This window comes from Sinohyriopsis cumingii, chromosome 16 (assembly GCF_028554795.1).
Source record: "Sinohyriopsis cumingii isolate HCF-2022 chromosome 16, ASM2855479v2, whole genome shotgun sequence".
In the NCBI taxonomy this organism is placed as follows: domain Eukaryota; kingdom Metazoa; phylum Mollusca; class Bivalvia; order Unionida; family Unionidae; genus Sinohyriopsis; species Sinohyriopsis cumingii.
The window spans coordinates 36,485,617-36,629,795 of NC_142976.1; the positions used below are offsets into that span (position 1 = coordinate 36,485,617).

At 35.1% G+C, this 144,179-nt stretch overlaps 2 protein-coding genes across 3 annotated transcripts in view; both read right to left on the reverse strand.

Annotated features, from left to right (window-relative positions):
- The window catches only part of LOC149780209 (centrosome-associated protein 350-like), a 379,234-nt gene extending 379,176 nt beyond the window's left edge, over positions 1–58 (reverse strand). For both annotated transcript variants that reach the window (XM_089936968.1, XM_089936967.1), the window contains exon 1: positions 1–58. This exon is cut by the window's left edge and continues 10 nt beyond it. The gene's annotated coding sequence lies outside the window, so the exon portion shown is untranslated.
- Positions 59–36,708: 36,650 nt separating this feature from the next.
- LOC149780212 (LIM/homeobox protein Lhx9-like) lies at positions 36,709–88,138 on the reverse strand. The gene is made up of 5 exons (XM_089936970.1): positions 87,289–88,138; positions 77,662–77,870; positions 66,154–66,503; positions 39,098–39,306; positions 36,709–38,334 (listed from the first exon to the last, which is right to left on the reverse strand). The coding sequence occupies exons 1-5, from the start codon at positions 87,385–87,387 to the stop codon at positions 38,047–38,049; spliced, it is 1,155 nt and encodes a 384-aa protein (XP_089793096.1). The 5' UTR covers positions 87,388–88,138; the 3' UTR covers positions 36,709–38,046.
- Positions 88,139–144,179: the final 56,041 nt, after the last annotated feature.

Consider the following 144,179-nt stretch of genomic DNA (forward strand, 5'->3'; position numbering starts at 1 on the left):
ACAGCGTAAAAAATCACTGAAATTCCAAGCACAACCTCTCGATGATCGCCATTTTGAAGCATCGTCCGATTGAACTATGGGAAGATAGTTACGGGCAAAGGTAGATAATTCATGATAACCATTTTCAAGTAAGAACTGTATTCGTCTTTGTTTAATTCATATGTAGCTTCCATTAAGCGGTGATTAACTTTATTTAAGAGCTGACTTTGTCATTGCAAAGAATTTCGAATTTAAAATAATAAACCTGTAAAGAAGCTATGTGCCGCCGAAGGACTTCGACGATTTGACATGAAACACCCCATGTAAAAAAAATTACCCCCCCCCAAAAAAAAAACCAACAGATTTACATCTTTCCAAAATATGAGCAATCAACGTTGTATAAGTATTATTGTCAGATAGTACCTTATCCGCAGGAGATAATAATAATAATAATTTTTCGGGTAACTCATTTATATAATTATCTATGTGAAGCATTAAAGTACACAGTGTATATGATATGCATTAACTGAATAAATTGGAGTTTATGTCCTTCAACATTTCAGTGATAACTCCATTTCACTAATAGCATCAGAGTAAGTAAATTTTAAAAAATTCCAAAGTATTTGTGTTTTTTTTAATGGTATTCTACTGAATCACAGTTCAGGTCTTTGGCTAATCTGTATTTAAATTTCAGCCTTTAAATTTCAAGTAATGAATCTGGATTGTGTATCAAATGGTAAATTTTGGATAATAATTTATGCTCTTTTTGAAACTTGTGGACTATTTCAATATTACTCTCTGGGATTTTTTTGCCCAAATTGTGCAGCAATAGCCCAGAAGAGGAAGAATGATTGCATTGTAAAATAGTTACAGATAGTTGATTGGTATATAACTTTTTCTGTTAAAGATATATTCTTGAGCTTACTAGGACAAAAATGTTTTATTTGATTAAACCAGTCTAGAATTTTATTAACATGAACTAACATTTTCATTTAGGTTTATGTTTACTATACATCTCGAGATTTGGATTTCTGTTGACTGATAATATTTGCCCAATGTCAATCAACATTGCCTTGAATTTTAGAGCATTGATAAACATGTTATTCAGCAAGCACCAATATTAACCTTGCTATGAAATCTTCACCCAATTTTGTGTTCAAAGTTTTAACATTAGAATCAGACTTATGCATTGTTGTGTCATTGGAATGTAAGTCTTTTTTGTAAAACTGATGAACATGCATCATTTATAAACAATATGAATAATACAGACCCTAAATTAGATCCTTGTGGAACTCCTTTGCTGACTGAGATCAGCTCTGATTTAATGTTATCAATAACAACTTGTTGGCTTCTGTCAGATGAATGTGATTGGAACCATGAGACTGACAAGTGAGTGTACTTTTCATATATGGTCAACTTAACCAAAAGCCTTCTTAAGTTATTACCAACCAATTCTCCATTAATCTGTGAGTTTTGTTAGCAAGCCTGGGAGGAATGGTTTCATCTAAATACCATTTGGAAATGGGTGAAGGGTAACCAACAAAGGTCTGGAAACATGTCTTGCAAAAGGCTTTAATATGGTTAGCAAAATAGATATTGGTCTATAATTACTTGTGGCTAGATTTGACCTTTAAATCTTTATAACAATCAAAGCATTGATTGCCTTCAGAAGAATCCCTTTCTAATACTTTGATTAAATATGTAGGTAAGAGATGTAGAAATAATTTCAGCACATTTGAATGGACCTCTGTGATCCACCCAAGATGACTGAAGAATTTACCTTTTTCAGTTCACATACTACATCTAAACATTATATAAATGAAATAGCAAATTGAACATTTCCCAGAACATTTGACTTAATTAAATCCTGTAACTTTGTATTTTTTGCTGCAGTATTTCATATATTGGGAATTATATCTGTTATATTAATGAAGTGCTCATTCAGTATGTGAGAAATATTATGTGCATGATCAGCTGTTGTCCCATTAGTTGATTTATTGTTTCTCTTTGGAGTCAAATCCTTCCAATTTCTGCACACGTCTTTTGGATTCTGTGCATTTTCAGATAACATGTTATCATTTAATAGATTTAGTCATGGCAGTCCATCTTTTATGCCAGTGTTTCAGGTTAAACCTTGACTTTATGAAAATAGTTTCTATTATGTCATGCTGAATTCATTCCTGACATGAGCCAAGTAGATTTATGTTGGTGTATTACTATTTTTGTTTTTACAGGAAAATGTTGATCTAAAACAGAGTTCATAACATGTACCAGGCTTCAATAGGACCTTGCACCAGGCTTCAAAAGCACCTTTTACTAGGCTTCAATTGGACCTTGTACTAGGCTTCACTAGGACCTTGTACTAGGCTTCAATTGGACCATGTACTAGGCTTCAATAGGACCTTTTACCAGGCTTCAATAGGACCTTGTACTATGTTTCAATAGGACCTTGTACTAGGCTTCAGTAGGACCTTGTACCAGGCTTCAATAGGACCTTGTACTAGGCTTTAATAGGACCTTGTATCAGGCTTAAATAGGACCTTGTACCAGGCTTCAATAGGACCTTGTACATTTAATACACAAAATAGGTTGGAATTTGTTTAATCAGATAAAAGTTTTCAACATTTTAATTTTTAAGCATATTTAGGAGATGACCTTAAACTTTGCATTACATATATCCTTACTATTAACATTTTACATTGTTTATATCCTTACAATTTACACTTTGCAGTACATATATCCTTACTATTTACACTTTGCATTACATATATCCCTACTATTTACACTTTGCTGTACATATATCCTTACAATTTACACTTTGCAGTACATATATCCTTACTCATTACACTTTGCAGTACATATATCCTTACTATTTACACTTTGCTGTACATATATCCTTACAGTTTACACTTTGCAGTACATATATCCTTACAATTTACACTTTGCATTACATATATCCCTACTATTTACACTTTGCAGTACATATATCCTTACAATTTACACATTGCATTACGTATATCCTTACTATTAACACTTTACGTTATTTATATCCTTACAATTTACACTCTGCATTACATATATCCTTATATTTTACACTTTGCAGTACATATATTCTTACAATTTACACTTTGCAGTACATATATCCTTACAGTTTACTTTTTGTGAAATGTAAATAGGATGATGGTATTTATTAAGAAATAAGCGACCTTTACTTTAATGATATTTTAAAATGTATTACTATAAGCATTATCAATTATTGTGCTTCAGGTTTCAGTGACTCTTGTTTGAGGTAGCAAGGTGAGATAATCCATAAGATTTGATGATTAAGCCATCTTACATTCTTACATACTGGGTAGTCTATGTTAAAATATCGCATCACAATAACTTTAGTCTATGTTAAAATCTCACACCATAATAACTTTAATCAATGTTAAAATCTCACATCACAATAACTTTAGTCTATGTTAAAATATCACATCACAATAACTTTAGTCTATATTGAAATCTCACATCACAATAACTTTAGTCAATGCTGAAATCTCGTATCACAGTAACTTTAGTCTATGTTAAAATCTCACATCACAATAACTTTAGTCTATATTGAAATCTCACATTACAATAACTTTAGTCTATGTTAAAATTTCACATCACAATATCTTTAGTCTATATTGAAATTTCACATCACAATAACTTTAGTCTATACTAAAATCTCGGGGGAGGGGGCCGAGTGGCCGAGTGGTCTAAAGCGCTGTCCATTACGGATCACTGCCATCTCACCTCTGTCTGCGTGGGTTCGAGTCTCGGATTCAGCCAATGTGGGTATGGGAGAAAGCTTACCAGTAGCTTCTCGTGGATCGGTGGTTCTTTCCGGGGTTTTCCGGGTTCTTCCTCCACCATTAATACTGACCGCCATGTATAGCCTATCGTGTGCTGAAAAATGGCATTAAACCTGACAACAACAACAACAACTAAAATCTCGCATCACAATAACTTTAGTCTATATTGAAATCTCACATGACAATAACTTTAGTCTATGCTACAATCTCACATCATAATAACTTCTAGGTCATGATCTAAAGCAACCTCAAATTCATTTCACAATTGTCTATCAAAGAGACAGGTGCATCAGGTGGCATGAAACATGGCAATGATTTTAATATGCCATCAGATAATGTCATAATTTACTTATTTTCTTTTACTTACATACTGAGTTACTTGTTATCTGTTGTATTTTATGGTATTGTATCATATTGTTTCGTATGGTATTGTATTGTGTTGTGTTGTACTGTATTGTATTGTTTAATCTACTGGTTCTGTCAGCTCTGTATCAAAGCAAATTATTATGCAGTTCATAAAAGCAGGCTATTTTGAAAAATATAGAAAGGAATGACTTGAAATCAACCAATAAAAAATAATTATAAAAAATAACCAAAATAAAACTTACCCTGGGATGTCCATAATTTGACACCAGTTTTTCATGGTGTCTTGCTTATGTAATAGTGCAATCTTCTAGGAATGAGACATATATTTCTTACAAAATGTATACGTTTCTTTCTAGGATTTAACTATCGTAGAAATTATTACAAATAACTCTGGTTCAACAAACTTTTTAGATAGCATAGTTCTTCCTCCTCCCTCTTTTTATTAAGCATAGCACAAAAGTTTTATCTTTTAGCTACAATTATGGAACCATTTGCTAATTGATCTTAGTACATCAAAAATATATCAAGAAATTTAATGCTGAAAAAGTGGAAGTGGCCATCGGTGTGATGGTTACTGTGGAGGGAAGCTATAGTGTAACGTCTTCATTTTTAATGTGCATGTCATACTTTTTAAATTAAATGCTGGTACAATGGTTTTCTGATTAGTTACATATTTTTTAAAAATGCAGAGAGCAAAACAAAGGACTGTACATCACATGTGTGGACCTGACGAAGGCATTTGATACGGTGAGCAGAACTGGACTGTGGAAAATCCTTGAAAAGCTCGTCTGTCTTCCTAAATTCCTTACCATGGTCATCCAACTACATGAAGACCAGCTTGGTCAGGTCAGAAACAATAACGACCTGCCACAGACCTTCCCCATTGCAAATGGCGAAAAACAGGGCTGAGTTTTAGCCCCCAACCCCAGGCTGTTCTCAATCTTCTTCAGCATGATGCTCCAGAAAGCAAAAGAAGACACTGATGATGAAGGTGGCATCTATATCCGATGTCGGACTGATGGGACTTCTTCAACTTAAGGTGACTTCATGCCCACACCAAGATCTTGGAAAAACTTATTAGAGAACTTCTCTTTGCAGACGACGACGCCCTTGTTGCCCACATGGAAGTTGCCTTACAGCGCGTAAAATCCTGCTTGCCAGCTCTTTGGTCTTGAGGTCCACCTAAAGAAAACTGAGGTACTTCACCAGCCTGCTCCCAGGGAAGAGTACCGACCACCAAGCATCTTCACTGACCCGACAGAGCTGAACGTAGTCCACCAGTTCACCTACCTGGGCTGTGTGATATCCTCTGATGCCATGACCGACAAAGAAATAGACAACAAACTGGCCAAGGCAAACAGCGCCTTCGGCAGACTCTATAAACGAGTCTGGCACAGTGACAGTCTCAAGAGAGATACAAAGATCAGCGTCTACAGAGCTGTCGTACTGACCACCCTCTGATACGGCTCCAAATCCTGGGTCATATACATCCGCCACCTCCGCCTCCTTGAACGCTTCCATCAGCGCTGCTTCCGCACCATCCTCAACATCCAACTGGAGTGACTTCGTCACCAATACTGAAGTCAAACAAGCAAAGATCACCAGCACTGAGGTCACGCTCATGAAGATACAGCTTCGCTGGGCAGGGCATGTGTCCAAGATGGAGGAGCATCGCCTGCCAAAGATCGCACGGTATGGTGAGTTGTCAACTGGCCACGGTGATAGAGGGGCATCTCGAAAGAGATATAAAGACTCATTGAAAAAGACCCTCACCACCTGTGGTATTGATCACCGCCAATGGGCACCACAAGCTGCTGACCGTGAAAGCTGGCGACGTACAGTTCACCAGGCTGCTGCCACTTTTGAACAAAACAGACGGACCATCTTGGAGGAAAAACGATGGCGAAGAAAAAACCGGAACCATCGCCAGCACCCACCACAACCCAGACATTCCCCTGCAGTCTCTGTGGACCGACGTGCCTGTCACGTATGGGGCTCGTCAGCCACAAGTGCGCGTGCAATAGACATGGACATACCCCTTTGTAATCTTCGCAAGCAAAAGTAAGAGAAACATTAATTATCCCTTGATCATAAAAAAGGTGATTCAGAAATAGTTTATCAATGTTCAACGTTCCTTCTATTTATATGGCAAGAAGTATATGTAGTCAGGTGAAATAAGCAAAACAGTATTCAAAATGTTTCAGGGGTGGATGTGGAAATTAAATGATTAAAACATTTTGTTTTCTTAGTCTTATCTGCCTTAAATTAATGTTTTGTTTTTGTTTTATTTTCTATCGTGAATGCAACAACAAAAAACTTGCCACGTGCCTTCCTTACACAGTCCTCTGTAGTTGAAGGGAGGTTAAAACAGACTTGACTAAATGTTTCTTAATAGAGTTACTTCTCTTCAACTTCTACGTAAATGAAATCTTCCTGCTTGCGTGGATTATTTTAACATTGATTTTTCATTACTTATTGTTATGGTTATTGCCCAATGATATTAAAAATGAAGTTCAAAGAATATGCAAAGAATGAGGGACAAAAGCAACATAATACCAAACGGGTTGTAATGCATCAGAAGCACTGACGCGAATGTGCAAAATATTTTTATATTTAAAATAGTAACTGATGCATTCTAATACAAACTCTTGTCTTTGTTAGTTTCGAAAATATTTAATAAATAAGCAATGTGTCAATAATGACAAAATGAAAAACAGAAGATTGCTTTATCAGATGACATTGCTTCGTTTTCTCTGGTATTAGTTTCTACAGTTACAAGCCTGTCATTTCAGCTGACCTGCATCTCTAAGACAACCAAAGGACAAATTCTTCTGACTACTTATTTTATTAGCATTACATACCATATAACATATACAATGTAATTAAACAGACTTTAGAGATATGCCTTAATATTACGTGACTATGTATGTGCAGGTATAGCAAAGTGGTCAGTAGAAGCGTCGTCGGATTGCGATATTTTTTCATAAATTAATGTACATCACTTGCAAAACCGTTCCGTAACTCATAGTAAATTTAGCATTTTATATTTCTTGTGATGTATTTTCAATGAATTATATTAACCCTAAGGCAAAGACGTTTAATCTAAATGCAAATTATTTGTATGTTCCCTAAACTCGGAGAAAGTTTTTGTACTAACTGTCTGTACGACTGTACGAGTAGATGTGTGGACAGTTTAAGTCCAAACTTGGAACCTCGTGAGTTGTCCAGCGTAAATCTTAACATATATGCCGGCAAATTTCTTGAAAAAAAGACAAAAAAGAAACATAGTAAAATATAAAGCTATATTTTGCATTCATTGATATGACCGGGAAAATAAATTTTATAATTAGATCTAAATAAGTGAAAGATTTCCTTGTCTGGTTAGAGTGTTCAGTTTCCTAAAACAAGAATATGAAACTGATCCGGACATATTCGTGGTTACTATGTTATCCGGTTCGAATTTCCGAACAAATTTTTCAATTTGAAGGCAGTAGGCATTTTACATTTATAACAAATCCGATCATTTTCCCGTTCAACTCGAGTCTCTCGCATCACTCGTCACTCGCTTGTCAATATTTCTCGGAAATAATGAAGATAAATAGCTTTGTTAGTCTTGCCGACTTCATTAAAGAAGAACAATGTTAATTTAAAAGCTATAGCTGTCGAACAGGCAAAGTTATATCTCTCCACGGACTCGCAAATTGGGAATTCGAGAGTTGAAGAGTCGTAGATCTAGCCGTCGGCACGTGCTAAGTGTGGTATAGTCGGTATTGAGTTATCGCCGTGCTTGGACTTATCAATTTCCGATTTGGAGCGAGTGATACACGCTTGGAACAATTACACGGCAGGTACACATCTTTGACACAATTCTAGCCGATAGAGTAATAATCTGGAGGTTAGAGAATTAGCGCACGGTCATAATTTTTGTTTTTTCCTACTTAAAATATACAGCTCTGTCCTGTGTTTATGTATCAGTCTATAATTATCTGAAATAAAGCAAACGGAACACAAACCTCTAGCGAGGTTCAGGGAAATGTTGTCTTTGTTCATATAGGTGGGTGCAAGGTATCACAGCGAAGAATCTAACTTTCAAAATTGACAATTAACCTCCTATATTTGTACCCATATGAACGAGACAATAGTCTTTTTCGTGATAATTAAACCATGGAAACATTGCCGTATATTTATTATTATGAAAGTTCGCAGGTAAATGGCAGCTCGTAACTACCTATAGTGAAATTTAGATTATAAGGTTGATTTTCTTTTATTCTTTTCCAAAAAACAAAAACTGGAACGTATGAACGGATAACTAATCTTATAATATGTGGCGGGATTATCTATCGGGTTTCTGTAATCTGTTGACGTTCAGGAGATGGTCAGAAGATTTGACAATAATATTAGAAATGCGAAGATTAGATGCTGTAATATATAAATTTTAACTTTGTGGGATAGATGCAGGCAATTTGCTCAATTTAGCCAAAAGTAACTTCGCTCAACAAGGTCAAATTTTGTCACTTACATAGATAGGATATTTTGTACTTCGATGCGTATGCTGGCGTAATAATTTGTTTTTAAAAAAAAACAACAAAAAACAGAGAATCCAGAAGCGTGTAAATTGTAAAAATAATATGCACTCATACCGGAATTTGGCGACTACGCCCCTTTTTGTCAATAAGAGGTGGGCGATTATTTCCTCCGTTCAAGGGGCCCCAAGTGGCCGATTGGTCTAAAGCGCTCACCGTTCCGGATCACTGCCATCTCACCTCTGTCTGCGTGGGTTCGAGTCCAAGGCTCGGCTAGCGTGGGTACGTGGGAAAGCCTGCCAGTAGCTTCTCGTGGGTCGGTGGTTCTTCCCTGGGTTTTCCAGGGTTCTTCCTCCACCAGTTATACTGGCCGCCATGTATAGCCTATATTGTGCTGAAAATGGCGTTAAACCTTGAAGAACAACAAAAAAATCCTCCGTTCAACTGGGATATTTTTTCACTAAAAAAATGTCTTGCGCCAAACGCACAGTCACGCGGATGATTGCTTCGAGATCTAAGGATCTATTTTTCAACTTTTCAACGCGTACGACACGAATCACAATTATACAAACACAAACACACAAACTTCAACAAAATGTCTACTTATATACTGTTGCGTTTTTTAAATCAAACCCAAAGAACATGGTCTTAATATATCCTATAAAAAAATACCCAGAAAAATGTGTACTGTGAACTGTTTAGATTCGAACAAATTAAGTATCTAAATTTGTTAAGAACACCCTTTTTCGCTTTTAAGTTGCCTACATGTCACCTATTCAGGTGACTTAAAAGAAAGTGTGACAAGATATGCCAATAATGCAGCTGCATAACCCAACCACACACCCCAACATTTTATCCCGGATAACATTGACCACCCAGCATTATGTCCCGGATAACATTTATTGTATAATCATACTACAATGAATACAAAATTACACGCTTCAGAAATGAATAACAAGATGATATGTATGACTGTATTTGTGTTTAATGGCACCTCAGCACAATAATTGCTTTATGGCACCCACTGAAAGCAAAGTTCCCCAAAAAAGTGGATACAAAAGCTCTAAAACGGTAAACCCTTTTAAATAAATGCAGACATGAAGAAGGAAATGAGTTTCCAACTTCCTGCCAAAATGAAGAATGATATTTGTATGTATGTATGTGTGTGTGTGTGTGTGTGTGTGTGTGTGTGTGTGTGTGGATGTACTAGGTTTTTTAAAGATCGTTTCTCAAGTTCTCTTTGTCAGAGCAGACCCTTCTCACTCTTAGTGCTGACTATGTTTTATGTCACTCTCAGTGCCTGGCCATGTTCTCTGTCACTCACTATGCCTGGCCATAACTTTTATCACTCTCAGCGTTTATCTATTTTTGTGCCACTCTCAGTTCCTAGTTGTGTTGTGCCACTCTCAGTACCTGGTTATGTTCTGTGTCACACTCAGTGCCTTGCCATGGTTTGTATTACTCTTAACGCCTCGCTAATTTTTGTCACTCTCAGTGCACGGCTAAGTTCTGTGCCACTATCAGTGCCTGGCCATGGTTTGTACCACTCTCAGCGCCTATCTATTTTTTGTGCCACTCTCAGTGCCTAGTTGTTTTGTGCCACTCTCAGTACCTGGTTATGTTCTGTATCACACTCAGTGCCTGGCCATGGTTTGTATTACTCTTAGCGCCCCACTAATTTTTGTGTCACTTTCAGTACCTGGCTTTGTTTTGTGTCACTCTTAGAGCCCAGCTATGTTTTGTGCCACTCTCAATGCATAACTATGCTTTATGCCATTCTCAGTATCTGGTTATGTTTTGTGTTACTCTCTGTGCATGCCTATGCTTTCTGTCACACTAAGTGGCTGACTGTTTTGTGTCACTCTCGATGTCTGGCTATATTTTGTGTCACTCTCAGTACCTGGACATGATTTGTGTCACTCTCAATGCCTAGCTATGTTTTGTGTCACTCTTACATACTGGCTATAGGAAATGTTTTGAAATGAATGTTTTTGGTGGCATCAAATGGGAGCGAATACTGTCTGTTGGAGTATACCTCCATATGGAGTTTGCTTTCATTGATTTGTGTGGTTGTGTACAAAAACAACGGCTTGCACATTATATTTATGCAATGGACTTGATTGAACTATGCAATTCGCTTGCTTTAAAAAGAAAATCATCTACCTCTTGTTTTCTTCTTTTCCGTTGTAACGTCTATTCAATGTCGTCCGTGAAACGTAGCCACTGGAGTAGTGGAACGTATGGCCGTGAGGACGAGAGACTGCCTTCTCGTTTGTCAGTTGAAAATATTTTCGCACGAGAGGGACTTCTTTGTCCCCATTCCTATACCATTAATTTGCAGTTAGTGTTTTCCACTGAATAATAAGTTGTTGAGTTTTAGTACTAGTTTCAATACTTTTACAAAATTTCTTCATATATATATATATATATATATATATATATATATATATATATATATATATATATATATATAGCCATAACAGAAAGACCCACCTTGGATTGCGTCACAATAGATCAGAATAAAAGGATAAAGATTTTAAGCACAGCAAACATTGCAAATAAAAGTAAATAGTGCAAACGATGCTCTAGTACTGAACAAAAGGAATGCTAAGTAACGAAAACAAAAACGTAAAAACGTTAGTCTATGTGGATATTATAAAGTTTTACTTTAAGAAAACGGCATTAACTATGAAAGAATATAAGTAACGTATATACTCGGTTATAACTTGATCAAAATGCAAACAACATAGACCCAGATATGCCCTTGCATAATGCGAAGGCATATCTGAGTTTGCAGTTGATCTCGACTTATGAGCGAATTAGACGGTAAAATATGTGTTATAATCGAGCTATATATCATTAGACAATGCCATGCAATGCAGTGTGTCTAAAAGTAAAAATAAGCTTTCCACTCAGCGGTATACAAATTAAGAGAAACAAAAAATAGATAGAGTGCCATGCAACACGGGTGTGTCTTAAATTATACACTTTCGACGTGGCGGTACGGGAATTGAAGAGAAAAAGAAATAAACTGGCAGACACATTTTGACGATATCACGTAATGGAGAAGAGAGTAGGCTATGTGACAAATGTTGTCACTGAACAAAACGAAATATAATACCTTTCAATCTATCTATCTATCTATCTATCTATCTATCTATCTATCTATCTATCTATCTATCTATCCATCCATCTCTCTCCCCCCCCCCCTTGTTTTTGGTGGTGGTGTTGTTCTTGATGATGATGATGCTAATGAATGTTATTATTATGATTATTATTATTATTATTATTAAGTAAGTGTTGCTCTTTATGAACAATTCTAATGATCATGATAACACTAATGATGATGACGACGACAACAACAACAACAACAACAACAATAATAATAATAATAATAATGGTTAGACGGATAAAATAATCTTTCCATCGAGTGGAAACGTAATCATGCCAATACTTTGTTGCTATCCCTGAAAAAGAAAAAAAAAGCAACATTGAAAAGATTGTTTAAATATAATTAAAGCAAAATATCTATATTTTAGTGGGTTTTCTTCGTGAAATTGTGTATTGTTTAATGGAAAGTGTAATATATAGTCTTGTATAACTTTAGTTAGTTCATGTGTTTATGATATTTTCTAATGAAGTTATGTATCAAACGGTGCGAAAGAAGACATTAGCGCATCTATCTAAGGGCAGTCCAGATTGTTGATTTATATCAATCAGCATGCTACTTAGTGAGAGGGAGGGGAGCATAAATCAATCACACATACATGGCATAAATTTTCCCGTCTTTTCCATCTTGTTGGAATAACCCGGAACTCATACGTCCATTTTACGACTCTGGCTGTAATCAAACACGGCTTTATCATGGCACTTTCTCGGTTTAAATGTTTCAAATGCCAATTATTTGCAATTTGCAGGAGAAAATGCACACATCTGCTCTCTCTCTCTCACACACACACACACACACACAACTGATCACACATGTATGTATGTATGTATGTATGTATGTATGTATGTATGTATGTATGTATGTATGTATGTGTTTTTGTTGTTGGTGGTGATTGACATTTCATTATGACCAATGGCAACATACAATAAATATCAACACGAATAATTACAAGGTGAACAAATCACTTATAAAAAAAACGAGAAGTGTGATTTAATTATATAGTGTGCAGTTAATTTATGAAAATTAAAAAGTTCACACAACGCTAATTAATTATAAGCATATTATAGACGCGCATTTTAAAATTTGCTTCATCATCATCTCAAAAGTTTACTTTTTTTGAACGATATGACAATTAATTTCAATCCTTTAGAGAATGTATTTTGTGATTGGGTTGTTATAATTCGATTTCGTTGAAAGAAAGAAAAGGAAAATTAATAATATTACATTTTTAGTCTGTAAATAGCATTATTTAAAAAATTGAGCTAAACCACTTTTGATTTCAAATTAAATCGACATACTCAAAATGATCCATTTTAGATTTTGGGTGGGGGTGGGGGAAACTTTCCACTCAACATGGGTTATAAAATAAACAAAAAATAGCTATGCAGATTTCGAGATTCTGTCGCCAGATAATATCCTTGAGATTTAAAGAACATGAGAGTTTTAAAGATTTGGCTAACATGTAGGGATTGACCCGTTTATTCCCCTTGTGTCCGATTTATTTTCTCGTGAAAGATATAATTGTGCGGAGTTAATTTCTGATATATAGGATTATAAAAGTGATAGAGTCCAAGGTAGATAGATTTTTTATTTACAATCCCGAAGAAAGAGTAGTATATGTTACCCCTGCCATCACGTATGATGGTATTATATGAAATATACTTTTATTTAAAACTCAGAAATTTGGTCAATACTTACCAATCTGATTCAAGATAATGTGCGATACCTATTTTGTATAATAATAATAATAATAATAATAATAAGTAATAGTAGTAGTAGTAGCAGCAGCAGCAGAAATTGCAGCAGCATAGTCTAGGTAAAGCATATGCTTTACGTCCAATAAGATAATAGTTCTTTCATTGTGAAAGACTTTTCCAAAGTATTATACAACAAGCCTGTAATGACTATCTGTAATCCTGAATTTTTTGTACTTTATCTATTACGAAAGTAAATAGTATACATTCCCAGTAGTCTTTATCTCAGGTCTTCTGCAACAGTATTTCACGATGATACAAAGCAGACGACATACAATGCAACGTGCTCATCAGACCACGCGACTTATTGCCGCGCTTTTTTTTTTTTTATTACAGTGACGAATTTATTCCAGAACGCTTTTCGACGTATCGGAAACTAACTTTATCTGGGTAATTCGTCAGTGCCACGATGCGTTTGTCACCATTTCTATTTCACCTCGTATTTATCTCAACACTTCCGATAAGATGATATTGTGATGGTAGTGTATCTTCAGAAAAACCGTAATACAATGTCCGGCCGAGAAATGTACTGTTATTTTCATTAACCAAAGAAAAGCGTTAACTTCTCATAGATATATGGTGCAGTATTCGTTTTGAGAAAATAAAGTTGAGAGACAGACAGTAAGACAGACATAAATAAAAATGTGTAAAATTTCAAATTTTATGGACGAGTCCTTTATGATCAAATATAGGAAACAATCTTTCTTGGATGGGGAGGAGGTGTAGGGAAGGATAGTAGCTTAGTACCAATATGTGTGTGTGTGTGTGTGTGTGTGTGTGTGTGTGCAAGCGTGCATGTATGTATGTATGTATGTATGTATGTTATAAGCTACCTTTTATTTTTCAATCACACGTGACTTTCTCAGAGAAAAAATTATCTTGAGGTAATATGTATACTTTTTCCCGTAAAAGATACAAAAAGCGATATAATATCGGTTCATAGTACGTCACAATTTCTTAAAGAGTAAATTTAGGAACCAGTTGTTTAGAGTTAATTTAGGAACCAGTTGCTTATAGAGCAAATGTAGGCACTAGTTGCTTAGAGTTAATTTAGGAACCAGTTGCTTATATAGTAAATTTAGGAACTAATTGCTTATATAGTAAATTTAGGAACCAGTTGCTTATAGAGTAAATTTTAGGAACCAGTTGCTTATAGAATAAATTTAGGAAACAGTTGCTGATAGAGTAAATTTAGGAGCCAGTTGTTTATAGAGTAAATGTAGGAACTAGTTGCTTAGAGTTAATTTAGGAACCAGTTGCTTATAGAATAAATTTAAGGAACCAGGTACATATAGAATAAATTTAAGGAACCAGTTGCTTACAGAATAAATTTTAGGAACCAGTTGCTTATAGAATAAATTTTAGGAAATTGTTGCTTATAGATTAAATTGTAGGAACCAGTTGCTTATAGAGTAAATGTAGGAACTAGTTGCTTAGAGTTAATTTAGGAAACAGTTGCTTATAAAATAAATTTAAGGAACCAGTTGTTTATAGGGTAAATGTAGGAACTAGTTGCATAGAGTTAATTTAGGAACCAGTTGCTTATGGATTATATTTTAGGAACCAGATGCTTATAGAGTTAATTTAGGAACCAGTTGTTTAGAGAGTAAATTTAGAAACCAGTTGTTTAGAGAGCTAACAGAAATTTTTTTAAAAAATGCTTGAAAGATAACAATCTATGTGCAAATGTCGTTTTAAAAATAGATTTTGAGACTCATCGTTGAACTCGCAGTAAGGTAGACCTTAATTTTTGATCGAAGATTTAAATGTAAATACAACAACTGCTATTATGACTGATATCAAGATGTTCATCTGGGTAAACAAAGCAGTACATGCTTAGAATGAATCTTTCACAAAGATTATCATGTTAAATAACACGGGGGGGTGGGGTACAATCCATAATCAGAAACAAGCAAGCAAGAAAACAAAACAATATCTTTTAATTTTACCATTGCATTTGTTCAGCTGCAGAAAATAGATGGATAAACTGGTTCATACGCTTGTCATTTACTGAAAGACGGAAATTATAAGTTGTAGCATCATAATATTGCAGAGTCATCCTTTCCCTTTTTCTGAAAGAGAGTAAAATATAACGAACCGATTTGAACAGTGAAAAAATCTGTTTGTGATTTTAATAACCGTGTAAAACAACCGATTGCTTTTCTTCCCCTAGGAACATGCACTCCGTAAGCCTTACGTAACATGTACGATCGGCAAAACGTCTAATTATACACAGGAAATGTCGATATTTTAAGAACTGGTAACTTGAACGGTCAAGTGGAACATCCTTTTTTACCCGCCCCCTCGGGCCGGCCAGGAAATGAGTGACATGTCCTCCTTTGAAGGAAATCCCGTATTGATCAATGAAACAAACTGGATAGAGAGAGAGATGGGGGGGGGGCAGATTTTAATTTTCAGAATTTTTTAAAATTACATCTTGCTATGAAAAAGACCGAATATGTCCGGTTGATAGATTAACACGCATGGTTCCTCTCTGCAGTTCTTAGTGCTTCTGAAAGATGGACTGGTACATGGTGAAGTTGTGTGCATTTGCAACAAGCGCAGTGATGATAATGTGGCATACTTATATAGTATTTTCACGTGTTGTTTACATGTGGTATTAAGAAAACAATAGGCTGCCTAAAACAGATAGCTGATCTAAATAGTTGCTTCCATATACGCCTGAAATAAATATGAACTAGTCCGAGGTACACTAGGTTTAGCATAATAAAGTTAATGAATTATACTTGAGTTGACAATGATCGCAATATAAAATGCAATAAATTAATTATTTAATATATTAAAAATATAAAAAGTTATAAGCTAACTTTTCCTTCAGTTAACTTCTTAAGTCAAGAAAGTGGAGCTAAAGGTCTTTTGAGAGATACACATCTGAAGTAAGGCCAAACTGTATACTCAATAACAAAATTACATACATTAATTTTGCACCAGAACAAAATGATTTAAAAACTATTTTAACAATACCTCAGATATACAAGGTCTTGTTTAATTGTTTTTATAAAAAAAGAAAACCAGTGAGGAAATCATGGGAAATTCCTTATCATTAAAATTCAAAGAGCGGAACATACTAATACGATCTACTATGAGACAAAGCAAATAAATAAGAATACTCATGCACCTTAATTAATATAATATTAAGAATATGTATACTAGGTTTTTTCCTTTTGGATTTATAAAATGAATATATATGTCTGGCCACATTCATGCTCGTACGAAACGATTGCTTAAATTTTGTGATTCAAGCGTTTCACCTCTAAACATGTTGTGGCCTACATCCGTAAAAAGTAATAATTGACCACTACATGTGTGCTCTCCCCCACCACCCCAAAAACAATAATTCTGCAGGCGCCCCTGGATACATAACAGAAACAGTGAGAGAGAAGAACGGTAACAATTTATTGCGAATACGGTTCTCTTTTATACTGATTTTCCAGTGTAAGTTTCTCATGGAATAGGTACAAGGTGACAAATCTATCCAACAGTGCAAATATCAACAAATAATTTAATTTTGAAGTACAATATATGATAAATTTTGTTTAATTGCCACAGCATAGATTCTTTTGAATAGAGAGGCACTCGCAAATAACGGTGTGCAAGAAATATCGATGGTATCAAGCAAATGTAGCCAGTATACGTATTATATCATCATAATTAAGTTTGATGTGCTCGCTTTTGTATCATTTGCCTACTTCATAATAGCGATAGAACTAACACCACCACCACCAACGCACACACCACATTCAGAATTGAATACAGGTCCAATGGATATTAAAGAAATTGAAACTACTCTAGTTTCACCACATTTGGTATTGAGAGAGAGAGAGAGAGAGAGAGAGAGAGAGAGAGTCTGTGTGTGTGTATGTCACTATTTGAAAATAAGCTGCAGTCCTTTGGAGATGGTAAATCGGTGATCCAGTTTAACGGTCAACCCTTATCTACCTACCTACATATTCCACTTGACATTTACTGCTTTTTTATTTATGTTGCTGCGAATGAACAGAGCCAGCGTTTTTATATACGTTTTCACTTTAAATAAAGATATACATTTTCAGTTTAAATAAAGATATGCGTTTTCAGTTGAAATGAAGGTATACGTTTTCGGTTTAATTGAAGGTATGCGTTTTCAGTTGAAATGAAGGTATGCGTTTTCAGTTGAAATGAAGGTATACGTTTTCGGTTTAATTGAAGGTATGCGTTTTCAGTTGAAATGAAGGTATGCGTTTTCAGTTGAAATGAAGGTATACGTTTTCGGTTTAATTGAAGGTATGCGTTTTCAGTTGAAATGAAGGTATGCGTTTTCAGTTGAAATGAAGGTATGCGTTTTCAGTTGAAATGAAGGTATGCGTTTTCAGTTGAAATGAAGGTATGCGTTTTCGGTTTAATTGAAGGTAAGCGTTTTCAGTTGAAATGAAGGTATGCGTTTTCAGTTGAAATGAAGGTATGCGTTTTCGGTTTAATTGAAGGTATGCGTTTTCAGTTGAAATGAAGGTATGCGTTTTCAGTTGAAATGAAGGTATGCGTTTTCAGTTGAAATAAAGATATGCGTTTTCAGTTGAAATGAAGGTATGCGTTTTCAGTTGAAATGAAGGTATGCGTTTTCGGTTTAATTGAAGGTATGCCATTTCAGTTCAAGAAGGCATGCGTTTTCAGTTTAAATGACGCCTTTTCAGTTTAAATGAAGTTATGCGTTTTCAGTTTAAATAAAGGTATGAGATTTTAGTTTAAATGCCGGTACCCTACTATCATTTAAAAAAAATATTCTTTTTCTTCTTCTTCTAACTGATATTTAAATCCTCTTCTCATTTTTAGAAGAATTGGCGATACTTTAATCGCTTCTACAATTGCATGTTAGAAGAAAATTAAAACAAAGAAATCGAATGGCTTTTCATGGTACATTCAGATTGTACACAGTATAATAGGTAGATAAACAATGTCAGACCCCTTCCTTTTAAAAAAATAAATAAATATTTAAACCAAAACCAAAAGATTACAAGTTGAGATCATGCATTTTAGATACATAAAAAAAGTTAATTCAATACGCAGAGGCTTATACAGCAAAAAACAAGGAGTTCTCTATCATGAATGAGAGCAGACTAAACAGCAAATTAGTTAAAGCAACATGGTCCTTATCTGTAAAGCTAGAAATGAGACTATACAAATCTCGTCCGTAAAGACGGGTCTGCACAGTTACCCGTGTATAGACTAAGCCAGAAAACAAACTCATATTTATGAAGCTGAGTTATTTCTCCGTTGTGGGGATAGAAAAAAACAATTCCGAGAAATGTATCAATATTTTCAATATTAATTGGACTAAAACTTTTACTTGTGCCAAAGTCAGGAATACTGACTTTTAAATCTAATTAGTCTTAAAGTACGATCATAAAAAATTATCGATCAGCTCTTTTTTGTAATCATGACTAATTTATATATGTTGTTTTAACTGTGGACATAGCTATTCCAAACACCTAACTATCAATATGTACATTACAGAGAAACAACAAACATTGCTTTTAAGATTTCTCTCTTCATCACAGCAACGACCAGCGAGATGGTAGGGTCGATGTATAATCATCACATTGTACACACAGCAACGACCAGCGAGATGGTAGGGTCGATGTATAATTATCACATTGTACACGCTTCCTTTGGCTTCTCGTTATGTTTATCCTTCAAAAATGGTTCAAACAAAAAATAAACTTTACGTACCAAAATATATTTTGCAATATTCTGTTAATCTAAATATTTTATATTATCTATTAACGTTTTATAATTAATGTATTCAAGCTATTGTCTTTTTGACCTTGAACTAAAGGTGTCTGATGACGTTTACTCTCCCACGAATTACGTCCGGAGTTGGTAATTTGGATCATATCTAACACAGGGAAGACATTTTGACTGTATGAAACGGCGTTGCGTTGAGACGATAAGTCCACGAAAGACGCTTCTAAGTATATATATCATTATACCATGGACACTGTGCATGACACTCACCGTCGTTACTATATAAACTGTACAATTAATTTTCATCGCTAATAATGCCAAAGGTATTGTTAGCATGATTAGATCAAATATCACTTTTGAAGAGAAACCTTTAAGAAAGTGAATTTTACTAGAACCGGCTCTGTTGACAAAATACCAAAACTAAATTTTCCCGTCAATATCTATATAAAAGGTATTAAATACAGTTCTTGTCGGGTTCATATACTTTAAGTTATAAACCGTGGACAAATAAAAAGTTTCTTGGGTAACACATTATATAGTCAGAATAAAGCTCACGTCACTTGTCACTTAAAATCTAGATTAGACTTTCTTGTCTGCGTTCGATCACTTCGAAGTACTATACACAAGGATTCTTTGCACACACAATAACGATAATCTAAAAGTAAAGAACGTTGCATATATAAATCCCTCAATGATTATATCACAGAAGTCATGCTTGATGTACGTATGCACACGATTTAGCATTTTATAATAATATAAAACGGGTCTTCTGTAGCATGAAGAACTCGTCTGGAATTGCTACCTAAGTAGAAAGAGAGAAAGAAACAATCGAAAACAAGTCAAATACCGTGGATGTACTTTGAAGGCATTCGCTCCCAAGGTGAGGACATTGGCTAAATCAAGCCTTTTTTTATAGTTTATTCAGCTAAAATTGCGTATTTTCAACTTAAGCCGACGTACAACGTTCACCTTACGCACGTAAGAGCATCAACAAATATTCATTACTCCTTTTTAACCCCACGAAGCGCAAACGAAGTATCGTCCAAGTGTCGTGAAAGTACTGTATTTTTTTAATCACCGTTTGTTTGGTGTAAATACCTAAGACCAGTTTCAAATTTGCTTCCTATACTTTTTTAATGTGTGTTTATAACACACAAACATTCACTAAAGAGTTAAAAATTTAATTCTCTCAGTAAAAACCCTTCATTATTGTACGTTATCATCAACATAGTAAAGAAAACATACATGAATATGAAATAATAATAATAATAATAATAATAATAATAATAATAATAATATACCTATAATCTATGAGCTTTTTTTAACCCAAAATAATTCCTCGCCTAATTTTTATTACCGCTGAATTTTTGAAGGAAGGACTATATAAGCAACACATATGGAAATATTTTTATATAAATGTCAAGTTTAACAATTCAGTTTCGATCCTGGGAAAATAAATCATTACGTTGAAGGCTGTCGGCTTGCGTATCTTCAACTATGTATGTGACACATTGCCTGGTCACAATGTCTTAAAACGTCATTCAAAGATTTTCGGACATTAAAAGGCTATGCTCCAGACAAAGATTTAAGTAACCGTTACATTTCCTCTTCCTGTAACCTTGGCCCCGAGGCAGCAGAAGTGTCCACGATATGCAACACACTATCTATACATGATATGTGATTGGCTGAAGTTTCATTAAAATATCTTCAAAAGTTATACTCCGGACAAGGATTAGCTCACATAATTACTTTTCCCATACACTGACCTTGACCAAGAGATGGACATGACCGGGCTAGGGTATGCAACACATTGACGATACATCATATATAATTGTCAGAATTGTCTCTTTCCGTGACCATGTCTTTGAGGCGATGCTTTGGTTTGCGACACATTGACGATACATACAATTGTCAGAATTGTCTCTTGCCGTGACCTTGTACTTGACACACGGTCTCAAGTCATGGTATATATGTCGGTCAAGTTTCATGTAAATGCCTCCAACCGTTGCAAAATAATTGGCGGGACAGATACAATATAACGGACGGACGGACGGACAGCGCCACATCATAATAATCATAAGACATCATTGTATGTATGTTTTCCATTTAGAGAAGATTTTCTTTATTGCAAAAAAATATGCTTTTCGAAATAACGAACAGTTTTTTCGTCATTTGAAAACATGTTTTAAAAGTAATAACGACTGACGTTTCTAAATAGTGAAAATATTTGCGATATTAAGAAAAGTTTGTCCTTGTTTCAGAATGATCTTTTTGAAATAACTAAGACATTTTTCTCTTACTGGCGTTAATATTCGACCGTAGACACCAAATGGACTGATCAATGATAGTATTCACATATGTAAACAAACAAAAATGGTGATTTATAACTAGACTGAAATAATCTACAAAACTGGAATGGGAGGCCAATCTTAAAGGACAAACTATGAACGTACAAGCTATAAAAGAAGATATAAAAACAACAAGATCACAAACGAAGTATCTTATTTCACGTTGACAAAAACTGGCTCATATCTTAGCGGCTGTTAGGCCATATTTATTAGCATATGCTTTGTTAGCAATCAGCCGCCTACTGTCTCCATTCATTTGAACTAGAAAATTTGAGATATTTAGTAAAAAGTAAAAACTATTTCCTACGAAGTTTATTCGAGAGAAGTTTTCTTTACCTGAGTAGGTCACTCATTCTTTTCTGCCAATTATTAATACTGTCATTTTAAACTCTATATGCGGTCATAGATGTTGATTAACTTTACAAGAATCCGCAGTATTTGAAAACGCCTTGGTTGCTGTCGTCTCATTAACAGCGATGTTTTAAGAATGCTTGGTCATTTTCTGTAATAATTTATAAGAGAAAAGGTCAAAGTCAAACGAATCCGTTTTGTCATACTGCAGTTGGTTAAATTTTCCAATCAACTGCAAAAGCTGTTGTCACTGGACAGTTTGTTTTGCTTCTTTAAATCGTCGTCGTAATCATCATCAGTATAATCATTACATAACTATATATATATTGCAAATGTGAACCTATATATTCGTGATGAAGCTTGGGCATAGTATAGTATGTGGAACAATACGGTCTACTTCGTGAGGCAAAATGGTGTAACGTGGGGAAGGGCTTTGTTTTGAAGTGGGCCATCTGCACCGTCTCATGTCCGCTGATAAGGGGAGTTAAGCGGGGATAAAACAATGCGGAGATTGGACGTAAATCAGATAAGGATGCTGTCTCTGTCAAAGACTCAGATAGCATTGAAAAACATAAGATGAGATATATATTATCGAGTACAATACATGCTAATAGTAGGTAAGAAACGAACGCTCAGCGTTGCGACAGGGAAACACAAGTTAATAATAGTTTAGGACTATGTTTGGATCCAGGAGGGGAAGAAAGGCATGGGTCATGACAAGCGGAGAAAGGGAAAGGAAGGAAACAAGCAAAAGGATGGAAACAATTATATGAAAACACAAATGACAACAAGCAAACAAAAGAATCCACAATACAAATTTTGATATAGTTAAGTTTGATGCAGTCAAGAGGCTGCAATCATGACAGAAATACAAAGTAGGCAAATTTCGTGGTGATAAATGCACTAAATAAAATAGATGGAATGAACGATCGACAGAAATAAAGAAAGTAAAACAGAAAGAAAGAAATTATACGGATGAAAATCCAAAAAGACATAAGAGCAAATAAGCAAACAAAACCCAAAACGGAACCCGGGTTCGAATCCGTTGTTGTCGAAGAGAAGTAACACAAATGTGTTGGAGCCACCGCACTATCGGAGTTAATCACTGTGTCCTTTTAAGGTCCAAAACTCTAGCTTCGTATCTGTCCAGACCAATAAGGTTTTCTCCGCCTCTTTTTATCTGATTAACAGGCATGTGAGAAATAAAAGGAGAGAACAACTTGTTGGTCTACCTATCTATTATGTGACTTGGTTTGTGGTGGCCACTGTGCAAGTGGGTTTCTAGATTTGGTCAACTTCTGTAAACCTGGCAACTACTTCTCGCCACAGCCCTATGCAAAGTGTCATTGGACCTTTCCCCAGCAAATGTTTACTATGAGAACAGTTAGGTTGGTGTCGAAGTCACAGCAAGTCACCTACCGAAAACATGGAATTCGTCGATACCACGTGTGCGATAATGGCATAGTGCTAATTGTTTTGCACGGGGGAAATACATAATATGCGACTTCATACTCTACCTGCCCAACCGCAAAAAAAACCCAACAGAATATTTATGTTTTCAGACATTAGAATTAAAACTAAATTTATAACTGTAATAATCCAACCTAATATCGAACAGATGCAGCATTATTTAGTCACATTATCGTAAAGTCTCGCAGGCTACATAATCTAACGGGGTCGAATTAAAATCAACATAACTGGACCTCTAACGTCAAGAAAAAAATGCAGGCCGCGAGATTTTAGAACAAGTGACCAAGAATTGCAAGAAATGGCCTAGTAGAAATCATTCTCATTCTAACTTCCGTCATTTTGGAGTGTATGTCGGATTATGATGGAGACGAACTGTGTTTCAACTGGTACGAATGACAATCTAAGTTATCGAGTTTTGCTAGCCGTAGGGTAAAACAGCGTGGTACCATGACCTCCCATAATACTCCGCACACGAAGCCAGGCACGTACCGTTGAATGGCAGATACCACTGGAGAAATAAAAGATGGCGGAAGTAATACAAAAATGCGATGGATATAAAGAAACAGCATGAAATCATTTATTTCCAGCTGTGTCGCCACCGGCTTTATCGTTGTATTATAACTATTATAACTACCTGGACCCATAAGTAACACAGACGGAAAAAACGTAAATTGTTTAAACTTATTTTTTTTAAAAATCAATTATTTCATCAAAAAGAGCTTGAAAATATTTTTAAAATGTTTTTAGTGTTGTTGCTACATTTAACATAATTAAGAACGCGATCTATTTAAATGCACAAAATTGTTTAAGGATATATCACAGTTTGAAATATTAATTTTATACATAAATTACCTAATTATTATTTTATGTCCAAAATGCAACATAGCACGGTGTTTTGTTGAAATAGAGTTTACAAAAACTCGACTTTTGCTAAAATTGCTCCTTTTCTTCGTGATTGAGGATAACGTCTGTCTGACTCTCTAAGAAGCAAACAAGACGTTGTGTTGGATAAGAGTTCAAGACCTGGCGTTTTTCCATAAGAAATTCAATCGTGTCTTAAGTAAAGTGAAATTAAAACATATATGACTTCGTAAATAATTATTCACTCCTGTTTTATATCAGTCCTTTTAAATCTATGATCCGAGTTTGTAGTTGTGTTCCGATTTAAGTCTAGAAGAATTATTCATTAATTTCAAAGTTCTCCTTGGTCTAAAACACTACTTTTGGATTATTGAGAACACATTCAAATACATAGTGGAGAGTATCATGGTGTTACATCAACCTATTTCAAGACTATTGGTACATCTGCACAGCCAAGACTACTGGTACAACATTATATTCAAGACTATTGGAATTTATTTGGAACATTTTATACTTTTTGTTCTTGCGATATGATATTTAGGATTCTTTAGGATTTAATTCACAATACCGTAGGCATCTTCAAAATTGTAACTCTGTATCTTGAAAAAATTATTTTTTTAATTTCTTAAACTGTAAGTTTTGCTTTCTTCCTGTTACATAGTTTAAGACCTAGAAGTCTTAACAGTAATTAGGGGCTAGTCTGTGATCTAAATTTCTTTAAAACTTTTCAGAGATATTACAATTTGTTTGTAAAATTGTAATATCATACATTTGATAAATCTCAGTGAACCAACAATCATTCATAATATCACTAATTTGGTGAACATCTTTCAAGTCCATAACCAGGCAGGGTTAGAGTCTATGAAAGAGGACGAGTTGCTTGAGCTAGCCAGACATTATGATCGTTCCGAAGCGAAAGTATCTTTAACAAAACAGGAGATAACGAATATTTTGATTAAATATTTAGTGGAAAAGGAAATTGTGGATGACAGTATTTTTGGGTTTGATTGGTAGGCCTGACTCTGGTATTAAGAGGAAATTAAAGGAATTGGAGTTAAAAGACCATATGAAATTGGAATCAACAATGCCTTAGTTTAAGCAGTGAATAAAGAAAATGTAAATTCAGAAAAGAAAGCAATGCCTTAGTTTAAGAAGTGAATAAAGAAAATGTAAATTCAAAGAGGCAAATGCAGAGAGAGAGAGAGAGAGAGAGAGAGAGAGAGAAAGAGAGAGATGGAATATGCATTAAAGGAATTAGACCAGGCATGCAGAGCACACTCCACTTTACACACAAGTTCAGTTTCTGATGTTACCAGAAATATTAAGTTAGTACCCCCTTTTCAGGAAAAGAAGTGGATACATATTTTCTTCACTTTGAGAAAATGATGAAAACATGAATTGTCCAAGACGGCATTAGAGTTTGTTATTACAAGGTGTACTTATATGCAGAGCTCATGACACCTACATTTAATTATCAGTTAAACAGTGACGTTTATGTGGTTCAGGAATACATTTTGAAGGATAATGAGTTGGTTCCTGAAGCTTGCCGACAGAAATTTAGGAATGGTAGGAAAGAAAATTAACAAGAATATGTCGAATTACCATTGGAAAAACAACGGGTATTTGATAGGTTGCGATCAGCTAAGAACGTGGATAGTATCAGACAGCTCATATTAATTGAAGAGTTATGGAATAGCATCCATATTTATTTCAAGACCTATCTTGACAATCAAAATGGTGACTTTGGAAGATTCCGCGGACACAGCTCGTCATTGACTCACAAAGTTTCATTTGCCAGTAAGTCTTCCTCCAAGCATTTTGTTGGAGTTAAAAAAATCATCTCAGCTGCATATAATTAGTTTCCAATCTCAACCTGGCAAAGCATAGAAATCCAGTTTCTGATAAGACTGATCAGAAACCCTTATCTCTTCTTATGTGCGCTTAATCTAAAAGAAAGGGCACGTAGTTTCTGATTGCTACAGTTTGGAAACAAAGCAACAGAATAAAGACAGAGCTATTCCAAATGCTTTTATTTCAAAGATGTCAATGTCACGGTCTTGTATTCAAAGCAGCGGATTGGTTCGGTCAAATCAACCCCATTATGATTCTATTTTGGAGAATTATGAGCTATTCATGTCGAAAGGTTCTATAACACTTCTTGTATATTCAGCCAAGCCTACCCCTATTAAAATATTAAGAAACAAAGTATGGACATACTGTCCGTGGGCTATGGGCATCCGCACACAGAGGCAAGGAAGGAATTCACCTCTAGGCATGTTTTGGCCTACATCCGTAAAACTTAATGACCACTATGTTTTCCCTCTTACCTCAATACACACATTAATTCTGCATGTACCATTGAAGTTATTAAAAGAGAAACATTTTTAAAATGAAGATTCAAGGATTAATCTTCTTGACTATGTCTCTGGTTTCAAATATAAGCCGTCAAATACTTGTGAAGTAGCAAGAACGAATTTACACTCAACTCATTCAAAAATTAAATTATGACATGACAAAAATACAACGGAAAGAAGTTTTATGTCCGGTGATAGAGTTCTAGTTCTCTTGCCCAGAGCGAAAGAGCCGCCACGTACTAAATTGTATGGACCTTAAACAATTGAAAAGAAAGTAAGTTGCTAATATTTTATCATTTACATTTCTTAGAGGCGGAAACAGAAACAACTTTGTCATATTAATGGGCTAAAGGAGTATTTTGGTAGAGATAGCCCATTTAATTATTCAATCAATTTAGTTGTACCTGTTCCACACATATTAAATATTCTCAGCATGTTTTTTTATGTTTTCTAATTTCATGGTGTTTGTTTTTGTAATCGTATCATTATATGTTTTTTTCTTATAGGTGTTGTCTAATGTTGTAAAGCGCTTAGAGCTTCTAAAAATTAGGCGCTATACAAAGTCATTATTATTATTATTATTATTATTATTATTATTATTATTATTATTATGTAAAAGATGGAATGCAATCTGACGGTAGTAGCTCTATTAATATTATAGACTTTGGACAATAAACATTGACATCCACTACTACAAGAAAAGAGTGAAATCAAACAGTTATTATGTGACTTTGGGAACTTGATTCCAGATGTTCCAACACGAACAAATAAAATCTATCATGCGGTTGAAACTGTAGATTCTACACCTGTGAAACAATATCCTTACGGGACGAAACGTTTCAAACAGGAATATTTGTTGGGGAATGATTTCAAAGAACCAAGGATAAGTGACCGGAGATCACCATGCATTCTTATGCCGAAACCACAAAATACAATCCGTATGTGTGCTGACTAAAGAAAAGATTCATTCCCCATACCAAGAATCGATCACTTGAAGTTACAAAATTGCAAATGCAAATATGTCACGAAGAGTTTCTTTCAAATACGATTTTGGCAAATCCCACTCACGGAAAGAGCCAAAGAAATTTCCGAATTTGCAGCTTCAGATGGAATTTGTCAATGTAAGGTGATGCTGTTTGGTATGAAAAATTCCCCGCCAACATTCCAGCTTATAATGAGCATGATAACAACTGGTTTAGATAATTGGCTCGCTTGCATCGATAACATCGTCATCGACAACGATACCTGGAAAGGTCACTTCGAAACAAATAAGTAATTATCTTTATCAATTCAGTGATACAAATATGACAATTAATTTAGGTAAATATGAGGTTTAGAACATATTGTGGAAATCGGTCAAGTTATGCCTGAAGAAGTTAAGGATAATGCTATCTCTGAATTCAAAGTGCCTGTTGTAAAAAGCTGATGACAAGGACAAGGATAAGTATTATCAAATTATTCCATAACTGCAGTACCCCTGACAAAACGTGTTGAGTAAGAAATGCAAGTTTTATTGGTCTGACAAGTGCCAGATGACTTTTGGTAAATTAAAGGCAATAGATGACTGTGCACCAGTTATTTCAGTTCCAAATTTCAGCCAGATATTTAAAATACCTGTTTATGCAAGTGATGTAGGGGTTGGTGGAGTATTTTTTTCAAGAAGATAATGGCGTAGGTCATAAAGTATGCTGTTTTTGCTAATAATAAAAGAAATAAGAAATAGATAAAAATTATTACACGGCGAAGAAGGAATGTTATGCTTTGTTATTGGCTTTGCAAAATTTTGAAGTGTATATTGTTTCAGTTCATTCTCCCATTATCGTGTTCAACGATCACGTCCACGTTACATTCATTAACAAAATGAAAAACAAATATCAGAGAGTGTTAAGATTGGGTTTGGTCATGCAGGAATAATATATTGACATTAGACACATCCGGGGAAATGTTAATCTGATTGCAGATGTCTTTCATGTATATAAAAGCACTATTTTATCTTATTTTGTGTAATTTTTATGTAATTAAGCTGAGTGACATTCAAAAGACACCTAAATATGTAATTTTAAAATTATCAGTAGCATATGTACATTTGTCTGATATGTAAAAGGAATCTTTATTGCATAAATCATTATTTTTCTTTCTTTTTTGAGGGGAGGTCGTATGTACTTCTATATTATGTGCTTAAGCTTTTAGTGATTGATGGTCTATCTGATTGATGGTCTATCTGACTTTTGTCATATTCATATTCTGAAAAATAAACAAGATTTTAGTTCAAGGCCAGAAATTTTTCCATAGGAAATTAATTGTGTCTTAGGTCACGTTAAATCAGGATATATATGATTTGGTAAAGAATTATTCATTTCTGTTTCATGTTAGTCTTTTGGAATCTGTGATTAGAGTCTGTAGCTATGTTCAGAGATAATTCAAAAAGAATTATTTAAGTTGTTTAATGGAATTATAAAGTGCTCATTCAGTTTTGGGGCTCAAACTCTACCTTGGGATTATTGAGAACTCATTCGTGGATATGATGGAGTGTAATATTGTGATACATCAACACATTTAAGACTATTGGTACATCAACACATTCAAGAAGATTGGTACATCAGCAGACGCAGGACTACTGGTACTGTAGCACATTATTATTCGGTAAATTCTAAACTTTTGGTCTTGAAGTGGAGCATTGTCAAAGATGGGGGAATGTGTGATCTCCCACTCCTTGTGATGCTTTGGTCATCCTTATGTGGGACATGATCGACCAAGGTGATATTGCTCGTATCGAGTAAACAATAAAATAAAATATTAAATTAATGGATGGAATAAAAGATATCTGAGCAGAGATTTCGAATAAAACGACACGAACCCCATATAAAAAATATAACAATTTAATCAATTACATAAAGAAAACACTGTTGGTTTTACATTACCAGCTGATTTATGTCAGTCGAAACACGTTCCTAATGCTAACACCATACATTTTCGGTGGAAATAGATCACTTCTTAATTACAAAAATGTGTTCATGAACTTCACGCCTTGTCCTGACTACGTTCCTTGGCTAATTAGCTATACATTGACATACATTTCCAGGTGGGCCTGGTGTCAGGATAATGTGACTGTGTGGGACATCATGCTAAATCTCTGTGGCATGATGTCCCAGTGCTAGACATCACTATAAACTGCCACAATGCAGGCATCATAGTGATATGACTGATAAATTGTTAAAGCTACGTTAAAATCCACCCACCCCCTTTTGGCTTATACACCCAGGATTACTTTCTTTAACCGACAAAAATTCTAATACTCCCAGTGAAATCAAAATCATTCTCCCTAACTGCCTTTATTAATAACTATTCTGGACAATATAATTTTATGACGCATTTTTCAAGTGGCCAAAGATTAACCAAAGTTCTGACTCTGGCATCTCTCAGCTTAGTCATCTTCCGCTAATATTGTCTTCTTCCATCTGTCTGATCTTTATCAAACTCTAATTAAAATTAAATTATGGTCCCAAACAGTTGATGTTAACCAACACAAGCTGGACAATTTATTGCGAGCCTAACCCATATTTCAATCTTAATGGTTACGCGTCACCCTGACCACGTCAAAAATGTACTTCCAAATTATGTCTACAAAAGTTTGTACCTTTACAGACATTTAGGATATTTTAGTTTTTAATTCACAATACTGTAAATGTCTTTTAAAGTTTAAACTTTTTAACTTAATAAATTATTTGATTTTGCTAAACTTGTTGGTTTCGATTCTTTCTGAGACAGAGTCTAAGGCGCAGAATTGCAATATTGATATATTTTGAAAATGAGTTAAATGATTTTTACTGGAAGAATTCTTTGTTTTGTAATTTTTCTATTCGTTCACAACAAAACGCAGCAACAAATACAAACTGGAGAAAAATAATTTGTTCCTTATGAAGTAAAAATATTCTTCTTTCACTATTTAAAAATTACAAAGCCCGGCTTTTTAAACAATGTTAATTTACACTTGCTTTGCTCTTATCAATGAGCATGTCACGTGAAAATTGTGCGTTTTTGTAGTATTTGTATAAATTACATTTAGGCAGAAATTACACAGGGATGATCTCCACATATTGCACAAGTGTAACGAATTATTTAGAAACGTTTTTCACAGGAATTGTGAAACCAGATTTCTCCCTCATAGAGCCCTCTACCGGTAATAGATATCACTACATATGACAAAGGTGCAAAAGCTTAACGCATTAGTCTCCGGTGCCAATGATCCCTGGTTCAAGCCGAGGTAGGGTTGAGATTTTGTATTTTGTATTTTCCAGTACCTCGAAATACGTTGTATACGTAAAACATGCGCGTCGATTAGCATGTGAAAAGCGTGACAAAAACGTGTATTCCAAATGAATGTTCCCACACATGCGTTAAAACATACGTAATGCTAAACGTACGTAAAACTTTATATGTAAAACACACATGGAAAGTACTCAAAGCAATTAATAGTTGTCATGTTCGAATGAAATGTTTTGCATATATTTATCAATTACATAAGCTTCACGTATAATGTACACGTGTGGTCAATATGTTTTTATGCCTATGCAAAAACTTTTAAATTTTGATCACAAATGTCTAGCATATGTGGAATACATTATCAAAACGAAATGCAAGTATTGCATAATGTGTGCAATAATGCAAATAAGTTGTGTTATGTATATTTAATTTGCTTTGTTTGTTAGTTTTAATATTTTTTATTTCATTACATGCAATTGTAATGTAACACTGTGTGTTGGACTTGACCTTGTCCAAAACTGAGTTCATTTCTGCTTGATTTGAATTGACCTCGTTCTGTAAACAACTAATATTTAGCTAAAGTATTTTTCTTATGTGTGTGGGTTTAAAATGAGTATTATTATTAATAGAATTTAACATGTTTATTTGTGTCTAGGTCAAAGTTTTGGAATTCCCTAGTGTATTTTACATAGTCCAAGCTCTCGATTTTGTTTTGTAAACATCATGATCATTCTATAAGGTTAGTTTCCGTTAGGTAATAAATTTTTTTAATAGAAAACGCTAACTGTGACCTACAGTCAAGTAGAAACTATGAAATCTTGCATCTGAGAGAATCTTTCAGTCGTGTTTGAAGATCTAGCACTTTCAAGTTGTATTATATGTTGTGTCCAATATTTTATTATTGGGCTGAAAATTTTATTTCTTCAAATTATTGAATTCAAGTGATTTTTTTTCTCAGGAAATCCAAAGGTGCTCTGATAAAATTCATGAACAAAGATATTCACTGTAATTTTTAGTGAATTCAAACCTGGAATTATATTGTTGTTTTTCAACAAAAGACACTCTACAAGCTATCACTTACACATCATCGCCTTCAGTTTTTTGGATTTATTTCGGCTTCTACTGAATTTTATTCAGGGCTTTAAATTATTCAGGACTTGTGTAATTATTTTGAGATTTACTTTGCAATATCGTAAGTTCTTTTCTTTTCACATTTTCACTTTGTATTCTAGGGAAATAATTTGTTAAATTTTATAAAACTTGTTGACTTCACTCTTTTCTATTACTTATTTTAAGAGCATAGACTCGAAACAGTGGTCTGTCTCTCTGAGAACATCAAAGGCCAGTTACATTTTGATCTCGTTACAGTGTCACTCTGAAAAGTCCCGAATGTGTCCCGTCACGAACTTAATGGTGCAAATAGAATTTCACTCTTACCGGTGCGGTACCGAATTCCACCCCCACCCCGATTTTTTCAGTATGACCGTACCTGCAATAAATATCTTAACGGTACGAAATACCAGATCGTACCGGCTTACTTGCGTCGCACTCATGCTTATCAGCAAATACCGCTGCCATAACAAGTTGATATCTGCAAATTTCTTTCAGAAACGCCTGATCTTGTTGCTATCTCATTTTCCAATGAATTCGCAAAAATAATAACGGAAAATAAATACATTTAAGGCTTTGAACCAGCAAATTTAGCACCATTTGTTTTATTCATTTGGTGCCAAATTCAACACAGATTATTGTTCAAATGACAACTCGAAACTAGACTGACCCTGGGACCACGCTGTCTGTTCGGGTAGTGGTGTTGTTTATCTAAGTCACTGAAGATTACTTTTCTCGCACCCGTCGCAGAAAAGCCACTGCATGCTCGGACTATTTGACCCGGAGTTCAAACTACCTCGTTTTGAATTCTCATAGAAATGGTCGTTGTCATTAAAATTTTAACGTAAAAAGATTATGCATTAAACATTTCAGTGCTATAATTTTTTTCTTCTTTTTAACGAATTCGTTCAATACAGACGTTGAAACACGATCGGACCTTTCTGAAAGATTCCTGCAGAATTAAGATTGTGGTGGTAGTGGCATTTCAACAGAAGCAAGGACGCCACCTTGGAAGCAGTTTGCATCCATCGTTGGATTGGTGTCAAAGTTTCATGACGTATTTCAATTTAGGTTCCCATGGATCCAGGTACGAGTGCGAGATAAGTAAAATACCAGACTAATATTTTTTTTTATAGATTTATAAACATATAAAGAAGAACGTTGCGGATCGGAACAAGTTACAAAGCCAATGTTATAAAGAACCAGAATAGGAATAATCAGCATACATGATGTACATCATGTTCACACCAACCATTATTCAGTTTTCTGCAAGTTACAATCCGTGTTGTTTTATGAAATGAAAATGATATTGAACTCGTCTGACGACATATTTGCCATATGTTCAGTTTTCAAGTCACTTTTCGTATCTTAATTATGGATCACGTATGTGCTGTTTTTTATTTATTGTTTTTTTTTATAAATTGTTTTTTATTGTTGTCACAAATGCGATTTACTTAAAACTTGTATTATGTTTAGATATATTTTTTCTATATGTAATAGAATGAAAATACTTATATTGTACAAATTCATACAGTCAGACTGAAAATGTAAATGATAGGGATAAATTATTATTAAAAGATTAATTAAAACTCTCATCGCATTAATTTTTTTTTATCAATTTGCCAATTAGCAATCATTGCCATAATTCATTCTGAAATAGTCTAATTACCAGAAGTCTTTACTTGTCATGAAATACGTGTGTGTCATATATAAGTTCTTCTGACAAAATCGGAAATTTTTCTTGTTACCAATAAGTTGTCAGTCCGTACGAAAATTAACAGGCATAAAGAAGACTTGAGTAAGCGTTAATATTTCTAAACTTCTTTTAGTTTTGGCTGTGGTGTGTGTGGGTGTGTGTGTGTGTGGGTAAATGGTTAAATTTTAGGTGTAAGTGTTACCGTTATTTCGATGTATTATGTTTATTTGATTTAATTATATCTGATATAATATATATTTATTTCATTTTAATTGTTTGTCTTTATTTTTAAAAATTATTGTTCATTACATGCTACTGTAATCTAAATTTATTCACTACTTTTTTCAGAAAATAGTTTGACCTTGAATGTTTGTTTTAGAAACACCAGGTGTTGATCTATATCCTGACCTTGATTGAAAATTAGTAGCAATCACGTAAGCAAATTCTATTTTATTTTAAAATGATTGGTTGTTGTCGAGGTCATTGTGGGACTTTGTGTTTAAGATTGGTTTTCGTCAAGGTCATACTGGGTGTACATGACCTTTAACAAGTACACAATTTTATGAGCTTTTAGAACATGATCACGTGACTCGCTTGTTTAAGTTTTGAAGACCATAAAACCTCTGTTTTGGAGAATTATTCTCAGTCGAAGCTGGGCTGTTAAACTGGAAATTGTATGCTATGCTGTTTGGAGTTATTTCAAATTACTTGGATTCAAAAGGATTAATTTTGTTATTTTTCTGGAAAATACATGTGCTCATGTAAGATTCTTAATCAAAGATAATTGATATAAAAAATTTATTTAAATTTCAAAACCGGAGTGATAATTCTTGTTTCTATAAGAAACTATAGACTTCAAAACTACAGGTCACAGCATACGTCATCGTCTTCCATCTTGGATTCTTCGTCGGGATTCGAACTTAAAATAAATAGAACATTTTGTTATTAGGACAACTAAAATTTTATTCTTGAATTATTCTTGGATTATTTTGGATTTGATTCTATAAAACCGTAAGTTCATATTTTTTTTATCTTTACAGAATTTTTCCAGGGAAATAAGTTATTTATTTTTATTTCAAAGCTTGTTGTTTTCACTCTTTCTTGTGTTATTGTTTATTCGAGCCTGAACATGTGACATGAAACTGCATAAATGTGTATAGTCCATTACTTTAGATGATCCCAAAATGTATATAGTCCATTACTTGAGAAGACCCCAAATATGTATATAGTTCATTAATTTAGAAGACCCCAGATATGTATATAGTCCATTACTTTAGAAGACCACAAATACATTTCTCAATTTTAATTGACTTTTTTCTTTACCATCAGTGATACAGTTTCGGTAAAAACTGAGTAATCTAAACTAATTATCAGATTAAACTTATCAAGTACATTACTTTATTAAAACGATAAATATTTATTTCTCCAATTCAACTGATTTTTCACTGACATTTCTCCAAGTCTGTCCAGATTAACACATATAACCGTATTGTCTGTCAAATGCAACAGCTATGCTAGCTTATATAGTTTACATTAATTCTAATAAACTTCGTTCTAGATTCTGCTTTTTCTTATCTCGGTTTCATAAACCCAGCATTGCAGTCTGTCTCGTGACCCTCTTATAATAAAGCTCTCCATCTCGTATGTTTGCTGTTATACTGGAAAACATATTGGTATATATCCTTTTGATGTTTTTAGCCAGACGCCCACTCCGGAACCAGTGCATGCATTGGCCTTGTAAATAAATGTTTTGTATCAGAATGTTGTAGGTAAAATCTGGCATGTGTATAAATCAACTAATACGCCTTTATCTTACTTCTTTTTTTAAACCCGGTGAGTAAAATTGATACAGATGTGGGTATGGCGGTCTAAAAGAAACCCACACCTGGTTCATGGTGGTACTTATGATCACCATCTTTACATCTTTACTCGCTTCCGGTTTGGATGGCTTCCGGCTAAGGGCCGTTGAAAGCAGCTATTCTGGTTTTACCTGTTTTCATTGCCGTGTTGAGAACTAAAGGGTGAATTTAAGACAAGGATGGGTTGTCAATAAAAATCCAAGAATCAAGTAATAATTTACCGTTTGGAGAAAGAGAGAGACAGAGAGTCTAGTAATATGTGCATACATACGAAATTTTGGTTATGCGAGCGAATAGCTGTTGGACCTGCAATAACTGAATTCAATTTTATTCATCTGATTACCAAAATATATCGATTGAAATGTTAAAACATTAACAAATATGAAGTAAAGATACAGTAAAATTTTGAATCTCAGAGAATTTAATTAAATGAAAAGATTGCATCGAGATAGTTGAGAATAGTCCTACACATGTACACACAAGGCTGCAGCGTACAAAGTTCTGTGAGCCAGGACGAAATGAAATAAGCCATGTAACTTTTATTACGTAATATTAAAAACAAATAGTTATGGTTGCCGCAGTTTAACATATAGTATATTTAAAATAATTTTTAAAACCTTAAACTCAAATTATCGAAATTAAAGACGGGAACACATAAAATATAAATGAAAAATAAAGGGGGAAAATTGGAAAGAAGAACAAACAATACATGACACCGGTCACTTCGGAAGGAGAACACGTGGTTCCACACATATTAACACATGCGAAACTTGTATCTCTCGTTTTTCTCCCTATCTCTCCCTAACTCAAACCTGTTAGGAGTAATAATACATGATACCTTTCAACTGAAAAACTCCACTTAAAGTAAATAAATTTTAATACACTTTAAATGCACCTCAGAAATACCAACAAGCCGTCGCTTAAGTGTTGCTGTTTTTATGTTAAATGGACCATTTTTCGAAATACAACAATCTTCCATCGTGGTTTAATGGATCTGTAGCGCTTAAGAAAAAGAAAGAAGAAAAAATAAAAAGATAGAACATTTTATTTTTAAATATTACATTTAGATAAGTAAAATAACTTTGCCCTGCCCTAATTTGCCGTCGTTCATAAAGCAAAATATGGCATAAAATTTTGTATTAGGGCTTTACACAGCAGAAACATAAAAAGAAATATTTTTGCATCATCAAGAGCCTCAATCAGACCCAGTTAAGGCGTATATACATTAACCATAGCACTATATCAACTGTTAATCTGCATGCAATAATGCCTTCAAAGTTTCTTTCATAAACTCCATTAGGATTTTTGTATCCTCACAATGACTGCCCGTATTGCATGCCAAAAGAAAGCAATTTCTCATTGATGTATATCATTTATACTATTGCAAACATGTGAAAGATCTTCAGTATTATTTCTATAGTTACATCATTGAAAACGGAACTTAATATGTTTTAACTTGTTTTCTTATTTACCCGATACAATCTTCCGAGTGTTCTTAATCAAAGGAGATTATCTAACGGGTACAATGAATCCTCTAGGGCGCCAGTATTTAGTATTTTCCTATACAATTTGTATTGATATAGCCTGTAAAATTCAGTTATGACTAGCAGGATATCATTTCCTTCTTCAAATCATGACAATACAATTTGACTATTTTACAATTCTAATTTTTAGATCATACATATTCAATAAAACACGGCCGTTTTGTTGATTGCACTGTGTCCAAGCCATCCATCGAAGACTTACTTGGACTTAGCCAGTGCTGACCCAAATCTCCTTTCCTGTTGGAACCACTTTGTTATTCAAGAACCACGTATCGCTAATTGACATGGTTGGTTTCTGTTCCTGGTTGTATCAAATGTCTTGCATAGGTTTATTACGTGGGAATAATTATGTTAGAGTGTAGACCTACTTCACACCTAAGTTCTTAACAAAATACATATTATCACAATCGCAAAGACAGGAGTAGTCCCAATGAAACGCAGAATGGATAGTGACTTCTGTAATGTTCCGATGGATTTGGCTTCAGGTTATCCTTTTAAGAGATATAGTACACTTCGCATCTAATTTGTCAACAGATGACTGCATTATTTCAGAGTTCTTCCATTCATACTTTGCATCATAATTGACATGCAAATAATTATAAGTAATTATGAAATTAAAATGAAAATTGTTTTTGGTCAAGTGTAGATGAATAACGTTCAGAAGTAGTCCAAAATATCCAAATGCGCTCTTCGATCAGTCAGGACATGATAGAAACCGACCAAGTTTTTTCAAATGGTGTACATGTGTTCAAAGATCACGCAGTAGGCTGAGCTTTAACAGTATCCATAACAATCATTATTTTAGAGAGAAATAAACTTCATCAAGAACTCATGGTCATGTCCTCGGCGTTCATGGTGTGGACTGTATCGGTGAACAGGTCCGACAGACTGTCACTGGAGTGGTCGTGTTCAATTGTACTGTCTTGGAGGTCAGAGACGGAATGACTAGAACTAAGGCCATCTGACATGGAAGGTGAATGACTTCTTTCCGTGTTATCCGACTCCTCTTTTTTCTCCTCCGGAACCTTGTTCTCTGACTCTGTGTTCTTCTCTGGGTCTTGCTTTAGCATATTCCTCCTATGTTTGGCACGTGCGTTCTGAAACCATACCTGAAAAGAGACAATTACAAATGATTAGATGCCAAAACAAACTTTTGCTGGATTTCTGCACATTCATGCTCCAAGATCAATTGCCGCTGTTTCAACCAACACGGTTTTGGCTTCGATCCTTAAAGGTCTGCCCAGGGACGTCTGAGAGTTTTTCACAGGTATTTGGTTTTTGTGAACCTAGAAGATCAATTTAGACAAATGCGACTGTCTATGAGGGCACTCGATAGGCGTTGTAAGAACACTACTACTATAAGAATATATAAGTACAATTCTGAGAAGCTATTGATAAATATTGTATTTTATAAGTCTGATGACGATTGTAAACTAAAAGAAAAATTGAAAATAGCGCCTATTCTGGAATCAAAATGACTTCAGTCAGGGCAATACTAGCACCATTACTGTGGTGATGTCCATTGTTTTTGTTGGAATTCAAGCGTATCGTATACACCCATCTTTTCTCGTCGTATAAAGTCTCTTTTCTTGATATAGCGACGGATGTACATACATACTTTCTTTGAAAACGATGCATACTTGCAGCAGGCTAACAAAGAATATCAACATTTTCCGAGCGACTTAAAGAAGTTAAAATTATGCAACGAAAAAGTTGCATATTAGAAAGTCAGCCAAATTAAAGAAATTAATTTTCAGCATTATTTCAAAAAGTACCAGAACTACAGTAAAAAGAATTCGATGGTTTAGCAGACAAAAGTCATTATTAAACGATCTCTTTAAAACAAAGTAGGTACAGTGACTATAAATATACCTGTAACACTCGTTTGGAGAGTCCCGTTTTCTGTGCCAGTTGTTTAAGATCTTTTGCGTCAGGATTGTGGTTTAGGGCAAAATAGGATTTCATTGTTCTCAGCTGGTGGTGCTTGAAAGAAGTGCGCACTCTTTTCTGTCGCGGAGGATGACCTGTGGCATATCCCTCCCTCGCCATCATCTCGGCATGGTGATCATCAGATATGTGGCCTGTGCGACAAAGAGAAACATTATAAGATATCGTATGAAATTCACGTACGCTTTCAAGCACACAACTTGAAGACAAGCCCACACGAAGGAAACAAATCGACAATTTAAACATCAGCTCAGAATAACGGCTAGAATTATAGTCTCACAAAATGTGTGTGATATTCTTGAATTTATATAAGCTATAGATTGCCTAACAATACCGACGACAGGGATTTGATGTCAATAGTTTTGGGAATTTAACCTTGAATTGAGGGGTCCATTTCGAGTTTTGTGCTTAAAAAAACTACAAGAATACAGGAAATGATCTCATAACAAGGGTTAACTTCTTTGCTATTGTACCTGTCCTTTTAATCACAGTGGCCGGAATACTTTCTAAACATTTTCAAACAATATTATTTCATAATTTAATATTAGTGAGAAATCTTATATTTAAGACCGAAACTAATGAAATATTAGCATGGAAGCAAAATATATCAAATAACTTTCAGAAAGGGTTTTCACTTTGTATGCGATTTTCGGGGAGATCTATTTTAATTTCTTCAAATATTCTTTATACAGTTCGGAAGCGTTCACTAGGCGATGATTGGTAAATATGCAAATTATGAAGTTTGGTGATGACCAGTGTGTTTTGATAAAAAGTGTGTGTGAACAGTAAAAAAGATATTTGAGTGCATCATTAAGTATTAAAACAAGACTAAAGCTATATGCAAATACAGCAGAATTCACACACTGAAAGAAATCGGCAAAAATTTGACGTGACAACTCTCAGATTCAGGAGACATGCAGAACACCATTGAATTTTCGGCAGTTTTGTTTATATTTTTCTGTCCGCAGAGATGCCCATGCTTTTCAAATCATTCAAAATCAAGACACTGGCTATTTACAAACATATTAGGAAATGCTAACAGTTCCTCACACTTTGGGAGGTATAATTGCTTATTTTCTAAGTCATCCAAGCCGCGCCATGATATCTGAGACGGCACTTGTTGACATTAGGTAGTTCGAGACCGGTTGCCTGTTTGCCTTGTTATGTAACAGCTATTGAGCCACCATAATCTCTCCCATAGTAGCAAAACAAAACAAAACAGGTGGAACGGGGGAGTTTACAGTTACATATTTATTTATTCTTTATATGTATCTCTCTCTCTCTCTCTCTCTCTCTCTCTCTCTCTCTCTCTCTCTCTCTCTCTATATATATATATATATATATATATATATATATATATATATATATATATATATAGGTTTGAAAACTTTCTGCATTAGTGGCAGTGATATCTCTATCATTTGAAGTTTCCTTTTATCCAGGCGAGTGTTTGACCCATTCAAAAACTCTCTCCATCTTTTCAATGAATTCGATTAAAAAGATATATCTACTTTTATAGCTTGTCTAATAAAATCTAACGCTAATCTGTAAACGGTTAGTTAAATAAGTCAATTAGTTGTTCACGCCAATTAACAATCATCAACATGGGTAAACGCCGATTTCGATTTCCGATGATGTTATGGAATATTTTATCAGGCGCTTATGTTTGTTATAATAAATAGAAAAAATGATGATTCATTGCAATGAAGACGTCTTTTTCCAATCTGCTCAATATGCGCTGCATATATATATATATATATATATATATATATATATATATATATATATATATATATATATATATATATATATATCAACCCATGCGTGCCAATTTCGTCTTTTAATTCAAAACTAACATAACAAATCTTTTAATGCTTTCGAATCTCTATTTTGATCAATGTCGAACATTTTATCTAACAAAACTGGTTGTATTTGAATTGATATTAAATACTTTTTACATCTTTCATAATTTTTTTATTTTTACAAAAGTGTACCATACGCTGGGCCATGGCTATGAACGAGAAGTGAAATAAGTCAATCCATGACAAGGAAACAATCCCACGGGATGCCGATGATTCGCCTGGTGTTGATGGGATTGGTGCGCAGAGCAGCTATGGCTGATGAAATATGGCGGCTTAATTGCAATGGCGGTTTGTTTGTCTTCAGTTTGAATACGTAACACTTCAACACTTTCTGGAATCGAGTGTCAGCATGTGAGGAGGGTGGGAGAGAATGAAGGAGAGATGAGTTTAATATCTGTTAGATCACTTAACATGCCAAAAATCTGTCATTCATATTTCATTAAGACCAGTTATGCCATAAATCCAAAGTTAACTACGTAGAGCTATAACCCTTTTAGTGACGAGGTTTTTTTCTGACTGTATGTATGTATGTATGTATGTATGTATGTATGTATGTATGTATATATGTATGTATGTCACTGAGCGTATTATTTATTATTCAATACTTGTAAACAGCGGATCGCACATATTGGCATAGAATTTATGCACGAAACCATTTTTCACTAAATGAATAAAATTGTGTTTTGAGAGCATTTAAGATAATTATTTCCACGGCACACGTGTAACATTAATCATTTCCACGGTACACGTCTGACATGAATTATTTTCACGGTACACGTTTGACTTCCGCTTAACCTACAACCATGTCAAAGATAACCACGCATTCTCAAAGCACGTGTTATATAATTTTGGGATGTTGTGTCCAAGTTAAAGCCAGAATATATATAAAAAATACCCTCTACTGACTTTTGGATGTTGTGCTATAGATCGTCTTGAACACCTAAACAGACAACTAATGAATGGAGATCATAATAAAGGTGGAAAAATTAAGGAAATATATATGGAATATAATTAATGTAGTAATACTTAAGGGACTCGAAATAAAATTCAGAAAATACAGCGGAATCTTATACCCACAGTGGGGACCTCACCTTGCAGCAAGGATAACAACTGCCACCCAGCGGAACCTTACCCCCACAGTGGGGACCTCCCCTTACAGCAAGGATAACAACTGACACCCAGCGGAACCTTACCCCCACAGTGGGGACCTCCCCTTACAGCAAGGATAACAACTGACACCCAGCGGAATCTAACCCCCACAGTAGGAGGCCTCCCCTTACAGCAAGGATAGCAACTGCCACCCAGTGGAATCTTACCCCCCACCACCACAGAGGGGACATCCATTTATTGCAAGGATAAGAACTGCCACCCATGGCAAAATATTCTATACACGTGCAGAACGGATTTTTTTTCGATTAAATATTATTTTGAAAAAGTTGACAATTATACGGATAAAATAGAAACGTCATGTTCAAGCTAACAAATCAAAGGGATATCAGAGTACAAATATCGATAATTCCGCAAAAACATATTGACAAAATAACATAAATGACGGTTAAAATGAGGCTGGCCCTGGGTCAGACACTTCGTGCAGACAGTGGTTTATTTTTATGGCGAACTGTTTTTAATGTTATAGCACCCTCGCGTGCTCCCGTGATGGTTATACGATGTTTGAGCGACGATTGCTTACCATAATTTGACTGATCAGAAAGAAGAAGAAAAAAACTACGAAATATTGCTTATTACACGTGCCAGCGATAAGTCTGTTGGTGATCGGTAGTAGCTTTGACTCGGGTAAAAAAAAAAATCCGCTTCCCTGCGATTTGTTTGCATCAAGGGTATACGCTTTTATCTCACCCCTTTATAAAGTGTTAACAGCATCTATATCAAGACGCCATAACGTACATGAGTCAAAAAGACCATAGGCCATTATGCACATACGATGTCATTACGATAGTCATCCCTGCTGACATAATTTGTTATCATCTTTGAATTAAAAATGATATTTGGCATCCTCATGGTTTGACATTCCATTGCCAAACGATGAAAGCTGAAGCGGACGGGTGACCTAGGTTTCGGTTTATATGAGGGTTGTTTGCAAGTTCTTAATATTTTTGTTATAATTTTGTTGTCAGATGTAGGCATGTGTCGTAGCATAGCTAAACGACAAACATTTGCATAGCAGATCAGTCGTTCGGAAAACTTTAAGGATATTAGAACAACAGACACTGAATAAAAGTTCATATTCAAACGAGGGAAATAAAGGCTGAAGCCAATCTTAAATTTAAAAAACAAATATTCAGAAAAATACAGCAAAAACCACAAATCACCCTGGATTTTCAGTACTTATCAGTGTTCCCAAGATTTAGAAAATTGCAGGCATTAATGCAGTCATCTAAATCGCCATACTAACTTTAAGTGATTGGTATCTCAAGGGACGGTGTAGACAGAATGTGCCGAACCCTGTGTTCTACTGTTTGTTGTTGTTCTTTTTGTTTTGGTGATTGCTGGTTGCTGGAGGAGGGGGCTGGGGGCGGTGTTGCTTGCGTCGCTGATCACATAACAATTTTGCACATTTTTCCATTTTCGCAGAAAAACTAACTACAAAAAAATATGCACGCTACTCCTAAAAGTATTTCATGAGGATCAAATAAACATGAATTTCCATTCTACAGAATTGTTTGTGACAAGGCTGCGTATGAGATTAGTTCAATACCAAAGAAATTAGACGGATTGGTTTTGCACCCCCCCCCCTCCCGATATAATGTGCTGTTTTGTGTTCGTTGACGATATTAAACTAGGATGGCCTTTATCACTGGCATTCGAATATATTCGAAATATTCGGAAAAAATATTACAAGGTACAAATAATTTTCCTCTTTCACTGCAATCTGTTCACATTGTGAAATGTATATCTGGTTACCTTTAAGAAAAGGATTGATTCGTATCTTGCTGACTAAAACAAATTATTATTTTAGGAAGACAGTAATAAATGAAGAAGAATTCAGTCGTATCTCGCTTACGAAAACGAATGATTATGCTAGAAAGACAGTTCCAAATTAACGTATTCCATAAGTATTATGGTGAGTACTCAGGCAAACTGGAGACGAATTATGGGAATTTGTATTATCGTATTTGAAACTAAATATGAATTGGGCTTTGTTAAAGCATTAGTTTCTCTACGAAAATGTCAAAATGCGCCAACATTTTATCTGATCATCGATGCAAGTTTATGTTGATTTACGATAGGGTCTTTCTGAGAAGGTGACTGCACAAACTTCGTCAATTACACTTTCTGACAGATGACAAATAAAAACGTTTTCGCCAAATATAGATTCAATTCTCAAAGCAAACACAATTTTAGTTGCTTTTTAATTTCAAAGATACACGCCCATTGTGAATGCGACCAAAATAGAATTACTGTGTTCATTGGGAGCAACATTTATAATATTTTCTAGCATTAATAAAAGCTACATATGCAACACTTCCATATCATATTAAAAATTCAAAAGACATGAGCTTGACACCGCCTTTTTGGATTTTTTGAATGAAACAAAGTTGCGCCATTCTCAAGCTGTATACTTCACGCTTCAGTTATAGGTAATTGATTTGCCTACATATTTGCCCACAGAAATGCACGATTTCCACCGAATCCCGTCACCCAGCATCGTTGGTGGCTGTTATCTCAGATTTTGTTTATTTACTGTCTTCAGTTGGAAAATAAAAATGTGTGATTTACTCCAGCTGTCAAATATTTGAGCGATGTATTGGGCAGCTGATGTTAACGGATTTTTTTTTTTAACCGGACGTGTCTGAAACATTTCATCCTGAGTTGTCTGTGGTAAGGGTAATCTTGACTTCACATTACGTGCTGATCTTGTCATGCTTTTTTTTTTTTTTTTTTACTGCAGTTCATGTGTGTGGCGGGAAAGAATCTTGCAAGCAATTTGTCATTTCGGCGATAACTAGATGGAGGAAAATTCCAAAACTCATGAGCATGCGACAGTCAATGAAAATACACGGATATCAATGTAGCATGGTCTTCTAGATTGCTACCGACGATTAAGCATTCTCTCTTCTGTGAGAAAACCAAACCACGAAGGAATAAAATTTAACACTCGATGCCAATTTTATTAGAACTATAAATCTTGAATACGGTCATTTATGATGATAGAACTTTCGATACCGCTGCCACGTGCACCTGTCGCTATGGTTCCGTCAACTGCCAGACCTGTTTCCGGCAGTAGTATCACATTTGCCCAAAAAGACAGATGAAACAATGCTGTTCCAGAGAATTCGTTTTTGAATTACTGCAGGCGTTTAAACGGAATTTTTAAAATTACTTTTTTATAACTCGGCTGCCTGGTTTGACGAACTTAGATGCAAATTTGAAAAAGAAGAAAATAAAAAAAAACTTGTACCAAGCAAAAACGCGTATAAATTGTCGAGGAGACTGTAATCTATACGCACCAGCTTGGCAGCTGACGTTTCTAACGCCTTAAATTTTATGAACAAATTTTCTAGAATTTTGTTTAGTATTCAGTATTGAGAGATCAGTGCCATAATCATATATAATTTTATTACGTTTACTATATTGCGTACATTAAAAGGAAACAGCGTTGTCGACAATAAAGTACTTATTACAACATTCTCAAACTGATATTTTTTGTCACCACGGAAACGTATTATACTTAATTTTGATCCCATTACCTAAAAGTATTACAGCTGATATTGTATCCGATTATTTAAATGTATTATAGCTAGTATTTTATCCAATTATCTAATCGTATTACAAGCTAATAATGTATCCATTATCTAAACTTTTACATTAAATGGTATAGAACATTGAGATTTTTAGATTTTTAATTATCCAGTTGTACTGATAAAATATGAAAAACATGTGCATCTATCTCTTCTTTCCATCTCTCCTCCGTGCTTAAAAATCAATGAAAATGATAAAAATTATATTGAAAAAAATTCACGTCGGAGTTTGTAGCTTTTATGTTAATTGACATTACTGTCAAGGTTTGGTGTTAAGTCATCCCAAATAAGTCATCCCAAATAATTCATCCCAAATCTTAATCCCAATCCCAAATGTTAAACAGATTTATGTGTTCGATAATTTTAAGCATGATAAATTTTAAGCATGCTAAATGCTCTTTGAAACAGTTCGCAAAATTCTGGTCTCCACTACAATTAGAAGTTTTTGTTCTCTACACTGCTTTACTGTATAATCTATATATCGCTCTATCTATCTATATATCTATCTATCTGCCTGTCTGTATGTCTGTCTATCAGTCCTTCCTTCCTTTTAAATATATATATATCCGTCCATCAATTTATTTAAGCCCGCTACTTTCTGCAAATAAATTATTGCTAACGATAAAAGTGACTTTTTTTAATAAAAATTATCCAATCATCATTTCAGAATTCTAGTGAACTTGGGAAAATAAGGAACAGGAGGAAAATAAGGCTCCAATAATCCTACTTCAGTACCAAATTTCTTTGGCTTTAACTTTCTTTGTTATTGAGGTAAATATGTCAACAGCTTCTCGAGATACCTAACCAACACGTCTAGCCTCCAAAATTTATTAATATTTCTCAGAGAAAGGAGACAAGAACGGTCAGTTCGCCCTTAATTTCATAACTTGTCAAACTAACATTGTAACTTCTTGATGATTTCTTTATTATGGTTGGAAATTAATCTGCCAGCGCCGAATATTACTGCTTTTCTCTCTAGATTTGCCGGATAATAAATCACGTCCAAATCAGGCTAAATCTCACAAATGTCGCCCTCCCGCTGTGGGAACGGTGTCTTGCGCCTAATCTACACCTCGCGTGCCACTAACATGGCGCGTAAGAAGAAGTTACAAATTACCCCTAACCATGCCAGATAATGGCATGCTGCGTCCATTGAAAATCCTTATACAAAATCGACACTAATATTTTACAATATATTAGACACTAATATCTGTTGAAAATGTTTCTGCAGAGAAATTGTTTTTTTTTTTTTAATATTGGAAATATGTTATTCAGCTCAAGACATATATTTAATGGTATGTTCTTTTCTTTTATTTTCTTCTTTATTCACGCTTTTGTATTTATAACTTTCGTTAGCGGAGGATTTTTTGGTCTCTTTAATTTGAATTCCGCCATAGCCTTCATTCATGACCAAACTTTCGTCATGGCCAAATTGCTTTCAAGATCTTACGAAACAATCTTTACTACCACATACATACATACACACACACACACACACACACACACACACACACACACACATATATATATATATATATATATATATATATATATATATATATATATATATATATATATATATATATATACACACACACACACACACACACACACACACACACACACACAAATCCAGAACGACTCTCCATTGGCCGAACAATTAACAAGTAGCATAACGCGGGTGGGCAGGCAAGTCTTTATTGTTTGAGAAAGTAACAAATCATCTAAAAATTCCAGACCAGCTTGGTTTGAAAAGTGACAGATGTAGTGTAAGATACGGAGCAAACATGGCGGCCATAACTGTCAGAATAAACTCTCCTCCCACACAGAAACACTCCACAGACCAGCCTTTTCTCTAACGGTTAACTCATACTGCGTTATATAAAATGTTATTTTTGAAGAGTTGACACTTTAAAAGACTCGTGCTACCTCTGCAGTTGCTGACTCCTATTATATAAGATATTCATATTTCGAAAGCTTTCTGCTTACTTACCATGTAAACGATATAAGAATGGCAGAGAGAGAGAGAGAGAGACTAAAAATGTCTTTGAAATAAGATTTCGCTGTACAAAACGATGTTTACAATTCGTCTTCTTAAATACAAAAAAAATTATGTAATACAATTTTGTTCCATAAAAATGTTTCCAAATCTAATGTATACGTAATTCGTTAGTGAATCACGAAGTTCAGTGTTGAAAATAGTTTTGTATAAAGCATAAAAATATGTTCTTACACTACACATTTTAGCATTATTTAATATCTATCGTGCTGAAAAATGGCGTTAAACCCCACAACAACAACAATTATTTAATATTAGTCGCCAATTCATTAGAGAAACTACTTTCTCGGTGTAGATAGTAATATATAAAATGTCCAAACATCATTTAAATCTACCTCGGAATTTTCTGTCAAGCCTAAATGTACATCAGATATATGAGGCGGATTGCTGTTCCAGTTTGGAGGAAAGCAAAGAACGCAAATTCTTACGCAACAAAGTCGTAAGCTACCTTAAATCCTTTTTTTTTTAAACACCTGTATATTGGCTGAATAGCAGGTCAGTTAACCATATCCAACGTAAGATATATATCTTCAGCTGAAAGTATCTTTTTAATCTGACACTGTAACGCGATCCCATCACGTGATATGTTCGTTTTCATAAATGAAATTAAAAATGGCTGCCTCTCCAACACATCCCAATATTTTGTTTTCAAGACGAAAGGATGCGGATGTCGTGATTGATTTCACTGCCTCTTGAGACCCACGGATACGTGACTGATGTAATGTTACATTTTCTGTGGATTGTATTAAAGACTTTTGTTATGTTTATACCATGCACCTTTTTGATCATTTACATCACATATTCTTCATTTATTATCCTAGTAAATTTATTATACAGAGACCGCTTGTTGTAGATGTGGTTAATAAAGAAGTATATGGAAAAATAATATGCAAGTTGTGGTTAATGGTTGTATAAATTGTAGAATAAATTTCAGATCAATAAATAAAGTTTATAACAAAAGTTATTAAACTACAGTAAGATATATACCCATACATTAATTAAACATTTATAAATTCGGGAGTCAAACTATTTTAATATTTGTTACAAATTTGTGTTTCTTTCAAGACACTTTATAGAGAGGGAGTAAATAAAAAATAAACTTCTCTTCCAATTGTTATGATCCGATTTTCACTGAAAGTTGCGGATAATAAATGAAGAATGTATTAAACGTTTCTTTATCCTAAATAACCATAATTTTAGGGTATACAATATGAAATTAAATAGGTCTCTCCATCGATATCATCTCAGAAATGTATAACCAACACATATTTAGAGAAGAAACAAGACAATTATGTTATATTCAGGTCAATAAATTTCACCACTAAAATTCCACAATGCAAAAATGCAAAACGCTGGGTGAATTCATAGAATATTTTTAGTAGTAACAGTAAACCTCTATACGGTTCTTTAGCGGATCCAAACACACAACCTGGCAATAAAATTTGTTTCTAAGAAGTCTTTGTTAAAATATTTTGGTTCTTGGCATATGTTAACTCAACTAGATATACCAACATGCCTTTCAGGCCTGCTTTCATTTAAGGTTGTTGATTTCATACAGTTGCACAGGTGATTGACTGAAACAGACAGCTGATTTTGACAGACATCGCCCGCTATTGGGAACGAAGAACTGGTTTCTGGAAAACATAACTGCCATAACAGTTATTTCTTTTCCCAGACGTATTGTAATGGTTGTTTCTTAGACGTGTCAACTCTATCATCACAAAATAAGCGGAAAGATTAGCAGAGTGTAAATCAAACCACTACCAGAAAGAGAGATGGATGTTTATGCTGAAGGTGGTGATGAAGATGATGATGAAGATGAAGATAATGGCAAGGAAGATGACTATGATAACAGCTTCTTTATAGTTCTTTTTTTTTCTAGGTTACAGTATACTTCTAACGTACTTCATAAAGCTATCACGCAAAGAAAGAAGAATATTGGTAAAATGAAATTTTAATCGGATATACACTTGTCCCCAATCAAGGATATTTAGATGCTGTTTCTTAAAAAAAAAATATTCACATACAAGTAGACCGCTGATACAAAATATTCCCCAAACATTGCACAATAAAGCATAAATGATCATAAATGAAAGCAAATATCAATATTACATTTATTATCTCCAATTGCTTATGAAGACACCATCTGTTTAATGGAAAGACAATTATTAAATTTGTTTAAACAGTCATCGATTGCTTCACGTGCGGACATCCTCGGAGAGTCTTGTGACACAGAAAAGTACAGCGAATATATGGCTTACACATTTTGTTAAAAAGAAATTTCTTCGCCCAAAAGAAATCGCAATCTAACCGGACCATCTACTTTTGACATATCATCAAAAAGACATTGCAGCTCTTCGGTCAATAATACGCCTAGGTGGTCCGATTGCAAAAATATATTGATGGGTTTGACGGAATGCGTTGGGTGTGTGACTTGGATTTTTAACGTAACTTTAACAATTTTTCAGTCATATCGCTACGATGTATGCAGTGTGGCAGTTTATAGTGATGTCTAGCACTAAGGAATCTTGCCGCAGACAAGTAACATGATGTCCTATGCAGCCACATTATCCTGACACCAAGCCGACCAGTCCTAACACTAACTTCCTAATGCGGAGCGCCAAGCGAGGCAGCTGTAAGTACCATTTTTATGTCTTTGGTATGAATCGGCCGAGGATCTAACCCACGACCTCCCGCAGACGCTCTAACTACTAGGCCACCGGAGCGGTCGAGAAGAAAACGGAATGCTTTGGAGTATCAGCAATCGGAAAGCAATCAATGCATGAAATATAGGACTGATCAAGAGGTTTGGGATGGATTATTTCCCTTACCCAATGTAACCTAGCACGCTTTGATTAAGCTATTTGTAACCATGATTCTAACACAAATCCAAACATTATTGTTTATGTTGTTGTTGTTGTTTTGGGGTTTGACGCCATTTCTCAGCGCAAGATAGGCTATACATGGCGGCCAGTAAAACTGTTGGAGGAAGAATAAGAAAGCCCCAGTAGCAACCACCAATACACTGGAAGCTGTAAGCTTTCTCACATACCCACACTGGCGGAGACCGAGACTCGAACGACGCTGACAGAGGTTAGATGAGATGGTAGCAATAGGTAAAGTCATGCGCTTTGACCACTCGGCAACCCGGGGATCCTATTGTTTTTTTTTTTTACACCACCGCCATCGTCGCTGGAAAAGCAGTTCTAATATTCCGTCACATATTAATGGAGATGAGAGTGGATGGTTTTAAATAGGAGCAGAATCTTTTGATGGAGATAAAGAATCTTTATTCAATTTCATATGATCAAAGCTCAGACCTGGCCACAGCGCGCCCATCTCGGCAGGAAAGTAAGCAAAATCCACTTAACTCATTAACACAGTGATGCGGTACACGTTTAAATTAGATTTTCTACCCTCACTTGATCCCAAAAGAGCAGAATGAATGCTTTTGAAAGAGACGTATTCTTCTGAATTAATACAATAAAAAAGAAAACTGCAAAACCACACTTCCATAAAATTCCAAAATGAATAATCATTTTCTGGAAAATCACTTTCCTGTGATACGCGCCATGCACGCAGACACGTAAACCCGTGAAATTCCCAGCCTAATATTTGTAAGTGCCTGCTGTTTGAAACAGAGACAATCAAGAATTACTTTTTACCATTCTGAGTTTTTTTCCTGCATATTTAGACGTAAAGATATTCCGAAAGTTTATTTGTTTTTTACGGTGTTATTCAACTTATGATGTCTGTTACACGACAGCAGATAAAGGTTATATCATACTTCTATTTCCTCACTGGATGTTGGGAAGTAATTTATTTACCCTGTAGAATATTTATGTGATTTGCATAGGCATTAGTTTTAGAAGAGCCAAATGGTACAGCTTTGGTTTTGTTGAAAAAAGTTCGTTAAAATTGTTTCAAAATTATTTTTAAGAACAAATTTTGTTAAACAAACAACGAGTGTTTTTTGAGCTGTACGAATGACTTATATATTAATTTATTCTACAAGCAATCATGAATGGTTATTGTCACCTGTCTCTATAAATGAAACATTTAGATTATATATATATATATATATATATATATATATATATATATATATATATATATATATATATATATATATATAAGCATATCAACGTACTATAATCCGTATCGTTGTCTTATATTTCTCTCAACATAAACGTATGTTTTATTTTATACTTATATTTTTTTATTTCTTAATACAATTAGATGCATTCGAATGTTATTTTTGTCGTCAGATGGACTGTAAAGCTAATTTGATATATAAATAATGTAAAACGCAAAAGCAGTTATTTTCTTTAACCTATGATGCATTTAAAATGTACAGTTTTTACAAGTTATATTGGTAGCACATGTCGAATATGAATATTTCCTGAGGAAATCATGGCTTGACGTGCAGGTGGGTAGGTTGTTGTTGTTGGTGGTGTAGGGTTTAACGCCATTTTCCAGCACGAAATACGCTATACATGGTGGCCAGCATAAATGGTGGAGGAATAACCCCGGAAAGAACCACCAACCCACGAGAAGCTACTGGCAAGCTTTCTCACATACTCACATTAGCCGAACCCGAGTCTCGAACCCACGCAGACAGAGGTGAGATGACAGTGATTCGTAACGGTGAGCGCTTTAGACCACTCGGCGTCTCGGAGCCCCAGGTAGGTAAGTAGGTAAAGTTAATTTAAAATTTACATCCCTTACAGAAAGAAAGACGAATACTTGGGCACAAATGACAGAAACACGATTGTAAAAGCTTGAATTCAGCGGCAAGGGGCAATGTGGTACAAAAGCAGCGGTTGGTCCTTTTTCTACATATGAAAATTATATTTTGAGCTAATTCTAGCAATGTCAAAGTTTCTCTACTACCATGCTGATATCTTCAGTCAATCAAAGAACCGAGACGGCTTCACACAGACACTTATACCGGTGAATGGTTGAACAAGTACACTACGGTTATTTCTCCGCCTTATATGACATGCAATGTCAAGATCAACATTTTTTGTTATTTGTGAAATCACCGATATTTCAGTGCTTAGAAGTAGATAAATATAAATATGACACTACCTCGTGTCTGTTTATGGCTTTTTATTTTTGGTCCTTGTTTTGTTTTGTTTTACATTATTTATATATCAATTTCTGGTCATGTACTGATTTCTCAGTAAGTCTAAGACATTTGTGTAGAAATGGTGTATATTTGCGGCAATAAATTGTTACTCTGATGGCAGTCCACAAAACTGACACGTAAGAAAAGAGACTCGATTTAATTTGTAATCTTCTTCTTTAATAACAATAGTAGCCCTCCAAGTGAACAATATATACAAATCTATTATAATTTTAAAATATACCTTTCCATACTTGTCTGGTTATGTATTAATTCATATGTTTATATGTTTATACGATCAAATAAACAAGAAAGATCATCGATTCATATAGCATTAAACAGCAATGTATATCAATTTTAATTAAAACTTCTATCGACACTCCAATACAGAACTACACGCTTTACAAATTAAGGTGTCAATAAAAGCATACTCTTCTATTGTTCCTGTGTAAAGGCTTTAACGTCTATTGTTCCTGTGTAAAGGCTTTAACTTCTATTGTTCCCGTGTAAAGACTTTAACTTCTATTGTTCCTGTGTTCTATTGTTCCTGTGTAAAGGCTTTAACTTCTATTGTTCCTGTATAAAATCATGTACTTCTGTTGTTTTTGTATAAACTTCTAATGTTCTGTATAAGACACACACACTTATGATGTTTCTGTACAAAGACATGCTTCTATTGCTCCGATATAAGACATATATAAGCTTTTCTATTCTTTCTGTATAAAAAATACCTATACTTCTATTGTTTCTGTATAAAGACACAAATTTCTATTGTTTATGTACAAAGCAAATGATTCTATTGTTTATGTATAAATGCAATTTTTTTATTGTTTCTGCATAAAGGAACATACTTCTATTGTTTCTGTATAAAGGCAATACTTCATTTGTTTCTGTATAAAGGCACATACTGGCACATACTTCTATTGTTTCTGTATAAAGGCACATACTTCTATTCTTTCTGTATAAGGGCACATACTTCTATTCTTTCTGTATAAAGGCACATACTGGCACATACTTATATTGTTGCTGTATCAGGCACATACTTTTTTCTGTATAAAGGCACATACATCTATTGTTTCAGTATAAAGGCACATACATCTATTGTTTCTGTATAAAGGCACGTACATCTGTTGTTTCTGTATAAAGGCACATACATCTATTGTTTCAGTATAAAGGCACATACATCTATTGTTTCAGTATAAAGGCACATACATCTATTGTTTCTGTATAAAGGCACATACATCTATTGCTTCAGTATAAAGGCACATACATCTATTGTTTCAGTATAAAGGCACATACATCTATTGTTTCAGTATAAAGGCACATACATCTATTGTTTCTGTATAAAGGCACATACATCTATTGTTTCAGTATAAAGGCACATACATCTATTGTTTCTGTATAAAGGCACATACATCTATTGTTTCTGTATAAAGGCACATACATCTATTGCTTCAGTATAAAGGCACATACATCTATTGTTTCAGTATAAAGGCACATACATCTATTGTTTCTGTATAAAGGCACATACATCTACTGTTTCAGTATAAAGGCACATACATCTATTGTTTCAGTATAAAGGCACATACATCTATTGTTTCTGTATAAAGGCACATACATCTATTGCTTCAGTAGAAAGGCACATACATCTACTGTTTCAGTATAAAGGCACATACATCTATTGTTTCTGTATAAAGGCACATACATCTACTGTTTCAGTATAAAGGCACATACATCTATTGTTTCAGTATAAAGGCACATACATCTATTGTTTCTGTATAAAGGCACATACATCTATTGTTTCAGTATAAAGGCACATACATCTACTGTTTCAGTATAAAGGCACATACATCTATTGTTTCAGTATAAAGGCACATACATCTATTGTTTCTGTATAAAGGCACATACATCTATTGTTTCAGTATAAAGGCACATACATCTACTGTTTCAGTATAAAGGCACATACATCTATTGTTTCTGTATAAAGGCACATACATCTATTGCTTCAGTATAAAGGCACATACATCTATTGTTTCAGTATAAAGGCACATACATCTATTGTTTCAGTATAAAGGCACATACATCTATTGTTTCTGTATAAAGGCACATACATCTATTGTTTCAGTATAAAGGCACATACATCTATTGTTTCTGTATAAAGGCACATACATCTATTGTTTCTGTATAAAGGCACATACATCTATTGCTTCAGTATAAAGGCACATACATCTATTGTTTCAGTATAAAGGCACATACATCTATTGTTTCTGTATAAAGGCACATACATCTACTGTTTCAGTATAAAGGCACATACATCTATTGTTTCAGTATAAAGGCACATACATCTATTGTTTCTGTATAAAGGCACATACATCTATTGCTTCAGTAGAAAGGCACATACATCTACTGTTTCAGTATAAAGACACATACATCTATTGTTTCAGTATAAAGGCACATACATCTATTGTTTCAGTATAAAGGCACATACATCTATTGTTTCTGTATAAAGGCACATACATCTATTGTTTCTGTATAAAGGCACATACATCTATTGTTTCTGTATAAAGGCACATACATCTATTGCTTCAGTAGAAAGGCACATACATCTACTGTTTCAGTATAAAGGCACATACATCTATTGTTTCAGTAGAAAGGCACATACATCTACTGTTTCAGTATAAAGGCACATACATCTATTGTTTCTGTATAAAGGCACATACATCTATTGTTTCTGTATAAAGGCACATACATCTATTGTTTCAGTATAAAGGCACATACATCTATTGTTTCAGTATAAAGGCACATACATCTATTGTTTCAGTTTAAGGACACTTCTATTGTTTCTATATAGGGACATATACATGCATTTCTCATGTCACATTCCTCTATATATATTCTGTCAGTAAGTGTCCAGAATACGAGGTGTTCATCTGAGCAAATCAAGGCCAAATTGTTAACAATCGTGCAGTTTCATTCTAATTCTCGGGAGTAAAAGGAAACAAGAGAAAAGAAAAAGTAAGTTTTACTAAGAAAAAGTAAGTTTTACTTTTCTATGCATATACGAGGAGATAAGGACAGAACGAAATTTTCCAGAAACGATAATAAGATATGGATGTAAATTACGCTTAAACATCCAGATGTGATATTGTTAGAAATATAACATAATTTATTTTTGTAAATATTTAACTGTCTCTGTAAGCAGGCTGTGGGATGGTAGCCGAACTAATAGCTACCCATGCACGGAGTCTTTTAAATATTTTTTTAATCCCATGTGAAAAAGGAATTAAAAAATGTAACATTTCCTTTTAGTCTTTACAATCAAAACTACTTACAGATAAATAGATATTGATAGTTATATAAATTTAAATTTGCAATAAAAACTACTTACAGATAAATAGATATTGATAGTTATATAAATTTAAATTTGCAATAAAAACTACTTACAGATAAATAGATATTGATAGTTATACAAATTAAATTAGCTCTAGGTAAACATATAAAAATTACATCCTAAGAATATTTCTTTTAGAATTCACCACAGTCTCTAATCTGCTTTCAATTAATATTGATATTCCTTTTTTGCTGTCATATTTTGTTTAAATGGAAACATGACCTATCTATAAATGTTTTACTAAAACTATAAAGCAGTAAAATCACTAGTCAGGTTTTCCTAGTGTACTTTATACTTTTTGTACGTACTGGAGCAAACAACCATATGAAAGATGTTCAGTTTGTAAGCAACCTTTAAAAATAAATTAGGCATGTCATATAATATTGACGAAACACACACACACAGGCACAGACACACAGACAAACACGTACACACACAGACAAACACAGATACAGACACACCGACTGGTATTACAATATAATTAGAAATTTTACGAGCATTTAGACTAGTAAAAATCACATTATATGATGCAGAAAACTAGGCGTTGATTCGTAACACCAGAAAAGAAACTACTTACGTATTCATGCGCTTTGTGAAAATTTGTGAACAGTGGTCACTTTATAGTCCTGTTCTTGATTTACCGTGTTTAGATTCGTTATTATTTTCTTTAATCATTATTTGTAATTATAAGAACAGTGTATAATCGATTTTCAAACTTCGTGACGCATAAATCCAATAAAAAATGAAGTCCAGTTACTAAATATTGATAAAAAAGAAAAACCAATTTATGCCCAAATAAAACCATTACAGACATAGCAGTCAGAAAACCCTGACCCCGCAATGAAAATAACAAGTTTACAACCTGGCTATTTAAAAAAAAAAATTATATAAGGGCAAGCTATGTCAAATACATTTTGTCACACACACCTGCGTCGAAGTGCGACAAGGTTTTCTGATCGAAAACAGTACAATCGCTAATGCCCTATAGCTGCGTACTCCTTTTTTGTGCTCCAGTTCATGCGCGATATTATCAACTAAAGCTTCGTTAAAATTAAATTAGAAAAGAATAAAAAATATATACATAGGTTATGCATATATGTTCTATTCAAATTCAAATTTGAAATAATATCCAGGAATGAAATGAGTTTTCTTATTACTGAACGTTACAGAATTAATTACTTTACCTCAATTTTAAAACATGTTTATGCATTTCATTCAAATTTCACCGGACTGTAACTCTCGGATATTCTCGTAGTTTAGTCGCAGATGTTTAGAGCAGTGGTTCCCAAACTTTTTCGGGCCACGCCCCCTTGGTTATCCTCAGCGCCACCCTACCTTTCCCCGTAAAAAGAGCATTATTGATCATTAGCGCCCGCCTCGGTAATCCCCCCGTCCCCGGGGTGTTTGCGGTACTTTGGAAACCACTGTTTTAAAGAATGGTAAGCTCGAAGCGATTTATCTTTGACGTAGAAACACACCCTTTGCATGTTTTAGAACATGGGTTCGCAACAGAAACCGCACGGGTGAAAAATGAATAATTACACCATTCCATAAAAAAGACTTTTAGCTACCATAAAAAATACCTTAGCAGTTAGAGGGATTACACAGGATTTTCGCACTTGAGATGGACTATAGGACCGTTTGATACCAACATAACGTATAAAGACCATAATCGAAAGAAGCAGGCACTGTCAGTTTTGTATGAAGGGTCCCATTTCCTAATGAAACTTAGAATCACTTGTGTAAAGACGCATCTTCCTTTGCAGACTTATTAATTGGTAGATAGGTTAAAATAAAACAGGGAACAGTGACTGTCTCGGTCATGTTTGCAAACTTTAACCTTAAATGCATACTTGAGGTTATCTTGCGTTTATCTCAATATGTCAATTTCCAAATAAAACCCTTTATTATTATTATTAGTAGTAGCAGTAGTAGTAGTAGTTGTTGTTGTTGTTGTTGTTGTTGTAGGGTTTAACGCCATTTTTCAGCACACGATAGGCTATACATGGCGGCCAGTATTAATGGTGGAGGAAGAACCTGGGAAATCCCCGGAAAGAACCACCGACCCTCGAGAAGCTACTGGCAAGCTTTCTCACATACCCACATTGGCTGAATCCGAGACTCGAACCCACGCAGACAGAGGTGAGATGGCAGTGATCCATAACGGAGAGCGCTTTAGACCACTCGGCCACTCGGGGCCCCTTTAGTAGTAGTAGTAGCAATAGTAGTAGTAGTAGTAGTGTGTGTGTGTGTGTGTGTGATTTGGATTTTTAACGTAGCTTTAACAATTTTTCAGTCATATCGCTACGATGTCTGCACTGTGACAGTCTATAGTGACGTCTAGCACTGGGGCATCATGCCGCAGACATGTAGCATGATGTCCCACCCAGTCACAATATCCAGACACCAGGCCGACCAGTCCTAACACTAACTTCTTAATGCTGAGCGCCAAGCGAGGCAGCTGATAGTACCATTTTTGTAAGCCTTCGGTATGACTCGGCTAGGGATCTAACCCACGACCTCCGGCATCCGTGGCGGACGCTCTAACCACTAGGACACCGGAGCGGTCTAGTTGTAGTAGTAGTAGTAGTGGTAATGGTGGCACGCATGAATCACTTGAAGATTACAAATTTTATAGAAATATGTACCAAACTCTTACACGAAGCAAGCAAAACCAATATGAATTTAAACAAATGGGTGGTATATCTAACTATGAGTAAAAACTATCGTCGGTGTAGGACAAATAAACAATATGGGGTGTATCTTAATTCGAGCAAAGACTATGGTCTGTGTAGGACAAGTAAATAAAATATGGGGCGTATCTTAACCCGAGTAAAGGTTATAGTCATTGTAGGACTGCTACAATAAGAGTCCCTCCTAAGAATTGACGCTTTACTGGGCGAAACGAATTTCCAGTAGTTCAATTTAAGACAATTTCTTCCTTTTAATTGATGAGTGTTTTAACCATATCCAGCAGTAACAATATATTTAAATTAGCTGTTGTGATGCATATAGTAGATGTCAAAGTGGATCATACGAAGTCGTTTGGTGAAAACCCCGTTTCATAAAGATAATCCATTTAAAGACAGCAGTGACAAAGATATTTTTAAGACAGTTGTCATTGCAACGATATTATATTAACGACAGGCACCATTTTCAGTTAAACCCCGCTAAGTCTGTTGGTGAAAACTCCATGTTGATATAGGCATCAATTTTGGAGAGGTACAGAGATCAGGGCCAGATTACGGGGAGCACGTGTCCTGTCCCACCCCCAAGCATGGTAGCCCCCCCCCTTCCCGGTTGCCATGCATGAATTTATATGTGTTTAAATAAACCATATATACGTCTAACTGTATAATACGTAGCCTAATATAGCCATACAAATTATATACACATAATGGACAGTTTAAGGACCGCTTTCAGAGTCTATTTGTTGATAAATAAACGTACCCCTATCTTAATGCCCCAGCCACCACCACCCAAATCCTTCATCCTGTCTAGGTAGACTAAACAAAATTTCAGGATATAATATTCCATTCAGGAATAGCAATAACAAGATTTTCAAGCTGGCAGCTGTGGTGTCAGTACTGGAGTCTGATCTGCGACATTTTCATTTAAGACTAACTGTGCAGGCAACATCATAAGAAGTCTTATGGTGAAAAGTACACGTCATTAGTAGGTTCTGTTTATGCAGAGTTGTGAAAACAAAACTTGTAAGATGAATGCCATTTTACAAGAAACATCACTTTAATTGCATTCCATTCGTTCATTCTCTATGTCCAACAGACGCGCTTGACTTAACGTCATCCGTTTATGTGGACCGGTCATAACATCATCCCCTGGTATGAACCGGACATTAATATGGACCAGTCACTTATCATAAAATTAGGAAGCAATATTAGACATGCCATCAAGTTTCAATCAATAATATTATACGACATGTCATCAACTTTCAACCAATATTGGACGACATGTCATCAACTTTTAATCAAGATAGGACGACCCTGTCATCAACCTTCAACCAATAATATTGGACATGTCATCAACTTTCAACCAATATTGGACGACATGTCAGCAACTTTCAACCAATATTGGACATGTCATTAACTTTCAATCAAGATAGGACGAACCTGTCGTCAACTTTCAACCAATAATGGACGACATGTCATCAACTTTCATCCAGCATTGGACGAAGTATTACATTTGGGACATGAAATAATAAGGTATTACAAATATGTACAGGCTAGATACTTTCATATCTTGCATATTTGTTTTAACATAGCATATACAACGTGTAACCAAATTTGATAAAACAAAAGATTTTCGATATGCTGTTTTACCGTACATTGAGGTTTATCTTTCCTTGCCATTTTCCTCCCTTTTGTGGGTTGGGGTGGGTGCCAAATCAATTACCCCAACCCACTTATTGACCAATAACTTTGTGGAATTTCAGAGTTTGAGTTTCTGGAGTTCCATGTGCGATACAAAATTCAAACAATGATTTTATGATGACAAAAATTCAATAAACAAACATACATAATAGATTGGCAAGTAGATAGACAACAAAGGTCAAGTAAGTCGAACTCTTCACAGTTTGTGCTCATATATATTTTGTGGATTTTGCTCTTATTTCGGGGGATGGCGAATGTCCGGAACTACGTCGCCGAGTTAGGGATTAAGAAGTACCAATTTAATGTCACTGCAGGAAGCCGTTACACTTGCCACTGAGTGGCATTTGACAACATGAGAAGTCCAAAGGAACAAGGTCCTAGTCCGGTCATCTCTCTCTCTCTCTCTCTCTCTCTCTCTCTCTCTCTCTCTCTCTCTCTCCTACGTTTAAAACGTGAATTTCAAAGAGATCTCCTACAATTTCCACCTTAATAATGTTTTAGCAATGCAAAGACATACATCAAAGAATCAGGTTCCTGATTTCTATTCATTAAGTAAAAACGATTAGGTGCCAAGTTAACTTTTGCCAAAAGAGCGTCCAAAGGATTCCATGAGAATTTTGCAACAGTAATCGGTAACCATTCTTCTTAGACTGGTTCCATATATACTGTTACACGAGAACGAGGGGTTGCATTTTATTATAAAGTAACTTAGAATTCAAGACTCAGTCAGTGACACGAAAATGCGGACCAATTATAAATGTAAACCAATAAGAGACTTCCAAATACTATCGAGTTCTACCAAACCAAGCATCTAGATCATTTTGTATATTTTGAAAGAGTAACAAATTTTAATCAATACGCCAACGGTTGATCTTGCTTAATAACCAAATATAACGAATAAAACTCTCATGTCGATCAGTCTCGACTGAGCTGTCACACCACATTTTTTTTATACATCAACATGAAATGCGCTATAACAAAATCTTATGATATAAATTTCAGACGTTGTGAAATATGCTGCAAGAGAAGCTCGACGGGCTACTTCAAACGCGGTGAGAGTGTAAGACAAGGGCGACGGGCTATATCAGACGTGGTGAAATGTATTGTAAGAGAAGGACGACTGGCTATTTCAGGCGTAACGAAATATGTTAGAATTTGGCGACGGGCAAGCTTACTGATATTTATTTTCGTATTCTTTGTTGTTGTTTTTTTCTTCTTCCGGTTCTTTTTATTCATTAACCCCACAAATGATTCAGATCTTAAATGAAAAGAGTGATTTTTTTTTCTCTGTGCATTGTCATAGCATGGTTAAAAAGGTCATAATGTTGTAGCGCATTAAAATCAATAGATCTGAAGAAATAAGCACATAAACTGATTTTGAATTGAATGAAAATTAATTTGAATAGCCTTGTCCCCGTGTCCTAGACTATTTTATAAAAGCTGTGTCCTAGACTACGGTTGAGTCATGTTCACTGTGGTTTAGAAGCTGTAATAACTTTACTTAATATCATAGACAGCTGGTCTGACAGCACTACTGTACCATAGACAGTTGGTTTGATAGTATGTACTATTGTACTATTGACAGCTGGTCTGACAGGATTTACTATTATATTATAGACAGTTGGTCTGGCAGTATACACTTATATTATAGACAGTTGGACTGATGACATCACACTTATATCATAGACAGTTGGTCTGACAATATGTACTATGGTACCAATGACAGTTGGTCTGACAGTATATACTTATATTATAGACAGTTGGACTGACAGTATACACTTATATCATAGACAGTTGGTCTGACAGTATGCACTATTGTACTATAGACAGTACTATAGACAGTTGGTCTGAGAGGATTTACTATTGTGCTATAGTAAGTTGGTCTGGCAGTATACACTTATATCATAGACAGTTGGTCTGACAGTATATACTTATATCATAGACAGTTGGTCTGACAGTATACACTTATATCATAGACAGTTGGTCTGACAGTATACACTTATATCATAGACAGTTGGTCTGACAGTATATACTTAAATCATAGACAGTTGGTCTGACAGTATGTATTATTGTACTATAAACAGTTGGTATGAAATTATATATTTATATCAGAAGACATTTAGTCTGACAGTATGTACTATTGTACTACAGACAGTTGGTATGACAGTATATTTTTATATCATAGACAGTTGGTCTGACAGCATGTACTATTGGTCTGAAAGTATATACTATTGTACCATAGACAGTTGGTAGTATATTGTACCATAGACAGTTGGTCTGATAGTATATAATATTGTATTAATGACAGTTGGCTGGACAGTACATAATGTTGTACCATAGACAGTTGGTATGACAGTACATACTATTGTACTATACAATGTTAGTCTGACGGTACATGCTGTTGTACCATAGACAGTTGGTCTGATAGTATTACATTTGTAACATAGGCAATTGGTCTGACGGTATATAATATTATACCATAAACAAGTGGTCTGATAGTATTACATTTGTAACATAGGTAATTGGTCTGACGGTATATACTATTATACCATTAACAAGTGGTCTGACATACTCATACATAACCGTGCAACTTCAAATATGTTTAGCTGTTGTTGTATTTTGTTTAAACGTTTTGCTACAAGTCTGTGATCATCTTAGTAATTTATAGTATTTACATGTTGAATATTTCGTGAAATTAAAATATATATTCAGTTAAGATTGTAATTCACGTTTCTGAGATATGAATGGCACCTATACAAGTTTCTCATCTGTTCACGTTTCGATTTACGAATCGAACTTAAGATTTCAGATTTACGAAAGTGTAAAACCTCATTCGGAACACATCGTTATTCACAAAAACTACCCCAAAGCTTCATTCGGAACATACTGTTTCTAACAACAAATCCCATAACACTTTATTCTGAACATATTGTTTATAACAACAATTCTACCTAACGCGAAATGCAAGGCTTTTCTGACTGGTTACTAAAATGAACTAAAGCCGAAATTTCAAAGGTTATAACATGAGCCCTTTTTTAGTTTGTTGCCCATCAGATCTTCCTATCATAAGGAAATCTCGACTTGAATTAAACTGGACATTTGGCATAACTATACGAGTTCCGCATCGAACGAATTTCAGATCAAAACAGTGTGGCAAAAAATAGATATTTATTTATCCTTCGCCAATCTTTACAACACGAATTTGAAATTGTCTCGCCTGTAATAGTAAGAGAACATCGTTGATCAGTTTTTTTTTCCGTCGGCGGCAACAGTAAACAAATCAAATTCTGATCAAACCTTTCATGACAAAAATTGTTTACTACTAGTTAACGTGGGGGGTAGAAAAGGTTTGTACGAGCACTTGGGTTATGGGAACATAAAAAAATGAAGGCGTCAGCTTTTTCATTCACGTATCAAATATCGAGGTTTTGTGCAATGGTCTTTTTTGATCTCTTGAGAGGTTTTTGAAATGTAAAGCACCTGCGGATAAATATACAGTATCAACTGTTCTTTCAAGATGCGAAGTGCAAGACGGGATACGAAAACTATAGCAAGGTATCACTTAAAAACCTACTGACCTTTACTTTGAATCGAGAGAAAGAGTATCACGTTTTCTTCTACATTATATTGATAAAATATTTTAACGTATATTCACCTTACAATTTTACAAATACTATTTCAGCTTTGCGTATTTAGTCGCGTATTATGCGGTTGTAAGTGGTAGGAGCCGTTCTTGAATTAAGGGTTGGAATTTAGTCCAAATTTCTGCTTGGACTCATTAACTTGAAGGGTTATAATTGGGGTCTGAGCTGGCCAGTAAAGTTGTAAAGTGGCCATAAGATGGTCTGAAAGAGGAGGCGATACATTTGGACTGTAATTGAAGCTGAATATAACAAGATGGGCGCACTGACATTATTGTGATCGTACCCCCATGAATGTTGTTCCCAAAATTGACAAATTGGCATTAGTGCGGCAAGGTTTATGCAATTACATTTAATTGTCGCAGACAAAGCACTTTCCCGACATGGAAACCTTGACATTCTTTATTCTGTTCTCTTATTTTCTTACTTTTTCTTGGCAATAAAAGGAAATCTACATCTAAATGAAATGTCAGTGAAACCAGTACACATTCCAACAACAAGAATGGACACAATGAAAGTGAACTGAATGAAATAAAAACGGAACGAAATGGAAATAGTACAACAGAAAGAAATAGAACATAGCATGGAGTAGAACACTATAGAATAAGTTATCAAAAAATAGGATAGAATAAAATGAAATAGAAGTAGATAGGATGGGAGGTAAGTGGGTTAATTATTAACACGTGTTTATTATGGGATATGTAATCACTGTGATCAAAATTATTGAATAATACAATCGACAAAAAGACCATATATATTTTCAGAGAGTGGGATTGGAAGTGGTTGGTATAAAATGCATTTGTAATATATATATATATATATATATATATATATATATATATATATATATATATATATATATATATATATATATATATATATATATATATATATATTAGTAGACAACTTAAAAAGGAAATAATTGTTTTCAACAAGAGTCCCTTGAACGGACTGATGCTCTACTAGGTAAAAATAATTTCCAAGAATTCAGTACAAGAAAACTTCTTCCTCGTAACTGCTGAGTGCTGTAGCCATATCTGACATTATCAGCGATAACAAGATTTTAAAATTAGGGGCTGTAACGAACACGCTGGATATTAGATGGATACTATTTTCATCTAGGTCAAGGTATACATCATTGGAAGTCTTTTGGTCAAACCTCGATGTCAAAACGATCAGCCATTCAGGAATAGTGACAACAACTGTCATGCAATTCGATAGTCAAGATTTCCAAGACAACTGCTGTATGGATGACATACTGGATGTCAGATCGGCTCCATGTTAATTTAAAACCAACTGGAAATCATAAGAAGTCTTTTGGTGAAAACCTCACATCAATATAACTGACTGTTCAGGACATATTGCGATAAGACAATTTTCAAGATGGCTGCTGTAGTGTCCATATTAGACGTCAGAACGGCAGCATTTTTATGCAAAATAAACTAGACAGTATTTTGTTAAAACCCCAAATGATATGACCATCAATGAGGGAGGATCAGCGATTAAAAGATTTTCAAGATGGCCACTGTGGCGACTATATTGGACATGGAAGCAGCACCATTTTCACATATAACCACTTAGACCATCGGAGAAATGTGTGTGTAAAGTTTCATGCAACCCTCGATGCAGTTTAAGAGGATCTGTGAAAAACAAAAAGGTTCTGCTAATGGACTATTGGACGACGGACGACGCATCATCCCATAATCTCTTCTGGTCTATGACCAGTAGAGATAAAAATTATTTTCTCACCTAGTCCCTGCATGCATCCATCCGGTTCCGTCATCATCGACTTTCTTTTCCTGGACCTTACTTTTTGCACGTGACCAAACCCGCTATAAAATGGAACATTTTCTTCAGGAAGGCCGAGCATGTCCGGAGAAAGCCTCTGAAACTGCTCTTCTTGAAAGAATAACTCATAGTCAGTTCTACAGTATATTAAACCACTCATCATCCCAAACTGGTCCCCGGTTGTTAATGGTTTATTGCAAGATGCACACACGAAACATGACAGATGATAGACACAATCTCGTGCGCGCATGATCAGTTCGTTTGCAAGAATTCCCATTTGACATCTTGCGCATCTCTTGGCTCCGAAACGCCTGAAATAGATAAACATCTATCTGTCTATCTTTCTATCTTTCTATCTATCTATCTATCTATCTATCTATCTATCTATCTATCTTCTCTGTCTGTCTGGCTGTCTGTTTATCTATCTATCTATCTATCTATCTATCTATCTATCTATCTATCTATCATTTTTTATGTTGCTTTATCAATATCAATCCAAATACATGCCTATATGGTTGGACGAAAGATCGATGAACGGATAAAACGATGCATGTATGCAATTTTTGGACTTGGATAAGGTTATACTTTTCGAATTATCTGCCACATTCGAGAGCTTTTGAGTATAATTTATATTTTTAACATACTTCATAACGATTTTTGTACAGTAGCAAATAATTTCAGAAACATTTTCTAAACTTTTTACCATTTTATACTGCATAGTGCTCGTATAGAGATTCTACTCAAAGTATTTTTTTAAATCAAACTTGTAAGCCTAGCGCTACGAACAAATGCTAGCTTTTCGATGAACAACAACAACAAAAAACAACATAAATAGTCATTCTATAGAAGTTAACACGCATTGTTAATTGAGTAGTGAATTACAAGGTGCGGAACAATATCTAGAAATAAGTAGTATGACGTGAGGAGTTTAAAATTAGTTTCGAATGTGTGAAATACTGTGCCAAGATGATAGAGTTGTGTGCATTCTCTCTCTCTCTCTCTCTCTCGTAAATGATTGTGGCAACGTTTATGCAGGATGCTTTTTCCTTCTGTACGAGGTGGACTGATTTTCCCATTTGGAGGAAAGCAACACAAAAACCCCAGAAAAAACAACAATAAAACAAATAAATACACAAACAAACAACAAAAAACAAAACTAAACCAAAAATAACAAACAAAACAATACAAAATTATTGCGCATCGAAGTAGTCCGCAACCTACAACGTGCTTGCAGGAAGTATGAAGGCTCAATAACGAGTCATTTAACCATATCCAAACTACGAAAGATATTGTAAACTGAAACTAGATCTCGAATCTAAATATAAATCAATGCTTTAATTTATTACACATTATGGCGTAGTATTTCCAGTTACGTTTTATATTATGAAAGAAATTCAAAATGCTACCTCTACCAAGCATTTGTTTTATTTTTGTTTATATTTTGGGGGTGGGGTGGTAGAGGATGCTCTGATGGCTGTATGGCGATTCCATTTTGTTGTATATTCTCTCTAAGCCTAAATGCTCAGCTGACACGCATACTTCTTATAATACAACAAAATAGTTCAACACACCTGACCTCTTTACGTTTGTTTATTGTCATGAATTAATAAAGGCATGCAGATGCATGTCATGGCTGTATGTCTGAATTATGCAAAATTGTTTCTAAAATGTGTCAACATCTCCTTTTGTAAAACGTAAAATTGACCATTCTCATTGGGGCACTTACGTTGACAAGCTCTTTAATTTGGAGGTTAGTAATTCTTACATGTAGTCCACAATTGGACTTTTGCCTAAATAGAATTGATCGATTCTGAAGAACCGATATGTTTGAAATGTGATCTTAGTTAGTGTACGCAACGCTTTGGCCGCTCTTGTGGCCACATTGGACATTAGATCGATACCGGTTTCATTTGGACCAACTCAACATCTTAAAAAGTCTTCTACTGAAAAATCCACGACTATGTTATTTTCCATTCAAAATAATTACTGATAAATAGATATGAACCTGACTACTATGGCAGCCACATCGGCCCATTTTCATAAGAGGCCGGGGTGGCCGAATGATCTTAGGCGCTAGCCTTTACAGATCATTTACATCTCACCACTGTTCAAGTGGGTTCGAGAACTACGTGGATATGGGAGAAAGCTTGTCTCTCTCGTGGAGATGATAATATCGATTTCACTGTACCCTGTATGTATGTATATATGTATGTATGTATGTATGTATGTAAGTATGTATGTATGTATGTATGTATGTATGTATCATATTTCGCCACAAAGCGTTTTCGTCCCTCGTAAAGCATGATAAACATTGAACAAGTCTAGAGAGGTTATGATAAATAGAAGGTTTTTATAAGGGAAATTGATGTGTAAATCAACAGGTAACAACATTCAACAGCTATAAAATGTTATCATGGCAAATGTATGTATGTATGTATGTGTGTGTGTATGTATGTATGTATGTATGTATGTATGTATGTATGGATGGATGTATGTATGTATGTATGTATGTATGTATGTATGTATGTATGTATGTATGTATGTATGTATGTATGTATGTGTGTGTGTGTGTGTGTGTGTATGTATGTATGTGTGTGTGTGTGTATGTATGTATGTATGTATGTATGTATGTATGTGTGTGTATGTATGTATGTATGGTATGTATGTATGTATGCATGTATGTGTGCATGTATGTGTGTATGTATGTATGTATGTATGTATGTATGTATGTATGTATGTATGTATGTATGTGTGTGTATGTGTGTGTGTGTATGTATGTATGCATGCATCCATGTATGTATGTATGTACGTGTGTGTGTGTGTGTGTGTGTGTGTGTAAATGAGAGTCAGACCAGGACACTTTCTTTACTATTCAAATCGCGTCTTATTTACTCAACGCTTGGAATATAACTATTGCTTGTGACTATGTTACTTTCACTGCTTTTTGTTTAAAAACGAAATACTTAAAAATTGAACTATTTATTCACCGTTTTATTTCTATATTAATTCTGAAGCAAATTTAAGATTTTTTCGTGGCAGAAATAAAAAAGGAAAGGAAATGAAAGGAGAAAAGGAAAAGTAAGGATGGTTTCTACCAAGAGAAGTACATATAGTATTATGTTAGCACGTGCATAGAAAATTCTAATATGCAAGCCAGATGCTCGTATGCATTGCAGACATGTAAGAAGGTCGAGGTAATAAAACTGAATGGACAATTTACAAATTGGACCACATCATGATGGAATAATGATTTGATGCCCAAAACAATGGCATGTTGCTAAATAGGCCGAGTGTTTTGGCAATTATAATATCCACACCTGTTCCTTCCCTCTTGCCTTTAACCCAGACCAAGACATTCCCAAGAAAAACAGATCCCGATTTTTTTCGGCCCAAATTTCCAGATACTTTGTGTTTCGGTATCTGTGGCACATAGTTCTAAACAAGATATTATATTTTCACACATGTGGAACAGCAAGTGTTATAGATATAACACCTGGGATCGTGTCTACAGCCAGTTTTCAACTTCAACTAAACTCAACAGGCAGAAGAGTTTTGAGAAAAACATGCAATATTACATATATCAGACAAAACATGCCATGCTGGCATGGCTTAGAAATAATAAAATTCTGAGCTTGAGTGTAAGTTTGAGTTTCTACTATCAGCCAATCACAAGCTACCTTTCAAATGTAACGATATCTGTGATTGGTCTCGACAATCTCAAGCTCAGTAATTTGCAAACCCAATATTCTATGAGTGATAGTTTTTCGTGCCTTGTTCAGACTCGCCAAAATCGAGAATCGATGCATAGAACACTGAACCACTTGAAAATTGCTGAATAAATTAAAAAGAACTTCCTGTGAATCCACTTGATTCACGATCAGCACTTTAAACAGCCATGTATTATAGTTTCAAAATGTACAATAAGATACAGTTAATTGGTCTAGGAGTGTACGGCCCTGGAAATAAACCGACAAAAGTAATTCAATATTTGGGACAGTCACAGGATGACACTTTTGAGACCTATCCGTTACTTTCTGTTTTATCTCTTAAGATTTAAGGTCAATAAAGTGATTACAAAAGCTGAATAATTGACCTTTTTAATTTTAACCCTATCAAATTTCAATTCGTGCTTAATTCCTTGCTCAGCGATGAATCTTATGAACCGCGCACAACGCACTTTAAACAGCGAACAGAGTCGACGTATATCTGGCGACATACAATTTGTAGACAGGTCAGAGTCTGTACTGTTAGTTCGACTCATCAGTTCAACTTTAACCCGGATCTTCTGGCGTAGAATTCCACATAAGATCTGTGCGAATGCTGCTCACATTTGCATATAAATGATATTTGTTTGAATACGGTACGAATCCGATTTATCTTTTAAATGTACCTATTGATTCCACGATCTTCCATTAATATGGAATTCTTAGTTGCCATAGGCATAGAACATAGTAGAAAAAATCAAGCATTTCACGAATAGTATATTTTTGCGTTGCCATGAATACATCAGAAAGCATACTTTATGTCAATGGTTGACAAAACAACACATGAGCAAGCATACTTTGTGCCAATAGTTGGCATAACAACACATCAGCAAGTATACTTTGTGCCAATGGTTGGCATAACACATAAACTAGCAATCCTTGTGTCGATGGTTTTCATAACGACACATCAACAGGCATAGCTTGTGTCAATGGTGGACATAACAAGTACAAACTTGTACAAACGTCCTTATTATTCATTGTTGCAATACATCAGCAAGCATACTTTGTGTCGATGGTTGACATAACAACACATCAGCAGGCATACTTTGTGTCAATGGTTGATTTAACAAAGTGAGAAAATAAAACTTGCACATATGCAACTTATACGTTATTCCAAGATGGCAACGAAAATAGAGGATTTGGCAGCAATATAAATTAAAGATGGGCGAATTGTGTCAAGGTGCCAGTGATGAGTTTAACTTTCAGTAGTTTCAACCAAAGTGTCAACATCATACCAGATTATATCTGATAGTCTTATGTAGTGAAAAAAATAAATTCAAGTAATATCCGTACTTATGTACAAATAATGATGTTCAATGGTGTTCACAGTTCCTGTCAACTTCCCTAACTGGCGCGCATGTGCAAGAAAAGTCAGCGAAACGCTTATCTGTTTGGTTGAACTGCCGTTCGAAGGTACTGAAGGACACAGTTTATATAGTATAGAATATCAAGTGTTGTTATACAGCAGCGGATCTTCTACATCAGTTCAACCAAGTTCAAGCTTTGGTCAAACAGCATTGCTTACAACGAAATGTATTTATTACATCGATTAATAAACGAGAACTACTTTTTCCATCGCCTTTAAATGTTTACTCGAAATCTAATGTAACCGTTCAATCTATATTTTCGCTTTTCTGTGACGTCATTAGTATATATGCATCAATGGAATCCTTTGGTGAAGCCAGAACGATTTCATTGGTTGGTATGCGGACAACTGGGCAGACCCAATGGCTGGATGTACGCAAAAACGTTTTCGTTTGGCGTTAACTTCTAATGTTTCCCCATACGTCATACACTGGGCTCTAGCTATATTGGGGAAAGCAACTATATAGCAACAGTGGTCGAAGCAAAATTACTTTTAAAGCAAACATATGAATTAAATCACCATATTCAAAAGTCAATAAAAGAAGAAATAAATCCTTTCACAGGAATAAATGTAACAGTTTTACAGCAAAACTACTCCTTTTTAATAAGAAGATTACCTAAGGGGACTAAACCGTGCTGGAATAAATTTATATAATTTTTAAAAAATTGTTAAAAATCAGTGTGACGGAAAACATGTATCAGTTTCGTTTCATGTGCGAGAACAAGATGCCTAATGTTTAAGATTCTTTGAAACTCTAAATATCAAATGATCCACTGCGTCGCAATCCAAAACCATAGCGAAATCACTAGATAAAGAAAATGTGATCATTGTGACCTATTTTTGCCAGTGGTGACAATTACTTTCCAAGATCAATGCACCTTTGAAGTTCCATAACTTTGAATACTTTCCCAAAGTGTCAAAGAAAAGAGCTAAATGCCAAATCCTAACGTTAAAGCCACCGCCGAAATAGTCGCAACCTGTAACCCACTTATGCTCTGTAGGTAACATACAAATTAGCCAATGATTATGTTAACGTTATAGATTTCGTTTTCTATCACAGCTCATCAGGCTTTTAATAAGAGACCAATTCTGAGTGTCATTTTGGCATGTAAGACACTTCCGCGGGGAGGGACGACGGATTGCGTCTGCCTCCTTTCCCTGCTAAAATATAGGAGCAGTATGTCGCTTACTGGGCCCTCGCCAGAGGTTCCATCACACACACTCCAAGCCTACTTGCTGACACCCCCCACGTCAGACCTTTACGCCGCTCCCAAACCAATGATATTTCTTGGTCAGGTACTGTACTCAGCGTAAGTTTCCGGGCATGGAAGGGGATGACGATCTCTTGAAATTTCATAAGTGATAATTACTCTTTTGGGAAGGGACAATGCCTAATTGGGACAGTTTGGGACAAATGCGTGTTGGGTAACTTTTTGGACAATGCGTGATGGGGATCGTTTGGGACAATGGGTGATGGGAATCGTTTGGGACAATGCGTAATGGTGGCCGTTTGGGACAACGCGTGATGTGGATCGTTTGATCCTATTCACCTCACTCCTATGGGGATGATAATATCGATTTTACTGTACTCAGTGAAACATCTGAAGTGTAAGTAGCAAATGCTTTTCAATGTTGATCAGTCTTCTTCTATTAGGTACAAATTTTACCAAGCATACAGGTATGCAGGTAGGTAGGCGTATGTATGAATGAATGTATGTATGTATGTATGTATGTATGTATGTATGTATGTATGTATGTATGTATGTATGTATGTATGTTGTCGATTATACCTTTCTGACAATGGATATATGTTTACAAAACACTTGAAACACCAGAATGGACATCATTCATTTACATAAAATGAGTAAATGTGAAAGAGGTGTGGAGATCAAGTAATTGGGAGCAGCGGAAGACCCCAAATGTTTCCTTTAGTGTGATAAAATTCTGAATCACTCTGTGAGTACGGTACACAGATATTAATCTTTGTGGTGTTGGATTTGAATCTCTAAACAAAATATCGCTTAACCTTGATGGGCACACGTGAACCTTGTATACACCGTTATCTAGAACAAACCATGATTCCTACGAGGGAAACAAAAAGCAAATCATGTTTCTCTTCAGTAAAATTAACAACCTTATCAATAACAAGTTATAAAATAGAAACGAGCTTTCTTTCACATCCTTTTTTCAATGGTTTACAGAATAATCAACAAACTTTCTGAAAAGTAATTTTTCTTAAAAGCCATTCGACAAAAGCGAAAATAGTCCAGCCTCGATAAGACTTTAAGTCCCCCACCGCCACCACCACCTTCACCATCACCACTTTACACCATTGCCTCCAAACGATTATGATTAGAATTTGTTTTACTTGACCTTCAGACAATAATTGAAAATACGGACACAAATCTTATACGAGCTATTGGAGATGTTTGTAAACGGAATGAAACTTCAGAAGTTTGTTAGAACACTAGCCCACATTCAAAACGATTCACTAATGGTTCGATAGCCAAAGGCATTTTCCACCTTTTTTTATTCCTGTAGATATTTTATCCTCGGCCGAAACAGTTCACTGGGACAGTTGTTTTGAGAACTAGGGCATTCTACCCAACTTTTAGACCATGCTTCCGGAAATGTAAAGCTGCTAAACCAATCAGAGGTAATGGAATAAGCAGGAATTCACGTGATTTCTTACATCGGCTGATAGGATGACACAAGAGGATCGGTGGTAATCGCTTTTTCAGATACCACTCCCTAACTCTTAAAAACAGATGTACGAGGGAAAGAAGGCCGTACCCTTAAAGAACCCAAAATCATCATGCGAAATGCATTCCCTTGTACACTACTTCGTACAGAAACGAAGATGAATTGTCCAGGTAATACCAATTTTGCAACAATTTGTTTTAATACAAATTTCCTTTGTAGAAGTTGCGTCATCTCAGTTTCTGAACATTCTGTCGTCTAGTTCTTAACTCTTGATCTCCAAAAGTTGTAGACGCTTGAGTGTGTAAATCTGAAGTAAATTTTGATTTCTCAATATTTAAGACATCTCCATAAAGACAAGAGCAAGGTCAACTAAGTCAAGACAAGTCAAGATATCTCCGTAAAAACACGGGTAAGATGAATCGAGTCAATACAAGTCAAGATATCTCCGTAAAGACAAGAGTGAAGTCATCCAAATCAAGACAAGTCATGAAATCTCCGTAAAGACATGGGTAAGGTCAATCAAGTCAAGGCAAGTCAAGATATCCCCGTAAAGACATGGGTAAGGTCAATCAAGTCATCTACTGCAGCCTCCGGCATGTCATTCATAGTTATATCAAGCTTTCTGCCAGGCCATTTTACTTTCAGAATGAGCAGAACAATATGTCATTTTGTTTTATTCAATATAATTATGATACATAGTGGAAAGGAAAATTGGGTTCTTAAGAAGAGATCTTGAGTTGGGGGTGGGGGTGGGGGGATAACCCCAAAAATAGACACTAATAACTTTCCGGTATTTTTCATCTCCATAGGCTTTTGTGTTTCTCGCCCTAATTTACAAGTTACAAGATTTTTATTAGGGAAATATTCAACCTCATCTCTCGTCCTACTATATGTATATCCTCAATTTTTTGTTTATCTGTGGAAGTGACACTTGGATACCAAAAACACACAAAAATATACACTACAACTAACCTTCATTATACATAAATACATACATACATACACACACACACACACACACACACACGCGCGCGCGCGCGCGGACAAAAGGTCTTTCCAAATAATTGCGCCAGATCCTAAAGCCCGTGTTGGTCAGAACAATCGTGTTTATGAAACTGATAGACAACAGTGTGAAACAATACCAAGACCTTTCAGACCGGTTCTTTTCTAAATCGTACAAAGCTACGTAGGGCGATTACACAACGAGACACAAATGAAACACAAAAATCTAAGTACCCAACACAATCTACAGGCCGCTCAGCTGTAGATATATACAAAACCAATACAATCAAAAATATTATTAAAATGAATAATGTTGTACTGTGCTATTTATATATCAGTGTTCCTTCTAATAGTTTTTTATATATAAATATTGTGTCACTTATGAAAATTATTTACAACCAAACATTGTGTAGATTCAGCACGATAATAATGTATGGTATTTTCTTTCCTGGTTTCGTTGTGCAATAGTCCTAAAGGCTAATGTACCCTTGATGACTGGTTTCACAGAAAGAAAAAAAAATATGCTTTTCAGATTCCAAGTCGATTACACTATTAACACATATGATAATAATTGAGGCGTCAATCCGACGAATCGCTGTCAATTTTCACACACAATCCAATTTGTATTGGCTGGCTTTATCATGATAACTCTGATAACATTATGGCGCGACGGTCATCCACTCATATAATGATCAGAAGCATGGGCCCGCTCTCTAATATCAGTCTCCAAGGCTAACTAATGAAGTATATGAAATTTATTAAGCTGATCAACCAATTGATATAATTTATTTGTCAATAAGTTAATTGTAATTTAATATATCAAGTTAACAAGTAATTTGCATCTTGTGTGAGTAGGGAACAGCACGCATATCATCAAAGAAAGAAAGTAAACTAGATTAAAGAAACACAAAGAGTTAGGCCAAACTTCTATATGTGGACACGGCTGTGTAAGAATGGATGAACAAATTAAAGAATCAGGAAATAAAAGATGAATGTGTTTATATATAAATCACCATTTTAATTCCAGTCATTTTTTTTTTGTTTGACTAGTTCAAAATGGAATTTGTTTTGTATACACACTTAAAGGAATTACCTTTAACAAAATGTTTTATATTAAAAAGAAGTTTTTAGAAACCTCATGGTCGTAGATTGGCGTCATTGTGATCGGATCAATAGAAGGCATGAAACTCTTATGTAATGTCTACACTTTATTTAATGTTAATTAGCAGCTAAGGAAATCAACATAAAATAACCATAGTATGGGGACTGCGTTTCAAATTTACTCTGATTCCTTTTCTTCACAAAATGTATAAATTATCGAAATTCAACAAAAGTTTCGGAACATATTTCGGCTATTGATATTTGAGGAAATGAAACATTTGGAAGTTGTATTCGTTTGTTGTTTGTTTTTCTTTTCTTTCGTGCGCAATGTTTTTAAATATGACGCAACAGACGTGGTCGCTACATTTGTCTTATTTACAGTATACCAACTTGTGTTAGGTACATGATTTATAATTTGCAGACGAAGTTTTTCGGTACGATTTGCATTTCGGAATGTCTCCAAAGGAAGTGATTTACACAAAATACCAGGTTATGGCTGATATTTCTTACCTACCTTTATGCACTGTAATTGTCGTAATAAAAGCAGAGTTGTTGCTTTACTCGATCTTACACAACCTTTGTTGGTCTTGAACAGTAACAGCGTAAATCAGTTTTGGCAGTTCCGATCACTTGATGCAAGAAATTACTATTATATAACTTTACATTAGATTTCAACCTGCACGATCGATTTTCTCTCGCAATATATTCTATTCGATACAGCTGATTCCATTATGAAATCGAATACCAGCGAATGTATTAAGAGATCTTATGTTGTTTGAAAGTCATCTTGTATCATTCCTCATTAAGTACTGCATTAATATTAATGGAAGATTTACATTCGATTTCATTAACTTTGAGGATATTTCCACTTTCTATCTCTTAATCGGTGTTTAAGATTTCCGACAACAACGAACATCCATTCCGACATTAAATTGATCAAGAGATTTACTTCGAGAGGCGTACTTGACTACCGGAAGTGTACGAGTGATGCATCCGGGGATTTAACTTCTGACACAGGATGGCGGAAATTGAAATGGCAAGTCATGTGACAAGTCTATTTTATTTAATTTCCAGTGGAAAGGCGTTGCAATTTAGCGAAATGATTTATAAATATATTTTTCATACTACGTTTTCTTTTATTTGTTTAATACTTTGTATTTTCTGTGATATGTGTCCATGTTTCTGATGAAAATAGTTATGTAGATGGACAAACAGAGTGATAGATAATGTTTTAGGAAACCCTGAGGGAGTTAATAAATAAGCTGATTGATAACTTTGGACATTTTTTTCTTCTTCAAGTTTTTCAATTTTGTTCTGGAATGCTCTTAAATAAATATATAGTATTAAGCAAACTGTTTTCTTTAAATCAATGAGAGAAGAATAAAAAGAGAAAAACTAAAAGAACTATGTTACTTGAATCTTTCGTAATTGAAAGAAAATACAGTATGACTGCTGATTTCATTGCCAATGATGCTACCAGCTCATTTACACGACATAACCTTCTGATTATTTAACACGGGCTCGCACACTTACCTGTAATAATCTTCCTTGCAGTAAATATTTCCCTCACGGGCGAAGCACGTGAGTTCTGTATCAAGCGAAAGTTTGCAGTCGGCACACCTCAGACAATGCACGTGCCACTGTTTGTCCGCCGCATATAGGAAGTAACGTTCTAATATTCGACACCCGCACCCGGCACATATTATGTTAGACTGGTCCAGTCCATTTAGAATCGGCATTGTCTAAAAATAAACACAATATTTGAATACAATAAAATAAGCTTTTGCAAGTAAATGGCGATTAAAACATTTCAACTTCATATGTTAAATACTCCATAATAATCTGTAAATTATATATTCCAAAAGAAATACGACTGTCTGCAATTTAAGAAGAAAAAAATACATGTATTGGGAAAGAAATGTTAACATTGACTATGTCTAAAGAAAACTATGCCACTCCTTTGACGATCTATTATTTATCATAATAACACGATAAAATAAAAAAAAGTTTATTAAAATAGAAAAAATAGGAAAGATACAAAAACGATGTCGGCGTTATATTTGTTCAGTAATACCATTAAATAGTAAGTAATGATGGAACACGGTCACAAACTAGAATAGCAAACATATGGAAAACCCACGACTCAATAAGTAATTGTCATTTTAATAGTTAATTCAATATCGTTCAGGGCTGATGTTACAAAAAAAGAAAAAAAAAGCTATGATAAAGTAGCCACAGTAATCTAATCTTGTCTATAATTAGTAGAACCCTCAAAAATGAATGCATCCGTCAAGTCTAATGACAACAGTGCCAGAGAGAGAGACCAAGCTAAATTCAAGAACGTAACGTAAAAAATAAAATGTGAAATGTAGGATGCCGTGATCAACTTTGGCCAGAAAAAAAAAATGAATAAAAGTCAATTAATTAATTGTTTGTTTAATCAATAATTTCATTAATCAATTAAGCACATCATGGCTGTTTTACGCTTTCTGCGGTTACTGATTCCTACTCACACCCGTCCATGTACCGTCTACGGTATACCTTCGCCCTGGTTAGGGGTGGGTGGTGGGGTGGACCACTATTACAGGACAATTTTACATACCCACAATTACATACAAAAATGTAAAGTATTTATCTTATACAGTGTAGCATGGATTGCGCGAAAATACCTGTGTAGTAACGCTTGCACGTACGCACGGATGGATATATCTAATTACAACTGTGTTGTCCGAAAGACGTACAAGCAGATGCAGTGAAAGATTGTTAGACAGCCGGATAGATAGATAGATAGATAGATAGATAGATAGATAGATAGATAGAAGATAGATAGATAGATAGATGGATGGATAGAAGGAAAGATGGATGGAAAGATAGAGTAGCTATCTAGCTAGCGAGCGGGTGTAAGGATGGTTGCATAGATCAGTTGACAGTCCGACGAAGTTCTATAATTTGAGAGCACCACATAGCAAACATAGAAATAAACAAATAAATAGCTAGGTAACTAACAAAATAAATAAAATCTTACTAGCAGGTGTTCCTAATGGTAGATCAATGCTTACTTTCACTCATAGTGTGTCAATATTTACTCAACACTCTGTTGCAGAACAGTCAATATTGAACTCTTCTCAAGTTACAGGTTTTAATCAGTGTGACCACACGTCGTTTAATCAACTCCTTCTCACTAGAATCGGCACCTCGTGTTAAGTACACCCGTATTTAGTGGCTGTGCATAATGCATACCCGGTATGAGCTTTCCAACACAAATGTATGCTTTGGATACCTCCTGAGAGTAACACATGACTGGTATGAGCCTTCGGATACCTCCAGAGCGTAACACATGACTGGTATGAGCCTTCGCATATCATGAGACAGCAATACCTAACTAATATCAGCCTTCTGACGCAAATGTATGCTTCGCACATCATGAGATATGAATACGTAACTAGTATGAGGAATCTGATATCATGAGATTGGAATACATAACTAGTATGAGGAATCTGATATCATGAGATAGGAATACATAACTAGTATGAGGAATCTGATATCATGAGATAGGAATACATAACTAGTATGAGGAATCTGATATCATGAGATAGGAATACATAACTAGTATGAAGAATCTGATATTACGAGAGAGGAATACATAACTAATATGATAATTCTGATTTCTCGAGAATGTATTAAATAACAATACGGAGCCTTCAAAGACAAACGTATGCTTCGGTTATCTCGAGAGAGCAATGCATAACCAGTAAGAGCATCGATCCGGATATCTCGAGAGAGTAATGCATAACAAATTTGAAGTTTGATGCATCGGATATCTCGAGAGAGTAACACAGCAAGTTCGAGACTTCGGATATCTCGAAAGAGTGATACATAACTAGTATGAGGCTTCGGATATTTTGATAAAGTAATACCTAACTAGTATGAGCCGTCGAACACAAAATCACGCTTCAGATATCTCGAAAGAGTGATACAAAACTAGTATGAGCCTTCCAACGCAAACGCATGCTTCAGATTAGATTGGGTACTGCCAAAATTTTTGTACTTCTCAAAAGTACCAAGGTATACCGTAATTATATTTGGGGCCAACAATTCAATGTTCTGGGGCAGGAGCCTGGCACATTTTTAATTCCGTCTGTCAATAACTGGACAAATATTTTGTTCTGATTTATAGCAAAATAACACCATATTATATCCATGAAATTATTAGGAAAAACTATTAATTATCTTGAGATAAAAGAAAAGAAAATATTTTAGCTAAAAAAATCACAGTCCCTCTTCTCTCCCTCCATAATTAAATGGCCAGTACCTTACAGGAGATGAATTTACTATGCGAATGCTTAATTGTTGTATAAGTTGCAATCAAAAAGCTGTAATTGCAGTGGGATGATTAAGCTTGCACTAGAGCTGATACTGTGATTAAACTTACACTGTAGCTGATACTGTGATTAAACTTACACTATAGCTGATACTGTGATTAAACTTACACTGTAGCTGATACTGTGATTAAACTTGCACTATAGCTGATACTGTGATTAAGCTTGCACTAGAGCTGATACTGTGATTAAGCTTACACTATAGCTGATACTGTGATTAAACTTACACTATAGCTGATACTGTGATTAAACTTACACTGTAGCTGATACTGTGATTAAACTTGCACTATAGCTGATACTGTGATTAAGCTTGCACTATAGCTAATACTGTGATTAAACTTACACTGTAGCTGATACTGTGATTAAGCTTACACTATAGCTGATACTGTGATTAAACTGACACTATAGCTGATACTGTGATTAAGCTTACACTGTAGCTGATACTGTGATTAAACTGACACTATAGCTGATACTGTGATTAAGCTTGCACTATAGCTAATACTGTGATTAAGCTTACACTATAGCTGATACTGTGACTAAACTTACACTGTAGCTGATACTGTGATTAAGCTTACACTGTAGCTGATACTGTGATTAAGCTTACACTATAGCTGATACTGTGATTAAACTTACACTATAGCTGATACTGTGATTAAGCTTGCACTGTAGCTGATACTGTGATTAAACTTACACTATAGCTGATACTGTGATTAAGCTTGCACTATAGCTAATACTGTGATTAAGCTTACACTATAGCTGATACTGTGATTAAACTTACACTGTAGCTGATACTGTGATTAAGCTTACACTGTAGCTGATACTGTGATTAAACTTACACTATAGCTGATACTGTGATTAAGCTTGCACTATAGCTGATACTGTGATTAAGCTTACACTGTAGCTGATACTGTGATTAAGCTTACACTATAGCTGATACTGTGATTAAACTTACACTATAGCTGATACTGTGATTAAACTTACACTGTAGCTGATACTGTGATTAAGCTTACACTATAGCTGATACTGTGATTAAACTTACACTATAGCTGATACTGTGATTAAACTTACACTATAGCTGATACTGTGATTAAACTTACACTGTAACTGATACTGTGATTAAGCTTACACTATAGCTGATACTGTGATTAAACTTACACTATAGCTGATACTGTGATTAAGCTTGCACTATAGCTGATACTGTGATTAAGCTTACACTGTAGCTGATACTGTGATTAAACTTACACTATAGCTGATACTGTGATTAAACTTACACTATAGCTGATACTGTGATTAAACTTACACTATAGCTGATACTGTGATTAAACTTACACTATAGCTGATACTGTGATTAAGCTTGCACTATAGCTGATACTGTGATTAAACTTACACTGTAGCTGATACTGTGATTAAGCTTACACTATAGCTGATACTGTGATTAAACTTACACTATAGCTGATACTGTGATTAAACTTACACTGTAACTGATACTGTGATTAAGCTTACACTATAGCTGATACTGTGATTAAACTTACACTATAGCTGATACTGTGATTAAACTTACACTGTAGCTGATACTGTGATTAAACTTGCACTATAGCTGATACTGTGATTAAGCTTGCACTATAGCTGATACTGTGATTAAGCTTACACTATAGCTGATACTGTGATTAAGCTTGCACTATAGCTGATACTGTGATTAAGCTTACACTGTAGCTGATACTGTGATTAAGCTTACACTATAGCTGATACTGTGATTAAACTTACACTATAGCTGATACTGTGATTAAACTTACACTGTAGCTGATACTGTGATTAAACTTGCACTATAGCTGATACTGTGATTAAGCTTGCACTATAGCTAATACTGTGATTAAACTTACACTATAGCTGATACTGTGATTAAACTTACACTAGAGCTGATACTGTGATTAAACTTACACTATAGCTGATACTGTGATTAAGCTTGCACTATAGCTAATACTGTGATTAAGCTTACACTATAGCTGATACTGTGATTAAACTTACACTGTAGCTGATACTGTGATTAAGCTTACACTATAGCTGATACTGTGATTAAGCTTACACTATAGCTGATACTGTGATTAAGTTTACACTATAGCTGATACTATGATTAAGCCTGCACTATAGCTGATACTGTGATTAAGCTTACACTATAGCTGATACTGTGATTAAGCTTACACTATAGCTGATACTGTGATTAAGCTTACACTAGAGCTGATACTTTGATTAAGCTTACACTATAGCTGATACTGCGATTAAGCGTACACTATAGCGGATACTGTGAAAGACATAGTGCTGACATTTGAGAACTTATTGATAAAAATATGAAGTGTTCATTCTGAAGACTACGATTTTCTAGTACGCTATAATAGCCAGTGAAACGTTGAGTGGGATATTTTTCAGAGATGACCAGTAAACATTAAACACGTAGAAAACAAGCGCACTCCTGAAAACCGTAGTATAATTCAGTTTCATAAAGGAATAACATACCTAAAACATTCACATACGCTAGTAAATAACTAGTTTTTGGGGTTTTGTTGTTGTTTGTTTTAAAGCCAATATTTTTTTTGAAAGTTGGACGTTGCCCGAATCTTTTTCACGATTCATTTGGCTACCACGTTCCTGTACGTGACATGTGTCAAAGATGTGATTAAAGGATCATAAATAGAACTACGTGTCATCATTAATTTGTGAAAGATACAACCGCTTAGGAGAAAAGAATAAACATTTGTAACTATTTGTCTTGAATAATGAAAACATGTTGTTAAAATCTTTAAAGTCGTAAAAGATTCCGAGGGAGTTTCCGTACATTCCTTGCTGACGGAAACTACCGATGTACCGGTACATTGAAAAAGTACCGTGGTACGTATCACCGAAAGAAGAAGAAAGAAAAACAACACAGCAGTGAACCGGTGTACCAGTTATATTCCCACCTCTACTTAACTAGTGTGAACCTTCGTGTACAAATACGTAATTCAAATAACTCGAGAGAGTATTACATAACCAGTATCAGCCTTCCAATACAAATGTAAGCTTTCTGATATCTCGAAAAACCTTCGGATATCTTGAAATAGTAACACCTAACAAGTACGAGCCTTCCAATACAAATATACGCTTCGGTTATCTCGAAATAGATCCGGATATCTCGAAATAATAACACCTAACAAATATAAACCTTCCAACACAAATGTATGCCTCATACATCTAAAAAAAAGTAATACTTTACTAGTAAATGCATGCTTCAGATAATAATATATAAATATAATGAGTCTTCCAACACAAATGTACGCTTCAGGTATCTAAAGAGAGAGAGAGAGAGAGAGAGAGAGAGAGAGAGAGAGAGTAATACATAAGTAGTATGAGCCTTCGAAAACAAATGTAAGTTTCAGATATCTCGAGAGAGTAATCAATAGCTAGCATCAACCTTTGCATACATATGAACGCTTCAGATATTTGGAGAGAGTCAAACGTAACTAGTATGACCATTCCAACACAAATGTACGCTTCGGATATCTCAAGAGAGTAATACGTAAAAAGTATGAGCCTTCCAACACGAATGTAAGCTTCGAGAGAAGAATACCTAACTAGTAAATACATGCTTCAGTTATCTCGAAAGAATAATATATAAATAGGAAGAGGCTTCGAACATTTCATGTTATAGACGTGTCTTGTGACCTAATTAATATACGACCACTTCGTACTATAGACGCGTCTTGTGACCTGATATACGATCTCATTAAATATCAATGCTCTCCAACTGTCTGTCATTTTACCATATAAAATTACATTTTTGTCACAACTGTACCCCACCAGTAATAACGTCAAAACGAGACGCACAATTTTAAATCTCCTAACAGGTTCTGAAATTTGGAGTAAAGAAACAGAGGGCGTACTTTTGAATAAGGTAACATACAGCCTTATTTAGAGTAGGTTAACAGAAAATCTTTTTTTGAGTAAGGTAACAGAAAGCCTAATTTTGAGCAAGGTAACAGACCACTTAATTTTGAGTAAGTTAACAGACAGCCTAGTTTTGAATAAGGTAACAGACAGCCTAGTTTTGAATAAGGTAACAGACAGCCTCATTTCGTTAGTTTTATTCTTTTCTCAGCATTCCAACACCGTGCTTAAAAAGTGTCGAGAACACAGATAATGTTATTCAATGTGCATTACAACACTCATATACATATTGTCTTACAATATCCGAAATAAATTAAAAACTAGAAAAAGAAAAAAAAACAAAACAGTTATAATGTTCAGGCATAGTATATAGGGTGTGAGATATGCTGATTCAATTGCAGTTAAATACAGACTAGGGATTGTAAAAAATTATGCGAGAAAGTATTTTCTATTTATTTATTGCACTTTTTTTAAATATGGATGATACTGTAGCAAACCTAATTATTTAAATTTACCTGAAATCTAAACGACTGAATAAATTATGCTAAACTATGTATGGCAAATGTCTTAATTAGTTAATTAATTGGAAAGTTTAAACTAAACAATGAATGATTCATTCTGTCAAAATGCAATATAGAAACAGAAAACACAGAGCTTGTCAATGCTGTTGTTTTAATCCTTTTTTAAAAACTAAAACATCTAAATAAATTGAAGCACTTTAATTCTCTGATAGGGTGGGAAGTTAACCTGTTACATGTTCTTAAAGCTTTTAACATCCTGACGAAATCGTAGCCTTTATTTAGCAAAGTGTTGTTAGCAAAAACAATATAAAGGCATCAAAGAAAAGAAAAGTGTCCCTGTATTATATCATATGCCCAGAACCTAATTGATTTAGCCGTTAAATTTAGATAGTCGGCAGCCACGTTGAGTGAGATTTACTTTGAAATTTAGAGAGGTACAACTTTTGAGAGGAGGTATACAAATGGAAATTGTTAATTTCGCCGAAAAAATGCATTTAGTTCCACACGCACACCTATATTTATATATATATATATATATATATATATATATATATATATATATATATATATATATATATATATATATATATATATATATATATATACACACACACACACACACACACACACACACACACATAATTTCAATTGGCAATCTGGTTAATCTCGTATTTTAATTTTACTGCTGGACATCCTTTAATTCATGTGATTGTATTAATTAAGCTGATTAATTATAATTAGGGTTTCCATCCTGACCAAGCAGGAAAGGTATAATTTATGTTTCGCATTCACAGTTATCAAAACATTATCAAGTTTAAACATACAGTATTGAAACTACAATAACCTTTTTAATGGTACCATTGTTGGTAAATACACAGTTACCTTTAATACCTGGTAGGTAATGATCCTTACATGATTCAAGTCTCGCTTCGTTAATTACAACTTGCCTGGAATATATTAATTACTGAGCGATCATTACTGCAAACACATGTGTTTAATTGACTTTTCTGTTGGATATATATATATATATATATATATATATATATATATATATATATATATATATATATATATATATATATATATATATATATATATATATATATATATATATATATACTTTTACTCGTGAATTTCCTTTCTTTTTGTATCATCAATACCCAGCATTTGAAATTACGAAACAATCCATGCTGCGAACTACTGTTGTATGAATAACGAGAAATGTGGAGAAGAAATAGATTTGTATTTACATCTGAACCACTTCAGAAAATTAAAAGTAAAATATACAAAGCGCTATAAAAACAATCATCATAATAATCATCAATGATAACAAGAGCTTGAGAAATGGAGAAAAGACAATCTGCTGCCACCACCACCACTACCACTACTGCTACTGTTGCTAATAATAATAATAATAATAATAATGATAATATTGTTATTATTATTATTATTATTATTATTATTATTATTATTATTATTATTATTATCATTATTATTATTAATGTAATGATGCTGATGCTGCTGCTGATGATGATGATAAAACAATTGACATAATCATCAAAATTAGTATTGTCATTCCTTTGGTCAAAGAAAACCTTGCGATAAAAATATAAAGCACGTACAAATAAGTTGAAAACATCAGAATATGAGGATGTTTGTTAGCTCCACTATTTCAAGATTCTACCACAAGTGATATTCCTTACTTGTATGTTGTTGCTGTTGCTGCATCTGCTACTACTACTACTCTTTATCCAATGCTGCTGCTACAGCAGCTTCTACAATCGAATCTCTTTTATATATTGATGTTGCTACTACTATTACTATTACTACTACTACTATTATTATTATTACCACTATTACCACCATTATAATTATTAAAACTATTAATAATACTAGCATTATTATTATTATTAATATTAATATTATTATTACTACTATTAATATTACTTAGTTTTACTTAATATTACTGTTATTATTATTATTATTATTATTAATATTATTATTAGTACTACTACTACTGATATTATTGCTATTGCGATTATTATTATTAACATTATTAGTATTACTACTATTGCGATTATTATTATTAACATTATTAGTATTACTACTATTGCGATTATTATTATCCTTATTAGTATTACTATTACTACTACTGCTTGTGCGACTTCTACCTTCTAAAGCAAGCATGGGCATCTTCCGTATATGATATAAATTAATGTATAAAACCTGGCCACAGGCCAGATCAAGCCCTTGGGTCAGATATTTCCCACTCCTGCTCTAAAGGGTAGTACTGTGTCAAATTTTATGAAGATATTGCGAAATTTTCAATACACCGGACTTACCCTGCTTGTAAAGCAGCTGGTATATTTCATATGCTCTGATTCCAGTGTCGAGTCATGCAGACCACCTTCTGATATGGACATTTCTGTAGTCTCAACCATCTTCAGTTCATAAAATCTCCTCTTTGGATAATCAATAAGAGAGGGACCTTTGTTTCAATATTTCATGACATTAGTTTGTTTATAAATCTACAACAGTCTTTTGAGATACACTAGTGATACTACTTTAGTAAAAGTGAAGGAAAATGTGTTTCAAATGTTGTCCGCGTTTCTGTCCGATCCAATATTTAATATATATCCAAAGTGAATTAGAATAGTTGTAAATAAACTGGTTTAGTAATGTGTTCAATATATGTAGTCACAAACATCAGTTTAGCTTTTTTCCTCCATGAAGTAAACAGAGTACATTCCTTTGAAATCTTGAAGTAAAAGCGTCGTCCACGTTTTTTTTTTTTCTTCTTCTCCGACTAGAGGGTATGTCGTCTGGTCGATCTTTTAGTTCAGTTGTCTGCTTGTATTAGCTAAGAATACATTCATTTTGTATGTCCCACATATGTCCATATCTTGGGAAAATTTGGAATAACCGAAATTAAAACTCCAAAACACCGTATACCAGTATATTTGATAAGCTTGATATATATTCCATCAAAGAACAGAAGAACACGTGTTTTCAGGTTCTGGACTAAGATCCCCCAAAACAGGCCTTAGAAATGTTAAAATTGTAAAGTGCTTTCTCTTGAGACAGATTTTCGACGGTAAATGTTGTTTGATTAACACATTCAGTCGAGAACAAAGTACCTTTGGTATAGATTCTTTTGAATTGTGACCTTGCACGCTGGGAGAATTGTTTCTTTAGTTTCGAATGTCAGTTCTCCTAGAATAGTGGGATGTCAATAATCTGCGGGGAGGGGCTTGTATAACAAAAGGTAAGCGGATCACATGCTGAGAACGATTCAATCAGCTAAAGTGCCGACCCACACAGCATGAATCACTCTCATTGGCTCCTTTCGACCTCCAGCATTCGAGAGCGAAGTGTTGAGATATGATCGTTTTCTAGGGAGAGTGAATGGGAATTAAGAGATACGTAAACAGCTTCTGGTTGCTACAAATTAATCTCTGCCATGGTCACGTACAAGAATTTCCCATCCTAAATTTAGCACACTCACCCCTCTTAAAAAGTGGAGGAAGAGGAGGTACAATTAAAGTTTCGTCGGATTCGTTTTCAATTACATGAAAATCAATTTGTCATTATCTCCTCAGTATCTCTCACCATTAAATGATGCTTGTGTGTGTATGTGCGTATGTGTATGTGTGCATGTGCGTATGTGTTTGTGTATGTGCGTATGTGTGTTTGTGTATGTGTGTATGTATGTGCGTATGTGTGTTTATGTATGTGTGTGTGTGTGTGTGTGCGAGAGAGAGAGAGAGAGAGAGATTGAGAGAGTAATGATATTACGAACCAATTTTCGTTCATAATTGTATAGGGCTTTTAATTTTGAGTTAATAATTATGCTGAGCAAGTTCTGTTAAAGATTCTCTTTTTTATCATTCTACTGAAACATTTCATCCAGCGCTGGATCTTTTTGCAGACGAGTATTTTCTTTTTTCCTGCAATTCATAGGTGAGTTTCTCCAATACCTTGTTGTCATGAATTAAATATGTACGATATAAAATCAAAATAACAGAATGATGACATAATACACGCATTAATAAGATCAAACTTCAATAGTGATATTGAAGTACGTAACCTACTGAACATACAAAAAGCACGAATGACTGAATGAAAGTAACGCTGTGTATTAAATATAAACAAAAAATGCTAGGTTTGACTTCTGTTGTGAATTAAAATATTTGACAAAACACTTATGACTATCTATAAAATGTGGCCACCGATTCTGATGCATTTATCTGGTTAAGTCCACTTCTGTGTTTCTCTGATCTCGTCTGTTATATAATTGTAAGCTCTGTCTGTATTTAGACTGGTTAAGATGTTTGAAAATAAAATCTGCTATGCTTTCAAATGTAGTCCAGCACGTTGTCACTTGACTTTTAACGAGGCATTTCAGAGCTTTCATTTTTCTTTCTCGAAAGAGGTTTCCAGATCAATTGTATATATTGCGGCAATATCGTAGGGATCTTTAGTAATTGACAGCATTACAACTTATTTCATACTTCAGGTTATAAACAGAACAAAATGAAGAAAAAGAGGGTCAGAACATAAGAAAACGAATTGGAACGAAATATTACACGAAATATTCAAAATGATCATCGTTAAATGTAATTTGTGTTTGTTTTAAACAAAATTTCAAAAGCGTCATTTGATTCAGAAACTGACAAAGAACAATATTATTCTTTTTTTTATTAATTTAATTAACTTAAAGTTAGCGTGAAAGCAATAACAAATCATTAAAACTATATAAAAAAAATTAACAAAATACTCTATAAGCTATAACGTTAATGACAACATGCTATAACGTTAATAACAATATGCTGTAACGTTAATATCAATATACTATAATGGTACTATCAATATGCTATTACGTTAATTTCAACATGTTATAACATTAATAACAATATGCTATAACGTTAATATCAGTATACTATAATGGTACTATCAATATGCTATAACTTTAATATCAACATGCTATAACGTTAATATCAACATGCTATAACGTTAATATCAACATGCTATAATGTTAATAACAATATGCTATAACGTTAATATCAGTATACTATAATGGTACTATCAATATGCTATAACTTTAATATCAACATGCTATAACGTTAATATCAACATGCTATAACGTTAATAACCACAGGCAACAGTTCAACTGTCCACTATCTAGCGCTTCTTTAAAACATACAAATTTATTTCCTTGTGTAGGGAAATACCTAATGAATTCTTGATACTTAAATTAAAAGGTCAGTTTTTAGTCATTACTTTGTGTGAAACATCAGGTAATCGATCGGCCTTTTCGGTACATAGATGCCCTGTTGTAGGCAGACTATGTCATCAGTACGAAGATGCTCACGGACATGGAGAATATAACATATTCGTTGATGCTATGTGACACGCAGAATATGTCATCAATACGAAGATGCTCACGGACATGCAGAATATGTCATCAGTACGAAAATGCTCAAGGACATGCAAAAAGTATGAAGATGTTCACGGACATGCAGAATATGTCATCAGTACGAAGATACTCACGGACACGCATACTGTCATCAGTACGAAGATGCTCACGGACACGCATAATATGTTATCAGCATGTAGATACTGACGGACACGCAGAATATGTCATCAGTGTGTAGACGCTCACGGACACGCATACTATGTTATGAGTACGAAGATGCTCTTTGACACGCAAAATGTCATCAGTACGAAGATGCTCTTTGACACGCAGAGTGTCATCAGTACGAAGATACTCACGGACACGCAGAATATGTCATCAGTGTGTAGATACTCACGGACACGCAGAATATGTTATTAGTATGCATATATTCACGGACACGCAGAATATGTCATCAGTATGTAGATACTCACGGACAAGCAGAATATGTTATTAGTATGTAGATACTCACGGACACGCAGAATATGTAATCAGTATATAGATATTCACAGACACTCAGAATATGTCATCAGTATGTCGATACTCACGGACACGCAGAGGATGTCATCAGTGTGTAGATACTCACGGACACGCAGAATATGTTATTAGTATGTAGATACTCACGGACACGCAGAATATGTTATTAGTACGTAGGCGCTCAAAGACACGCGGAATATGTCATCAGTTTGTAGATACTCTCTGACACGCAGAATATGTCATCAGTACGTAGATGCTCTCTGAGACGCAAACAATGTCAGATGTATGACTAGGTGCTACCTTTGAACAGTAAATTAGAATTTGGGCTTATACAAGATTTACCAAAGGCTTTGTGGCTACATTATTGTTTATGTGCAATCATCGCTGTTAAGTACTCTGGTCTCTTACTATAACGTGCCTAGCTGTTAAGTACTCTGGTCTCTTGCTATAACGTATCTAGCTGTTAAGTACTCTGGTCTCTTGCTATAACGTATCTAGCTGTCAAGTTCTCTGGTCTCTGTGCCTAGCTATCAAGTACTCTGATCCTTTGCGATAACGTACCTAGCTATTAAGTAATCTGGTCTTTAGTTATAACGTAAATATGTATTAACTAATCTGGTCTTTAGCTATAACGTACATAGCTACTCAGTATTCTGTGATGAAACATACACAGTTTTGACACAAAGAGAAATACTGGTTCCGTTTAAATATCACAAATTATCACCACCTGAAAAGTGCAAACCACAGCCTCGCCCCTAACAAATAAAAACAAACAAACGCGCGCGCACTCAACGCAGACACAGACACGTTGTTAGGTTCAATCAGATTCCATACCCACAGGAACTTGGTTTTTGTGATTGTATTCTTCTGTTCGCTCTCTAAAGAAAAGAAAAGCCAGGATGGATAAACGCCATCTTATTTACTCTTTTTTATGTCGGGCAGACACAATGCTGCTTTGCCCAATTTCTGTGTTAAATCCAAAGAATATATTGCACTTAAAGAATTCCTGCCGTGAATTAAATAAAATTCACCCTTTTTTGTTTCCAGATGAAGCAGACCGATCACAGTAGTCGAATCCCATGCAGATGTACACTTCCATCCCACAGCCTCTTGTTTAATGCGGTACATCGTCTTCAAGGTGTTATTTAATAGATGAAAGAACAAAACGATCGAGCAAAATGAAACATAAACAATATCTAACGTTAAAGCTCATGTCTCGGTAGCCACTAGGGTTATGGGGTACTCTGTCTACCTACAATAGAACTGGAACGGTATCAAAATGGTATTAAAACAATATTCTCTCGCACTTGTTTCAGCAGGAAGTATACAGCACCACCTATCGGATACTGGCTAGTTAACAGGTCCAAAGATAGTGAGACCAGATGGTTTGGTCCGTACTAAGTCTATTTACGTATATATTTACGACGAGACCTAAATGTGGACCAAACTAGATCTGGGTTTTGATGACAAGTATACGGGATCACGGGTTCATTTTACATATAAAAATAGTCCAGACCAAAATTTTACGATTAATAAATTTGGTTTTAGCCCAACTACCAGGAAAAATAAGTCATCTCCACATTAGCAACAGCAATCGGTCTGAAAAAAGTATTTGATCCGTATTAAATTGCTTGCATTAGTCCAAGAACAGGTCACGGGATAATCATGACCATATCAAATTTGTTCCGCACCTGAGGACAGACTAAAAGATGGACAGGACTTTTTCTAATATGCCAACAGGACCGTACACTGGGCTTGTAAAGAAGAATTCGTTATTGCAAACGTATAAAATGGGACCCATATAATTCCTTACAACTATACACAACCGTACGGAATAAGTTACGATATAAATGTGTTTGAGAATAGAAATAATGCAAAAGTTTAATTGAAATTAACTATTCTTGACAAGATGATTGACAATTCCTTCTTGACAAGATGATTGACAATTCCTTCTTGACATGACTGACAATTCCTGGACCATACACATACTTTACAAGTGACTATTTAGTACTTAACTCTCGAACTAAATGTTAAAATTATTAAAAAATATTAAATATGGGAAACAAAAAGAGAGAAGAAGAAAAATCAACATTAACAAATCCCGAATGTGCAATGATTTTATTTTTCAAGAAAGACTACAAAACGTCAATATTTATTTACTTAAGCTATTTTCAAGTTTCCTACTAAATGGGCCATGTGATTAACAGCCAGATTTGGAATCAACTGCAGCAAAACCATGACCTACCTATTAGTCGAAATTGTTGACACCGAAGGATTAATCAGAAATGTGAATAAAAAGAACAAGTAGAACTAAAGGATGATGATGATGATGATGATGAAATGGAAGGGGAGAAGAGGCGATGTTCATTTATCCAAGCATGGAAATTACTCCCTCTCCCTTTAAAAAAAAAAAAGAATTTGCCCATCCCTTTATATACATCTGAGGCCGTGATCATACTAATGTAATGGATCATAGGTTCAAAATATGACGATAATAACGATGAAGAGGAGAGGAGGATGAGGAAGAATATAAAAGCATTGTTCCCAGATCTGAAACTTTAGTTAGAAGAACGTTCAAGTTCAAAAGTTGGTATAAGCAGAACCATAAGATGACCACGAGGAAGAAAGCGAGAAAAGATGGAGGTGGAAAACAAAACGGGAAAGGATGACAACAAAGCATTTTGAAAGAAGAAAGGAAAAATACATATCTGTCAGTGCTACTCACGCTGAGTGTAAGAGAACGAACCTCTAAACAACGTTTTACTTGACAGCTGAGGGATAAAAGAATAAGATGACCCTAGAGTAATACTTCGGCAGGTCATGTGTCATGACGTTGATTGACAATAGGCTGGGCTGAATATGGTATGCATCTCTTTCCTTTCTGTGCCAAGATATACATTCATTCATCTGTTTTTATATATTATTATTATTGCACATCAAGAAACTGTCCATCCATGCACCCAGCTAAGCTTTTAGTCATTTTAGTTTATAATGCATGCATTTAGCATAGGCTTACCACACAATATACTTCCAGGAACTTAAATGGAAACTCTTTTCTTGCCTAAATTAATAGATCTCTATTTCATTAAGCCCATGGAGAGATATAACAATGAACTGAAATTTCTCACACTGAATGCATCATATGGTATCCTATCTATTTAATTCTGAACATTTATTGATTGATTATGTGAAACTTATCCTTCCACCTCAGTTAATAATTTTCTGTATGCAAGTATTCCAAAAACATCTGATTCAGTTTACATTTCTCTCCCATGTACCATTTCGAGACGTGGACGGTGATAAAAACACGGTCATTTGGCAGCCAAAGGGGCTTTAATGATCCATCTGATCTAGAGGTATATCAGCTTCTCATCTTACTTCCCTATCGCATCACCAGAAATCGACATGCGGAGGGCCTTCACGGACCAATGATTAATCGATGGTTTTAAAAATTAAGATTTGCCAACAATTTGTACCCTCTTGACATTAATGATGACTACCAGAAATAAGTGCATTGGAACAAGCTCACCGCGGCGATCCGAAGCTGTCGCCGTAGAGCCACGTGCAAGAAAATGCTTCGAATGCTACCATTCGTCATCGCGACTCTCTGGGGATAGAGATAAAATTGTCACTTATCTCGTGATGTCTTGTGACACTATCTCAGGCCAGCGTTGATTTCATGGGTGAGTTGAATGATGTAGCTGATGTAGAGTATGGAATCATAGCTACAGAGTGAGGTACACTTCATCATTTTCACATTATTCTAATTTTTATTTCCCAGTGAATGCAAAACAATTTAATTAGTTCCTAATTGCAATTCTGATGATAAAGAAACAATCTGGTCCCTTGCCATTCGTATAACAACTTATTCTAGCGACCTAAAAGTGGACAATTATCTTATTAGAATTATGGAATTAATTTTGTAAAAATCTTTTATAATGCATGACCCACATGGGACAAACGATATTCTCGATGTAACTCCCACAATTCCAACTGCGATAAACATTTGCTAAGTTGGGGAGAAATACTAGCAATTATGAATTACAATTTTTTTAATATTTTTAAAGTATATTCATGAAGGAATATAACTGGAAGGTACACATGTAACGTATACCATTGAAGGATGTGCTGAACGGTTTTCTAGGTGAAAATATAGTGGAACTGTGATGAATATGGGTGCAATTTACGTGTATCAGACTTTTAGTAACTGTAACAAGTTATCTAACATTAAGAAAAACAAATTTGCCAACAAATTTGTTCCATTATACAGTTACACACAAGAAAAAGAAGAAATTTAGACATTTAGGATCCTTCGAAACTTCTTTTCTATGAAGAATACCAAACTTTATTATAGAAGAAAACATTGCATATTAACGAATTTTCGGTCCTAAATTTGTATGTTTATGCCAATAATAAGTAAAATAATACGTTATTGATAATTTAATTTTATTCTAATATTGCATTTTACCTCGTCAGAGGTATATATGTAAGCTTTTTATATAAAGCACACATTTATATCAATGTCTAACAAGTCAGGAGGTATATATGTAAGCTTTTTTATATAAAGCACACATTTATATTAATGTCTAACAAGTCAGGAGGTATATATGTAAGCATTTTTTAATATAAAGCACACATTTATATCAATGTCTATCAAGTCAAGGAAACCAGAATCAGTAGCACAATCCGTTAAGTTTTCACTATAAAGTATGGATTGGTTGAAAAACGAAAACGTCGGTGCAACAAAGTAACTTTAAAGATCAACTTGAATAGGTTTAGTTTTGCATTCTGGTCATTTTCCACAACCTCGGTTGCTATTGTAGGAATACGCATAAAGTTGACGGGTATGGTTGATTCGCCTCCATTAAGTAACTTGGATTATCTTGCAGTAGCCAAGACCACTAATTATCTGATGGTGACTTTGTCTCCTTCCACGGTCATCTTGTGTAATGCGAACAAAAGTAGTTCCTAATATTGTTATTGAGGGCGGTGAAATACATCCGAGGTTTTTCTTAACTTTGACGGTAAAAGTCAAGGTCGTCCAAATGGTATGCCAATATCTTGTTGTGGAGTTGCAAATTTCACAAGTTCCGGCGCTTTTTAAAACCGATCACTCTATTTAAGCACTATGGAATTGTCAACTACAAGAATGATTTCCTAACTATAACTGAGGGCTTCACAGCGTGGAAAACACTGCACCTCCGAAAATGAAGATTTGTCAACAGAAGTGCTTCAACAGCATCGGCAATTTGACGCTTTGCAAAAACACATGTTAACACACTTACTTAAAGAATTGTGCTTTGTTTAAAATTACTTCCAAAAAAATATATTAGATTGACTTCAGTAACTCATGAAAACTAACAAAGGAAGGTGACCACTTGTTTGGAACTAATTTGTTTCTCTTAACATATCGACGTGAACTCAGAGATGGTCGGCGTAGAGATATCCAAAGTTGGATAACAAATCGCCAGATCGCAGAATCGTTTATTTAGCGACTATGGCGCAGAGTGGTGGACTTACATTGGTACATTCATAATGTTAAGCATAATGTCCGTAGAGTTTCAGCTTGTTTTATTTTATTTTTTAATAGAAAATTCTTTTTGTTATTTAGTATGCCATTCAATATTACATATGCTATATTTATTTCTTTCAAATCATTGTGTAATATTGTCTGCACTCTTTCCTTATGCAGCGAAATTAGCTATCCACCATTTACGAATAATTCGAAGCAATATGAAAGATCCAATATAAACTAGTAAGTCCATGCAAACTTAGATGCTTGTGATGAATTATCCGCGAAAGATTGTTAGGCGTTATGTAGAAAAATCAAAATGTTTATGAAAGTTTTTCCGACTTATATTTATGAAACGCGCTTAGCTTTTTTTCCAGCCAGGATGATATGGTCCTTACTGACTGGTGGTGTGTTGCTTGGCTGGTATCCGTTTTACTACGCTATGTGATATGTAGATAAGAATCACGATCTATATATATATATATATATATATATATATATATATATATATATATATATATATATATATATATATATATATATATATATATATATATTATCCGCCTATCTATCTATATATCTATCTATCTATCTGTCTGTGTGTCTGTCTGTCTGTCTGTCTATCTATCCACCCGCCCATCCATCCGCCTGTCATCTTTCCTTCCATCCATCCATCCATCCATCCATCCATCTATCTATATATCTATCTTTCTATCTATCTATCCACCCGCCCATCCATCCGCCTATCACCTTTCCTTCTATCCATCCATCCAGCCAGCCATCTATCTATATATCTATCTATCCACCCGTCCATCCATCCGCCTATCATCTTTCCTTCCATCCATCCAGCCACCCATCTATCTATCCCCCATCCATCTTTCCGTCCATCCATCCGTCCGTCCATCCATCCATCCATCCATCCATCCATCTATCTATCTATCTATCTATCTATCTATCTACCTAATAATAATTGAAAAATTAATTTCACTTCATTGCACAGTCTATATATTTTGAGAGCCTGAGCAATACTTACTAAATTTTACAACATTCTTACAGTGGTCGTAGTAGCCACGATGAGTGTACTGCTGACTGTGTTATTACAGCTCTAGTTCCTTTCCAGAAACGCTTTATAACGCTTTATATTTGGTTCCTATGGTGCATAGTGTACGGTATCACTTTCAATATGTTATTCTTGGTGATTTTCACCTAATAATCGTCAAAATGGTCAAGAAGACATCAGTTTGAATCGGGTGTGAATAGTTGTCATTCTTTTCCCAATTAGATATAAATTGGATGTACTAAAGTAGTATAACCACTAGTCAGTCTAGAAACCATAAGTCACACAACTCACAAAGCATGTATACCTAAATAATAGTATTCACCTTTACTATTGTTTTTTTAATGTGTAAGTTGTGCGCTGTTTTGTCTAGTTGTATCCATAGATTATTATGTGGCCGCGTGTCTTGCAAGTCATGTTTGTTTTGATGTCTTTATTGTTTATCATGTTATGTCGGTAAATAAATCAGATGACTAGATGGCGCCGCATGAATAGCCGGTCCACCTGTTTGGTATTAACACTAATCCTATCTCGAAGTAATTTCAAAATAGCAAAAATCTTCTCTTTTTTCGTGTTATTTTTGTAAAATATGCAAATTTTTGATTTTCAGAATCCATATTACAGCTTGGTCTTGATGTCATCAACAGTAAAAATAAAAATAATATTTGATTTGTTTATAACCGCGCTTCGTTGTTTTAATAAATTCAGTTACTGCATACTAATAGTTGCAGACCATTATATTCATATTAAAGACAACATCTATGTAATTTACAAGCACTGGTTGCCATTATATTCCCATTACATTCAGAATAATTTTATATCAATAATTTTTCCCTGGTGTAAAAAGTTCATATTTCTGTGCAAGAAAAAAATCTTAAAATAAATGACTGACCTGGTGTAAAAAGTTCATATTTCTGTGCAAGAAAAAATCTTAAAATAAATGACTGACCTGGTGTAAAAAGTTCATATTTCTGTGCAAGAAAAATTCTTAAAATAAATGACTGAACACATGTTGCAAATCAAGTATCATACCCTATACAAACTAAAGTTTTCATATCACGTGTGATACTCTCGCATATTCATATATTTAATTTACTATGTAATTACCTTTATATTAATTAATATTTTTTAACAAATATATTATTTTAAACTACATAGTTATAAAGTATGGTTGATCATACAAAACATAAAGGGCATATTCTTTAAGCAAATCGATTTTTTAAAATTATTATTATTATTATTATTATTATTATTATTATTATTATTATTATTATTTAAATGTTAAAAATAATATAACTGTTTGAGTGGCCGAGTGGTCTATAGCGCTCTCCGTTACCGTCCACTGCCATCTCACCTCTGTCTGTGTTGGTTCGAGTCTCATATTCGGCCAGTGTGGGTATGTGAGAAAGCCTGCCAGTAGCTTCTCGTGGGTCGGTGGTTCTTTCCGGGGTTTTTCCCGGGTTCTTCCTCCACCATTAATACTGGCCGCCATGTATAGCCTATCGCGTGCTCAAAAATGGCGTTAAACCTTAAAAAACAACAACAAAAACAATCTCTTCAAAACCTTAGCTAAACAGTAACAACAATCATTGGAAAAGAAACATAAAATGATAAATACAACTAAACTGATGGCTTTGAACTTTGACCGTTGTTATAACCTTTCCCAATACATTTTCTTTTTCATGATTTCATTATTCGAGGATAATGTATTTTGTAAATAGATCTTGGGTTAGAAAAATAAATCAATAAGAAATACAACAACAACAACAATAATGATAATCACCATCACAACCACCACGATCACCATTACAACTACAAACGCCTCCGCCACCATCACCATAGTGATTATTTTGAATCCATGACAAAGTAGTGTATACATAGTTCCTACTTACCAAGTAGTGTCACATTATTTATTTATTTATTTATTTACTGTAATTAGTTTTATATATATATATATATATATATATATATATATATATATATATATATATATATATATATATATATATATATATATATATAAACTACTGTTGGGTTGATCAAGGTTGTTTTTCTGTATATCTTTGTCATACCACTCGAAGTGTTGCTAAGAAATAAACAACCGAACTCCATTTACAAACGTTACTTTCGTTCTATCCCAATTAAGCCCTTAAAGCAATATTTTGCGAAGACTATGATACTAAATAAGATGAAAAGAGGAAATTTCACTTAAAACTGATACTCCTAAAGGGATACTTGACCCCTGCGCTAAGATTAATCTTTTCCTCCTTGCTAAAAATGTTTGTATCTTTTTGAAAATTGAAACCTCTCATTTGATAGCTTCCATTGTTTGGAATGGTCCTGTGATCATATTTCGGCACAAAGCGTTTTCGTCCCTCGTAAAGCATGATAAACATTGAACAAGTCTAGAGAGGTTATGATAAATAGCAGGTTTTATAAGGGAAATTGATGTTTAAATCAACAGGCAACAACATTCAACAGCTATAAAATGTTATCATGGCAAATGTCTGTCTGTCTGTCTGTCTGTCTGTATGTATGTATGTATGTATGTATATAATATGTATGTATGTATGTATGTATGCATGCATGCATGGATGGATGGGTGTGTGTGTGTGTGTGTGTGTGTGCGCGTGCATGTATGTATGTATGCACGTACGTACGTATGGATGTGTGTAACAAGTAAGAAATAACATTGCAGAAGATTTGTAGACAAGTATGGGCGATATGAAGCATGTGGACAGACAGACGGGCCCGTAAATAGAACGTGGTTAGGTAGTTACGTAGGTCGATATGTGGTTAGGTTGGTACGTATGTTACTAGGATCTAAACCAAACGTGTCTGCTTGAAATACTTCTCTATCTTAGAGCTTATTAAGAAAAATAGGCTGAAATCAATAGGAAGTTTGAAGATAATTGCATAATGCAGCAATCTCTTGTGTTTCATTGCAGTTTGTCCACTGCTATTGTAACATTGGAACTGCGTTCCAAATGGTTGTTACAGCTACCCCACACCCACTTTTCTTTGAAAGAACATGTTATAGAGTGCAAATATCAGCACATTGGGGGGCGTTGGGTGGGGTTCATTTGGCTTAACTCTAAGGAACACCTACGCTATTACGCACTAGTACTCTGAAGGGTGTAAAAGCAAAGGGTCGTGTTTTATAAACGGTGTTGATATAATGGTAAGGTGTTTCTTATTTACGATAGGTTTGAAGAAACTCTAGTCGTGTTTTGACAGGCTGGTGAAAGGTATAGCCTCAAAGATTCTGACAACTGGTTTTAATACTGAGCTTGACGGGTTTATGAGGCACAGTGAAAATTTGAACCCAGATTTCACACCGGACGAGAGAGCAACTGGATAACTCTGCTAGTGTCGTAAATTTCTTGTGAAATATTCAATACAAGAAGTATCGAGGTTTTAATACAGAAGAGAGAGAGAGAGAGAGAAAGAGAGAGGGAAAGATATGCAATGTTATTTCACAGCTAAAAGCTCTTCTCGTATTGTTTGTATTCACACACACATACACATACATACATACATACATACATACATACATACATACATACATACATACATACAATCACACAAACACAAACACTTGTGTGCCTGCGTGTCTCTGTGTGCTGTTGTGTATGTAAGAACGAATTGACAGAAAGGCGGATGGGTAGGTAGGTAGGTACAGAATGTCAATTATATCATAAGAAGGTAGGCAAGGTATCTGGGTAGACAGGTATTAACGAAAGGTTTTGTATATATAGATACTTGGGGTTTTTTTTATGTGTTTTGTTCGCTACATATATGTACATGAGTAGTTGAAGGTTGTATTTTCAATCTTTAAAAAAAACATCATGACAGTTCCTTTACAAAACACTGTCATGTCATGAAATACACATGAACTGATGAGATGACTTTTATTAATGCAACACTTGAAAAGTCATTGGAATTCGTATTGTCACCATTGCGTCTTAAAGTCTGGACCCGCATCTATCGATTAGCACAATCCAGAATCATTCAAGCAGCTGCGAAAAATGACAGTTGTAGCATGAACAGTGCAATAATTGCTAAGAATGGTGCTGGATACAACCATTTAATTAGTGCCTTTGTCCCTCCCGAGGGGATATCAACACACTGTGAAGCAGCATCTTTGAGAAAAAGACGGACAAGACCATATGGGACCCGGTCACACGATTTATAAGACAAAATAATCAGGCAGTGAGAAAGGGTAATCTATGAATAATAATTATTTTGAAGATCGAGTCACTGAAAATGTTATTATATGCTTGATAATGTTTCAGAGTACTAAATTTGTAAATTAAATTCGTCTAAAGTTTCGTCTGTATCCGCCGGCAATTTTTGAGAATGTATTTATAGCTGGTGTAAAGTTCTTTCAAAAGAAACTCATTCACACGTCTGCTTCTCAAAAATTTTTCTTGGAAATAGGCATTGCCTAAAGGAACATCTTTTACTTATAACCACGCTGTGGTTGGATAATGGTATAAATTAGGACAGGCTTCCATGACTGATAATGCATATTGCGAACATTTGTGTATATGTTTTTGTTGCATTGTACCAGACATTATTATGTTTATATTAACAATTTATCTTTCAAAGTGATATCCAAAAATTGGCTTCTTATTCTCTTTATTTCTGAGGATAATGTTCTTCTCTTGTAGATATCTCTTTGCGGTTCGTTTTAGAATCAGGATCCGCAGCTTAGTATTTGCTTGCAAATTTCGGAAAGAAATAAAAAATTGTATTGTATGTCATAGTTCGCATGAATAGTTCACAGTATTGTATGCAACACTTAACATAAATAGTCACTCATTCACAGATTAATATCCTACCGTTATTTTCTCCCTCAGAACTAAGTAACAGTAGACACAAACTGTAACTTTAAAAGAATTTGCAAATCGTTGGATGATTTTCTCTTTAAACTTCCTCACTTTACACAACTACTGTGAGATACACAATTGAAAACCTTGCTATGGCTGTCTTATAATGAATACGTCATATTTCAGAGAAACCACGACGAGATAACCATTTGAAAATGACTGTATGTCATTCTTATGACGATTGCGTCACATTACATAGAAACGCAGAAATGTCCGTTTATTATTTTCCAAAAATATAAGCAAACAAGTTAAGACCACAGCTTAGATGAAGCCCTGTGATTGTATTGTTATGGTTACAATTCATGACAGTGGTGCGTAATGTAATGAGAGATCCCCACTCTTTCTGGTGTTTGATTAGCTTGAGCTAGGAGATGATCGACCACGGTGTGAATTGCCCGGATCGAGGAAACAATAAAATAAAATATGAAATTAATAGATGGAATAATATGGATGTGAGCGAAGTTATATAATAGATAATACGAGCCCCAATATGTAAAATATAAGAATTTAATAAATTACTAAGCAAAATTAAATTGAAAATGCCATTTTAATGGTTCATTTTCTCTTACAAATAGAGTTACAATGTTTCTGCAAATTTCAATTAGCCGTTCGTTCTGTTTACACCTATAAAACAAATATCATCACCTGAATGCTTCAGGTCTTTTCCAAATCACTATTGGTGAAAGGTCGGCTTTGCCGTATTTCTTTTCCTTCTCTTCCTCTTCCTCTAGCCTATTCGGGTCATCGACCGTCTTGTTTGTATACTGTGCTCTTGTCCTCTGTGCAGTACAGATATGGGGCTATTTTTTTAAAAAATATTTGTATCTTCCCAAACCTCTAGAGAATTCCCTCTGTTTCTTCTTGGTTTCGGCATCTTTCGAATTTCCTGACCCCCTTATCCCAACTCCTTTGGACGATTTACTTAACGAGAGAAATTACTTGTTTATTTTCTTCGGAACTAAATTATGGCTTCCCACAGAACCTTAGGATGTCTATAACTTCGTTGTATGATACTTAAACCATGAAATTTGGTCTGAGAAATACACGTTTAGCTTAGCCAATCAGGATTATTTTCTCTAACCGCCAAACAGTTTAACATTCCCATCGAAGTCAAAATAATTCTCTCTAGTCCCCTTTATTAATAAATATTCTTGAAAATATCATTGTTCTTCTAAGAACCCTCCTGACCACACCAGCCAGTTAGTAATTGCTCCAAACTTGTCAACAAGTTCTATTATTAGAAACTTCATAGCATCTATTTATATATATTAAGTAATCTACAAGCACTGTAAAATCTTAAAACATATTTTTTGCCAGTGTACAAAATTAGCTGTGTAATATCGTCTTTATAGATAACCACCAATTATACATAATATACAGCCATGAACCAAGAGTTAAAAAAAATATAGATATACATAACACCATAACAAAATTATCTTTATGAGCTGGTGGTCATTTTATACAGGTAAATTAGACTGATTTATGCATAAATGGAACATTATAAAATATTACTCTGCACAGGTGCTCTTCATAGGCAAGTAGTCTTTAAAAGAGGCTTGTCCTTGCCTTTTATTGGGATGATAAAGGTCATTCATTTATCTTTTACTTGTTGATAACTTCAATGATTATTTCAGACAAAAGTGTATATAAGATAAGTGAAATAATAATAATAATAATAATAATAATAATAATAATAATAATAATAATACGGGGAAGAAGAGGAATGAAAGTCAAAAGTGTTAGTACCAGACTTTCAATTTGAAATTAAAGATTTTTTCAATTTTTTTTCAATTTTAATGCAAAATGTAGATCCCATATTGTACATGTATATTTCTTTGTTCAATGCAAACAGTATGTTATAAACTGAGATGGTCTGTTAGTTCGCAAATTTTGTAAATTTCAGATATATAGAAATTTAGTCAGCGAAGACTTTGTTTATTGAGGCCATTACTGAATTTAATATTTTAAAAAACGCTGCTTTTATGTACTAAAATTAAAATGTGTCCGTGAAATAGTTTAACCATAGTTTTACTGACATTTTACAAATTCGACACCGTTTTATTAATAAAATCGAAATTCTATTATCTCTATAAATATTTACCACCAAAGAGGAGAACGCCATGACAAATAAGGCCTATTCAAGACACATATATATCGACGAAGCTTTTTATAAGTCAAACACTTAAAGATTTCAACAGCTTGTTGGTTCAGCGACAAGAAAGAGCATCGAAACATATGTATTGATTCGTTTTTTAGATTGCGAATAAGAAAGGTAAACAACAAATGGGAGAGGGGATATTGATAAAAAGATCAATTCATTTATAATTAATACATATTTTATGACGTTCACTTCTCTATTATAAATGAAGCCATACTGACACAAAACTTCTTGGAGTCTGGAAGTTCAAATATTTATTTATTTCATTTGTGTCACGATCAAGAGAATTGACGGTGAACGTACCTTTATGCGAACAAAAGCCATGATCGAAAACCTGTATTTCAGCGTTGTTTCATAGATATATTCGATCGCAACTGTGTTGAATATTTGCTGAATTTCCATGATGTATATCTCAAAAGGGAAAAAAGTTGATTTCTAAAAGACTTTCTAAAACGAAGAAAATAATTTTAGATTTAATTGTACATATTTTTTTTCTTCTTCGACTGTTAATTATTTTTGCGTCCTCAAATGTAAACATTCCCATTCTGCTAAATCAGAATACAGTAGCGCAAGGAAATTATTTCATGGGTATTAACAACGTGCAATCCATCTAATGATGGAGTTTAAATGAAGTAAGAGATTTTGAAGTATTTCAGACGCGAACACAAAATCGGCCCATGTCTATCTGACTATTGACATGTCTATATATATGTCTAGTAAAATATATCTCTGAAGGATCCTCGATTTACCATAAATTGTTGTTCCTTGATCGACAGGTTTCTTTTTTAAGAGGTTAAATATGTAAATGATGTGAAGAATTAAGCCTTAAATGTCGTTCCTAATGAGCATGTACGCTTTATACAGAAGTGTCCGATATTGCACGTTGCACAGTATATTAACAAGTTTAGAGGTATAGTTGGTCTCAAACAGGAATTGAACCGAGTGTTACGCACACATATAGGCAACTTAAAAAAATCATACAGTAGTGAATATAATTTTATATAATTTATTGGTGATAAAAAAATAAATGGCCATGACATGCAGTATACTATGTAATCACAAATTTGAGGGGCCCATATCAGTCAACCACTTCGATTATAACTGGTAAAGGAACCTGCAAACGATGAAAAAGCCCAACATCTTTCGTAGACATTTATTGAAACCTAGCGTAGTATAAAAGTCGGATACTTTAATTGCGGAAGGTTTATATTTCACAGAAATGCACGATTAAATCGTGACAAAGTAACATAAATTTCGATATTTTATTGCATGCACAGCAGCGAAATGTCAGAAATCTCCCCGATTTTCAATCTGAGATGAGGCTGTCAGATCTTGGGACACGTGATGCAATCCCGCGAGATTTGCAATAAAGCTCTGTCATCACGCAAAAGACAAAGGGTATCCCATCAGGAAACTTTTAATAATACTTTGTTAATAGAAAAGAAATTAAAACCTGTTTAGGATTATTTTTATGGCACTTTCAATAACCACACGTTTATCATATTAAATGCAGTTTTTGTAACAAATGCAAGATTAACTGTAGCTGAAATAGTATTAATCCGACCAGTTACCAAATTAAACACGCACACACGTATGTGAGCACGCACAAAGTACACAAATACACAACTAATACAAGTTTACATCTTAATACGTACGTGTGTGTTATGGTTTCTTGGCACTTTAGCAGACAAATGGTTATATTGTGCCAATTTAAAGTGAAGATCTAACAATGTAAAAATTAAGAATTCCACAAAAGATTAGAAGGATAATGCCTTCCGAATAAGTGTAAATAAAATATAACAGATGAAGATGTTACTGTTGTGTAAAATGTATGAAAGCAATAATACGACCCTTTGAACATATCATAATCAACCGTTTTTAAGCTGTGTACCTATAAAGGACAGTTATGTTTCGTGCGTGTAATGTAAGACAAACAATAATTGCTTAATTTGATTGCCAATATAATTATTTTCCTGTCGAATTTATTTCTTTATCACGTTAAGTTTCTTCAAACTGGAGTTAAAATAATGAAGTCTTTGAAATCAATACCACAAATTTCATAGTTAGAGATAAAACCTTATAATGGTGTCTTTTAAGATTATAAAACTATTTTTCGAGATCGTGGGTGAATAAAAATAATTTCATTTGTTAAGTTGGTCTTGAGCTTTTAACTATAACAGTATTTTGACCGAACATTAGACTTTCCGCTACTTCAGCACGCACTGTGTTCCAAAACCTGAGTTTGATTCTATTTCAATCATCAGGATTCCCTTATATATTGACCACAGCTATCCGCTTTCAAGAAAACAGTGAAAATAAATATAACATTATTTGCTCAAAAACCTCTGTAATCCGAAGACATTGCAAGTGCTCTGGCACACTGTCGTGAGATCTCGTCTTAAATGAGATTTTCTGTTGATCATGAGATCTCCTGGCACTCGTTAATGCACTAAAAGAAACCATCTTTATTTTATTTCATCAGTTAATGTATTATTAAAGGTTTATGGTTTGCACAGGATAATTATTGGTTATTTGGCAGGGAACAAATAATTACAATAGAGTCATGCGTAGCTTCAATTTCTGTCATCAAAGACAAACTGTCAGAAAATACAAGCTGTTTTAATAATTGACTTGTTTTTCAAGACATTTCGTTATTAAAGATGTTTCTGCGTCTTATTTCCTTTGTCTTCAACATATCTATGTTTCGTCTTTTTTTAAAATATATGATTAAAATACTAGTTACTTAAAATACGATATTTTCTTGAAAGCAATTGTAAATAAAATCCCCACCCCACCGCCATAAAGCAAAATTAAATTGAAGAGGAGGCAAGGGTTTATATAAAACTAGCTCATTGAAGGATTATAATCTGTATTAGTTTCATTAATGCAACATTTAGACAAAGTGTTTATACAAAATTCAAAATATTTATCTATTTCGTTTGATTTAAATTTTACAATGAAAACTAACAAAAATATAGTAGGTACAATATGCTGGCAGTGAACTGTATTTCTGGATGTTGGTCTGTGTTTCTGCAAGTTGATCTGTATTTCTGCAGCTATGTTTGTATGCATGGATTAACATAACACGTTTTTTTTTTTTTAATTTAAAAGGTTTAATTCGTACATCATCACCACAATAACAATAAGTAGAAGAAAAAGAAGCACAATATTTTACACTTGTAACAAATTATAACTTTTTGGACACGTAGTTATTGCATCAAACACATTATCAACATGTATGTATGTATGTATGTATGTATGTATGTTGTGTGTATGTGTGTGTGTGTGTGTGTGTGTGCGTTTAGCAGAAGATATCTCTTACAATGTCACAGTTTTGCATATATATTAATTTATGGATGAAGACAGCAAGTAAAGGGAAGTTTATTGCGTAAGGGACTCAACTATCTTCATTTTTTACTTTAAACATGAGATTATTTTACAAAATTCAAGTTAACTAACCTGATAAGTTATTTTATGTCAAATTAACTAGTTTTGCTTAGAAGATAAATTTCTATTGTTTCTAAAGCAAAGGAAAATTGCACCCGCTTAAGGAATATAAATATCTTTTGCGCGAATCGCACGTGAGTGGTATTAATGCCGATCCAATTTTCTTATCATTAACCGCAAATTATTCCTTTTCACCCTGTAGTTGGTGATTCTTAGGGCGTCCCTCGCGTAGAACTCCTATGTAATTTTCATTTAACCTGGGGTCATAGAAAAACATTTTGAATTTTCTGACCGTGTAGATCACGTGCTTAAGAAATTCAGCGTGATGTCGCGTGGACGTATGGACGAACTTTTCGGAATTTGATGTATTGATCGACACTGTTTCGGACTGGAAATATTACTCTGGGAAATTGTACTTGCAGTCGCGCAGGTGTATGAGAACTGGTATAGTTGTTGTTGCTGTTGTTGCAGCAATTTCAAACTTTTAATATCATTTATATTGTTAACAAACGCGAATTATTTTCGAAGTCATATCCACATGTCTAATACTCTAATATGTAAACGCATCTATCAAATATCAACAAGGTCAGTATGACGGACCAACAGTCTCTAATTTTATTTACATATTTGCTTTATAAGTCGGTGGTATTGAGGATTCTATGTGTCCGTCCATGAATAGGTGGGTATCTACGTCCGTCAAATCATGAACAAAAGCACTGCGAAGAGAATGTAGCTTACTTTTCCTCACATATTACAACGACGGCTTTCTTAGACATGTACACCCTTCATTGTAATAGATTACACAACTGTCTTAAACATGTACACCCTTCATTGTAATAGATCACACAACTGTCTTAAACATGTACATCCTTCATTGTAATAGATTACACAACTGTCTTAAACATGTACATCCTTCATTGTAATAGATTACACAACTGTCTTAAACATGTACATCCTTCATTGTAATATACTACACAACTGTCTTAAACATGTACATCCTTCATTGTAATAGACTACACAACTGTCTTAAACATGTACACCCTTCATTGTAATAGATTACACAACTGTCTTAAACATGTACATCCTTCTTTGTAATAGATTACACAACTGTCTTAAACATGTACATCCTTCATTGTAATAGACTACACAACTGTCTTAAACATGTACACCCTTCATTGTAATAGATTACACAACTGTCTTAAACATGTACATCTCTTCATTCTGTACACTCAGTCGCTCTCAAGTGTCATAGATCATAATCCAGTGTCTCACCAATTGTACGCTGATGACACCCAAATATACAAATCTAGCCACCCAACTGAATCTGATGCTACCATCCAAGGTGTAGAGAGGTGCATTTCTGATGTCAAATCATGGATGACATGTAACAAGCTGCAGATGAATGATGATAAAACTGAGGCCATTCTGATCACAACACAAAGACTTTCTCATTCACATCCTTTACCTCAAACAATAAATATCAGTAACGCCAACATTAAATTCACACAATCAGTACGAAACCTAGGTGTTACTCTGGACAGTACTCTCACATTGCACCAACATGTCATGAACATATGCAAGGCTGCATATCTTGAGCTGAGACGCAACAGCTCAATTCGCAAATATCTTTCAGCTGATGCCACTAAAACACTTGTGTGTTCATTAGTACTTTCAAGACTGGATTCTTGTAACTCAGTTCTGTCTGGTTCATCTTAATATCTACTCCAGAGACTTCAAAAAGTTCAAAACACAGCTGCTCGGATCATACTTAGAGTACCACGATCAGAGCACACCTCCCCGCAGCTCTGTACCCAACACTGGCTATCCATTCGATCCAGAATCAAACACAAAATTTGTTCTCTGTGCTACGTTTCACTGTCGGACTCTAGTCCAACATACATATCCGACCTCACCCATGTGTAAACACCAGCAAGATACTTACGCTCCTCTTCTGACAATCGTATACTCATTATTCCCACTATGAAAACAAAGTCATATGGACAGCGTTCTTTTGCATACCAGGGCCCAGCAACGTGGAATGAATTGTCCACTGAACTTAGACACAAAGACACAGTGATCACATTCAAGAGGGCTCTCAAAACTCACTTATTTCGATTGCAAGATCAAACTTAAAGACCTAATAATATTTTCGACCTGAAATATTTTCAGCATGTTTCTTTATTTTTTTAATGTTTTTCTAATTTCATGGTATTTGTTTTTGTAATAATATTGTTATATGTTTTTTTATAGGTGTTGTCTAATGTTGTAAAGCGCTTAGAGCTTCTAAAGATTAGTCGCTATACAAAGTCCTCATTATTATTTAAACATGTACACCCTTCATTTTAATATATTACACAACTGTCTTAAACATGTACATCCTTCATTGTAATAGATGTGGAATCTACATGTGCACACTTCATTGTAATAAACTACACAACTATCTTAAACATGTACATCCTTCATTGTAATAGATTACACAACTGTCTTAAACATGTACATCCTTCATTGTAATAGATTACACAAATGTCTTAAATATGTACATCCTTCATTGTAATAGATTTCACAACTGTCTTAAACATGTACACCCTTCATTGTAATAGACTACACAACTGTCTTAAACATGTACACCCTTCATTGTAACAGACCCAACAGCTTTCTTAGACGAGTGCACCCTTCATTGTAATAGACTACATAACTGTCTTAGAAATGTACACCCTTCATTGTGATAGACTACATAACTGTCTTAGAAATGTACACCCTTCATTGTAATAGACTACATAACTGTCTTAGAAATGTACACCCTTCATTGTAATAGACTACATAACTGTCTTAGAAATGTGCACCCTTCATTGTAACAGACTACACAACTGTCTTAGAAATGTACACACTTCATTGTAATATACTACACAACTGTCTTAAACATGTACACCCTTCATTGTAATAGATTTCTTAGACTTGTGCATTTCTCATTGTAATAGACTACATAACTGTCTTAGACATGTACATCAACACCCCTTATTGTAGTAGACCAGAAAGCTTTCTTAGGCATATGCATCTTTCATTGCAACAGATCAGACAGATATCTTAGACTTGTATCCAGATCCTTCATTGTAGACATGTGCATCCTTCCTTGTGCTAGACCAGACGGTTTTGTTAACCATGTACATCAGTCATTGTAGTAGACCAGACGGTTTTGTTAACTATGTACATCAGTCATTGTAGCAGACCAGACATCTTTCTTAGACATGTACATCCTTCGTTGGAATTGACCAGGCTTTTTTTAGACATGTATTTAGATGTTTCAGAGACTGCGTAGCAAGACGTTTAATGTTGTTATGTAGAGCTTTTTATTTTCCTGATTATTTGTTCTTTTCTCCGAATATTTTTTTTTAATATATGACTTTAAAAATGGTGAAGGCGGGGATTGTTTTTTTTAATTTTATTAATTGAATGTAAATTGCACATGATGATGTAAATCGTGAGTGGATGTAAGCCGCAGTAAGCCGTAAGTGAAAGTAAACCGAAGACGGATAATTGTCATGACATGTGCCGTCGATAGCAAAATAATTTCAGGGCAAATGTCTTGCATTGGTTTCTGTCTGGAAATTTGTCACATAAATAAACAAAATAATGAATAGAGAAAAACTATAAAAGAATATTACTCAATTGACATTTTGTTTTTCATATATTCTTATTTGTATGATTTACACAAACTTCAACATATTACGAACAAATGTACAACATATAACTCAAATGGTGAATATCTTTGAAAATATATACATTTGTTTCTACTCTAAACATATCCATTCACTAAAAAGAAAACTGTATTATCGATACTACTCTATCCATCGGCATCATCATCTACGGTTTGTCTTAATATGTGAAGTAGTAATATTTCAAAAGGCAGATATGCAGCTTTTTTTTAATTTGATAGAACATAAGGCGATTTCTGTCTTTATATTTGTATGTTCTTGGGAATAATAAGTCAGTTTAAAGTCACACTTCAGACGCAATAAGAATAACTGTTTCTATTAGAGAAGCATCTTCTTCATTCAAGCAGAAATGTAAAACTTAAGGTGGAAACGTATCATTATTAAAACAGTACTATCACATTAATAGGAAAGTGCACACGGAAGTTCCTCAAACGAAAGTAGCAATTAAAGCAAAGGTTATCAAAGGAGTTTCGACTAGAGGTCTGTAGTTTGAAGTACCGAGTGGGATTCTTCCGGTTAGCTCAGGTTGTCTTTAATGGAGAATAAACGCTTTAAGACTACATCAGCTTGTAATCATAAAGATTCTTTGGAAAACCTTTCAGATGCAACTAAAGAAAAATATTGATCAGTCCCACTTCTCTTCCGTTAGAAAGACTCTAATACATTATTAAAGTCCAAGATCGTTTATCATCATTACAATAAAATTATGAATTATTTGTGGTGTTACCATTGCGGTAGAGAGTGGTACAAATATTTGACATACAAGAAATGGTACCAGCATCGACAATGTTAGCATCTGCATGAGAATAAACCAGTAGTAGTAGCAGTTGCGGTAGCAGTAGTAGTAGCAGAAGCAGCCGTAGTAGTAGTAGTGGTGAAGGTGGCATTCAGAGATGAAGAAGACAGAAGATGAGAAGGAAGATCAAGATGAAATATACAGATACAAAATAAGCATGACTGGCATTAAATCGATGGTTTTGCAGAAAGCATCAACACAATATTTACTGTGTCTATCTAAGGGTATGTAGGTTTCATGTAAACTTACTGATGTTAATAGCATACACTTTTGTTATAATTCTATCGGATACAAATTGATGCAATGAGTTCTTTCTTTAATTACAAAAACCTTCTTGAATGGAACGTCCGCTAGCTAACACGGCCTAATAAACAGTACAAATTCCTTTACGCTAGGTGCACTTCATTCTTTCTGGATTAAACTTATTTACAAGCGCCTCTCTGTCTAAAGGACAAGGCAGACAATAGAGGGGTTCCGTCTCAAAACTAGCTGTTTTCGGGAGTATGGGAATTTGGTAAACATAAATATGATAAGATCTACTTCACTTTAATCTCGTCCTAAGTCTATAGCTGTTGAATAATAGGGGCTGGGATAAGGACCTTATGTCCGTTTCATGACCTGAGCTCCTGGGGTTTCGCTGAAGAAATGAACCAATCAGGTGTGGTTAGATTAGTTCTCGTGCTGTATTTCAGAGAGAAATTGTATTGTTTGGTTTTATCGAGGCCTTACATCAGAACTCAGTCAGTACTATTTTCGATTGGACCACAGTTCTTGTCACAGCTGGTAGATTTTGTAATTGCATTTTACCTTTAGGATGTCTTAGGCATCAGTTGACATTTCCGTTTGATCGAAGATTGAAAAATTAGTAAAATGATACTGAGAGAAAAGGCAGACGTTTTTGACGTGTGTTTTGAAGTATTAATGGTCTACACATGCATTGTATCATGCGGGTATTGAACGTTTTCGAAGATGTTACTTGGATATTAATGTCACTACAAAAGGAAAACAAAGCCAATTCTAAAACAATTAAGCTGTTTAAATCATGACCTTTTATTTTGGAACAGAGTACAGAATTTTAAATAATGTGCGCAACTGCGCGCGCACATGAAGATAAATATATGCTTCAAACGAAATGCATTTTTACTTGTGTATATAGTAACTCATTATTTACATACGAGGGAAAGAAAGAAGAAAGAAGGAGAAGTTCAACATTTTTAATGCATACCTGGAAAATAGAAGCACATAAAATATTTAAGAAAAGCAAAGTCTACATCTGCTTTTGTAGATTTCTTTCTGGTAATGCAGATAGTAAATCCGTAGGATGATTGTTGGAATTTCTTTCTTAGGAATCGTATCACAGCAGTACAATAGCATAGTTTACGTTAGACACTGAATTGTGCAGTTTAGAAAACTTTCACCCACGTGTTAGAAATTATCAACGCATCAATTGGATTGAAACAATCTAAGAGAAAATATTTTTAAAAAATAGATCTAAACGACGGGTCGTTTGGGTTTAATTTGGTGCAAACCTAATGACAGCAAAAGCAGAAGAAACAAGACTTTTCCTTAGATTGCTTATTTTCATTACACAGAGAATTATGTAAACGTTGAATGAGACATTGCCTTGTTATGCCTCGTTGTTCTTGCGAATCAGACAAAAAGAAACCGAATGGGAGTATACATAGGGTGGTCTTTTTGAAGAAAATGTATCAGACTGGGCGTCAAACATTACAAATTGTCAACCGGAAGCTTAATTGATCACTACATGTAGGGAATAACTTTTAATATAGATCTGAGGTAAGTAAGCGAAATGCTAATGCTGTAATAATGCAAAACAAATTCGTGCTTAACAGATGCATTTATCTGCGTTTTACACGCAACTGTACAACATGTTTCCAATCCGGAGAAACATTAGGGGGCCCAAGCGATTCCTTTGGTGTCAATATGCAGTAGAAATATTTCTCATATTAGGTGACAACTATCAGTTCATTTTATTTTAGTATCACAAGGACATTACACGGTCCTTTGCTGTGTTTAAATGTTTACCGGTTGTGAGGACAGATTTTGAGCCAGAGGGTTCAAGTTCCCCCACCCCCCCGCGAGTGTTTAGCAAACAGCAAGACGCATATTATCTTTACTAACTTAAACTATATACCAAAAGTCTGCAAAATGCATTTTATTATTTTAACGCTGTGAAAATAAAGCGACAGTTGGCAGAGCTCAGACTCGTAATCCAAACGTCCTGGGTTCAATACCTGACCAGGCCAGATAGAGTCTGTGTCCTAGAGAAAGGCACTTAACTACCACTTCATCATATAGCCTATAATGTGCAAAAAGTGCAGCTAAAACCACTACAACCTCTACCCCCACCAATAAAAAAATCCCACTACGACCTCTACTCCCACAAAAAAGAATCCCCAAGCATTTTCAATAGCATTTAATGTATTCTCAACTTGTTCCTTCCACGTTGTATTATAAGCCCCTTAAATAGTGTGTATTTGAGTATTGTTCCTTCCACGTTGTATTATAAGCCCCTTAAATATTGTGTATTTGAGTATTGTTCCCTCCTCGTTGTATTATAAGCCCTTTAAATATTGTGTATTTGAGTACCAACTCGTTTTTGTACAAATATTATATTATCTTCATTATTTCGTGTACCAGGGTCACGTACGTCTATGACACAGGAGTTGTTGATGTTTAGGTCTCTATGAATTGATTCAACTAGTGCTACTTTTTCGTATGTTTCTGTCTCCGTTTATGATTTCAATAGCACGTTATGGCCCCTAAAAGATATATCACTTGTGCTTTGCACGACTTAGAAAATTATGTCATTTATTGAAAAATAAATCCTGCGTCGCGTAAGGTGTGTTGAAGGTACAAATGCGTATGGCAAATTCTCAAAGATGAGGGTGTCTGGATGGTCAAGTGGTCTAAGGTAATCGCCTTTACAGACCATTGACAATTCACCTCTATCCACGCGGGCTCGAATCTCGTCTCGACCAACGTTGACATAAGCTTGCATGTAGCTTCCCGCGGTCGGTAATTCTTCCTTGGGTTTTCCCAGATTCTCCCTCCACAAAGTAGACTCGCCGCCATGTAAAGCTTATCATGTGTTGAAAAATAGTGTTATCCCCACCAAAAAAGAAAGCAAAACAAAAAGGAAACAAAACCAAACAACATCCAACTCTACTCTGCATACGGTATGTAGTTATCTGTCTTGAAAAAATATACATTACAGTGATCCCGTGAATATCTATAAATTCTCCAGCTTCGTCATTGATGCTGATAGTTATTCTGTTAACTTTATCCTTTGTAACTGTTTGCAGTGACCGTTAACATCATATGAAAGAAAGTGACGTTGAAAAAACAAATGAAACTGATAATAACTATAATTAAGTAAAAAAGTTAGGATTTATAAACATAGAGATTAATTTGTAAATGTGTTAGGTTAAAAAGCTATCAAATTCATCTGATACGTGTATACATATATTGCTACTAAACCCGAACAATTCTGAATTCCAGTTGATTACGTACGCCTTGTAACGGTTACTTTGGGAGATTTTAATTTTTAAATTGCTTTTCACGCATTTGACATCTATACATTCTTCTTGCTAACATTGATTTTCAAGTATTCAACATGTATACTGTCTTCTTGTTAACAACACTTTTCAAGTATTCAACATCTATACTGTCTTCTTGTTAACATTGCTTTTCAAGCATTCGACATCTATACTGTCTTCTTGTTAACATTGCTTTTCAAGTATCTGACATCTATACTGTCTTCTTGTTAAAATTGCTTTTCAAGCATTCGACATCTATACCTTCTTCTTGTTATCATTGCTTTTCAAGTATTCTACATATATACTATCTCCATGTTAACATTGCGTTTCAAGCAATCGTCATCTATACTGTCTTCTTGTTAACATTGCTTTTCTAGCATTCGACATCTATACTGTCTTCTTGTTAACATTGCTTTTCAAGTATTCGACATCTATTCTATTTTCTTGTCACAATTTCTCGCTTTGACTTTATTCATTTACAGATGAAGGTTGTAATAACCATTATGAATGTTAACAGACCAGTTTCATTCTTGTCGTATATGAAAATAGAAGATACTGTTGGTTTTGGTTTCCTTGTTTGTTTTAGTTTGTTTTCATCTGAAATATTGCAATACACGGCAACACAATCGAGCTACGATGTCGTTAGTTTACGGTTTCATTTATCAACTAGGTTTGAAACCTATTTTTCTTTCAAAGGCAGTGTCTATTACAGTATAACCTCCATACTTTAGTTACAATTTGCTGTGAGGTAGTCCATTGTAAAATGGGAAAAGAAACTGAATGTTCGGTTTTACAGTCTCTTCAATATCCGTGATTTATGACAGGCCAGCTATAAATCTAAATATTGTTTAGCTGTTCTGATATTGTTTTGCGTCTAACGTTATGAACAAGGTAATTAAAACAGTTACATCGTCAGCTATCAATAATAGATAGCAGTGTTTGAAATAAATGAATATTTTTAAAAATTCTTTCACTTAGTGCTATTTCAGAATCTTACGATTTTGTAGCGCAGTCTCGTGTCCTTTATTTAAGCCTTCAGTTTATACATCTTGAAAATCCATATGAACATAATCTATTTAATCTAGCAAATTTCAGTTCTTTGTGTGTAGTTTGATGCCTGTGAAGACTTTCTTAGGTGATTTATCAATAGTTTCATTTTCATTTTCGCTGTTTTCCATTTAATTTACAAGAGAGGGGCCCCGAGTGGCCGAGTGGTCCAAAGCGCTCTCTGTTACGGATCACTGCCATCTCATCTGTCTGCGTGGGTTCGAGTCCAGGATTCGGCCAAGGTGGGTATGTGAGAAAGCTTGCCAGTAGGTTCTCGTGGGTCGGTGGTTCTTCTCGGGTTTTTCTCGGGTTCTTCCTCCACCATTAATACTGGCGGCCATGCATAACCTATCGTGTGCTGAAAAATGGCGTTAAACCCCACAACAACAACAATAATTTATAAGAGAAATTGGAAAGCTAGCAATACATGACTTCGGGATGCAAATAAGGTTACATGTAAGTCACGTTTCGATGTGCCTAACAAGTACTGAGTAGAACAAGTAAAAAGTACTAAAATCGTGCAAAATCTGGATGTAAGAAAGTAAACTTGATTGGATCAACTGGTTCAAGACTTCTTAGCTGAAAGTGTAACTTACTTTTGCTGTCAAACTGCAAGAAAAATAGAACCTAAAGATGAGGAAAACTGACATTTTCAAAACAATTCACAAAGCCGGTGCAAAAGCTAATAAAAACAATTACAATATCCATTCTCCCAACTATTTCAAAATTGTTTGAGAAACGTGTTTCTATCACAAACAGTCTGGTTGTATACAAGGGCATTGTTTGTTTTAAAACAGAATTTGTGAGACTGGTTGATAAATAGTTGAAAACTCTTTATAAAGGTAAATTAGTTGGGGATATAACTAGATTTTAGTTTTGGATCTTGTTGAATATGAAATACTGTTGCCAAAAATTAAGATACACGTATGCTATAAAGCCTACAATACTTCGTCATATTGAAAGAATAGACTGGGAATAGAGCTGAGTGTGGGCCGATAATGGAAGATTTTATTATGCAAGGTCTATTCTGTAACATATGTTGTTTCTGTTGTTTAGAAATTAGTTGCCACTTGAAATAAGAGATATAATATCCTCTACATAATTGTCGTGGTTTGGACATATCGAGAAAGAGATAAAATAAGTTGCGACAGTTAAATCGGGTTTCAAAAATGGATATTTTGCAACCACATGGAGCTTCATCGATATAGTGGAATTGTACAGAAGTTTATAATATTAAACAAGGATAACACAAGACTTTACGTTACTAATCTATCACATATATGTTGCGTGATCAGAAAAGTGGTCATTAATTACGTTGCATGACCATATATGGTCATCCTCATGTACCAGAAACACATATACTTATATTATATATGAAATTTGCACCAATTTAATGAATATCTTTTGAAGAACTCTCTTTTGTAAAATCAGAATATAATTCTGAAAATGTATTGACATTATTGTATGATATTTTTCACTCTATAATAAGTAGGAGTGTAACGAAAGATGACCAGTACGAAGGATACGACAATGCATGACAATGAACAAAAACAGAGGTTGTGGTTGAAAACAGAATTTTGAGATATAAGAAAGTAAACTAATTTGAACAAGAATTTCAACAGTGAAAGCCGGAAAGATTACGATGAATATGGTAGCGCTCTACAGTTTCGTATTTGCATATGGTTAGAATTTTAAAGAAAAAGAACTTCCACAGGTTCCCTCATTAGTAATACTGGCTATTTCAAAAAGACCTGGCAAGTCTTAGGTACTGATAGAAGAACCTTTAATTTCCTTTATTTTGGTGTATAATTGATGGGTATATTACGGGTTATAGACTATACAGCTCGGCCTTTCTCCATAGGTGCACCTTTCAAAAAAGTGCTAGCTCCACTTGGTCATTTTCACTTCTTGGATTTCGTTGGTAAATTGTATAAAAAAAATAGAGCAGATAACTTTTTTACACTTTATATATTTGGTAATTCATTCATAGCACTTTCAGAAGCTGATATTGTCTAGTTGGGCAAACTTCATTTTCCCTATTTTAATAGGTGCTAAATATAGTGTACTTTAGACTAATTCTGGCTGATATTTTTTTTTTTGCACAAGGGAGCAGTCATTTTAGTTAGCAGTGTGCTTAGATCATGCACAATTTCCATAAGTACAATATGAAAAGAAATTTCAGTCACAATTCATCAATGTAGCATAGAGGTAAGCCTACATTCTCTCCACTGTGCATGTTTCAAATGCAAACAACTTCACCTTACATACGTCACTCTCTCAAAAGTATATAATAACTGGTGATCGCCCCCTATAGACACTGGAAATATTTTTATAGTGTTTAATTGTCCCGTTTTTCGTGTCTTATTTAGGATTTACCCGATAATGGAGAGAAAAAAAAACTCAACTTCAGGCTGACATTGCTTTAATATTCAACCACCATTTTACACCGTAATCACTCAAACTGTACGGAACGTGACTATGAAGAATTAACTGTCTTTGTGAAATGAAACCTCCCAGGAAGATCGATAATTAGGATTACCCTATATGAACTTAAGGAAAATGAATGCATCTGAATGTAAATAAATCTGCTCTTATTAACAATGTACGGCCAAATGTTTTGAAACTGAGTGTTGAAGCTAAAGTCATTTCTCTATCATATATTTTCAATAGAAAAATATCTCTAACATATATTTTCAATAGAATAATATCTCTAACATATATTTTCAATATAATCATATCTCTAACATATATTTTCAATAGAATAATATCTCTAACATATTTTCAATACAATAAATATCTCTAACATATATTTTCAATAGAATAATATCTCTAACATATATTTTCAATAGAATAATATCTCTAACATATATTTTCAATAGAATAATATCTCTAACATATATTTTCAATATAATCATTGATAGTGCAAACTGTCCAAATGCATTGAATAACGGTGAAGTTACAATAGTATAGCAAAGAGTATGAAAAAAGATATATCAAATTACTGAAATGTTTATATCTTGCACGCTCTATCACATTGACTGAAAAAAGTATGTTTCCACGAAGTTATATAATTATCGGACTAAATAAAATGGTATTGATCTTTTGGGCAAGCCTTTGATGTTGTAAGTTATAAACTCTTCTGGCAAAATCTAAATTTGTTTAGATGTAATAAAATTGGATTGAAATTTTTGGAATCTTTCTTCAATTCACATGTCCAATATGGTATTCCACAGGGCTAGATACTAAGGCATCGTATTATTGTTATTGCTATTATTATTATTATTATTATTATTATTATTGTTATTATTATTATGTGTATTTTTTCTTCACAAAAATAGTTTCGAAAGGTCATTTAGTTCATGACAATTTTAAAGCTAAAAATCCCATGATCGAAGTTTGTCATGTATAGTGCGTACGATGTTTCATTCATAATTTTCAAGGTCAAGTCGTACTGAGAAGTGCAAGAAAACATCACGTGATCCGAAAATAATAGGAGGTTTTTTCATAATGGAGGTCATAGGTTTCTTAAAAAGGTATTTTACCTATTTCCTGAATAGCTAGAGTAAACCACATGAATCTTCTTTACTGCAGTGAGTATTTCGAAATACCACATGATTCTTTCAAAAGTCTTGTATTCCATTATCACTATTGCGTATCAAATTTCTATATAAAATGATTATTACGCGCAATCATTGATTGTTAATAGTATTACTGGTCATGCAAGAGTAATGAGGGGATTGGGTCATTAATTTAATTTAATAATCATTCGTTGGAATTATTGTGCTCTTACATTCATTTAAAGACAATTGGATTCATAACATAATTATTCGTTTATATTGTTAGTAAATCAGTACAATACATACATTATTCGGAACTTATTTGGATCGCTAGGAACTACTGGTATTGATAGAAGTTTTAGGATTTTAGAAATTCATTCACCCTACTGTAAGCTATTTTTTGCTTCTTTCACTTTCTATTTTTAACAATATCAATTGATACTTAAAATTATACAAAACTCGTTCTAACTTGTTATGTAATTCAAAACCATAGATTCGTTATATATATATATATATATATATATATATATATATATATATATATATATATATATATATATATATATATATATATATATATATATATATATATATATACATATACATATACATATATATATATATATATATATATATATATATATATATATATATATATATATATATATATATATACAAATTTACACACACCAGCATTAAAGTGCAAAATGATAGTCTAGATTATATAGATTATATTGAAAGATGATGTTGAAATATAGAAATAACGATATGTTCATAAAAGATGAAGAAAACAAAGTCTATTGATGGAGGTTGGAACGAGGCAAGGACTTGAATTTCAAAATCATGACTTATATTTAAATACTAAGTCGAAAAAGATACAAATTCACATTATGAAAACTTTCTAGGAGTGAGAAGTGATTCTAATTTACACTGGACTAATCACATTGATCCAATGTGATTGTAGTTTCCTCGCGATTTTTTCTTGTTGTTATTCAAAATGATCAAATTCATAAATCTAAAATGCAGATATATACGAATCCACTTGTCCGAATCCTGATTCGAATATGCCATGAGCGGAATATATAATGGGCCGATTCGGCTTGATTCTGATTTCGTTATGGGTTGAGTCTGGTATGGGCTGAGTTCTCCCGTTCCCGTTTCTTTCTTGTGAAACTGATGGAATAATGCTAACACATTTCCCAAAATGTTGAATTCAATTCAATGTTGCTCAGTGTCATTATTTACATTATGTTAAAAATTTAACATTAGTTTTCTGCATATCAGTGTTGGAGACAGAAAGAGTTAATTTTGTTTTAAGTCATTAGTCTCGAAATGTTCTCGTAGATACGAGATTTTAAGCTGCAAAAATCACTGTTCAGTTTAAACATGATTAAACCGGTTTAAAATAGTAGAGTAGTACAGTATCTGCATACTACTGACGGACATTTGAAGTATTCGATATGAAAATTATGATATTATTTCGGGGTAAACCAAGTACATAATTCATCCAGAACTGTTATAACCTCTTCTTACAACGATGTTTACATGGTCACAAACTCGAAGTCAGAGCGTGTATAAAAGTTAATAGTGACTTTATCATTAAGTCTGATCATTTTACAACAAGCGTTGCTTTTCACTGGTTAACACCATATGCAGTATCAGTCTTTATATGGACATGTATTTAAATGAACTGTGAAGAGACTAATTCGAAAAATGCAACAAACTGAGGAAATCTCTTTGTTGTTCTGGGTATTGGACAGTTTATGTTGCTAAGGGTTGATAATAGTTGTTACGGTAGTTGTCCGTAGAGACTCAAATCACGGATCCATTTCTACGTATCCGAATAACTGCCTTTTCTATCAACCCAGAAAATACTTCAGATGTTGGGGCAAATTGTTTTTCCCATGTACCCATACACTTGTGCTTGTCTTTTCAAATGTATGTGAGTTTGTGCAATTACCACACATTTGCATCATCATACGTTTACTTTGAGTATCTGCCATAAATAATTTGTCATTGTGCCATTTGTAGAGAACATTGTGTCAATATGCTATTTTAAATTTTTTGTGTTGCATCCATGTAATAATTCGTTAGAGATTAATATTTCTGAACAACCGCGTGTATTAGGAACGAATTTAAATACCATCGTTACAAATTCTGGAATAATTACTATAGAGACTTTATCAAGAATAACTTCTGTGTTGATGTGATTTTCTAAAAATTCAAACTTTGTGGGCTTAGGATTTAATGTTTTGTAAAGGTTCATTGAATAGACTTTAACATATTTGTGGCAACGAAAACACAACGTTGGTACATGATCAGTGTTGTAATTTATTTTTCATGTGGAGAAGAAACTAAACTTTGTCAGCATGAATACGGTAGATTAGTTGATAACGAATCGTTGTATTTACACGTTATAGGGTGTGAAGAAAACTCCCGTTTCATTAGGATAAACAAGTTTATTTCCTACATAAAACCGGCGGGGTTCTAAAACAGAGCCAAATGAGCATTAATTGCAGTTAAAATTGTCATTCGGATTATTTGCCATACTTTGAGAGGACTACAATCCACCTGCTTAGCTGTAATAAAAGGAGGGGTGGGGTTTTAATTATATCTCGGATAACCGTATCTCTTATCCAAAGAAGTTTATCTTGAGATGGTGGGGTTAATTTAAGAACAAAAGAAAAAGCATCGTAAAGTAGATAAAACACGACTCGTACGATTGAAACAATCTCTGTGTGGGCAAGACCAAATAGGTCTCAAGATCAGCCTTACTAATGTTTGATTATCACGCATTTAGGAAACTATTTTCTTTTAGGAAACTTTGAATAAACCTCCTAGCTTGCATTTGTAGTAGTAGATCAATAAAAATAATTATATCTTACCTGCGTTTGGAAGTTCTGTTTACTTAAACGTATGTGTGTGTATGTATGTTTGTGAAGAATTTTTAACTTTTATCGTTGGGTCATTGTTTGGTGTGGGGTGGATAAGGTGGAGTGGGTTTGGGGTTGAAGTCTGCAATAAAAAGATTTGGAGATTTTGGAGTTCCTTTGGTGAACCATAGCAAGAAACTTTTAGTTTTCTTCCAGCAAATAAGTTTCCTAATTTCATTTTAAATGGGCTCTAATGTGACTCATATCTTCATTATCAAACGACACATTTAAACGCTAGCAAAGTCAAAACAATTGAGTGAAATTACCTTGAAATACATTCAGATGTCGTAGATGTTACCAATCGCATTACAGAAAAACACAAAATATATTCGACAATAAATATATACATTATTATTTATATAGAACGAAGACCACACTGTATACACAATTTAAAATAAAATAAACACAAATACATGCTCTTAGTACCATTTTCATTACAAATGCATAGATACGCACTATGTGTGTGTGTGTGTGTGTTCTTATATTTATGCAGATTTCTTGTTGGGGTACTTTTGTATTGTTTGCATTACTCGACATACGGGCACACCAGGTGTATTATTCATGTCTGCAATCACACGCGAATATTTTGGCCTTGGAAACCTTGCAGCCTTGTTTGACAGGAGATGCTGCAGCCATCTTTGGATTGCCACTTAAATTCGGTTTGCAATCAAAATGCCATATATCTCCACCGTTTGTAGTCATGGTTATGGTTGTCTTGAGAGTTAGAATCGCTACTTAAACAAAATATTTTGAAACTCTTTTTAACCTTGAGTTTTTCTGAAAAAATATGTCCGTTTTTCGTAGTGTCGTAAAGGCACATTGTATGGCTGATAGAATATCCAACAGCATAGTTCATCTATGTTTAGTTAATTTAAAATTGCATAATTCATACGGAATACTAGTGAAACATTAGTCCATCGAAGGTGAAAAGCATTTCTAAGGATTCAAAATAATACAAAAATCTTCCTTTCAACTGTCGAATGTTGAAATTATCTCTGATATTCTACAGCAATAACATGATTAAATTAGCTGCTGTGGTACACATATTGGATATCAGCTTTTGCTGTGGTACACATATTGGATATCAGCTTTTGCTGTGGTACTCATATTGGATATCAGCTTTTGCTGTGGTACACATATTGGATATCAGCTTTTGCTGTGGTACACATATTAGAGATCAGCTTTTGCTGTGATACACATATTGGATATTAGCTTTTGCTGTGGTACTCATATTGGATATCAGTTTTTGCTGTGGTACACATATTGGAGATCAGCTTTTGCTGTGGTACACATATTGGAGATCAGCTTTTGCTGTGGTACACATATTGGATATCAGCTTTTGTTGTGGTACACATATTGGATATCAGCTTTTGCTGTGGTACACATATTGGATATCAGATCAGCTTTTGCTGTGGTACACATGTTGGATATCAGCTTGGCACCATTTGCTTTAGAACAAAGTGAACATTATTATAAGTCTCTTGGTAAATCTCCGTTAATATTTATCATCCATTCAGGGAGTGTAGTGACAATAAGATTTTTTAAGACAGTCTTCATGAGAGTCATATTGGATGTACGACTGGCCTAATTTTCATCAAGGACAAAGTAGGTTGGATAATAAGTCTATTGGTAAAGCCTCTTGTTGATATAGTCATTCATATGACTTTCCACTCAGGAGTGGCGTAAACAAGATTTTCAAGACGGCTGTTATGGCGACCATATTAGATTTCAGGTTGTCATAATTTTACTTAGGACAAACCAAACGTCATCATAAGAAATCTTTTAGTACGACAATCCATTCAGAAGAATTAGCGAAAAATATTGTGTTCAAGATTTCTTATATAATCATAATATTGAGACAACAATACACGTGCTTTATATATATATACATATATATATATATATATATATATATATATATATATATATATATATATATATATATATATATATATATATATATATATATATATATATATATATATATATATATATATATATATATGTATGTATGTATGTATGAATTGAAGAAAAAAGACGTGTATTTTTGTCTCAATATTATGATTATGGGAAGATCCTTTAAAATTTCATCGTGTAGTGGGTATTGTTTTTTCTTTATCCATCAGTACAGTAGCTGAATTTCATTGTAGATTTCGTCAAAACATACAATTGACCCTTGTCAGAATGGTATCACTGGCAGCCATATCAGACCACAAGATTTTTCAACTGATTTGCTAGATAATGAAATAAATTCTTAAATCTCGAAAAGCATCATACATCGTGCGCCAGTTAAAACAAAATTAGTGCATCCTCTCATTGTCTTAATTAGAAGTGGTTATTTTGTCCTAGCTTGTGTTCCACAAATGAACATTTATTTTCATCCAGACTTAAAATCATCTGTCAGTAATATTCCTTAAAAAATGTTATTGATGTGTCTAATTTTCAACACACAATCAATACCTGGTTTACCTGTGCAAAGCCAGCTGTGCCATATTTTGCCTCATAGCCCTCTTGTTTGTTCAGTAAGCTGTCCGTAAAGTAGAATAAGATATTGCTGATTTTATTAAAACTATATTTAGAAAATTAATTGTTTTAAGTTTGGGTTATTTTTTTGAACGTTTTCAGTCATTATATGCTTTTTAATCCGGTTATATTTTCAACCCTCTACATTTTCCATCATTTTCATTTTCATTTGTTGTTATATTAGTTTTTAAAGCTGAATATCTTTCTATATTTTCTAGTTTTGTAATTATTTATCCTAGGAAACAGATGTCAGTTGTCGCTATTTTCGTACGTATTAACATTAAATGTAAGGTAGACCATTCTCAGTAAGCTGTAAACTTGCATACCAATCCCTTTCTTGCATTTTGAAATAAATTGTTGAAATGGATTATTACTACATTGTTTTCTTTTTTCTTCTCATATATCGGGACTTGTAAAATATGTGGGTATAAAATCAACATGTCACGAGAACTAGTGTATTTCCGATAGCTAATGTTTGCACCTCTTGAGGATAATAATATACTCCTAAGTTTTCATCATTAAAGGGTATCAATGTACCAAGTTTGACATCAATTTGCATGAATTTGAAAGGAAATTAGGGAATTGATGAAAGCTATAATTCTATCCCCTTCACTTCCGGTTCGTTGAACCGGCTAAAAAGATGCTCAAGAGAAATTCCGGACACGGAAATTACTGGGTATGAGACAGAAACCGCCGATCACGGTACAACAATTTGTCAAGCTTTTCCACTGATGTGACTTAACGAGCATCAGCGTTTCGTAATCAGCGGATCTGAATGTCTGCCAGAGAATTCATCGAAAGAAATCTGTGAGAAACGACGTCCTTTACATAATTGCATTGTAAAATGTAATGTCCAACAATGGCGGTTCTTGATACGTTCAATTTTTCGATTTATTACGCTTCAGTAGATTAGTCTCCCGCGAAATGCATACGACACTGTCATTACAAATTGTATGTACCGCTGCGACTTGTCCTGAAAAGAGTCCGATCCGCAGAGCACCCTCCATACATGTCCACCAGTGAGATGCAAAATAAAAGCTAACTAAAATGAAAGGGTCATCCAAAGAAGACAGCCAATAATGATGGATTCAGTATAACAGAAAAATGATGTACGGGGACCAATCATTGGGTGGATATGATAAATGGATGTTGTTGGAATGTGACTGACAGGGGAGGTTAAAATGAAACTAGGCTATTATTAAACGTAACTTTATGATACCAAAATTAGATTTATTGTTGATTGGAAGGTTTTGGGCATTTGTAATTCATACGTGCAATTGTATGGCAAAATTTCACGTTTTAGACACTGTAACCTTTCCTACCCATCCATATAAATACATTCTAGTCTCGATGTAACAAGGAATGAAATCTTTCCAATACCAAATATATCATCACACAAAGAACTAATATAAAATGCAATCGCGCGCAATCAGGCACTCAACATTTTGTATCTGTGTGCCTTTTTTGGAATTATTTAAAATTTGGTTTTCAGTTCTAGCCGATTTTAGCTTTTGTCATGTTAAAATTTACAGAAGGAGCCCAAAGAAGTAATGGGTGCCCATTTTTATGTTCATAACCGGAAATGTAACCATGCGAACATTTTGCTTCCGGATGGGAAAAAAAGTATAGATCTCATGTACACATGGCTAGAGAGCATACGTTCAGTTCTTACTTGACTCTCTCCGCGCATTATATGCGAATTTTCTTTAATTACTGGTGCGAGCGAAAACATGATGCCCTGGAATGATGACCTATCACTGTGACATCCATTGACTTTTAAAGATGAAACTACCGGAAAATTAGAAGATAACGAGACGCGTGTGTGACCGACAACGCACACACGCCGAAACACAGTCGCGGACTAATTTAAGTAGCTTCGTTTTCGAAAAGAATTAAGGACGGAAAGAAGGTGAAATGCCGCAGGAGTGTAAAATTCTTCTTTACAAATAGAAATGATCGCTTGCGATCATGCCATTGCTATGTTATAATTATCGATCTTCCCTCAATTGACAGCAAATGATGTCGTTTTTTGACGTTTTTCCGGTAATTAAAGAGAACGTATAATTTATAATAGACGTAAATTTGTGCGAGGACTTCTTTAAAATAAATAATACCCTTATTATTTTGAATTGCAAAGACTTTGTTCAGGTTGCGTTGGGGCTAAAAGAAAATCTGTAGGAAATAGTAAAATTAATCAAGTGACTTTTTAATGACTATCTTGAGATTTTAAAGATTTATTTTCGAAACGAAATAAAGACTACGGAGAAATGTAGAAAAATGTCTGTTTCAGTCAGAACTTTGGTTATCTGTCTTTGGATTAGTCGGCCCTTCCCTTACAATACGACCTAAAATGCGTATTAGTTCTAGGGCAGATTGCCAGGAGGACCAGTTTGACACAGCAATAGAATTAATATATACCCTGGATTTTGTTAAAGAATGCATTAACACATAATATCCAGGTTGACACAGCAATATAATTAATATATACCCTGGATTTTGTTAGATAATGTATTAACACGGGATGTCAAGTCTGACACAGAGTAGAATTAATATATACTCTGGATTTTGTTAGATAATGTATTAGCACGGAATGTCCAGTCTGACACAAAGTAGAATTAATATATACCCTGGATTTTGTTAGAGAACGTATTAACACAGAATGTCCATTCTGACGCAGCAACAGAATCAAACCGTGACTTAGAATGTGTTAACACAGAATGTCCAGTCTGACACAGCAATAGAAATAATATGTACCTTTGATCTTAATAGGGAATGTATTAACACAAAGAACCAGTCTGACAGAGCAATAGAATTAAACCGTACCTGAGAACGTATTAACACAAAGAGCCAGTCTGACACAGCAATATAATTAAACCGTACCTGAGAACGTATTAACACAAAGAGCCAGTCTGACACAGCAATATAAGTAAACCGTACCTGAGAATGCGTTAACACAAAGAACCAGTCTGACACAGTGATAGAATTAAACCTACCTGAGAATGCATTAACATAAAAAACCAGTCTGACACAGCAATATAATTAAACCGTACCTGATTATGCATTAACACAGAATGGCATTTGCACATGAAGCCTATGGGCGTTCTGTAGTACATATTGCTTTAGAAGCACCAAGAACTGTAACTCGAAGAATCAAAATCAGAACTTAATATAACCCCAGGATTACAAGAAAACTACAATATGTAAGAGTTCCTATATAATTTACACTAATGTTTCTTTCGGTTAATATAATGAATCAAATGTATGACTGTCCTTCAAAAAACACGCAAGCCTTTGAATTAGGGATATCATAGACTAGCAATATGCCAATGCTTTTGGATATTAATGATAATAATAATAATAATAATAATAATAAACAACTATCTATTACGAGGATAATACATTCGGTCATAACTGACCGACTGACCAATCTACATGTGGTCCTCGATTTTGTAATTGGCTATGCTAAAAGTAATAAAAAAATTAAAAAAATAACAACAACAACAATAAAAAAACAGAATAAAACATACAAAATGGTACACATACTCAAGTATCGTCTAACATTCATTCATAGATATTTAACATGAATGACTACGTGTGGCTATACTAGGAAACAGATACATATATGAATAATATTCTTTACACAGGTACATTTATTTCAGCATAAGTCGTACGTATATACATACATCGAATACAACCTGGCATTATTATGTATGGACATATTTTATAAGGTTTTCTGTTCAGATGCTTTAATCTATCATTTCAGCTGGTAAAGAAAGAATTTCTTTGATGATACTTTAAACGAAGCAAGGGAATTTTAATTATTAGAGAGAGAGAGAGAGAGATTTTCATGTTCCATTTTTTTTTTCAATTATATGATTGTTACATGTTCTTTGTTACATAATACTCTAATTTCCATTTCATTCGCGCATGCGTGAATGCAGTAAAAAGCTTACAAAATGGGAGCCATTTGGAGCAATAGTTAATATAATGTGATATTTTGCAATAATTGATATAACGTGATATTTTGCTAATTACAAAACTAGTCTTTTGTAAAACATTGATGTGTCCTATAATCAAGCATGACGCGGTGTATGAGTCCATTGTAAGTTCGTTACCATAATCCCCTTGAACATACATGAAAGGGCGGGGAGGGGGTCGATAGTTTCGTAAATTTGCCCCTGTCAGATATTTTAACGTAAGGTTATGGTGTGACATTCGTTTTATTAGCTCCTATTATCTAATAATTAAAGATATGGGCATATTTGTGAATTGGTTATTTAGGGCTTTTGTTGTTCTTGAAATTGATAGGAGGCATGTGCACCTCCCATAATTATTTCGCAGTATGTACACACTGAAATACCAGACGAAAAGCCAGCACGAATAGCTGTAGACACGTGGGTTCAAGGCAATTAGTATATCTCATAGACGTCCTGGACGGCAACTATTGTCAAGATGTCTAGAATACTATGTTTTCCAAAAGTATCATCTTGGCAAAAGGCTTGCGTTTGCATTGTAAGTATCACTTGGTGTCAAAAATTACTTTGGACGTGAAACATGATGGTATAAATTTGGGGTTGGGGTGCATAAACTTATTTTGCTATCAACTGTCATTCTCTTGTCAGGTAAAGAAAATACTATTCCATGTTTTGCTTTAGTATAGCATTCCAAAAATATGGACCTTTTAACTCACTTGTTTTTGTGTTTTTTTAACGAATTTTTGTATTATGCAGGTGGATGCGGCAATCAGTATATAAAACTGTCCCTTGTTGCTGTTATATCCCAATGTAATCACTAGTGATCTCATGGATCAAGTGTCTAACAGAATGGAATCTGGTTCGCGTAGGCGCTTGTTCTACAGTTATTACGTACATCTGAAACCGGGACTGGTATAAGGTGAAGTTATGTGCATTTGTAACGAGCGCAATGGAGAGAATGGTGACATAACACTATAATATGTGCTGTGTCTGAAATTTCTTCATACGTGGTATTATGGAAACGATGCGCTGCCTAAAACAGATGACTCATCAAAAGGTTGATCCCATGTGCTTCAGAAACGAGGTTGAAATTTTTCAAAGTACACAAACTTTGGCAGTAATTAAAACTAGGGAAACGGACTTGTATCAGAGTAGACATACTAACTTCTGAAATATCAAAAAATTAATTGTAACGAAAAAAAGTAAATAAAGAAAATTATCGGACTGTTTTCTTCAAAGTTACCGCTAAGTCCAGGTGATTGTTGCCTAAAGCCTACACAACTTACAAGTGTCTAATGACAGTTACGTGTACGTAAACGAGAGCACGTAATTAACGTATGTTACGTGTCACAAAAGCATTTGCAAGTGGATATATATATATATATATATATATATATATATATATATATATATATATATATGCCGGTGATTTTGTGATATCTTCTAGTCGAAATGGAACATAAAGGGATAAGGGGTCATCCATATAGTGCGTACGCAAAAATCTGCCAATGCTTGAACCCTCCCCCTCCTTGTACACTTGCATATTTTTACACCCCAACCCGTGTACGTACACTTGACGCCCCCCCCCCCCACAATTATATAGAACGGCCTGTATTTAATCCACTCAGAAACGATAAAGGATTAATAATATTAACGTGTTTAATAAAACAGATAGTCCACCGATGTTGAATGTCTGGCTGTATCAAAGAAACAAGCTGCGTAACTTCAAAAAGTTTGTCTAGTGTCAGCTAAAATTCAAACGCCGACTGAACCCAGTGGAACAGATTACGTACAGGACAAATTATTATCGAGGTTACCCCCCCCCCTCCGTTTCTTATGCGTACGTACATAACAGTAGACCCTCCCCATACGCAAGCGTATGCATTTGGGTTAATCCCCCTCCCCCTCCATGCGTACGCACTAAATAGACGGCCCCTAATTCGTGAGTTCTTGCTTCAAGTTGTCATACTGAACAAGACAAAAATCATATCGAAACCTAAACAAGTGATTTAATGCGTCAATGTTATCGTCAGCATGTAACTCATGACGTACAACAACAGCGATAGCCGTTTTAACAATGCAGACGAGGACCGGATGTGAAAAGAATCACAACTTTATCATCACATTTATTATCCACCGTTCAATGGAAAATTAAACCAGAGAAGGCTACGTTGATATCATGTCAAAATATTGCGTTTGTTCCAAAATTTATTTGATATTATATGCAAATTAGCACTTGAATACCAAATTAAACTGAAAATAAACTCGTTAACGCGTTGCCTTAAAAAGATTCCGTGATATTTTCATTGTAAAGGGAAAAGAAGAAAGGAAAGAGATGAGATATAGCGAATCAGCATTTTACCATTGGCAACGAAATAATATTTACTTCTGGTAAAAAGTATCCCTCGGAGAGACGCGTGGAACTATAAATTTTCTAACTTTTTGTTCCACTTTCTGAGAGAGAGAGAGAGAGAGAGAGATTGCCGGCGATTTCGAGCAAGTTGGCAGGTCGCGGTAAGGTTAGATTAAAATATTATTCTCTCACATGCTCATCTACTGGGAAAAGCGTCATGAGAATTTTTTCCCCAGATTTTTGCTCTTTTATATCATGCAAGTAGAGCAATTCATTATTGTTCCAGAGATTTCCTATAGGATTTAATTTCTGTATAGGTCAAATTTGTGAAAAATAGCTCTATAAAAAGAAATTTACATCTGACATGGTAACTTTAGGATTATTTGATCTGCGAGTTGTTAAGCCTACCAATGACGATCTTGTTTTCAAGCAGTCTATGATAGCTTGAAGACCTACATTCCGATTACAATGTTTTTCTTTTTCTTTCTCAACAATATACTATAATATTTTCAATTTAAACAGTTTACATTTTAGAACCTCCGAAAATACGTGGACATGACTAAAAATAATTTGAGTTTGTGTGTCCGAGTGTGTGCGTGTTTGCAACTGACAACAAAGGTTGCTCATTTTGTATTAGATGGTCTGTATGCAGTTTGTCGATAACTTCACTTTCCTTGTAAACGAAAATTGCAAAATTAATATATAAGTATTAATAAAGAAATAAACTGTTGTTTTACAAAGTAATTATATTGTATTACTGCCATTCCGAGCACCATAAAATAATAAAGATGATATAAATGACAACGATCATGATAGATAATACTTAAAACAATGGCTATGATTTTCGTTGCTGATTTCGTCTTCGAAATCTTTGTCATCACTATCATCATCATCATTATCATCGGCACCACCGTCATATCTGCTAAAATTTTAGGATAGGTACAATAAGTATAACATGTGATAGAGCTCTCTCTCTCTCTTTCTCTGTATAAAATTTGGAAACGACTGAGATAACTATTTTTGTTATTACACACATGTGTGACAAGCCATTTGTATATCATTCAGTGTCAGTTTTGTGTAATACTTAAGACTAGTCATGTTTTTTTTTCTTTGTCTATCCTGAATGTGAAGCTTGACAGCCGTGTACGTCAAGATGCTAATTATTTAAATGTTTAGAAAAAATAAATCATGTCCGTGTTTATCGCAATAATTCTAGCCTAAAATACTTCGATTATATTTTATCATTTTCTTCTATAGTTTTCATTTTTACGAGATTTGGTGATCATTGTATTGTTTATATGGAAAATTATCGAATGTAAGGAACTTCAGCAAGATTTTGAGGTTGTGTGACTAATGCCCGGTTTTGCGTTGTTAACAATTACCCGTAACATAACTGCGCGTTTTGAAACGTTTTTTTTAAATAAATTTTGTTCTTATGTGCGGGTTACACATGGGATTATTACAACTTGCAAGTTAATAATGTTTTATCAAAACGATTGCCAAGAAGTGAAAATAAGTCAAATAACCACGCGTAGCTAGCAGTCTTTTGAAAAGTGTACATTTGAAGTAGGGCAGAATCCAAACATTCTCGGCCTTTTCCTTTTCAGGTCGAGAAAGAAACCTCGGATGCAGTTTGTCGCTTTTAAAAACCATATCCTGAACTACTTTATTTCACACGAAGCAATATTGCGGCGAAAGGAGACAAAGTCGCATCATCTGCCTTTGCTAGTAGTTAAGTGGGATACCCTAGGGACAATGGGACTTAGCATTAAAAAGACCCCTGGGACACTCTAGGGACAATGGAAATTTAACATGGAGAAAAATCGTGGGTCACTCTAGGGACAATGGGAATTTAACATAGAGTTTGGGACTGTCTAGGGACAATGGGAAATTAACATGGGAATAGAGTTTGGGTTTGTCTAGGGACAAGGGGAATTGAATATGGGATTTTTTTTTTTTTTTTTTTTTTTAAAAAGTTTTTTTTTAAATTTAAATTTAGAAAAGGGGTAGGCAATGGAAAGGCTATCTCTTTTCGAGAAATATGGCTGGCCCTGAAAAGGGCCTTTGGGTTTTCTTCTGCTTCTTGTTTCTTCTTTTTCTCCACCAAGTTCTTATTTTATCTCCAACACTCTTTCTCTTCTTTTCTTTCTTTTTTTTCTCCTGCTCTTCTTTCTTCTTCTCTTCCTCCTCTTCTTTCTTCCTCTTCTCATTTTCTTCTTCTTTTTCAATCTTTTCGTTCCATTTGCTTATTCTTATTCTTTCCTCTTCATCCTCCTTCTCCTCCTTTATCTCTTTCATGACACCACTAATCTTGTCCTTTACCTTTTTTAAGTTATTAATTTCCATCTTTACACGATGGGGACTATAGGAATAATGGTCTTCAACCAGTCTTATCAACATCTGCTCCATCATTCCTAAGTTGTCTAAAACGTCTTGTAATGTTTGTATTTTGTCCATTTGGTTAGAAGCCATCTTCTTTTTTATTCTTTGCAGAATGGTTTGAACGACGAATACTGTGGGTTCTTATACTTAAAGCGCGTACGTGAAGGAAAACATCCCCCTAAAACGTAAAATTGATCTTACCTAGATCATGACCAAACAACGCGCGGACGTGAAGGAAAACATCCCCTACTTTTTCATTTCATATAATAAAACCCAAACTATACTCTCCACATACGCTAAGAAACAATAAACAAATCCATAATCTGCTATCCACACAATCGTACGTGAGCGGGTACAAACACAAACACACAAACACATACGCTAAGAAACAATAAACAAAATCCATAATCTACTATCCTCACAATCGTACGTGAGCGCTTACAAAACTCAAACTATACTCTTCACATACGCTAAGAAACAATAAACAAATCCATTATCTACTATCCACACAATCGTACGTGAGCGGGTACAAACACAAACACACAAACACAAACACACAAACACATACGATAAGAAACAATAAACAAATCCATAATCTACTATCCACACAATCGTACGTGAGCGGTTACAAAACCCAAACTATACTCTCCACATACGCTAAGAAACAATAAACAAAATCCATAATCTACTATCCACACAATCGTACGTGAGCGGGTACAAACACAAACACACAAACACAAACACACAAACACATACGCTAAGAAACAATAAACAAAATCCATAATCTACTATCCTCACAATCGTACGTGAGCGCTTACAAAACCCAAACTATACTCTTCACATACGCTAAGAAACAATAAACAAATCCATTATCTACTATCCACACAATCGTACGTGAGCGGGTACAAACACAAACACAAACACACAAACACATACGATAAGAAACAATAAACAAATCCATAATCTACTATCCACACAATCGTACGTGAGCGGTTACAAAACCCAAACTATACTCTCCACATACGCTAAGAAACAATAAACAAAATCCATAATCTACTATCCACACAATCGTACGTGAGCGGTTACAAAACCCAAACTATACTCTCCACATACGCTAAGAAACAATAAAGAAACCCATAATCTACTATTCACACAAACATACCTTAGCTCTTACAAGCACCAACACACAAACACATACCCTCACACTATCTTAGAAAAGAGTTAGTGTTTATATTCACACTACTCTACCTACACATTGGCAAATTGATGGTTATTTCTTTTCTAGAGTATTGGGTAGCCCTGAAAAGGGCTGTTTTTTTGGAACTTCATGGACACCTGGTTAATGGTGGCACCTTCCAGGCCTGGCGCCACATACACATCTTATCCCCCAGTTACTTTTTACTTTTTTGGGGGAGAGAACAGAGGCAGGATATGTCGCTTCAGAATCCCAATTTTCGCTCTCTGGGATTCTGAAATTTATTCTTCTTCTCTTCTTTTCCTTCTCCTCCTCCTCTTCTTTGTTTCTTCTCTCATCCTCTTTGTATCTTCTTTCCTCTTCTTCTTCTTCTTTATATCTTCTCTCCTCCTCTTCTTTTTTTCTTCTTTCCTCCTCCTCTCTTATCTTTCCCTCCTCCACAATGGCTTCCGCGGCCAGTTCATTCAACAGGCGCCTGGCATATTCCAGATGCACATGAAGTTCCAACAGTTTAGACAGTCTCGTGTTCATTTTTGGTGTTGATCAATCAACATGGGTAGCTAGACTGCCCAGCGAGTTTCAATTTATAGTGAAAGCGCGGACGTGAAGGAAAACATCCCCCTAAAAAACATAAAATTGATGTTACCTACATCATGACCAAAAACAACAACGCGCGGACCTAAAAGAAACACTCACTCACTTTTTTATGCTACCCATCACTATTTTAAAATTTTTTATAAATCACTTCATTAGACTATCCACATACGCAAAGCAATCCAATCTAACTCCAAAATATACACCTCAAACACCAAAAAAAACATGATTTTAATCTACTATTCATACCAACTTACTTAAGCACTTACTAACACACAAACACATACCCTCACATTTTTTACAAAAAGAGTTAGTGTTTATTTTCACACTACTCTACCTACACACATTGGCAAATCGATCGTTATTTCTTTTCTAGAGTATTGGGGTAGCCCTGAAAAGGGCTGTTTTTTTTTGTTGTTTGCTATGGCATTCTTTTTTTAGTTTCTAAGAATGCGATGTCCTCTGAGGATAGACTTTCTGGCGATAGGTCTGCTTCTTCGGAAAGAAAAGAAGAACTCCTTGGTGTCGATACGGCAATCGACAAAGCCTCTGTCAGGTTCAGGTTGCTGCTGCTGCTGCTCTTGTTGTTGTTGTTGCTGCTGTCTCTGAAGTCTGTACTTCTCTGTCCATTCTTCTTTTTCCCTGTTCATTTCTTCTCTGAAGAGCTCTTCTATCAGGTCTTCAGTGATTTTTAACATTCTCACATTCTCTATTTCTTCTGGCTTCGGTATCAGACTGTGTCTGACCCTATGCAAATTCACGCAGGCTTCGTTGAGTTTAGCTAGTTTGGAGCACATCTTCTTAGGAGGATGAGTCGACAATGGATGGTTAGACTGGAAACAACCCGGTTCTTAAAGTTAAAGCGCGGACGTGAAGGAAAACATCCCCCACACGGGTTTTGAGTCGCAACGTTTAGTGAGTGTCATGAGAGGGATAGTAAGAAATGAAAGAGCATCAATCCAACATTCTTACAGCTAAACAAAAGACAAAGGCATTTTTTTTCAAAACAACATTTTTTATTCAAAAATCACTTAACACTAAACAACAACTCTAACATTTTTAACAATAATCCAACAATATAACATCAAACAATTTTTTTCAAAAGACAACATTTTTTTTATTCAAAAATCACTTAACACTAAACAACAAGAACTCTAACATTTTTTAACAATAATCCAACACTAAAAGTTTCTCCACTAGGTAAAGAGGGATAACAGTCTTCCATGGTTTCTAGTAATCTAGGATGACTTCTCTCAAACTGTTGATTTCTATGGTATTATCGAATTCTGCATACAGGATGACGTTCACCGTTTCATCAGGGTCTCGGTCTTTAAACTGAATTTCCACACGAATCTGGCCGGATTTTATAGGGTGGAAATGTCCCTCGTCGCTGCCTTGGTCTGGAGTGAAATCGAAAGCCCACAAAGCGTAGCCTCCTGCATAATCCTCGTACGTAATACCGTGACTGGTATTGGTTCCTAACTGTCCGGTGGCTTCGTACAGGGACAAGTACGATCTCAAGTAATTCTTCTTGGTAAAGTCAGGTTCGAAAGGTCGGGTACACAAGGTCTTGCCATCGCGACTGACTTCGATTTTGGACACGCCAAAGTGTTGAAAGTAGAAAGGATTTTTTTCGGCAGCTCCGTTGAAGGCTGTATTCTCGACGATACCAACGATCAAACGTTTGGGTAACTGTCCTTGGAACAGATGATCTTCGATCATGGATCGCTGTCCCTTGGGAATGGTGAAGGTTTTCACTTCCACGCGTCGTATGGGATACTTGGCGGTCGTTCTACTCAACGTCTGACTGATGTCGTTTCCCACTTTAGGTAACACTTCCACACGGCGTACGTAGAGTCTGGCTTCTAGGATTTTGGTTTTGTAACCGTCACTATCAGCCATCAAATGGAAAGCGGCACTGCTACGATTCAGTCTCAGGCGGACATCCACCCCGTTCAGCAAATACTTTTCTTGCAACCACATGTCCAAATGCAAACGATCCATCAGTTCTAAACTTGTGTCGGCTCCCGTGATTCTCTTTCTTCGTTCTAGAAATCCATCATTGTTGTCTTTCTTTTCATCAGTTTCCAATATTTCAAACTTGGTAGGTTCGTCAGCTTCCCATACCACACAGGCATTGAGATGAGTGTTCTTGGCATCTATTCCGTATGTCAAGAGATTTTCCAGGTAGGCACGATAAGGGTAAGTATCCATGCTGCTACTGACCAGTTTGTTATTCAAGTACAAGTCCACTCCACTGAACAAGGAATGCATGAAATTGTTGACGGGAGCTACTGCTTCATCGTCTATAGCACCTCCAGTCTTATCTAGAATTTTGACTTTCAGGTACAAGTAACTGCTATTCAGATCGATGTAATCTTCGGGCTGTCCTTTGATTTCAAACTCGATGGGAGCGGAATCGGTCAGTGAGGAGACGGGGTGAAATTCCACCCACTGGGATTCTTGCATGGTCATCATGGTAGGGGGCATGGCAAACAGATCCAGTTCCGTCTTGGAACAAGCGCAAGATTCTCGGTGCATCATTTTTTTGTCTCTTTTCTCAATAATCGAAAACGTCTAAGTCTCGAACGGTTCTTCTTTTCTTGGCCTTTCTCGCTTGAAGTCTGGTGAAAGGGTGTTTTCTTCGTCGTCTCTTTCTGCCTTGTCCTTGCTGAATGCCTGACTCGGTAGCGTGCAGGGCATTTATAGGTGTTTCTCGTTGGCCTAAAATGTCTTTGCCCGTTTGCAGCAAGACATTTTTGCCAGCCCTCATGAAGGCTTCTTTAGGGTTTTGTTTGTCGATGATGACATTTTGGAGAAATTCTTTGCCTTGCGTCAGTGCCGCATCTTTCAAGGCGTGCAATCCGCGTGTCACCATCGGTTTCAACACCGGGGCCACCGAACGAAAGGCCGATTTTAACATGTCTCCTAAACCGTGTCCTCGCTGTCGAGCAATCCCTCGGTACACTGGATACATGACTTACTTACGAGTCGTGAGAGAACCGTTTTCGAAAATGGAGTTTCACCGTGACTTTTCCTTTGGTGAATGGAATATTTTGTCCCAGATCTCCTTTTATAGCAATGTTGACCGTGTCCAAATACGACTTACTGACAGGCAAATAGTGAGGATGGACAAATTCGCGGTGGACGTGGTAAGTGTTTCCACCTTCCTCGTCAGCGTTCGTGGCAGAATCCACTTTGAAAGGAATGACACGCAGTAACGGTACGGAGGTGTGTCCCACCACGTTGTACTTCACCACATCGGAATACACGAACATCAAATTCAGTCCTTGGTTCAGTTCTACCGGGGCACGAAATAACTTGCTAAAAGACTCGTTGTCGTAAACGATGGGTAATTCGTTTTTCTTGAGCATGGCCTTTCTCATTTCCATGTCTCCGCCCAACATGTCAAACAATTCAGGACAAAATAAAATGGACATGATTTTACTTCGTTCAAATTTCATCAAGAAGCGACGAGCTACTTTGTGGTACTCCATGGTGACATTTTTGTTGACATGCTCCAAAGCTTTCAGAAACACGACATTAAACCTGGAGGTTATGGTGCTGACCAAATGTTGACCACTAAAATAATAGCCTGGGGGAATGAACAAGTGATAGGTGGTGTACTTTTGTGTACGGGTTTTCTTGTCATATTTGACATTGCTATCCATCCACTGTTGCATTTGCTCGTCATGAACTTCCACATCAAAAAAATTTTGATTGGGAAGGACATTGAGGACTTGGGTCGGGTGAATCATTTCTACTAAAGCCACTTCCCAATGGGCTTCGTGATCTAACTGGATGGCCTGAGGTAATTTGGCCGTGTAACAGCACAACGTGTTCTTGGGAAACACCTCCATGGAACTGTCACTGGGTAAAGTTAAGTAAAATTGGTTTTGGTGACTCATAATTCCAGAGTTCTGTGGCTGTCCGAGGGGATATTACTGGACGTCAGAGGCGTGTCTCCGTCTAAAATGGGGTTCTGGTTGTGGTTGAAGTGGTGACTGGCACTGGCACTGGACACAAGGTTCCCGGGGTTCCCGTTCGAGGTGAATTTCAAGGAGGGATTAGGAAGCAGGTAACCGATGCAACTGCTCAATAAAATGGTCCACAATTGTTTGTCTCCTTGTTGCAAACTCAAATTGGCGATGGCTGCCCCGATGACACAATACACCACGCAGATTTGGCAGAAAAAGACGATTTGCGTTTTAGGCACACGTTCTCCACACCACACCCACAAGGGTTGTTTTTGTAAATCTTGCACAGAAGAACTAGGGGAAGGAGGAGTGGTCGACGTAGCTGCGTCTGCTGTGTGAAAAGGCATGATGGTCACTTCTTTTTATAGTCGATGACTTGCGAAGCGTCGATCCAAGAATCAAAACTGGGCGGATATCCTTTCCAACGTACTTTGACTTCTCTGACACGTCGTTTGCCCACTTTACGGGTTCTGCGTTCGAGAATGCTTTCGATGTCGTACACGTCGTCTTCTTTTTTGGTCACACGTTGTAACTCGGGCAAATAAAACGTTCCTTTGAGCACTTCTCCGTTCATGTCTTCCAATTTATAGACGGCAGGATGACGGCCATGCACTCGTCCAGTGACGCGAAACAATTCGGTCGTCCAGTTAGGTAAGTAACCTTTGTCGAAAGTGCGTTTGGTTTTGCCAATGCGCACCCAATCTCCTACGGCCAACTCTCCACTTTTCTCGGTGACAGCCCTCGTCGGGGACGTACCAAACAGGCGCTCAAACACCAACACTTCGTTCTCGGGAGTCACGTCTTGCGGGGCACGTCCGATGCTTCGATGGTAAGATTGGTTGTACGCTTGCACCAGGTGCGGTAAGATGTCGATGTACTTCAGAGTGTGGTGATGCGTAAAATATTTCCACATGCGTTCTTTCAAAGTGCGTTGAAAACGTTCCACGATGCTGGCTTTGGTTTCGGGATTCTCGGTGGTAAAAAAATGAATGTCACGTTTCTTTAATTCTTTTTGGAAAGCTTGGTTCAGAAATTCGGTACCTTTGTCCGTTTGCCATCGAAGAGGGTGACGACCGCTTTGTTTCAACACTCGTTGCAGGGCTCGCACTAACTCGCTGCTCGATTTGGAAGTCAAGGGCACGACCCAGGCAAATTTGGAAAAGACGTCGATGACACAAAACAAATATTTGTAGCCACGATTGTAGCTGGCCAAATGAGAGACATCGGCTAAATCGGCTTGCCATTGATGATCGATGCCTTCCACTCGGGTGCGACTTCTGGCAAACTTGCGTCGAATGGGTTTGTGTAAAGTGTAGGTAGCTTGTTCTTGTAACCATCGTTGCACTTGAGGTAAACGGAGACTTTTCAGTCGAGTTTTGGCAGCACGATACAATTTTTGAACTCCTGCGTAACCTGCAGGATGCGAGGGATCGTAGTAAATGCTGGCTAAGACTTTTTCCATTTTTTTGTGTTGGTTGGTGTGTTATTAAGACACCCACTCTTGGAGGATGCTACTCTTTTTCTCTTGGGGTATTTTCTTGGATTGCAATGCTTTGCGTGTGCGGCCAGCAATAGGCGTCGAAGAGGAGAAGGATGTCTGAGCGGGGGATATCGGTTCTTGTTTCACTTCTGTCTTCACTTCTGTCTTCACTTTCTTTTTCTCTTGTGAGGAAGAAGGGGTGACCATCATCTTTTTAATCCATCCAATTCTGGAGGTAGGTGGTGTTGTTAACTTGCGTACTTTTTCTGGTGGAGTTTGAAACCCTTCCTCTTCTTCTCCTTTTTCTGTCTTGGTCACGGGTACTGGTGGTACTGGTACTGGTACTGGTGATGGTGCTGGACTTTTCATCAAGGTCTTAAAATCTTTCAGAGTGGGTAGAGCTGTTTCGTCTAAAGCTTTCTGGTGAAAGAGTTGCAGTCGTTGCAAGAGCTGACCGTACTTTTGCGATTTTTCTGTTTCGGACAAATCTTGGCGATCCATCAAGGACTGCAATTCGTGTTGTAACTGGGACATCTCGCTCAAATGGGGATTGGGAGGTAAATGCGGGGTGCGTTGTTCTTGCCACCGATGGTATTCCATCCATCGTTTGTAAGGCACTAAAGCTAGTTTTCGTCCTTCCATGGGGTTGTCAGGGGTCGATTCTGAGATCTTGGGACTTCCGAAGGCCTTTTTATCTTGCTCCCACCAGTCCTCCCAACATGGTTCCCAAGACTCCTTTCAGTATGGGGCCTAACAAGAGAGGTAAAATACCTCCACGTTGCACTAACATCTTCTTTTTTTGACGAATGGGAATTTTCTTTCGAACCATTTGGCGAAGAACGTGACGATGTTTGCTTAAGCATTGTTTCTGGTGTTTGGACAAAGGGATCGTGCCTTTCAAAACGTTCAAACAACATTCGCACACGGTATCGATGACCTCTTTGGAGGCCGTTTGAATGAGTTTTTTTCGTAGGGGTGGAGAAGCTTTGGACAGGACAGATAACATGTCCCCATGTTTGGCTAAACGTGGTGGCAGTCCTTTCCTTTTCTTTCCTTGGGGTTTTCTGGAGGGTGACATCTTTGAGTCTTCAGGAGCACCGAAAAAACACTGATATCCGACTTGGTCACAGGCCTTTTTTATACTGGAACGCGTCGCCACTGATTGTCTTTACGTCGTATCAGTTTGAGGACAGGCATGACACGTCGTGCAGGGGTACGCAACGGACTAAATCGAGCCAGTTCTTGCTTGGACAAATCCAGTAAACTTTGTAACATGCCCGATCTTTCTTGAACTTTGATTTTGGGAGAAGGTACTTTGTGAGCAGCAGCCACTGCCACTAAATTGGAAGGTCCTGCCACTGGGGAAGTTCTTTTGGGGGTCATCAACGGAGAAGTTCTTGGTGTGATCAACGTCTCCAAGTACTCTTCAGTTCTGGGTGTCATTAACGGAGAAGTGGACAAACGTGAAGCTGCCGGAGACGCAGTCACCGCCGTGGCAGGTCGTGGTTTGCGAGTGTAAGGTTGCGTCCTGGCCGAAGTGCCTCTCTTGCGACTAGTTTTCTGTGGACTTTTCTTTTTCTGGGGGCTTCTTTTCTTTTTCCGGGGTGGTGTCTGGTCAGAGGAGGGTCCTGCCACTGGAGAAGTTCTCCTTGGGGACCTGGTCTTTTTCTTCTTGGGGCTTCGTTGGACTTTTGTCTTGGGTATAACTTTGGGGGCATTAGGATCCCATCTTAAGAGTGAGCGAATGATGACCCCTCCTAGAGTACCGCTCCCTCCCGGTTTCAAAATGATTTGTTTTTTGGTTTGAGTGTCGATGCGGGGATCGGCCAGTTGGACCAAAGCGACTTTGTTTCGATCGAAAAAGCGTTTGGTTTGATGAGGAATCTGAATGATTCCTTGGAGTAATTGACGTGCCGTCACCGTGAACCATCGTAAGACTTCTTTGAGACTAGCTTCTAAGACACGGGCTCGTGTTTGTGGATCTTTTTCTCGACTGATGCCATACAAGGCACGAATCAATTTGACGGGAAGATGCGACTGAAGGGACGTCATGTTCGCACTGAGAGTGAGACAGACGAAAAAGGGTCTGAGGTTTTTATAGATTTTTTATGGGGAGTGAAATGAAGTCGAGGACGGAGACGTGTACATGACAGG

Coding starts and splice junctions, on each gene's coding strand:
- LOC149780212 (XM_089936970.1), bottom strand. CDS start 87,387: ATGGTTGAGACTACAGAAATGTCCATATCAGAAGGTGGTCTGCATGAC. Junction 66,504..77,661: donor TGCAAGGAAGATTATTACAG/GTAAGTGTGCGA, acceptor TATCTATTTCAG/GCGTTTCGGAGCCAAGAGAT. Junction 39,307..66,153: donor TGGATGCATGCAGGGACTAG/GTGAGAAAATAA, acceptor TTTGTCGCACAG/GCCACATATCTGATGATCAC.